Here is a 141,071-nt window from a genome sequence, read left to right on the forward strand (position 1 = left end):
TGTAGTGCATAGATTGATTTTGCTACACCAAATACTGAACTCCTTGCAAGTGCTTCCGATTCTTGTCAGTGGCTTTATTACGAAGAGTAGACTGCAAGTATCTTCTTCGGGGGATTTTGATAAAAAATGAATGTGCTTAATGTATTGTTCTGCATTGGCTTTTTTAGCAGCCTCTGTCGTGTGTGTCACATTCATTTTTAGAGTTCTTGGAGACTCACTTGCTGTAAGCTCCTTGTCTCCAAAGCAATGATCGTCTTCAAATATTTCCATGGCTTCACACCTTGCAACACAGCAAGTTCTTTTCAACTCATATTTCGATCAGAGAAGCCCGATTTTATAGATACTCTCGGTACTGGTTAATGCCAACAGTATCATCGATAAGCGCTTTAACGTTCGATAATTTTTATTGGGGCAATGCTATGGACCTTCGATAGTATTACAGTTTTATATTCATTACTTAAATATCATTGGGCATTTATATAATTGTGTATTAAATATGAATGAGTGATATAACCTATTCTATGATTTCTCGGTATGTTTGAATGAATGTGAGTATGCATGAATATATTATGCTATGTAATGCACGTGCATACATACGTTTGTGTATACACTTTGTATTGTGCTTATTCTTAGTACTTATATATGCACTTAACACATACCTGTGCATGCATATGACTGCATTTGGTACGCTGCTTATTCTTGGCGAGTATATGCATGTGTCGGTGAGAGCGGGGCAGTTGATGAGTAAGGCGGGGTGAAGAATGACTTAGTTTATATTGATATTTCTCCAACTTCACGGTAACTGTTAGCTTCCCGTACTGCAGGATGCTAAGCATTCGCATAATGCCATAGTTTTCTTTTTTGATGGATGCTGTCCGAGCGTTTCAAGATGCTCCACGTAAGTATCTCTTGAATTAAGTTGAGAGGATATTTGCCACACATGGTCAAATGACAGAATGTACTTTTCATACTCCCACACTTGTTTATTAGTAATCTTATTCTTTTTAATTCTACCTCAGAAATCAAACACCGCTGATATTTCCGATTGTGGCAAGATGACAGCCTCGATGTGATTCCATGATGAAGTCATTTTTAAAATGCATACACGCAAAACACTAGCATCTTTCACACATTAAATGGGTCATGAAAAATTGACACAGTATATAAATAACATAGATTTTCATTTAAAAGTATTGTCGATAGATTAATTTAAATATGCAATTATCATTTAAATACAATTTTTAGATAAAATGATTACAACTAAGCATAAAATTTCAGAAATTAAAAATAATAATTCCGCAATGTATATAAATATTATGCATTATGGAGTGTAAGCGATTTATGAAAGAACATTGAAATACGTAAAAGTTTTAGAAAAGGCTTTCAGTGTTGAGGCAATTAGAATACATGAGCCAATAAAATAAAAAATGTTCTCATATACATTTATCCTTAATATAAATTCATCAAAAACATAACCAACATTAAAAAAAAAAAAAAAACTCTTACACTTTTGAATATTAATAAGATTTCCGGTTATTTTATCGACATTTAGGTGTACTGTGAAAATCGAATTGTAAACTTGAAAATTAGAATATTAAAATTATTATCTAAAAGACAATTATAGGTTGAAAACCCACTATTAAAAATGATAACATAAAAACAAATAAGATTTCAACAAAAGATAAGTTAATTAATTTAAATGAGGGGCATTTTTTAGAACAATTGAAATGACTATATATATATATATATATATATATATAAATCAATTGTGAAAAAGTGCAAAAGAAGTGCAATATATTATTCAATCATACAATCCGAAATAAACTCAAGAAAAAGTATTTATCATTTCACCATACATTTCCATTAACATTGCTTATTATTCAGCATTTAATTAGTTTCATGGCCATGCACCGAAACAAAAAGGGGAATGTGGCAAAATATGAAGGGGGCTGATTCTCTATGCCCTTTGAATGTTCAATCACATTCAATAAACATAAAAAAATTTAAATAATTATCAAATGACGAGGGAATAGATCTACCACTAACAACAATCTTTATCAAAAATACAAAATAAAATAAATTAATAAACAATATACTATGCAATAAAAATGAGACATTTTTTTTTTAGAAATGTAAAACTTTGAAAATTATACATTTTTGAAAAATGCATACGAAACAGAGAGTAATAATCTTAAGCATCATAAACATCCCACTACATATTCCACTCTTATACAATCCGAATAATAAAGGTCCATCAAACCATTGATTAATATATATATATATTCCATACGAATTACCCAGCTTATTCTTCGATCAGCATCGGAGTATCGAAATGTCACTCGATACCCAACATTTCATCGAGCTTCATCAGTACGCAGCGCTCGCTCGAGATGGATGGATACAAGAATTTGGATAAGGATCAAATGACGGGTGCACCGATTTGTCACTAAAGTGAATCTTTATCATAAGCAAAATAACATTATTTGATGAACAATAAACAGGATATTAAACAGAACTGAAACAATATTTTTAAAGGTATAAAGTTAAAAAAAATTATATATTTCTGAAAATTTAAATGCTATAATGCGATTATAATGCTGCTGCATGTATATGCAAGCATTGTTAGAAGAATGCCATTTCGTACAGCCGTCCAAGTGGCTGCTTCTGAAGAAACACTTCATCTAATGTATTATTTGACCATTTTACAAAATTTAATGAGTTAATGAATGCATTATTATTTGATTCTGACTTTTTAATAACTTATTGTGGCATGTGCATTAGATCTGAAAAATGAAACTTGTTCTAACACCGGTCAGTTATGAAAAAGTAGAATAACTCAATAAGTGTCTCTTTTCAAATCATTTGTACATCTTTCGTAGATAGAAGCGTGAAATTTCATGCATGAATGTATAAGGAACTGGTCATATAAAAATGTCACTTTTTAAATTCTTTCTTATCAATCCTCATAGAAGCGGAAGTAGATTCTTGCAATTGGGCGCCATATTATTATTTAGAAATAATTACTTTGAATGAATTAGAATTGATGGTATTTTTACAAATATTTATATCATTAATATACTATCATCAACTTCCAGACGCATTTTCGTTCTAAAATTTTTAAAATACAATCGCCTTCAGTTACAGAAATCATTTTGTCAGGCAAACTTCTGCGATTCAAGCTATGGCTTCTGGCCTTTATAGCATGAACATGTACTATAAATAAAAATCAGCTGGAAAATAAAAAGCTGAATCATCTTTAAGTTTCCAATTTCTCACAAGAATAGGGTCTATCAATATCTCTAAAAAAAAAAAAAAAAAAAAAAAAAAAAGCACAACTCTCCACACTATTGTATAAGACGAATATATAATTAAACTATAGAATTCGAAGGTTTCATTCAGTGTTTTCATTTTGTGAAATATCTGATAACATGTACTTTTAATCATTCACATCCTTTAAGTTATAAAAAATATAATGTGTGAATTTTCATGTGTTCCTTTTATGTATTTCAACAGTTTTGCTGCAGTAGGGGGAAAAAATAGAATCTTATCATTGAGTGTTATTTCATAACCCACAGAAAAAGATACAAAATAACTGAAATCAAAACATAAAGAAATGAAGTCAGAAAATTGTTATTACTTAATTTAAATGCATTTTCTTAAAATGTATTTCAAAGAAATGTTCTCTTTTTATTCAAAATACACAATTATTTAAAAACAAAACAAAACAAAATGCTATAGTAAATTTACATACAAAAAAAACTATTTAAATGGGGCAAAATATAATTAACTATTTAAATCATTTATATTATTATATTAATTCATAGTTCTTATATAATTATTTTTTATTAATTTTAAATGTGCATTCTTTAATTTTAATATTTATTTCTGTATTTGCACAGCGCCTTCTATTGCAAAACAAATAATGTTTTTTTTTTTTTTTGATAAAAACAAAAACGGATCATACAAATAAAAAATTATCAATACAAAAAATGAAGACAATTTTTATAAAATTAAAGAAAAAAGATCCCATATCTTTATTGTTATTTCTTAAAATAACAAACTATTTAGATGGACACATCATTTCTGAAAATGTCATCGAGTTAAAGCATAGCAGGACCAACGGTTTATATTTGATTTTTATACAGAACTACGAATAAGCTCGGATGGAAAGTGCACGTCTCTTCCTGCACTAACTGCTATGTTTAGAAATTTTAATTGCAATCTTATAAAACTAAACATTCCAGAAATGTTACCATCGTAAGATTGGCTAAACTGCCATAAAATTGACGATAGAACAAAGCCATATTCTAAATGTGTTTTGAGATCATTTTTTTTAATAGAAAAGAATAGCAGAGCTCATAAATGGGCAGATTATATATAAAAAAAATGGCTCGTTGCTTCTTATTTTTGAAGTTTAGTAATGACTTTTTTTTAACGTTTAGCATTCCAGAAATTTAATAAAATCTTCCTTTTTAACTTAATATATATAAAAAAATCTTACTTTAGCTTTAAAGAAATTGCATAAAAATGTGATGATGTATTTTGTGAAGAAATGAAAATGTTTTAACAACTTTTAGTTTAGTTTAGTTTAAAAAAAATGTTGAAGCATTTTTAAAAGTTTTTTTTCTTTTCTTTTTTAAACCAATGTATGATAATATATTGCATTGTTTCAAAATTTAATAGAAATATTCAAATGAAGAGTCTTATTCAATGAACTGCTTTAAAAACTTTTAATTTTAAACCGAAACAAAGAAAGTTCCCTCCCCTTTTATCACGACGTTAAGAAGGAAAAAAAAAAAAAAAAAAAAAATGTGACTAAACGATTCGAAGAAGCAATGATATTATTTTAAATTTCATTAAAATAAAAATCATTGCTACAAACTAATTTTTCAAACATTTCTAAAACTAAAGGAAGAAAATGCATGCATTCATTCAAAAAAAAAAAAAGTATAATTGTTAAGTTATTTTTTCAACCTTTAAAAGGGTGCAAAAATAAATTTTGAACCATGAAACTTTGATATTGCTGCGACAAATGCTGCTTTTATTTTTTAAATTAAACTTTTGATTAAATTTTCAAATATCCATTAATGGATCTCTAACACCCAAGAAGTAACTTCCCACAGTTCATCCTCCTAACTTCAATGGTTTATGTTGCACATTGCTGTCAATCAGGACAAGCCTTTATATGTAAAAAGAGATTTCATTGGGGAAAAAATTCTAAAAGAGTTATGACATGAAAAAGGAAAAATCATTATAAAATTATAGAAATTACACCTTGAAGAATAAAAGTTTTAAAAAATGTAAGTACAGAACTAGTAATTTTTGTTCCTTTTTTTTTTTTTTTCTTAGTAAAAACCAAATTTTGGCGAAATCGCTGCAAAAAATAATAATTTTCAAATGGATGAGTTATTTAAAAAGTACGATGTGAAAGAAATGACGATCATTAGAAACTTACAGCTTCAAGTTAAAAACTCATCATACTAGATTTTACTCGATTGATTACATAATTACACACCACAATTAATTACAATTCAGTATAGTACATTAAAATCCCTCTGATAAGTCATTCAAGGAATTGCTTAACATATTAATGAGAATGATGATCGAATGTGTAAAGTATTCACTGAAAGTATTTTTACAGTAACTTCTACTATATTCGATAAATAAATAAAATGCGGTGCAACAAATTCAACCTACTGTATTCTTATTTTCCATTGACAGGACCAATATGAGTATTCTTCTTTTACAACACATAAAAAGTTAAGCACATACTTACCAGGCAGAACGTAACAATATCTGAAACACTAAAAACTTTTGTAATGTTTGAGAAATTAAAATTTCCGGACATCTTTTGAGTTGCAATATACAAGTACTTTTAGTACTGCCCCGAACGCACAACTACTTCAGTACTTTAATAAATGGCAGTGCACATTGTTGAAGAAAGAGGGAGCAGGGGTGGGGGAGACTAATTAAGCTTTATCTTAATATGTGTTAGAATTCCTTAATCTATCTCACCCTGAATTCCTTGTCCAATTTTTTTTTTTTTTCCTTTTCTTGATTTTCTTTCTTGAGACATCTGATAAACAAGCCTTTACAACTATGCTTTTGAATTATCATATTCAACATGTGGTTGAAAAAATGCTACCTTTGCACTTTGGGGGAAAATTAAGCACTTTTTAAGGACCTTATTTCAAAATTAAGCACTTTTAAGTGCTTAAAAATGATTTCCAATTTAGGCACTTTTCATAACACTGCACACCTTGTGTACGTCTGCTCCAGCATAAGTTCTGAACGACTGAGGCAATTCTGATTAAACTAAGCAGTCCAAATGTTCCATGACCATGTACAAATACTGTAGGAGTAAATCAACTTATTTCTATTTAAAGTGTCACTTAAATACACATAGCAAGTGAAAGAAAACTATATACTTTAAATTTGTGAATTACTATAGTAAGCAATACTCTACCAAGAAAATACCATTAATAAACATCATTATTAATACAACCTTTTGTCTCTAAGGTATTGATAAGAAAAAAGATTTATGCTGTTAGAGTTTTCAAAATATCTCATCAGATCACCAAGAATGAAAACAACACTACCAATAATAAAATGATTTCATAACAAAATGCATGGATGATATCAAGATTTAATTTATTTGAAATATTACAAAAATTACAAAATTTTAAATTGAATCACTTGATATGTTGAATAAGGCAGTAATTGAATGAGCTTAGATAATGTATACAAATGACAATTGAATAATATTTTTTTCCAACATTTAGGAAACAGAGAAGCAAAAATAGCACTTTAACAAGAACAATTTTACATATCATACATATGGTTGTTAAAATTCATTTGGGATCTTAAGAACGATTCTAAATATACACAAATGCAGTTAAAGGAAAAAGCCAAAGAAAATCCAGCCTTAAAGAAAAATAAGAAATATTAAAAAAATATAAAAAGTACTTGTATGAACAATATTTGCTTGATACAAGTATTTCTAGATTTCCTTTTCTTATAGGATTAAAAAAAAAAATTTTGCAGGCACCTTTTAAAAATGTTCTCGACATCATGACATTTATAGTTAGATTATTTTAAACCCTTGATAAAGTTTTACGTGCAGTAATTCAACATGGAATAATGTATGAAAGATGAAGTGTATGAGAGTTAAAAGCCTTTCAAAGAGAAGTTACATACACATAAAAGAAACCATTAGACTTTTTACATACATTAGAAATTGTGTTAAAGTTCACAACAGCACCAAAAAAGTTAATTTTACAGATTCAATACATTAATTCTTATGTAAAAAAATCTATTTCAATTAAAATAACATGACTTCATATTCAAAATAATCACAAAATTATTGAAATTAATAGATTATGAACAATAAAACATGTAAGGATTGAAATGATTCATTATGCATATGTCAACTATGCAATTTTATGTTTGGAAACTTCAGATGTATAACTCCAAATTTATATTCTTCATTACATTTTGAGCATTTCATTAATTTAGAAATATGCATAAGAATTAAATATTTTTAGCAGCTATAAAAATATTTACAAGAAACTATAGACAATTTTATGAAATCAGAAACTTTAAAAAAAAAAAAAAAAAAATCTGGTTTTTAGTTTTATTAAAGAAAATGACTAAAGTAGAAAGGAAATACTAAAAGTCACAATAGTTTATTCATGATTTTACATTGTTAAAGTTTAAAATTTCTTTAAGAAATGGAGAAAACCATTTTATATGATAAAATCTAAGAAAATATCAGACTAGAATTATTTTACATTTAAAACAAAGAGACAGAATAAAATATTGATCTATAATTGTATAACTAGAAAATGATCTTAATGAATAATTCTATTGCATGACTAAATAAATGTAAAAAAGAATTGAAAAAATGAAAATAAATATTCCTGAGTATTCTTCATTTCTGATCATTAGGAATTTGCTGAAATTTTCAAACATACCAGAGAAAGTGACTCTATGAAATATACAAATTTGAGAGACTAGTTAAATTTTATGAACAAAATATACATTATTTTGAATATTTACAACCTTGTATACTCTTAAGCAATATTTCAATCTAGATGCATATATACAAGCTAAAGGTGTACTTGAAAGCACTTATGATATGCAAGCAATGAAGGATGACAACAGTATCAAACAAATAGAATTCCAGTTTTGTCAGAAGGCAAAAATTGAGTTTGTTTGTTATATTTATAGATGGGAAAAGATTTCATAGTGGATATAATAATAGAAAACAAAGTTTTACTTCAGTTAAAGGTAATGGCATTATTCTGATTTAAATCATAATTGAATAAGTACACATGTAGATTTAAAATAGTTTCGTTCCATTTTTAATCAAGAAAATTTTATGGAAAACGAAATGAACTTTAATAAAATATGACCATTTCTGATGGCATACTTAAGACTGAATATTTCAAATATATGACAAAAGAAAGTTGTAGGCTTCAATTAAACACTTTTAATGCTTTTCTCTTTTTTCTAGGGTATGGTTTGAATAGAAAATAGCATTTATTTATTATCTTTTCTTTAATTCGTTCACAAAAATAATAAAAATCAATAACAAATTTAATTTTCCAAATTAGATTTTTTTGATGATATTCGTTTGTGGCAAGGGGGGAAAAACATATAAAATTAAACTAAAACGCAAATGCTTATACTACATTCAAAATTAAGAAGCATAATTACAATGGGTTAGATTGTTATATATTTGGCATCATCCTATCACTTACCAAAAATTCAGTTTTATATGAGCAGTGATATTTATCCTATGGCAATGTAGAACAAAAACAAAAAATACTGATTAAATTTTAATGCAATCAAAAAATAAAATAATTACCATTGAATTCATTTACAGAATGAATGTTCCATAATTAAATTCATTTTCAAAGCAAAAGTACGTGATTTTATATTAAAAATTATTGTAAACATAAAAAGTGTATATAAAAGAATTATTTCATTGTATCAAATAAAAATAAAGTAACAATGGATTTAATTAAATATACAAAAAATTTGTAAAATAAAATTAGAAAAAAAAAAATCATACCTATATTTATGCATCAAACATACACGCAAAAAGTGAAACAAAACTGGAATACATTTATGAGATTCATTTTAAACTTATCATTTTTAATTAAACAATAAAATGAAAGTTAATTTAGAAGTTAAATAACTAGAAAAATAATGATGAAGATAAAATAAATGTGAAAAACAATCCACATTTATTACATTATCTTGGAAACTTTTAACAATCTTTGGCACAAATAAAAAGACACGATCTTGATTTACATATCACGAAATGTAACTCTACGATTTTTGTAAATTAAAAACATATCTCCCGAAATAATTATTTAAAACTAAAAAACTAGCACTGCGAAAATGTTACTCAACAGTATATTTATGTGTATTATTTTTTGAAAAAAAAAAAAAAAATGTATCAATTATAGGACATTTATTTCCATAATAATTATATGGAAATAGTATACCTTTGCCATATTAGTGGTAAGAAATGAGTAATAACAGAAAATTTGGAACATAATTGCTATTCATCTTTTTATCATACTATTCATAAAAATTTACCATCAACAATGAAAATAATTTTTAGAAAAAGTTCATTTACAAATGAATGTAAAGAATTAAATTCCACCCAAACAACTAAGACTAAATTCAATAATTATATATACAGATTAACTACTATGTACACAATATAAACAGGTACCATGCCAAAACAGGCTTCGATTAAGAGTTTGAAGAAAGCTTTTAGCTGCATTTATGGACTGTGCAGATTATATAAATAAAGTGAAAGCATATTTAAAAGTCCACTTCCATTATCTTGATGAATATAGATATTTACATCTATTAAATGGCATCACATATTCTGAGTTCCTTTTCTTCTGTTAGCTGTTTTAGTAGCTGCACCGAATGCTCCTACAGTGAGTAGGAAAAAAGGAAACTAAGCTCCAGGAACCAATGCTGTAGACAAAGATTTAAAAGCACCGAAATTGGCACATGAAAATTTGTTTACTGTGGTAAAGGAACATCAAGAACACAATCGTACTCCATTTATCACACTTTGGATGCGCTCCAAATGAGTCTCAACTTCTTTCAATGAGGTCTGGAGTTCTGATTGTCGACTTTTCTGTTTCTGGAAATAAACATACCAATTTCACATTTTAGACAGTTTAATGAAAACATTTTTTCCAAACACGTTTTTATTAGAGAATTAAAACATTTTTAGATCTTATTATTTTCTACATTCTATCTTTAATTAATAATTCATCATTAAAACACTTTTATTAAAGAGTTAAAAAAGATTTCTTTATTTTAATATTTCTATTTTTTAATCCTTACTTAATAAATTTATTATTATAAATATTATGAAATCAAATATTTTCCCCTTAAGTTGTATCACTAGTATAAAATAAAAAGTGAATTAAATTAATCTATTAACCAATAATAAAACTCATAAATATTAAAATTGCCATTCAGAATGCATAAAGTACAAAAAATCTCAAAGCACTAATACACCAGAAGTGAATAGTAAATTGATTATGAAATTCTATTTTTAGAGAAATGAAGAAAGTAAATTAAATAAGAGTGTATAAAAACAATTTTTCAAAGTCCAAAAACAAATTCATGAATGCAACACTGCACAAATAACATGCAGAAAATAAATTCAAAAATGTTCGTTTTGATTTAAATCTTGCGAAGTAAATAAATGAAATTGGTCTAAATATTTAAAAATGAAACTTTTAATAGTTTGACATTTTAAGTCACATTAAAAACTTAATATGAAAGTTATTAATCCTTCCATGGATATACTAAACATTATCCCCCCCCCCCTCCTCATGTTCAGCTTAAAAATATTTGATGCTTGTACACAAATGAAGTTACGAACACTTTCTTCTCCATTATACTTCATTAATGTCGTAAGCTGATGTATTAAGTGGTTATTGCAACATAAGCATCTATGTCGCATTAAATTTTTCAAAAAGAAATTAAAAAATTTTTTCACCAAAAAACATGAATTTGACTTATTTTCTCAGTTGTGACTTTTGTCAATAAAAGTATTATTTTTAGTAGAAAAATGTCATTATACACTGGTTAGAGTAAAAATGAATAATTTGGATCCTCCTTTAGATGATGAATTAAGATGGCAGCAGTGAATAATCTTTTTGCAGATCAATCTCAAGGAGGTTTGACGATTAAAAACATTTTGAACGATGATATTAACAGATTTCGATGCCCACTCCCAACTATTTATTCCATCAACAGAAGAGCCATCTTAAAGCTGCAATACATGCAGATGACATCACAGACAGCTGCTAACAGATCGAGATATATCCATCTGTCTGCCATGAACTCTTTTCTCGCCATGATAGGAACATGCTCTGTTAGGGAAAAAGCCATTTTGAATAGGAAGAAAAGCATAGGTGTTATTTTATTCTTGATGTCAAGGAGTTGATCATTTGTCTTCTCACAAAGTTGAAGGTGCCTCAATATTTGCTTAGCTTGTTTCACAAAAACTCTTTTTTTTTTTCTGGTTAAAATTAATTGCTTTTTATCATTTAATTTGTTCTGGTTTCTTAAACATTCACATTTTCTTTCTTTCTTTTTTTTTTATCTCACAATTTAAGAAAGGAGAGATGTTAAAATTGCAAGAACATAAAATAATACATAATAATTTATGTAATAATGTAGATTTTTGCTCTAAGAAAGCTGTAGAGAAATCTGAAAGTTCTTCCACAAGTTATGAATGAGCTCCTCATGTAATTGTACACTTAAAAGGCACAATAAAACCCCTATTTATTGAAATTATGAAACGGATGACTTTGATGAATCTCAAATGAAGACTTTTATGTCTGTCAAAACAATATCTCATTTTCCATTTTTTACCATACTAACAGAGAAGTTAAAAGTTTAACTGGAAAAGGGTATCGCTAAGAAAAATATTAATTATGAAATAACAACGATTAATTATAAAATCGTTTTTATATCAAACTATTGGAGTTTCCCAGCATTTGTTCAGGAGAATTTTGTTTTATCCAAATTTAGTGAAAATGAGAGTAAAACGACAGATTAAATATGAACTGATCGCACCATTCTTTCAGATTTCTTAACTGGTTCTTTTTCTTTACCAAGTTAAACAACTTTTTTTTTCCTTGATCATATTACAATGAAAACAATTTTATTTTTCTACTAGCTTTGTGTTGTTGTTTGTATACTAGGTGTCGATTAATAATTCTTCAAGAAAACAATTATAACGTGGAAGAAAGATAACAAATACTTTGCACAAATTACGCAGCATTGCTGGCAATACATTTTGTTCATCTGTTCTACACATAGTGAATGCCATTCTAGAAAAATTGTTTGCATTTTGAAGCAACCCTGACAAAAGCCATTTCTTGACATCTTTGTTGAAATGTTGCTGGAAAAGTATGTGAGAGATTGATGAAAACAAGAAGAGGTCAAATCTGCACAAGAGTTCTCAGTCAAATGCAGAAATAATGTCAATCACTGTGTGGGATGAGGTAACGTCTTGCTACAAAATCATTTTTCCATGTCTTGCAGCACTATTGGTTTTTTTTCTATTCATGAATCTGGGTGCCATTCAAATTTCGGGGGGAAAAAAACAACCCTGTGTTTTCCCTGCCCATACATTCCAGATACAAGAAAATGGACAAATAGCTCTCAAGTGCTACTTATAATTGAATATGGTTTTAAGTAGTAGAAAAAGCAAGGAAAGGAAGCAACAATTTAACATTATTCGAAATAATAGCATATTAAAAGAAGGTTTATATTTACATACAGAATTTTTTAAAAAAAATTCTTTATCTATAATTTAGCAAGGCACACTTTATATATTAAAGGGAGGGGAAATATTATCTCTCATGCTCTTTAATTGTAAATCATACACACTTAAGGACTTGGGTTAAACAAAATGCAAAATACTTTTGTTATGATGATACAAATCACTTAATGATTACTTAACAAAAATATTGAAAAGCAAGATCACTTTTTAAAAAATTTATTCATTTTTGCCAATTCCAAGTATTTGGGTGCAATTTTCTGCAAATTTTTCAGCCATCAGCTCCACGGAGCTAATGGAACTACTCTGTAATAAGTAAGATACAGCATTTTTGTATGGCCTAATGTATCTTTTTCTTAAAGCTATTTTTCACTTTCAGTGAACATATGTGAAAATATTTCTGAAAAATTATTGAATAAATTAAAAAGACTAATGTGATGCAACAAGTTTTAATACCCATAAAAATTCAGCTTTAAATTATTGTTATTGAATTAAAAGTTCAAAATCATTTTGTTTTCGGACATTAATTTGATGTTTTCAGATTTGAAATGTCATCTTTACCTATATTCTTTACAGATACCAAGTCTAACATCAATGAAGACTCTTTTAAAGAGACATGTAATCTTGTATATTTTTCTCTTTTGGCATGATCAGTAAGTGTCTGTTTTCCCAAATTACTTAGGCTTATTATCTTTTTACAAAACGATTGTTATGTAACAAATGGATTTTGTGGAACTTCTAGAGCTCATTCAGTAAAATCAGGATTGAATTTTTTTAACCATCCAATTCGTATTGAAAGCGGATTTTGAGCAGTTCACTGTTTAAAAAAATTCTCTGATCTACTTTGAATAAGCTCACAGTTTCTTAAATAATAAGTAAACCATCCAATAAACTTAAGTATAGTAGACTAAATAGTAGTAATGCAATCAAAATAATCAGTACATGAAAAGTTAATACAGTGCATAACATTTTAGTGGATTCATTTCAAATTATCTTCTCTAAATTCTAAAAAACTTCAGTTTTTTTTAATGAGAATTTAAACTAATACTTACAGTTGATAATTCTTTAAGCTGGTTCAGTCTACTTTCAAGCTGAGAACGTTTCAGTCTCAATTCCAAGCTCTTTTTGAGGAGTTTCCTCTTTTCATCTTCCTTTGCTGAAATATGATAATATAAATGTAATTAATTGTATTACATGTATCTACTTTAGTTCCATTCCAAAGTATTGTATAATATGATTAATAAAATACCAAGGTTTTATTTTTATTTAGAAAAAGAATTTTAAGTACTTTAATTCCCCCCCCCCCTTTAAAGCAAACTTGTATGTGCAGGCCTAAATAGATGCAAGTAATTTCTAAGCATAGGATGCTTTCTGCTTTAAATTAATATATAATTTTCATTAAAAAAATTCAAAACATATAATTACATTTTTAATTTCAAGAATGAATTGTTAAAATTTTAACATTTATTTCCGTATTTTGCCAATAACTTTTACTGTAAAGAAAAGGATGTGTTTTTGGTTCAACAAGACAAACCAAAAAAAGCAAATTGTCATTACCAAAAAATTAAAATAGCTTTTATAAGATAAACAATAAAAATCTGTGATCTCTTTCAACATTTCTTAAAATTAAAAAAATTACCAGCTAATTTAGATGTACACTCTTTTATGAAAATGTCAATGCTGATGTAGAAACATAGCTTGACCCATAAAATTTTAGAAAAGGGCAACAAAAATTTTAACAGTAAAAAAAAAAAAAAAAAAAAAAAAAAAAAAGAGATATATTTTAAAAAAATTAGTAAATAATTTAGTTTCTTTTAAAAACATTTCAAGAAACTTGTAAAACAATTTAAGTTTCTTTATTATTTTATTAAAATAGATAATTTTAATCTAAATAAATAAGTCATATGGATATTAATGAATTCAAATCAATTAACCATAGGGAAAGTCTTTAATACAAAATTTCATATTTTTAATCAAAATATTCTTAATATGATATGACTAATTCTAGAAATGACAATAATTTTATTTAAAAGTTCATACAATTGAGACCCATTATTTATTTAGGGTTACCTCTTTTCTTGCATAAAAATGCAAGGCCGTTTAACAGCTGCTCTCACTATTTTTAAGGCAACTTGGAATATAATGATTTGATGTTCTATTAACAATAAATTTCTTAATTTTATAATTTATTACAAAAATAGTCGGAATACTAATTTTCTGTCTAGATTAAATAACATTTTCAGTTCACATTTCAAACTACAACTGGGGAACTTCCCCTTTATATATTCTGAACATAATTATATCATAACAAGCTTCTAGCATTATCCTCAGTATCTGATTTCAATGTTGGATCTGCACTTTATTTAAGAAATAGTTACTTTTAACTAGTTCAGCAAGATTCATGCTAGCTAAAGTTTTGAATTACATATTTTATATACCTTGGTCCCCTAATGGATTATTCAGCAAAACATTATTAAACTTCAAATTTTCATAGTCATATCACTTATACCACCATAGAAGCTTTATGATACTATGTTTATTGTACTGTTTATCTTTTTATTTTTCTGGCTGTTCCCGTAAGATTTGAAATGATAGAACTCTAAAAAATATAAAAACTCTTCTATTGAAAACAGACACATTTTTTAAAAAAAGCATAACTACAGAAAGTTGAATCTTTCAGCATTGGAATTTTATTTGTACAACATAATTTTTTTTTTTTTTTTTATAATTTATGGAATACCACAAAGAGAAAAATTCCCTGTTCATCATAAAATTCAGTTTTCCTTTTAAAAAGATTTAAATGTGGTATGAAATATTTTATTTTAGTCAATAAATGTATTTCTGAAAACAATTATGAAGATTAAATTTTACAAAGTCCTTTTATACTGTAAATCATACGCAGTAAAAAAATCTTGAAAGTCTAATGTTTCAATCTCCTGCGATCAAGTCTGACTGAATTAAAGCTCTGAATATCTTTATTTTAGGATAATCAACAATTTTGTTATCTTAGATCAATCAGACTTGGGGAAATTCTGGGCATTGAACTGGTATATTTCCTTCAAAATGATTGCTGCAGAAATCTAAAATCCTTCATTTTTATAGAATATAAAGATATTCAAATTTTCATATCTTTTTTAATTGTAAAAGAGAGAGAGAGAGAGAGACAGACAGAGGGAGAGAGAGAGAGAATTTTTAATTGTAATTCTATTTAAAATTTCATTAAAAAAAGATTAACCCCAAGGTGAGGTGCACATTACCATCTTCCAAAGTATGCATGTGCTGAGTTTAGTAGGTGTAGTCAAAAGGTCTAGCCTCTAAAGCACCAGTACATACACAAAAAAGTAACTTTATTATACAAAAGGTTTCTGATTTTGCAGATAGATAAATCAGTTTTCACGTTTGTGTACATTTATACTGAGAGTTCAAGTGAGGGGAAGGTTATAGAATATAAAAATTGCTTTTCTTAGAGCCTGAAAACAAAACTTATGGCCTATTTAAAAGACTCTAAAAGGATTTTGATATTTGCTGCCTTTCTAGTTATATTTATAGATTAGCCTTTCTAGTTATATTTATAGATATTTTCTTCTTTCATGCTATTGAGAATGGCAATATAATTATTAGGTGATACCTGACATAAAAATTGAAAATTTGATTTTTAAGGTATTAATCAGTATCCACCTGTCTAATTTCTATTTATCAAAAAACATTGGAGATTTATATTATCATTAAATTGGATACCTTTTTGATACAAATGGATTAAAAAATTAATTGTTCAAGACAGTGGGAAAGGAGACGAAAAACATTCCCAGATATAAACATTAATGTAAATTATGCAATCAATCTATTACCAATTCCATGTTAATTTATTCAAACCAGATTTCATTTATTAGTGTCAATGCAAGATTTAGAGAATTTCATTTATCAATTAAAGTTCATACATTTTTACCACTATGATTTTAAATTTATAAAAAATACAAGGTCAAATTCAATTATATCTTAATCAGGCCCTGACAACTTTGTTGGGCCAAAAAAATATCTTGTGTAGGGAATTTTTCTTTGAAGAAACCAATGATTGTCATCCCACTGGGAACTCTTCTTTATTTCATCACGGAGATTATAAAAATTACTGTTCACATACGGATAGCTGAATTCTAGATCCAATGGAAACATAAAAGTTATGGCAAAGTAGTAAATAAAACGTAACATTTTTTAAAGCAACGACAGTGTCTCTCCAACACTTTCTCACATCTCTCTAATAAAAACATTATTTCTCTCCCAAATGAAATTGTGAACCTTCAGAAAGTTGTGAATGCTTGCACAGCGTTAGTGAACAATAATTATGAAATATTGATTTTTGATTAAATTTAGCATTTTCAGTGAAAATTGTGAATCTTCTGTGAAACCTTCATGATTAATTCTTAACATTTAGTAATAGACACCTGAAAATTGAATTGATGTTTTAGACAAGTTGATTCCATCTGATTGAAATATATTATATATCGAAGTTTTTGCATGCCTCATCACACAGTATAGACAGCAGGCAAGCACTACAGATGTTAATATGTTAAAGAAAAGAATTAAAAATATCAAATGTCCATCAAAAATTGAAAAAAGTTATTGAAATTTCAAGACATTTTGAAATGTTAAAAATCAATAACATAAGTTCAGAATAGGCTGTCTCATGATTTTTGGAATGCATAGTTGCAGGTCAAGAAAATTAGATTTCAACATATATTAAAAAAAAAAAAAAAAAACCTTGATAAAATGTACTCACTATTCAACAGCACTAACATCATTAGGACTACTATCACTATCAGCTGGTTTATTATATTTTTCCAACAAAACATAACATTCTTCCCATTTGTGGTTATTTCTATTTTGAAATTTTTTTATTTTTAGTCTCTTCCAGTGATCAATTAGTTTCCCAGGAATATCCATGATTCTGCCAAATTATTAGATAGTACATCAGTGCTATTTTAATTGTCTTATGTATGTTCTATTTATTGTATACATAAAGAAGATCAATTATATGACATCAAAGCACAATTAACAAACATAAATGCACAACTCATCTATCTTCTAAATTTTACAGTATTGTAACTTTGAAATTTTTTGTATTTGTCTTATAACTATACATTTATTCTTCAGGAGCTAGTTCTTTAATTTTCAACAGTATAAGAAAATCACATAATTAAATATTTGATGACATAAAAGGTTTAATTTCAGGATGGCAAAATGATCTATTTTTAGAAATTAAACAAAAAATATTTTTTTAAAATTGCCAATATTCAGAAAAAACCCGTTTTCAGTGGGAATACCTTTGGAAGTTATCTAGAAAACACATTAAAATCTAGCTTATTTTTTAATTAAAATTAAAAAAAAAATCATTCTGAAGTGCATATTCCCACTCTCCAAAGTATATATGTGTCAAATTTGACAGTTATAGATCAAATTCTCTGGTGTGTATGACAACAACACCTACCTAACCATCTTTATTATCAATAGAGATAAATTAAAAACCATTTTTTGTGTAATGTGAAATGCACTATTGGGTATCTGGGAATGGAAGCAAGGCTATTTATTTGTAAATATTTAAATTAAATGCTTTTCTCATGCTTAAATATATTTTATATGCTCCAGTATTCTTAAATGTGAGACCTTTGAGATGTATGCAGTAAGAAAAAATGTTGTTTAAAGTAAGCTGCTCAGGTATATATAAAAAATATCTTATCACAATTTAATAAGATTTATAATTTGACTGTTGCACTCTATCTCTGTATATTGCTTGAGCTTAGTTAAATTTAAAATAGCTTTATTTAATATAATTTGAGATTAATTTTTTTCAGTGGAGGAGGTAATAGTTTCTTTTGAAATGAGCACAATCAGAATAGGCTCCACAGAAAATAAATTTCTCAAAGTATGACAATATTTTTATACCCTTTTCACACAATGAATATTCAACTAGAAGGTAAATAAAGTTCAGGTGAAAATTTGAGAGGATCATCATTACATTCTTCCCCTGGACCGTAGACCAAGACCCCATCCGTGTGATGGATTCTGCAGCAAATCTCTTTAAGAAATCATAAATAGTTAAATACACACTCAAAAAGCATCAACAAAATAAATTCTTAACCATCTAATACAGTAGAAACTAAAGGAGCTTGAATGGTTTTCGAGCCATGGCAAGCTTTGCTCTGCATCTTCAGGATAATCCATTCCAGTATCTCAATACCTGGCTGTGCCTATTGTTGAAGAAACAGGGAGAAGAAATATAGGTCATTATGCATTATCTTAACAAGTGCTAACACTCCTTGATCTATGTGAACGTAGATTTCTTGTACAAATTCTTCTCTTTTACTGATTTTATTTCTTGATACATCTGGTAAACAAAACTTTTCATCAATGCTTTCAATTTATCATATTCCATCTCTGGAGAAAACAAACAATGCTTTTTTTAGCACTTTTCTAGAAAATTCGGCACTTTTTATGATGTTACACATTCTGGTAAATATTGGGCTGGTGAAAAAGTAATTACATCTCTTCCTAATAGATGGAGATACCTGTCTTGAAATGTAATTAATTTTCATTCAAATTGCAAAGCCATTATATAACAAAAGCAGAGACTCAAATTTTTATTCAGAAACCAAAAGTGCAGAATTTTGTTAACAATTGTTTATTTGGAGTCAATTTCAAAATAGAAAATCAAAAGGAATATTTTTGTCATATTTTGTTGTATTACTTACAAAAAGAGAAGAATGCTGTGCAAGATCCTAAAAAGTTATGTGATGTGTATGGTGTAGAAGCCTTGAAAGTATGACAATGTCAGAATTGATTTGCTAAATTTTATTCTCATCGCCATCAATTCTGGCGATTTTGATGTTGAAGATGCCCCATGCTCAGAAAGGAAAATCGAAGTTGATGACAACAAAGTAAAGGTACTGATCAAATCCAATCGACATTCAACAACATGAGAGACTGCTGAGAATTTCAACATATTGAAATCGAATGTTGAAGGCCATTTGTACAAACTTGGGTATGTTATGAAGCTTGATATTTGGGTACTACATGAGTTTACAGAACTCCCTCTCAAGAAGCATGCAATTTACTCTTGAAACAAAGAAAATGATCCTTTTTTCAAATGTATAACAACAGGCAATGAAAAATGGATCGTCATCAACAAAGAAGGAAAAAAAAAATCATGGAGCAATCCACTTACACACACGCAATTATTTTTTGGCCAATGCAATAATATAAATATGAAGCAAATTTAATAAAACAAAGTAATTATAAAAAATTCTGAAAGTTTCACTACGAATTAAGATTAACCCATTTAAGCTGAAAATGTTTGCTTTTCACAGTCCCCAGAAGAAGAAGAAAACTTATTATTAACTCAATATTGTTAAATTATTCACTAGAATAATAAATATCTCAGACAAAAGAAATCAGCATTTAAAATTTTTAAAAATCAGTTCTTGATACATTAAGTTTATTGACAACATATTATAAAATGTTTCATTAAAAAAAAAAAAGTGATTATACTCTTATGCATATTTAAAAAGAACTAGGTGAGAAACTTTAATAATGTCAAAAATTTGAGATGAAAATATTATTCTACAGTTCTCCTTTTTGAAGCTAAAATATATTGGCAACTTTTGGACACCAACCTAATTTAAAGAAACTTAGCAAACTAAATTTAATTATATATCATTATAAATTCATGACCAACATTAATTTTGGAAATTTTGTTATGAATTTAAACACAAATTTTAAATGTAATTTTTAAAATAAAGTTTTTTCTAGTGAATGGCTATTCAAATTCCTAATAATTAAATTTCCACTTTTTAAAAATAAAAAACAAACAAATTGCATACTACATACATATGCTGTGTAATTAAATTACTCTCAAAAGGATTGATAAAACTATTACTTAAATCACAAATTGATCGAAAAACGAAAAGTAATAAGAATTCATATCTCAAAAACACTCTGCAAAGAAGTTGTGATAAATATCCTATTTGTAAACATTATTATATCACATCTACTTACAAACAGGATAACAGAACTTCAAGGAGTCTACCAAGTAATTGATAAACAATATTTTCAATTAATAACTTTCACTATCTTTACCTTTCACCTAATTTTGATTTCAAAACCAAATAATTTTCAAATTGCAAACGGAATTTAGAACTAAATATCATTCAATTAATAAATTTCATTCAAGCTGTTTCAAATTCTTGAATCTGGTAACAGAAATATGTGCAAATAATAAACAATGGAACTGAACTGCTGATACAATTGTTTGAAATATTGCCAGGCATTCAATCTCATTAAAAAAAATGTGAAAATACTGATTAACTTTGAAAAAACATAATTTTAGCATAAGACATCTTATAGTAAATATATATATCACATTAGTTCCATTTTTTTTTATATAGAAAAGTACACTAAAATCTGTTGTGTTTCATGAAGCACATTCTATTATTGTTAGAAATACTGGGTTTGTGATTATACACACAGAACTATGTAATTTTCTTCAACTTGATCTAGATTTATGAGAAGGCAGGGTGTTTGTGATTCTAGAGAGAAACAGTAGACATCCTTATGAGAACTACAGAGTACAATGAATTTTAAGCACCTGCTTTTAGCATGTCATAGCTTTGCACCACAATGAGAGAAACTGTCCTTGATTGGCATTCACTGCACTGCCAGGGTACTTGTGGCCTTGCAATTAATGGTGGCTGCATACACCCTAAATGCTGTTGCTTTGCACAAGTATCACATTTCACAAGGTCACCAGGTTGTGTACATACAATGCACAAACCAGACAACATTTGTTCAACGTTCTATGAAAAAAATACACTGTTAATCACTATTTCACACTTTTCTACCATCATAAAAACACAACCGAGACAATAAATACCAAGAATTCAACAAAAAAAAAAAATTATATGGATCACTAAAATGCATAGCTGCAGATAATTCAAGGTTTTTCTTTAATAATAATTATATTTCTATTAAGAGAAATTCTTACATTATAATAAAGCTAAGTTTGCTTATCACTTTAGTATAAACATTATTTGAAAAGTTTGATTTAAATACGTAGATAATTCTTTTTCTATGCAGATTATAACAGATTAAATATGCACTACAGGTGAAACAACAATAATGATACAGGATTTAATTTATAGATAATTTACTTTTACGTTATTGATACATGTTAAGATGGTTATATTAATTTCCTAAACATAAATTTTTAGTTCTTTAACAATAGAAAAAAAAATTACTTTCAGTTTTTATAATCTAGTTATAGATAGTTTTAATCTGATTTAAGACTGATTGCAACAGCAAATTCATTGTTCAAGAATGCTACTTTTCTGGTTGAATTAAAAGAGGAATGGTAACAGAAAAAGAAATATACACATTAGGTGGGCACAAGGCAGCAGCTGTTTTCATGCAATGCTTATGTAACAATTAATATTTTTGGGAAAACAGCATCAATTTTTGAATGTTCTGCATATACTCTAAATTATGCTATGTGCAACTATAATTATTTTTTAAAGCCTATTGCATAAATTAATTAAGAATTTCTTCATCTAATTAATACCTGCAATTCTTTTACTCTCATTTTATTGAACCAAACTATCAATATTTTCATTTTATGATTAGAAATGAAGTTAAATAAGCCATTAAAAATATGGCATTCAGACAGTTTGCAAAAACAAAAATTAAGGTTCCGGAATTCTATAAAATAATATTAAAACAGATATTGCCATATATTTTGACATGGATTTTTTTTTTTTTTTTTTATCTACCACATACCAGTTTATTCACAGAAAGTGACACAGGCATAAGAAAGTATAATAATTGCAATTTGCAATGAAAATTTCTTGGGAAAAAATAAAGAAAAAGAAAAGAGGAAATGACTTCACTCTGTTAGTTATAGCTAATTTAGTACAAAGTAAATGGTAGTAACTGTATAATTAATAATACACATTTTATATCTAGTATCATAAAATTCTTCAAAATAAACAACAAAAAAGATTAAAAATAAAACTGCGCGCTTGACATATTAAGAATGTATTTTTTAAACCGAAATTTATGGGCAATTAACATTTGCTGAAAAATGGTTTAGTTGCAAGAATTTATTTCCGCTTTTCAATCACCCTTATCTGGATTTTCTAATATTATTATTATATTTTAAAGCCAGCATTACCATAATAACTTCACCTGTAATATTTAACTTCGTACAAAAGAAAAATATAGTTTTTTGGTTACTTATATTTATTGTTAGAAAGCAGAAGAAATCACACAGAATGAGTGATTTTAAAGAATGTAAATGACAGAAAAACAAAACAAAAAACAATATACTGACAATGAGAGAAGTATTCCATCCAACAGTCATTTTTAACATGAAGTTGCAACTCGCTTGATTAACATTTACTATCCAGTTAGTTCATATTTATTAATTAGATGATAAGCTCTCTCTACTACAGTAAAGGGGTCTCTAATTAGACAGACAATTCAAATCACAAGTGTAAATAATGGAGTTAAGTTAAATTTTTATACTTTAACTCTATTAATTCCTAAATACCATTTCTTAGTAAACACCAGATTTCAAGTTTGGCGTTTACTTATTGGGTAACTTTGTGAGGAAGAAAAATCAAATTCATTTCTGCTAGATATTTTAATTCAGACTTAAGCCTCACTCTGATTATGCTATCCTTGTTCTAGAGCCTGGAGAAAGACCTCAGAGCAAGGAATTTGGAATCTCTTTAAATTTTGTGATAATCATTTGATTTATACAATATTTTAAAGTTTTCCCTGCATGCATGCATTTCTTTATTTATTTCTAATCTCATGCAAACACTGAACTTTAAGACAAAAGAAAAAGTAATGTAAGATTCAATACCCAAGTTAAAACAATTTATAAAAATAACAGAATAAGATAGGAACATATATGTTTCACAACTGAATTAGTATTTTAAATAAATTCTCTTTATAAATAAAAACAAAAGTATCTGAAACTTTGATCCTCAAGAGAAATCAAATTCAATAAAAGGACTGTCTCCCAATTCTGTTCACAAGTACTATAAAGCAAAAGGAAAGTTATATGGAAATTAACTAGTTAATCTTTTATTAATCGATAACTACAGGTCCATTGCAGTAATACTGTATAGCTAACAAATTGATTGCATAAAAGATTTGTTTAATAATCTAAATTTAAAATAGCCCAAACATGGGAAAGTGAGATTATTTAACAAGATTTCTTTTTTTTTTCCTCTTTCTTTTTTTTACCTTATTGATACTTTAAAAAAAACTTTAAAAATACTTGTATATCACTTTGAGGTTAACTATTACTAAAAATTTGATTTAATACTTAAAAAAATAAATTCAAAACTTCACTATTTGCTTTTATTAGTCAAAGGAAACAAATGTCTTCACATATTATGATATTCATTTTGTAAACACATATTTAAAATACCACCCACAATGTTTAACTAAATTTTAAATTATTCTTTAAATATTACCAACGATTTATGGAAAAAGGTAAATTTCAAAAAATTGGCATCAGAATTTTTCTCATTTTAATTAAAAATAAAGCTGCAGACATAACTTTTTTTGTGTGTGTTACAACTCAAAATATGTTTGTTTACAGATGTACTATCAGATATATATAAACCTTTTGTATATGCATTATTTTACTTTTGCTATAAATATTTGTTATAAGTACTTCCAATTTTTCTCACAAATATTAATGTAAAGCAAAGTTTTAACGAAGATTTGCAACACAAGCAATAAAAAAAATTAGGCAACAGATAACACAATATGCCGGAAAATAAATAATTGGACGGGAATAAACTACAAAAATTTTCACACTTTTGAATGGAGGATTTGCGGTGATTTCTGAACCATGATAATGTTCTTAGACAATTAAAATAAGTAAAAAAGTCAAAGTGAATTGCTTATCAGATAAAAAAAGTTTAGAATATATTCAAATTTAGGGTGATCATTGATTAGGATTGACCATTGAAGTTATTTGGAATGTATTACATCAGGAGTAGTTTCAGAGAAAGTATATGAAGAGAATATTGAAAACTGTCAATAATATTATTAGTCAGTCATAATATGCCATTAAAGACCTCATCCATACCTTTCCATCTTCAGTACTTGAATTTGGCTTGTGCATACCATTCACTATAGCTGAAGAATCACTTGCGGGTGAAGAACTAGAAGAAATGTTACAGTTAGCTGAACTAGTTTCAGCTGGTGAGTTTGATTCAGCTGGTTTACTATCCGTCACTAAAGAAGTGCCATTGGTAGGGTATATTGGTGGAAGAACAATGGGTTTTGATTCCAAACGAGGCCGACCTTGATGAAATATAGGATGAAAATAAATATACAAGCACAAAAGATATTTTTTTAAACAAGTTAATTTCCTTCCTTTAAAAAAAAATCCCCATTAAGTAAAAATTAAAGATTTCATAATATGATTAAATACATAAAGACTACAATTTGTAAAAAATAAAGAAAAATAAAAAAAAAGTTAAAATGCAAGAAATTTTGTCAATGCACATTAAAGTTTTATTCGACAAAAAATTTTCAGCATAGTAAATAAATTTCTACCCAACAATCTGAATGAAACTTTATATATATTTTTATAATCTTATATTGAATATTAAATTTGAAAGCAAAGGAATTTTCCATATTCTGAAAACTTTGTTTAATTACTTATATTGCTTCTGAAGATATGAAACAGAACAATAGAAATAAATGCTGAGTAGAAAATTGGAAGTATATATTTAGAAGTATTCTTAAATATCAAAAGCAAACAATTCTGGAGAAACTAGTGTAGCATTGCAACGGAAAATTCTATTGAATATAATTCTTGACTTAGCACATTGTATAATATTTGTCATGGATTTAAAATCTCAAGAGTTCCAAAAAATATTCAAAAATATGCACATATATATTAAAATTTTAAAAGCATGTATTTAGACAGAAGAATACGAAGTATTTTCGAACAAAAACATTATACACACCTATTCAAATGAATTCATACAATAAAAACTGAAGATTTGACAACTTAAAAAAAAAAAGTCTTGTGCTATAAGTAAAAGAAAGGAGTATAATGTTAATAACTGCTATTTTTTAATGCATTTTCACATAATTGATGCTGATGGAAATGGCTCGAGGAGTGTATGTTCTAATTGATGTGGTAATTAAATAAATTATTTTCCCTAAATTTTGCCATTACAGCAATTATTTTTTTTTTTTATTTTACTGAAATGATTTATCGTTACGATAAAATTCCAATAATTCCTTGGTTTTGAAAAATGATGCTTCCAATGCTAAATGAATCTTATAAACTTTCACCAATATGATGAAAAGTATTAGATATTTTTCAATTTTGTTTTTTCATTTTCAAAAATAAATAAACCACAAAATCATGAAATAAATGCATAAAAACCACCAATTTTTATGATTCACTCAGAACTATAATGTATTTTCCATTTTGCAAACATTTTTATGTAAAAACGTGATTTTAAATCTTTAGTTCTAAGAATCATAACACAATACGTGCTAGGCTTGATTAGGTTGCATTTGCTCCCCTTAATTGCATTAGCCTTTGCTTAATAGAGAGAGCGTCTATTACTCTCATTCTTACTTAATTGTTTTTGTTTCAATCACAGGTTTTTGAACGCCTCATCATGCAATTTACAGACAAACCCCAACCTATAAATATTAGCAAGATTTTTTCTTTGCCTCCCCCACTTCCTAAAAAAAAAGTCTTATAAATATCATATAATATCATTCAAGAATTTTCAGTCAACTCACAATTCTAAACTCCACAATTTTTCCATATGCTTCCAAAATATACTTTTACTAAGCTTTTTCATTTAAAGAAGATAAACTGGTATACCTTTTAAGTCTCTTCTACTGGTCAAATACAGAATTTGATAAAGATGAACATATCATATGTCAAAACTACAAATTCATAAAAACCTCAATTTCCGTAATGAAAGGTTTTGAGAGAGTAATTAACTCAGTTAATTTTTGTGAAGATGTGATAATAAACAACAAAATTAAAAGGGGGCCCCATTTTTTAAAAAGAACTAATGCTACAATCATTTTTCATAAAAGCTAGTAATATAAAAATGACAATGAAGCCAATGAAGAAAATAACATTTAAATAATCACATATATGTATATAAAAAACATTAGAAAAATCAATGATTTTATTTCACATGAATTTTGTTTTCACTCATTTTTTATTTCATATGAAAGCTCAAGATTTCTAGATAAATGAATGGCTTCTATCCTGCATATTTCAAAAGAAATCACAAAACCACTATTTCATTTTACATTCTCTATGGATAAAACTAAGAAACACTTTTCCAGAACCAATTACTACACCAATTTTTATGTCAAGTGGAATCTTCTAACCCTTGAATGTATAATGAATGAATCCAATACTTTTCATTTTTGAGAGAATGCAAAAAGAAACTTTTTAGAGCCACCAGCCTCAATAGCTGAACAGATTTTGTCAATAAATCTCACTACTTTCCAAACATAGCTAATGAACCACAATAAGATATGCTTATTTCATAAACGAGCTAAAAAAATGTTCTTTTTCAGTTATAAGTAGTAGTTCATCAAAACTGGTTGAAGAGAATAACTTAAAAACAATTAATATAATGCGTGAATGATGATACTGGCATTGAAAGCAGCCAGTACACATTATATGGTCAAAAGTATCTTGAACACTTTTGGATTTACACTTTCTTTATGAATTTCATCAAAAAGGATGGATAACAGCCCTTTGACTATGTAACGAAGATACTTGTACTAGCACATTCTTTTTGAATATTTGGCCAAAGGGGCATTTAAAGAACTGACCAAAAAATGTCTTGGGTTAATCTCATTTCACAGAAAACTTATATTTATTTGTACCTTCCCTCAATGACTTTTTTTACTGTGCTCAACAATTATATTCATTTTCATAAAAAGAGCTGGCATACTTGAGAAAATATAATTATTTTAAATTCCAAATTTTTCTGCATGTTTTTTTGTTTAATTTGAAGAGTTTACTAAATTATATAAAATTTACAGCATGCATAACAATATGCCAATGAAGTACTAGATTAAAATTTGTAGACCATGAATATTAAAGAAATAAGAGTATTTGTAATAAACAATTTTTAATTGAACAAAATGTAGTATTTTTTCTATCATAATATATATATATATATATATATTGCAAACTATTTTAATAAATGAAAATTGGTAAACACTATCATGTGTTGTAGTTTACATCTATTTTGATGTTCCTATTGTTTATTGTGCAAGGAAATTAGGCTGGGCTGCTCAATGTCTGGATCTCAATCTCACAGAACATCTAGGGGATGTACTGTGAGATTAGGAGATGTTAAATTCAAGAGAAACCTCAACAGAGTTTTCTCACTTTACCAGAAATTTCAGTTACTTTGTCAGTTTACCAATGGTTACATTAATTTCATGTTAAAATAATGATGCTCTTCTTTAACGACCATCCATTTCCTTAAGATATTTCAAAAGCACTACTCCTCTGTGGGGAAAAAGTTTTAACAAAATTCACCAGCCAAAAGCCCTCAATGTACTGAAGTTGCTAATTTTTATTTCGTTTGAAAGCTCATGATTTCTAAATAAGTCATCAAAGATCGCCTACCTCTCCCCCTCCAAAATAATAGATGATATTATGAAACAAAAATACTGTAAATTATATATAATAGAATAAATTATATAATAATACTATAGAATATAAATATTGTTAAATAAATTTTAGACATAGCCCCCAATTTCAACAACTTCACACATAGCAAATTTTGCCAATTTTTATCCCAATTAATATCGCCATGCAAACAATTAATCAAATCACTGTATCATTAATATAAAGCCATAACTCAAAATAGCATTTTCTTTTGTCCTAAGGGCAATGTCCATCCCATTTTGAAAAGAATAGGAGATAAATGACCACTGAAGATGAACTGAAAAGTCATTTGCATTCTTTTGAAAATTTTTTTAAACTGCTACAATAAATGTGGCAGGGAACTCTGTTGCAGTTTTTCTCCAAAAGGAATGTGCATGAAATAGCGTGTTTTCGATTTCTCTCAAAATCAGGAAACAGTAGGTGGCAAGCAACCAGGTGCCTGATGATATATCTGAGAATAAGTAACTTTTACAAGATTTTTTTTTTTTGAAATTGTTTTAATAATTGAGGTAAACTCTGACAGAAGATTTCTTTGAAGAGAATGTATGGTGAAGTTAAAGGCATTTTTCCATTTTTTTTCCGAAAAGGAGGTTGACAGAAAGCAAGAGAATACAATGAGGGTTATAGGTTTTTAAATGAAACCCTTTAAAATTAGTTCAGTTGAACTTTGTTGCAAGATTTTGCAATAAAGAACATATAGTGAAGTTTTGTTTTTCTCATTTCTCTCGAAAATGGCGGGTAATGGAAGATAATATATCAGTACATGTCATCAGCTTTCATATGAAACAAAAACTGGCGAAATTAGATAAGTAGTGGAAGCTAGATGACTGGTTGCATTCCTCATTATTTTAAATATATAGATGCTAACTTTATAGCATATTGGGAACAATTTAACATATTGGGAATAATTAGAATATTTTGAATTTTTATGGAGTTTCATATTATTTGAAGGGCCATGATTTAAAAACTATGAATTTGTAGAAAATCTCTCATCATATAACTTCTCTTGAACACCAACAGAAAAATCAGTTCAATACAGTGACAATATCTTTTGGAAGAATCTTAACAGTATTTAACTAGAATTTTTATACAAATTTTTCCATATATCTAGTTTCAAAATCATATAAAAAATATGGACTAGTGGATATCAGTCAAAAATTATTCATTATAAAATGTTTATATTTCTTTGAATATTCAACAGGGTTCCCACTCAAATTGTGAGAAAAAAATTCCCTGTACATATATTCAAGATACGAGAAAATGGGCGAATAACTTTCAAGTACTAGTTATAATGGAATATGGTTTTAAGTAGTAGAAAAAGCAAAGAAAGGAAGCAACAATTTAACATTATTCGAAATAATGGCATATTAAAAGAAGGTTTATATTTACATACAGAAAAAAAATATTTTTATTCATTATCTAGAATTTAGCAAGACAAAATTTATATATTAAAAGGAGGGGAAATATTATCTCTCACACTCTTTAATTGTAAATCATACAAACTTAAGGACTTGGGTTAAATAAAACCCAAAATATTTTTGTCATAATGATACAAATCACTAAATGATTACTTATCAAAAACATTGGAAAGCAAGATCACTTTTTTTTATTATTATTTATTCATTTTTGCCAATTCCAAGTATTTGGGTGCCAATTTCTGCAAATTATTCAGCCATCAGTTCCATTGAACTAATGGACCTAATCCATAACAAATAAAATACAGCATTTCTGTATGGCCTAATGTACCTTTTTTTTTACAGCTATTTCACTTTCAGTGAACATATGTGAAAATATTTCCAATATACCATTGAATGAATTAAAGGAAGAATGTGATGCAACAAATTTTAATGCTCATAAAAATTTAGCTTTAAATTATTGTTCTTGAACTAAACAATTCGAAATCGGTTTATTTTCGGACATTAAATCTGACGTTTTTGGATTTGAGTGCCATTTCTTTTAGATACTTAGCATCAATGAAGATTCTTTTGAGCTGGTATACAGTCTTGGATGTTTTCCTGTTTTGGCATGACTGGTAGGTGCCTGTTTTTCCATTACTTTTATTACTTAAGCTTATTATCTTATTACAAAGTGAGCCCACAACAAATAGATTTTTTGGAACTTCTCGAACCCATTCATCAAATGCAGGATTGTTTTTTTTTTATTTTTATCTGTCCAATTTGTATTACATAAGGATTTTGAGCAGTTCACTGATTTAAAAATATTATCTAAGCTACTTTGAATAAGCTTACAGTTTCACAAAAAATAAATAAACCATTCATTAAACTCAAGTATGAGAGACTAAATACCACCACACTGCTTCCGTATATTGAATGTTGCTAATCATGCCAGAGAAATGTATTCTATTATTCTTTTGTGCAATTGTGTAGGAGTCTCGTGCATGCTCATTAGCTGTAATTCGAAAATCTCAAAGAAAAAGAACAACTGTCTTGCAAAATGAATCTGGAGTGAATTTGCAGTCGAAAGTGAAATAAAACTAAAATTCCTACATTCAAGAACATTTTTTAAAAAAGCTCAATATTCATAAAATTACATATTTTAAACTTAAAAATGTAAATAATAGGCAAACTAAATATTTCCTTAACTTTCAAATATACCAATAATTTCTTACTTATTATTTCTAAATGCTTAAATGAAAAACACTAATGAATCTATAATACATATCTTGCAGTGAACCAAAACTTACAAGCGGATGGGCCAGTGGTAGCTGTATGATAGGATCATTAGCCTATCATACAGCTACCACTAGAAGCAATGTTCACACAAGCTGATACTGAATGCTCATTTCACAAGTTCAGATTTTAATTGAAAAAGTTCATGAAAAATTTGTTAATCCTTCAAGAATTTCTAATATTACTTTTGAGCAGAATCAAGAGAGGATGTAAAAGACAGATACAAATCAATGAATGTTTATTTACATTTAAACAAATAAGCTGCAAACCCTGTTCTGTAAAATTTTAAAGCTTAAGCTTAAATTGATCTTTAAATTCTAATTCTTAAATCTATTTGATTCTGCTATGCACTGAAGATCACAAATTCTTTTTGCATCTTTAATTCACAGACACGTTCAGTGAAGAAACCATTTCTTCAATTTCCATTACTTTTGATTTCTACAAATTTAATTCATTGGCAATGCAATTCCTTTTCTTCAATTTTTTTAAAAATTCATTCCATCATTTTGAGTTCATAATATTTGCTTGTCCAAGTTTCCAGCATACTTAAAAGTGTGAATTTTTTTTCCTAAATTGAAAATTCTCTACACCACTATATTTTTTTAAATTAAACTAAAACATTCAGCAACATATGTTTCAGGCTTACAAAATTTTTTAAATAAACAATATTACCTTTCAATGAAAGCTTGATCAAGGTATAATATCAGAATCTTAATTACTTCCCATAATTTCTGAAAACACTTTCAACTCTTTAAATATTTTGATAAAAATTTATAAAATTGACTCGTCAATATTTCAACTTCTACCGCATTGCACCCTATATCATTTATAAAATTCCATTAATATAGAATCAGATTTTCCTTTCCAATATTTTACAGAAAACAGAAAGAATGGTTTTCATCATATTATATCAAGTTTTAATTCATCATTTTCGTAAGATCTAAACAAATGAAAGTCCTGACATTCATGTTTCAAATCTCTTAGCTTTTTTTTAAAAATTATTAAGTTCTTATTTAAAATTCTGTCCTTAAATAATCCTGTATTAAGTTTTCTAATACTAGTATGTAACTCTTATTCCAAAAAATTAAAATGCTATTTAGCTTTATTTTTCCTTTAATAATATCCCCATTTATTGATTAAAAGGCTTTAAATAGCCAGAGAACATCTGCTTTAAATTTTGAGCCAAAAATGAGTTAAGTGGCCAGTCCCTCTTGTAGAATATTAAAAATAATTAAATGATTTTGATTAATGACAAGATAAAAAAAAATGAAAGCTAGAGTGGTATCTTTGCTATGGTTAGCAATAAATTAATATTATCTAGATTTTTGAGTAGGAAACTTGAGTTTTTAATAAGTCTTTTCCCATTTCAAAAACATGTCCAGTAAAAGAAGTACACAGGTCACCTGGCTCTGCAAACATCTTTGGTCGATTTCCCATTTTCTGTAAGTTTTAAGTATAGCCCTCCCTTTTGATTAGCAAATCTTTATGCAAATAATACACAATGGACGTTCAATATCCCATGTGGGTATAGATTTACCATGCATAAATGAAATGATAATAACACAAGCTTAAAACTACTTACATTTTTTAATAACTAGTTGCAAAAAACAAAAGCCTACAGAATGGGTACATTAAATATGAAGTTACATATCTAGTTTCAATCTTTCAGTTCCCCTCCCCCTATTTAAAAACTGAAAGTAAAAATCAATATACTTACAAAACTTCATTAAATATTTCATCAAACACTAGATTACACATGTTACAATCAGTCAGATACATAAATAAAACATCCTTAATGTATGGAACAGTGCTAAATGAAATTAAGAATATTTTGTTAGCCTATAGGAGAACATTTTGGCAAAATTTTCCATCTATTTAGGAATCTACCTTTTAATATGTTTTGAATCTTTCTTACAAAAGCCATACAAACAATAATTCTCCATTTATTTCAAAGAGCATTCCAGCTTCACACCTAACCAATGTAAAGATATAATGAATTATATATTATTTTCAGCTGCTATACACACTTAAAAAAAGTTAAAAATGAACACATTATTTAAGATAATAGTAGAAAAGAAATTTTTAACAACAACTGATAGAGTGGCTACCTCTTGGTCTCTTTTGGGGTGGTGCGGATGCCTGTGCTGCAGCAGCATTACGCCATTTCTCCTCCAAGGCTGCATTTGAAAACTGAGGGTTGGCAGTGGATCTGCGTTTGCGCTCAAGCCTTTTATTCTTGATGTCAGAAAGTGTATCTTTGCTCACTAAGCCCAGAGCAGATAAAAAATCTTTTTTCTACAAAACAAAATTGAATTCAATCTGTAAGAATTTATGTTATAATTAAGATGTTTGTTTTTAATTTTATGCATCCTACTTTTACCAATAATTTACTGTCTTCAAACAAGCATACCAAAAATGTAAAATATTTTTTGAAACTAAATTTGCAAATATAAGATTATGTTTTCCATCTATAAGAATGCTGCAAACTTAGTGAGGAAACTATTAAAATCAGAAAACTTTTGAAAATGATTGAGGAATTACCTCCACCAAATTTTTAAGTACTAATCAATTAAAAATTGTAATACTTTACTAGTATCTTATAAATTCAGAGTATGAAAATTCTAATACAGTACACTCCCGATTATCCTCGGAATTGGGTGGCGCGGCCGCCGCGGATAATCCGAAAAAAGCTAAAAATGGGTATAGCAAAAAAGAAAACAGTCATTCCAACTTTGAAAAATCGTTTTATGTACAATAAAACGTAAAATAAACAGTCAGGAAATGTTTAACTAACGCTTAATATTTTAGTATATCACTCAAAACTAACCTAAAATGCATTTTGTTAATGAAAACAGAAAAGTGCTTAGTATTTACGAGAGGCGTCAAGGATACATAGAAAAATTAATGCATATGTACTGTTTTAATACTGTAATGTATTATGTAATTACAAAAGCATAACTGTAAAATGGCACCTTTTAAAAAAAATCAGTAAAAAAGAAAAAAAAACTTTGTGTGGCAGGCGCGGATAATCGGGAGTCTACTGTATAATGAATTAAACTTGTTACATTCAAAAATAAGACATGAATGAAAAAGATCATAATTTTGAACCCATTTAATTGTGTCTGTCTTCTAATATTTACAAGAGATATGGAAGATGTTTGTTTCAATGCAAAACATTCCAGGAAAGCATACTGGATTGCTACACATTAGTTTTTTACAAAAAAGTAATTCATGTATACATTTTTTTAAAAAAATAATAAACATTAGTGGAAAATTGTTTTGAACATGCTTAATTGAAATCATACCATATTCCATCAACATAACCCATGCCAAATTGTATAAACTTGCTGTAAAATATATTTGCATTTAAACATTATAACTGAAGAAATATAAAATATTACACATTATAACTGAAGAGATATAAAATATTTCACATTATAACTGAGAAAAATCAAAAAGAATAATCTTAAGTTGAACTAATATATTAAACCTTTGCACTCAGATGGTGTCTCTTACTCACCATTCAACATGGGGCATCATTTTGACACTTTATTTATGCATTTAAAAAATTTTTTATTGTTAAATATGTATACATTGTAAGAAGATGTAGAGTACTTTTTCAGGGGAATTCAACTTGAAACAAATATATATTTTTTAATTTAGGAGCACTAAACTAGGTAGGTATTAAGGAGAATAACTACACATCGAATTATCTTTCCGATTGCAAAGGATTTAATTTTGAAGAATGAAACTTGGATTTAAAAAACTTTTTGTCTAAAAGGAGATCAACAGAAGAAAAGTTTAAACCCTAATTAACACAGTGCTTACAATAATGTGATTTTCATCTCCAAGCTAATTATATTTAATATTGTTATTCTACCCCCCCCCCCAAAAAAAAAGATTTCAAGCAATTTACTAACACATTCAATATTTTAAGTAAATGGGCCTGTGAAGAAGGTGGCAGATAAAGGACACAATTATTATAATATATACAGAGCATTTTAATGCTTCACTGAACAATAAAGAAAATTGAATATGGTTTCAAAAATTTGATACACATTATAGGTGTTAATAACAAAATCACAGCCAAATACCATGTCTCCAGGTTGTTATATTTCTGAATCAGCATGTTTGCAGACTAACAGAGGAGACACATTTTCAAAAATGTTTTTTTCATATAAGGGAAGTGAAAACAGCATAAAAGTCTTAAGAGTTGAATTTTTTTAGCGATTACAAGATTTTCTAGTTGCATACATCATATAAAAAAATAAAAATAAAAATGGAATAAAAATTTACAAATGAAAGAAATGGACAGCTCATCTATGCATGAGAATATGAAATATATAGAAAATGAATATTACTTTTTGATCTATTTTATTAGTAATCTTCTCAACTACAGGTGGTGACTGGCTCAGTTTCTCTGTACTGCTGGATGGAGGACTTTCAGCGAAAGATGATGATGTTACAATAGGTTCAATAAAGTTACTGGGAGGAGTAGAAGTAGTTGGCATGCTTGCAATAGCTACTGGTATGCAACTGTTGAGAACTTGGCTTTTTTGGCAAGTCTGAATGATACAATACAATAAAAAATTAGATTATTTTTTTTAAATTCAAATTTATATGGTATGATTAAGAAATACAAGATGTCAAGCCCTTAAAAATAATTTTAAGGATAGCAAAAATCACTTTATGAAAATACATAATGTGAAATTATCACTTCTTAAAAGATTTAAAATATTATTATTAGCAACTTTTTCACAGAAAAGTGTATTGTCGTCATTTTTTTACTTGTATTCAATTAAAAATTTTCTCAGAGTTAGGTATAATAATTAATTGTGCCAGTAATATTAAAAAAAGATGATAAAAATAAATTTAATAAATCAGAAAAGTTTTCGCTTTACACTTTTTTTAGTTTTAGAACTTAAAATGAGATAATTAACAGTATGTAATTTATTCTCACTTTCCATAAACATAGCATTTATCTTTTACATGTTAAGTTGAGATTTTTTTTTTTGATAATTTTCTGGGTTATGATTGGTCAAAGAATTTTTGGGACATGTACAATGGCATGAGCATCAACTATCACAATAATAATGGAACAGTTTCAATTTAATGCTTAATTTCTTTCTTTTCCATTAATACAAAAGACAGAAAATAAGTTTCAACAGAGGTTTTTTTTTTTTTTTTTTTTTAATTGAGTTTTCAAAAATTTTGAGATAAAAACATGATGGCAAAAATAAACTCAAACGACCAGAAAATAATTAATCTGATATATGCTTTTCGAGTGACATACTGAATAAAGAAATCATTTAAGGAATCTACATTCCTAATGTACTTTTAAAATATTTTAAAGCTTTTGATACAACATAAATTTTAAAGTAAAAAACTAAAAATCAATAGGAGTTAATATTAAAGAAAATTATTTTTCTATAAATTTCTTTTTCAAAATACTATATACTCAAAATGGCAGACCAGCACCATGATAATTTATTTCAGTTTTCTTTCTCCAATTTAATCAATTTTCATATTTGGTAAATATCACTAAGTGGTTAGCATTAAAAAAGAACCCAGAGACAAACTCTTATTAAATATTTAGTATGAAAAAAATCAGAAACAAAGTTATATACATGATAAGTGTACAAGGCACTTATCATGGCATCAATGCAGAAATAAATCTGGAATATAAAGAACAAAATAAAACTGTCCAGAGTCAGCAATTCAAACAAAACTGACTGAACAGTTATTTCAAAAGTAACTAAACAACAACAAAAAAAAAAGCACACTAGGCCATGCAATAAATTTAATGAGCAGAAAACTGGAAATTTGTTTTTAAAAACAATTACATATATATCAAGCTTTTTTAAAAACAAATACTCCTCTTGATAATACTTACAACAGGAGCTGATGATCGAGGTGATGGTGGAGGATACTGAGGCACTCTGATTGGTGGAACCAAATTAAGTAAAACCCCGGTCTGGGGGCCATCAGCAGTACGGTTGGACGGAGATGGCACAACAAGAACCGGATGCATTTTTTGATGTTCAGCAACCTTTGTCGAAATGGCTGTTGAACAGTTTGGCAGGACAACTGTACCCACTGGAGCTTTGAAAGTAAATGTAGCTGTAGGGGTGGCAATATTGTTGAGATTTGGAGGCACTGTTTGGCGGACTGTGTTGACACAGTTTGTAACGGGCTTAGTTGCTATTGTCTAAAAGATTATAACATTCATTAACTATAACATTCAAACAAAGTTAATAAATTATTCAGCAGACATTTTAAGCATTTCCCCACTTATTGTTTCAAATAATATAATGAGATTACAACATCAAATTTAGAAAACTCTTTAAATGGCAATTAAATCTGATTTACCCCTTAAAAAATCAGATTATTAAAAAAAGTTCTGCTTATAAAATTTTAAAATAAATGAAAAATCTTCTTTAGCAATAAAACTAATCTAAATCTAAACCATTTACTGCCTTATTCATAACACAGAATAATAATTGGATTTCTATGTTAATCATTATTAGTCCATTATAACAAATGATTAACCTTAAAATAAATTCTTTGGACACAAAGGGCATATAAAGAACATAGAATAGTTTAATTAAACTTGGTAGAGAAGAGATTAATTACAATCAACAGAAAAAGGAAAATTTAAGAGATTCTTACCGTTGTTGGTAGCTTGTGATTTTGCATAGGACATTTTTGTGCAGGACATAACATTCGAATATCTTGGTTTGGTATTTGTGGACTAGGTGAATGTGAAGCTGTAGGAAATCCTAAGGTATTATTAGGACAAGAATTTGGAGAAGGTTGTTTTACCTCTAAGTTTTTCCTTAGATCTTGAACTACCTGTTTCTAGAAAGTTATGAAAAGAAATAATATAAATGAATAACAGTAAAATGAAAGGTAATAAAATAATTTGCCTTTTTTACAAGGAATAAAAAAGATTAGTTTTCACTAAATGACAATGATTAAGATAAATTAAACAACAGTAAAATTATAATAATTTAACAAATTCAATGCAAATTGTTTATTTGAACTTTCGAATATCTTTACTTATTATAAAAATGAACATATGTGTGTTTTGGCACTCTACAGGCCAGACCATTTGACCTAGAGCTATTAAATTTGGCACATACCGATTTTGAAGGGTGGGAATGTGCACAGCACTTTCTGATTTTTTAACATTTTTAATTAGGATTTTTATTAATCAAACATTAAACGAAATTTCTCGTTTCCCCGCGATATACTTCCGAAATATCATTGCACAGAAATGGTTTTTATATCATCCTAAACTTTACAAAATTATCTTTCAATGGTACCAATGTTTTAATCCAAAAATCTTCTATTTTTTAATAAAATTAAAAATGTATTATTAAAAACACTAATATTTTAAATAAAAATGTTCGATTCTTTTGTATTTAAAACAGATATGAAAATCTGAATGCCCCTATATTTTTTAAATCTTATGGTCCCATTTTTATATATATAAAAAATAGCACACTTTTAGACAGCCACAGCGACCGCCTTGTTGGAAATAGCCAACCAGCGTTCGGAATTCCCCCAAATCTGATTGGGCTAAAATAACGAAACTGTTGATTATCATAAAATAATGATATTCAGAGCTTTATAATTCAGTCAGACTTGATCGCAGAAGATTGAAATATTATACAATCAAGATTATTTTACTGAATCTGATTTACAATATAAAAGGACTTCGTAAAATTTAATCTTAATAATTGTTGGAGTATATATTATCTTGCTGTAATCTTAGAAAGGCTTTACATCTTCTCTTTGGTGCAAATATCCAGATTCTTTGCAACTGACACAGGATTTCGAATTTTTCTTTAATGCTACAATTTCTAGTTATGTGATCGCATTCCCTTTGATGTAACGGAGTTTCATAGTACCTACAAGGACGACACTTGACTGTACGATTACAAATCTCTAATGCAATTGAAACGTGTAACTGATGCTTTAAGTAATACAAGGACCCATAGTTGGAGCAGTGTCGCTCAACATCTCCACTAATACATTCCCAGTCTCAGAAACTGCGAGGCAAAAATCTATCTCTTCGCCAAGAGAGACTGCCGTTATGAGAGCGAGTACATTCGGGATGGTAATATAGGAATTAAATGAACATCTAGACAAATAGGCCACGTGCTTAATCATGTGAATAATTAAAGTAAATATTGATAAATATCAAACAGTGTATTTCACCAGAAGAATAACAGTTCCTGATTCCTCTTGTCTACTATATGGATGACAGCACAAACTATCTCAGTGCAATACTGGATAAAAAGTTGACATAAAAAAAGCATATAACAAATGTATAAAAAAAATTCCTAGCACTGAAGCTAAAAGGCCCTCATAGATAGAAAAGCAAAACTTTCCATGAGGAACAAAGTTTCGCTCCACAAGGCCGATTATGAGTTGCATATTCCTAGTGAGGGTTGCAAGGTCAAAAGTTGAAAAATAAGATCAAAAGTCAAATTACAGTTTGTCATGGTTCAAGAGAAATAAATATACGCAAAATGTAAACTTTCCAACAATAGTAATATTCTTCCAATAATTTCTTCGACAAAACAGATAAAAATCAAAACCCTGCGATCCTAACTTACGGTCTTTTGAACCCAAGAAGAAACGAAGATCCTGCACCCTCTCACTTTGACATGTTGGCTGTGCGACATGCGTTTTGTCCCACTAGTTTTTGGAAGAGCTTATGTCGAAAGACTAAGCATGGTTCATGGTAGGACCAGCAACCAAGGGCTCAAGTGACTTCAGCTAAACAATATCAGTTTAAATTTCAGGTAAACAAATCCTTCGCTTTTTTTTTTGGTTATTTATGATTCTTGTGAGAGGAAAAAGAGTTTAAATGTAATTGTATGTAAGTTGATAAATGGAAGAGTTTGCGCATGAAAATTTTATGTACTATCACTAGATTTCGTTTCAGCACAGCATCAAACTAGGATAACTAAAAGAAAAAAAAAGAAGAAAAAACTTTTTACTTAGCCTCGCCAATAAAGTAAAATCAATAGAACCCTCCATGCACTCAGCTCGGAGATTGTGATCTACTGAGATGGTCATCTCCGTCTATATCCTATGAGTACCTACTGATGCAGGAATTTCATATGAAAGTTTGGAACTGAATGAAGCAGATTACACTTTTTTCTTTCTTTCTGTTTTAACTTTCAGGTAGAGTAAGTGATGAATGTAGTAAATGCTTCATTTCAGTTTTGGATTTTTTTTTTTTTTTTGTCTATTAAGAAGAATGATAGAAGGAAATTATTTATGAAACACCTTTCATCTGTGAAATTCGCATCATTTGGAAGTTTTGTTTCTAATTTCATCGATTTTCGGGTAAATGGAGAGCCCTTACAGTACAACTTTCATAAGAAAATTCACACGCAAGCACAAACTTTAGCGATCAGTTTGTGAGCTCAGATTATTGATTTTTTTAGGCTGTTAAACGACTGATATAAAATGCATTCATTTTATTTTATTTTCATTTTGTTTCATTATTTGATACGGCTGAAGAAAAATGAATTCAATTAAAACAACGTGCTGTTAATTACTGTGGATAAAAATTTTAAAGTGAATGCACTAAGAACGCGCATATGCTACAAGCGTTAAGTGATTCGAAATTAATGTTCAAACAAAACATTTTTTTTTTTTTTAATCTCTAAACTTAACACTAGAAAAGGAACGCGATTGAGTATTTTGATTGATAAATTTGAATTTCATCATAAACAATATAAACATTGTTACAGGTTGTGTATTGAATTAAATTTTAAAAATAAAAAAAATTGCACAAAAATAAAATTTATGCCTTTAAAAAGAACAATTTTTTGAGTTTTAAAATAATACAAAGATTCTTTTTGTGAGATAAACATATTTGGAAATTTAGTTCTTTATTTAAGACATAGAGATTACCCATCTGGTGATGGTTAAGCCTGTTTCCATGCTTGATTTGACGTCTATTACTAGAACAGCTTCTTTCCTCTGACTGAATGGTGGCAAGGCGAAACCTCTCTAAAGTACTTCTAATTATATTTTGCAGCATCATTAATCAGGGAAGCATTGGATTAAGTGTAGCTGAAAAGTCGGCTCTACGTTCGCACAGTGTTTTACTTGCATTTGATGATAAGTAATAAAAGCGATTTCTGTGCCACGTGCGATATATTTTTATATATAGCCTAGCCGCCTTTGGCGGCCAGCCGGTCGCAGATCTTAATGCTCCTTAAAATTTCAAGTATCATACAAATATTTTATGTGTTTTCAATTGCTTCTCCATAAAAATATTTTAAGCTTCAAATTTTGATAGTCATATAATTCACTCATACTTTTAAAACGACCTTAGGCCATAATGTACTATAATTTTCAATCAGAGCCAGTAAAATTAAAGTGGCAATGATTAAACTACAATCAATACAAAAAAACATTTTTTACTGAAACCACGCATTTTTTAAAAAAAAATATGAGTACCGAAAACAGAATTGTCCAGTATTTAAGTCATACGTACTACAGAATAATTTTCATAATTTATGTAGTATCTTAAGAATTATTCTACAAAGATTCATCATAAAATTCAGTTTTTAGTTTTATTTTCAAAAGGATTTAAATGTCGTTAAATATATATCTTTTATTTTGTTTTGTTTTTGTCTATAAATATACTTAAAAAAAGCTATGAAATCTAAATTTTATACAATCCTTTGGTCCTAAGGGATCATATTCTCGAAATATTCTTGACACTGTATCTTTTAAATAAGTAAATGGTCTATCTTTTGCTGTCAGATATGATCGATTTATGAACTTTTGAATAGAATAGTTTAGAACAATCAACATTTTCATAATTCAAGACCAATAAGTCTTGAGAAACCCTGGGCACTGATTGCGATATCTTTGAGACGGTCGATGAAGTGGTCTAAAATAACCCATTTTTATTAAATAGTGATATTTAAATATTCATAAATAAGTCAGTTTTAGAGACTCATTTAGTTGATTGGAAAGCAGCTGTTTTTATTTTAAATATTTGTATCTCAAGAATATTTTGTAGAATATGATTCGCAGAGCAGAGGATCTAGATAAAGATTCGTCATTTATTATAGATTTAAGTTATATAAAATATAATTGTTTACTTCATTTAGACAATTTTACTACATGCATTTCTATTATTAAAGCTTTACAAATTAGCCTTTGGGCATTGAAATGAAAGGACATATATTAAACCCTGTTTACCTTAAGTATAACTAGGGATTGTAATACCGGTATTCACAAGTTTAAATACCGGTTTTTCGGTATTTACCAGAATTTTTTTAAATTGTCTCCACTATATGTTCAGGGATCGCCAACATAGCAAAATAGTATACGTTTTTGTTTTTATGTCTCCCTAACGGACGAAATTAATTAGCTAATTAATCGCTTAATTAATTGTTTAAATCTAAATTAGCGAAACATGGATTATCCCTGAAAGAAGATATTGTATCCATAACGAAAGTTGATTGGTGCAAATCAGCAATTGTGCTATGCTCATGGAATTCAATTAGGAGTAATAGATGTATTATACCAAAAAAATAAAGAACAGACGAATCCAAATACTGTGGATATAGAAACTTCGGATTGCGACATTAAAGAGAGTAAGAGTGAGAGTGATATTGACAATGAAGATAATGACAATGTAATTGTTGAAGATATTGCTAATGAGGATGAAATATTAGCCCATGAAGAATTGCTCTCTATAATTTATAAAGTTCGAAAAATTGTTAAGAAATTTAAACTTTCCCCTACAAAAAATGCCATATTACAAAAATATATACTAACTGAAAATAAAACAGAATATATATTAATAATAGATTCTAAGACACGTTGGAACAGTTTACTCCTAATGATGGAACGATTTTTGAAATTTAGAAATCCAATCCAAAAAGCAATAATCGACTTAAACCTGTAAATTAATTTTTCAGATAGTGAATTCGACTTAATATCCAGAACTATATCAGCTCTACTTCCAATAAAACTGACAATAGAGGCATTATGACGGAGAGATTTTAATTTATTAACCGCTAATGCAACAATAAATTTCATGTTGCAGTCATGAAAGAATAGCACACATCACTATTTGAAGAATTATATATTACATTGAAAAATCACACAGAAGAAAGGCATACCGAAATAGAAAATGTCTTACGGTATTTACATAATTATAATGATTTTAAAAATGAAAAAAGAAGAAAAGAAAATAATTCAAATCCGATTAAGTATATAGTAAATTTCCTTAAAATTTTTTACCCTCAAACCTATCCACATTCAGAAGAATTCGGTTCAGTTATCGAAGATTATGATGACACTAATGTCGATATTGAAAAGGAATTGTCTCTTTAACAAAAATTAGAATTAGCGATAAATTAGAAAATTTCAACGAACCAAAATACAATACAGAAATCAGCTATATCCAAAACCATCCGACGAGAAATTGATTTATTTGAATATGAGGGATTTAGAGGTAAATACTTGGAAAAAGCAAATCGCGCATTGCTAACAGTACCACCAACTAGCGTAGATGCTGCAAGAGCGTTTCCGACAGCTGGTAATTTTTGTACAAGATTATGTTCCAGGCTTAATGACAGTACAATTGATACATTATGTTTTTTTTAAGATCACATTTCAAATATTTGTAACAGTACCACAGACTGAATAATTGACCCTTTTTTGTGATTTAAATAAATAAGACGTTCCTTTACTTTTTTGTGATTATATACTGTTATAATTTATAAATTACATATTATTTTTTGTGATCTTTACACTCTCTTATAAAACTGTCAAATAAAACTAAGAAACACATGTGTTTTCTTTCTTTTTCTAAAATTTCTAATACCGGTATTAAAATTTTGGTCCGGTATTGCAATCCCTAAGTATAATTGATTTATGGAATTAATAATGTAGATATTGTAAATGATCATAGAAATCTTTACTTTTTATAAAATATCCTATTTTATATTTATTTCATTTCATACAGACACATGCTGGAAATTACATTTTCTTTAATTTGCAATAAAAATTTATTTTTTTTAAATTTATGCTTTCGTCAAAATGATGGTAATATGTTGATAAAAGCTAATAATTAGATATTTTTTCATATGCACGGGTAACGTGCTCGTGCAAGTTAAATTTTATTTTTATTTTGTGCGAAATATAGTGTTGAAAAATATGGTTAAAATATATCTTTAAAAATTCGTTAAAAATAAGAACTTAATTTATAGGTTAAAGCATTGGTATCATTAAAAAGATAATTTTTTGAACTTTAACTTGATGTAAAAATCAATTTTGTGCTGTAATATTTTCGAAACTTATAGCTGAAAAACACCGAAATTTCGATTAATTTTTAATTAATTAAAATTTTAATTACAAATTTTAAGAAATTGCTCCAAGGTGCATATATCCTGCCTCCAAGGTATAAACATGCCTAATTTGACAGCTGTAGGTATAATGGTATGGTCGGTAGAGTGCCAACACACACACACACACACACACACACACACACACACACACACACACACACACACACACACACACACACACACACACACACACACACACACACACACACACACACACACACAAAGACATTGAGCTTTATTAATTGAGCGGGTTAATTATTTGGATATAGTTCATACAAAAATACTAAAATCGCGATTAAAAAGGGAAGGAGGAATATCTGCATAGGGACATTCTAATTACCTTGCGTTATGAAATATACTTTACGACCTATTCTCCTACCTACCAAATACACATAAAAAATTTCATAAAAATCGGTCGAGCCGTTTTGGAGAAGTACGACACGAGACTTTTATATATTAGATTTAAAATTATTATTACATTCATTAGCCTTTAAGTTGCCACATGCAAGGTTTAATCAAATTTTGTATCAATCTTAAAACTATTTAATACAGTTTAATTTTTCGTAAATCTACAAAATTTAAAAAAAGCTCAGTACAACCGATATTTTCATTTTAACAAAAGTTGTAGACGATATAATTTTGTAAATTACATAAAAATATTTTTTAAAACTAAAAAAATATTTTTAAAAAATTTTTACGAAAACTATTTTTAACATAAGCAGTAAAACTTGCTGGTTATATCAACTAGTGAAAATTGCTTTAAGACAAGAAATGATATTTTGATTAAAATTTCTTCAAGCACCATACAAATTTTTTTAACGGAGAATAATTAGTCTCGGAAATCTATTCTAACAAAATCGCTTCTCTGCAGCGCACTGCGCACATTTTCCCCCACGCTAAAGTTTGTGCGGCCGGGAACAGTAAGTTTGAGTTGGAACAAGTAACCCTTCCTCTTTTCCACCCACCTGCTTCTCTGGAAGAGAAAAAGAAATCACTGCGCACGCGCCAACTATCGATTTTGCTTCCCTGCCGAGGACTATACTTCAGCTAAAAAGCCTCCCGTTTCCCTTACTCACGCCAACTATTTGGAACGGAAAGTTCGAACGGTTTTCCCCTCCTCTTTTTGATCCCGACTTCGTAGAGATCTGATCATTTCATTTGTGGAGCTGAAAACTCCTCCGATACAGGCGTGTCATTTCTCGGGGCACAATACTTAAGAGACCGTGGAAGAAGTCATGATTAAGGACTGAACAATTATAACTAAAAGACTAAGCTTAAGTGGATTCTGGATTTTGAAAATGAAGTTTTTTCTCAGTGCTCAAATACATTATCTAAGTATTCTTTCAATTATATTTAGTTCAAGTCACTTCAGGGAATGATATATACACATTTCGAACAAGTTATAAGCTGATATTCGTTTTCATAGAAAATATCTCCCGGCAGCAAAATTCCGTTACTGATATAATATAAAGTGACTTCTGCAAAACAATGCAATCAATTATTATCTCACAATGTCATATTCCATTCCTCCAAAATGAATGCTAGAATCGTGAAAAACATTCAACTCAACAAAAGTTCTATGCAAGGCCGGTCATCGAGGCGGGCTCAGCGGATGCAGCACACTCTACCCTACGATTCGAGGATCCGATAACTTTCAAAACTATTATCTCGCAAAAATGGTTTTTGCATTACTTTAAAAACTCAAAAAATTACCTTTTAAATGATATCAATTTTTTCTGTAAATGTCTCCTTTATTTTCAATAATTTTTGAAAATGCAATAAATAATTTGTAATGACTAATATCTAATGTTATGAAATTCAAACTCGTCCATCAAAACATTCATTTGTGTTATCTTGCCAATGTTAAAATTAAGATTGATAAAATGTTTTCTTTAGACACTAATTCCCAAGTAAGATTTTCATTTTTGTTTTTTATTTTGTAGTATATACATTTTTTAATCTGTAAGCGTTATAGCTTATTTTGATTTATTCAACTAAATTCAGGTTTTTTTAGTCTGATCAAACAATAAGGTGAAATTAAACGAAATACATTCCACATTAATATTTAACAATCGAAAAAAGTCAACAATCTGGTCGTTAAAGGCAGCTAATATAGAACAAAAGCTTTTGATCAGCTTTTGAGATTCATTTGACAATAAAATATATAACAGCAATAATTTTATCACTATCTTTTTCTATGCAGTTTTAAACCGCATTATTCCATTCCCCCACTGTTTTCATCTGCTCTAACATTATATTGAAATTACCATATTACACGAATAAAAAGCAGTCAATCGATTAAAAGTATTTTTCTTTTTACGTACTGTTTACTATCACACGACCTATCAACAAAATATTTTTAAAATCTTAAAATTTAATAATTACACGGTGAAATAAATTTCATAAATATATGTAGGTAATAAGTTATTTTTTAGTACAAGAACAATAAAATTCTTCCTTGCGATAATACCACAAATTGGTTACTTCTTTTTGCATGTCTTCACCCTTTCTCTCAAAGTTCACTAGTTTTTCTATCAAAGTAACAAAGTTTTGCAATTTCGTATAGGTAATAAGAAAATAAATCTGTTTTTTCACCTTTCAAAATCCAAAGAACTGGAATTAAAACTGTCTCACTTATTTACTTACAAGACTCAAAAATGACCGAATCAGCAAAAATCCGTGGATTATCCTGCTTCAAAAATACGAGAGATGCACTTTCTCATTCTCTTTTCCTGTTCCCATAATTCACGCCATTTTGCGCACGATGTCCTAAAAACGGCCGTGCATAGAATTTAGCAAACATTTTAATAATTTTTCATCCATTTTTAATAAAATGGCGACAATGAACTGATTTCTGGATTCGAATGAATAGCGCTCCTTTAGAACACTGCACATTAAATCATATACAGTATCATTTCAATGTATTTAATACTCATTAAATATTTAAGCCAATCAAAATCCTGGAGAAAGATTAAGATTCAATTCAATACACGAGGACGATTTTTATAAATATATTACTATACTTTTTATACTGATATCTTTTTTTTTTTTTTTTTTTTTTTTTTGTACAAAATAAAAGTAAAAATATGTTTCAACTCAAAATTCTACCTAAGGTTGTACCAATAGCCAATTATTTAAAAAAATTACTGATGGATGGAAGATCTAATTTCAAATTTCAACAGCAAAACTAAGATTTAAATCAGATTACGAGATATCATTACATACTCTCTCTCTCTGAAAGATCTTCTAAAATTCAATAAAAAATAAATATAAAAAAGTCTCTCGCTTTGTAGTTGTAAGATTAAATATCTGTATCTACGCTTCTTGCTCTCAAAGTGATGTCATACCAACAACTGCTTTCTGATGACTCTTGGACAATTTGATATTAAGCTCGTAATTCAAAAGTAATTTCGTCGAAACTGTTTAAAAAAAGCTTGCACAAAAAGGTCTAGCAATGCAGGTGAACATCGATAAGAAATAGAAGCGAAAATTGGAATCCATCAATCACATTTACCGTAAATTTCTTACTCCTACGCTTTCATTTTACTTCCAACACCTCCATATAGCCGCCTGTTGCGCCCTCCTGATCATCCGCAGTCCCCATAGCAACGAGCTCGCACAGCAAGCAGGGGTGGGGGATTCAGATACACACAGTGAGACAGCAGAAAATAAACCCCACACAGCAATGAATCGTTTTCTGAGGAGAACAAAATTGAGTTTTAGTAAAAAGTGGACGGAGTAAGTTCATTTTTCATTGAAGAGTTCTTTGGTGGAAATATGACGCTGCACCCCCTTTCTGTTGCTTGCGGCAAATCCGGCTTAATGTAGCGATTGACACCTTCCCTTCCTCCACCCACATCACTAAAAACACTCCATTTATACCTTTTTTTTAACCACTTGTAATTTGTCAATGCTTATTGTGCATTGACCGCATTAAAAATTTATTGCGAAAAGAAGGAATCTAAAACTAAAAATATTGTAGGCAGTTTAAAATAAATTTTATAACGCCTAACTTAACTGAAGAGAATATAAACTTACGTACACAGTGTAGAGATGAAATTTAATTTATCTAAGCCTTTATAATGTACACTCATTTTAATGTTGCTTTATCATAGCCTTTTAAGATCCGAAAATTTGGTTTTTATTAATTTGAATTGAAATATTTAGATCCTTAAACTTTAAAAAAATACCACATTATGATAAATTTACATATAATTCATAATTTTAAATGTTAGGGGATGTAGACTGCAGCTTTCGTATGTCCTCTAAGTAATAAACCTATTTTTCTTTTCTTTGTTCTATGCTCCACTCAAATATCTTAAACAAAATGTATGCAAATATTGATGTTAAGAACTATTGTATATATGAAAAGATGTAATATTTTGGAAAAATTAAGCCAATTAAATTTTATCACTCATATATTTATCTAGCCACTTAAAGCAACCAGCTGATTTGACAGGAATAATGCTCTCTAAAGTTTTCAATTAAGCATTTATGTACCTTGGTCTCTTAATGGCTTCTTCAGCAAAATATTTTTAAGTTTCACATTTCGATAGTCACATAACTCCTGTTCTTTTGATATTTTGTTGGTGTTGCTTATATATCTCTCTCATTCCCCATCAGCTGCCTAAGATTTAAATTTGAAATTGATATGGAAGAGATAAAACTTCAATAAATCTGAAAAAAATTTTTTTGCTGTAACCAAACATATTTTTTAAAAATTAGACTACAGAAAATCGAATTTTTCAGCATTGTAATCTTATGTGTACCACAGAATATTAAAAAAAAATGATTAGTTTAAATAATTATTAAATAAAACTATCCGATTCATTATAAAATTCAGTTTTATCTTCAAGAAGATTTAAATGTTGCAGATAATACTTTATTTCAATCTATAAATGAAGTCAAAATTTTATACAGACCTACAATCCTATAATTCAGTAAAATTATCGCGACAATCTAACATTTCAAACTTATGCAATCTATCCTGACAAAGGTTTAAATATCATTACTTCAGGACAATTTTATTATTTTAGATAGTCAGTCTTGGGGCACGGTAAATAGGTAAGATCTAAAATCTAAATACGGTAAATGGGAAGACCTAAAATTGCCTGTTTTTATAGAATAGAGACATTTTACTCAATCACTTTTAATTGCAAAAGAAGGGGACCCCTTTTATCTGAAATATTAATGTCCCTGAAATATTAATTTTGTTAAATATGATTCACAGAGCAGATGACCTACGTAAAAATTTAAAATTCGTATTTTATCAGAGCATTTACTTCATTTAGACCATTGTGTTAGCAGATGAATATCTATTATAAAATTAGCTGCTGGGCCCTGATTAGAGTGAATATCCTGTATATATTAAATCATATTTGCCTTAAATAATAATAAAAAAAAAATACTGAATGAATCATATAGATATTGTAAAAATCATAGAAATTTATTTCTGGCATTTATATTTGAAAAAATATTATATTCTATATTTGTCTTATTTCATACAGATATGTGTTGAAAATCACACTTTTCCAAGTTTAATTTGTAATAATAGTTAACTTCTTTTTTAAATTTGATCTTTTGCCAATGTGGCGACAAGACATGCATGGGAAAAGCTAACTTTTCCCCATGCGCGGGTAACGAGTTCGTGCAGATTAAATATTTTTAATTCATTGAAAATAGAAACTTGATTTATAAATTAAAACGTTGGTATCGTTGTAAAGATAATTTTTAACTTTAAGATGACGCAAAAATCCTCTCTGTGCTGTAATATTTTCCGAAGTTATCGCGGGAAAACGCCAACAGTTCGTTTAATTTTTAATTAATTAAAATAAAAATAAACCGCTTTAAGGCGCACATACCTATTTTCCAAAGTATATACATGTGCTAAATTTAGTAGCTCTAAGTCATACATGTTTTTAAAGCTGGGTATTTTTATGCTTTTGAAATATCGCATTCCCTTGTACAAAAACTGACAGATCGACAGATTTAGTTAAAAATGTAACACAAATCGTCAGTGTTATATCACTCTATCTGCCGCTGATGGTTCGCACTGTTCCATCAAGTTGTTTTAATATTTCTGCACATGATTTTTGACAAACGACATTTGCATATAAAAGGCGATGTCTTTAATTCTGGTCATGTATTAAAACTCACATTTAGCTTATTGTGTCATACATGAAAGTATGAACAAACCTATCAATAAGTAATTCATTTTTTAATGAATCTGTCTGAAATCTAAAACAATTACAATTCAAACCATAAAATTACATGCTACAATTCTTCAGACGAATATTTCCATGATTACAATACTTTCACTTTTTATAAATCTTATATGAATCTCGGGCATTCAATGATCACCAGTCGAACTGCTCGTAATAGCATACTTTCAATCTTACATTACAAGGGCCGAAATCGCAGTATGACATCCATCATTTATATATTATAACAAGCATAATAGAGTGCAGCAAAAAGATAGATTTTTCACATGCCGAATTCTAAAAGGGTCCAAAAGTTGCATTTTCGCATGCTAATCAAGAGAAAAATACTGACAAAATTTATGTCCTGAATCTTCAGTTAGAGTGAAAAATTTAAATTTCGAAAGAAAAAAAAATTATTTTAACATTATACAGATTATGTTTTTGATTTATAATTCAGCTTATGCACCTTTGCTGTCAGAAAAATTATATTTATAAACCACGTGCTATCTTTTGGGTTCCTCCAAAAGGTTTGAATTTTTTGGAATTAAAGCTCAAAATCTGGATACTACCATTTTACAGACACACATTATGGTATTTTATATTATAAAAGTTAATCTTTCTGAATAAACCGCTTGTGAGAATGATTTCATACATTCTACTTTGATAAAAATATCTTTATTAGATTACATTTTATTCAATCTCTCTTCCTGATATAATCCGCGACGACATCAAAATGTTCCGAAAGTCTTGAAATTTTTAACAGACTTTGGATTTTGGGTCCTGGACTCTGCTCTCATTCAACAGCATGCTCTCTGGGCGACACACTGCATTCGCTCACAGAATCACCTACCGAATTTCTATAAACTCATTTCTACCACAAGAGCTCAAATGAACCAGCGTTTAAAAAGTTATATTTTTCAAGTGTATAGCTAAAAATACTTTTTAGTTCACTTTAGTGAATGAATAAAACATTTTTCTAAATAACAATGCCATATTTTTCCTCTTCTGTTTTTTATATATAAAAATAAATAATATATAAAACTTATTCTCCGCATTTTTTTTTTAAATTATAAGACTACGCAGTTTCTACATACATATTTTTTGCACTGTTTAGAAACAAATGTTGCAGTTGTTGCAATATTTTATTTGACACATTTTTCGCACAACTTAATTCACATTTGAAATAGTGTAAGTTTCTTGGATATCTTTGTGTTGAAAATGTTAATATTTTTTTCGGCAGTTTCTTCAGCCAATCTGAATGAAAACTTACCTTCTGTTCTATTTTCTTCCTTCGTTTCTCAGTAGTGCACCCATGAATTCTTACAGCTGGATCTCGAAAAGCCTAGCGACAAGATTTCAATATCACTGAGTACTTTCTTACCATCTGATTCGCACTATCTACAGAATTTCGTACCATTGCAGAATCGAATAGTTTCTGATATTACTTTTTTCAATGTTCATAGACTTATGGTTTCAGCTTAGCATAAACATCTTTTTTTACTGGCTTACTTTTCTAAACAGAAAGCATACAATGATCCGATTCATATAATTCTCATAAAAACGTGGCAAATTATCGTTCGCCTGCTTTGCAAATTTCGGGTAGTTCTAACAAAAGTGGTTTTCTTTTGCAGACAGGCGTAAACTAAATAATTATCTGTGGTAATGCTTCTTCACAATAACACTTCATCCGCTTCTGTTCCCATGGGACTTATTATTATTTTTTCAAACTTGCATAAATAGTACCTAAAATGTGTATCCAATAGATTTGGTACAGATCAGATTGAACATAGAGATAAGAGTTAAAAAAATTGAAAACAAACCCAGCAAATGGTATGAATTTAATCCATTTGACACTTAATTTAATCAAAGTCCGTTATGTTATTATTAATAATATGTAAACACTATGCAAGAAAAAAGGAAAAGCGACAGTATTTAAAAAAAAAAAAAAAGTTGATATCGGGTTTAAATAAAGGTTGGAACTGCTGGTATAGACAATAAACAGCATAATTTCAATTATTAGGCTTAATTGAATTTTATCTGGATCTTTGATAAAGAAACTGATATCCTCTCAATCCTCGGAAGATTACACATACAATGATTCTAAAAAATGACATTGTTGGATAAATTGTCGTAGGATTTTGCTGGAAATCTTTGTAAACAACAAACTTAGATCTAACAATCAAATTAAAAGCGAATGTAAACTGACGTGAAAACGTATTTTCTGATCTCCAATAGGTTTTTAAAAAAAAGGGGGAGGGCAGCGAGATGAAAGGATAAGTCTCCTCAGAAACTTCAGATCTTTAGTTGAAGTTGCACACAGTTTTTAATAATGATCTTTTTATATTAATTAAAACTACTACCTGCTCTAAACAAGTTAGTTACATCAAGAGACCCAATAGATTTACTGGGCACAATTCATTTGAATGTGTTTCTATCAGAAATAAAAGGAAAATCCCAGATATCTTTTGATCTTTTTTTCCCCTTCACGTGAAGCGATTTAAACCTACAATTTTAAGCAAAAAAAAAAAATTCACAAAATTTATAATTTTTAACACAACTTGTAAACAGTTTTTAAATGGAGTTTATATATAAAAAAAAATGCCCACGTATGTAAATAAGTAGTTAATCATCATTTTCAGCTGTTCAAATTTATTTGTTTAAAGATTTTCCACTAATGTTAATTTTTTTTGTGAGATATTCTTCAATTACAAAGAAAATCATTGAACTTTAACAGCTTTAGTTATTAAAGTCTCATGCAATCTTAACTTACTTCTCATGAATCACAATGATTATATAAGAAATTTTGAAGATTTGCTTCTATTCCAAAATTAATTTTTTCAAGTATTGAAAAACAGTAAAATTACATCACAATTAAGGGTGAAGTAGGAAAGATCTTTTTTTTTTCTTTTTTTTTTCCCAACTAGTTTATTTTCTTTACTTCCGTTAGCATAATTAATTTTCTAAAAAGTTTATTTGTGCACGGTGTTACCGCCTATGGCGAGTAATTCCGTGCACTAAATAGGAGAATATTGTATATGCGGCATTAAACTGAAATTTGTGAATTAGGAATTTTAAGAACTGTTTCTTAAGAACTCAGCAAATATAAATGTAAATATTAATTAAATTTGCGATATCAATTAAAATCCGAGGATTTTATTAAAATAAAAAAAAATTATTAAAATATCGAACATTAAACGAATTTAATATAATAAAGTTCACAGGCTTTCACGCTATCAACAATCATTATGAATTCCATCAGAACAAATTAAGTAACTAAATTTAATCCATTTTCGTAATTTTCTAAGTTGATTCCCGCAACAGTAAAAGCGCAAACCACTGCGATGTTACTTAACACTTTCTCAAGATCCTAAAGCGTACAACTATTTTGTCCTTTTCTACCTCAATGTTTTCAGAGGCTTTTGCCCCATTGTTATTTCGCTTCGTCAATACTGAAGATTCACCCCCCCCCCCGATTAATTTATACTTTTTAAAAATTGCTTGTAAATGCTTTAAGAGTAGTTTTTGACTTTGTAGTAGTGATGCTTGTTTCTTTGTTCTTCTTTTAATGACATGGAAAAAGTACCAACCAATCCAAACCGGCTATTTTTGTCTATTTATAAAAATAGACAAAATGCTGAACCAATCAATAGTTTGAATTGATTGGTTCAGCAAAACAAAACAATAACTTTTGAATTACAGCAAAACAGTCCAGCTAGCAACAGACCATGTTCCTGTCTTTGGGAAACTGAGAAAACGGGCTTTCTTCTAAACCGATTTTCCGAAAATATTACATCGTGGAAATTTATGTCGTATAAGATGGATTCAGAGATTCCAAAAGATCTCACGAGTCTTCCGATTTTTCGGTCCCACCGTAAAACAGTTTCAATAGCTGCTTTTAGTTGCTCCAGGATTCCTTATTAGTACGTGTATAATTTAAAGACATCCTTAAAATAAACAATATAACCCATTCAGTAAAAGATTTTTGATATGGGCGCACAAGTTGTCATACAGCGCGGAATTATTCCACATAAAATTTTATTTATTCAACAAATTCTACTTCAAACAAAATTCACGAAAATAATTTTAAAAAAAGGCCTATTGTAAAAAAAGCCTGAGTCTCACGATATTTACAGATGGAAGTTGTTTTCATTGTTTACAAAAAGAATCTTACCAAAAAAACTGGAGGCCCAAAATTACAAGAGAAACGTTAATTCCTTTCATCAGCGCTTTTATAAAAATGATAAATTAGCGGTTTGGGAGGCTTATTTTAACACATATCTCTTCCACCATATGGGCAGATGGCCCAAACCCATTTTTTACAACCGAAAACAGTTGCGCACGGAATTGCCAACAGCACAGTATTACCCCATTCTTCCTTATATAAAGTCATAGAAAAATTACCTTTCATTTTGGTTTAATTTAACCAAAAACGATCATAAAATACGGTGGCAACAGTAACTTCCCTTAAAATGAATCTTAATGAACGGAAAAGACGTAAGGATTTTTTGAACGATGAAATTCAACTTAGCGATGCCCGCTTACCAGAAATACCTCCTGTACCGAAAATATTTTCATTCGCATGTGAAGATTGGAGTAAATAGACAACAAGTTTCGGAAGATTTAGAGCTATGTCGGGAATGATTAAAAAAGTGGATCAGACGGAAAAATTGCAGCAGGAAAAAGGTCTGATGTTAGAAAAAACAATTATTATTACAAGACTAGATGAAATAATTAAAAAAAAAACATTTATCTCAAATCAGATTAGCGAATAAGATGCTGAAATAAGTAAATAAAGTAGCAGTCAGCAATTTTTTCGAAACTTATTGCGGAAAAATGTGAAAGGTCTATTCCAAGCAAAAAATTCATTGAATTAAAAAAAAAAAAAAAATGGAAACAAAATTCAAATCAATAAAGTTAGAGAAAATTGCTCAAAAACAAAAATGCAGAATAAATGGAGAAAAATAATAATAAAATGCATCTAAAACAGCAGTGCTCAGGCAAAAATGCAACCTGTAACGCATGCAGAAAGAGAGCAAGAGAAAGTACTCTGGAATAGATCTATGCAGATCGAATGTAAAAGTGAATGTTTTCACAGAAGAAAACATATCATTATAGCCAGGAATATCCACTCTCAAACGACACATGAAAAGTAAATATTTTGGTTGATAACAAGCTATTTCTTTTTAATATTGGCACTGGCGATGATATCACAATGATTTCTCCGAAGATATTCCAGATCAGTTTGGGAAAAAATGACGGACATCTAATAAGCGTTTATTTTAATCAGATGCAAAAATACATAAATAAAATAGAAAAATTAAAGACACTGGGGACACTTCAATATGGTAAACAGCATTTCATACGAAATTTTATTATAGTATCTCATAAATTTCCTTCCTTTTTTAGCACGAAACGAATATACGATATTTGTTGTTTAAAGTTGTTTTATTCTGCTATATATGAACTGCTCTGCTCCATTACTTTCTTCCATCTCTCAAGAAGCCTCGTTATTCCCTCTTCCCAAAATTGTTGGGACTCACTTGCAAAACATTCTTCGAGGTGCGTTTTTTAAATTCCAAACAGATTAGAGCCGTTTATCATGAACGGAATTTTTAATATAACAAGAACAATGAATAGTCAGTTGGAGAAAGATCTGCGGAGTATGAAGGATGCGGTAGAACATCGTAATCAAACTGTTCAAATTTTTCCCTGACAGCCAATGCATCGTCCAGTGTTTCATTGTGAAATAATGAAGAACGATGCTTCGCCAATTTTGATAATTTTTCGGCTACGACGGATTTCAGTTTATCAATTTGATCAACATTTGGGAGAACTGATAGGCGGACTTTGAGGAAGGTGATTATACCTTTCCAGTTCTTATCAAGTGAACCAGAGAACTTGCTTTGGGTGAAGTCCATACTACACAACAGTTGAAGGTCTGTTGTCTTACAAGTGTGTTTTCACCGAGACCATGCATATTGATATAAAATTCAAGTTTCATCTCTAATAATAAGCTTCTTTAAGAAAAGATGCCAAGAAGAAGAAACAAATCGCATGTAGAAATGAGGTTCATAAACCGGTCTTCATTAATAGGTGTAAAATCTAAAATTCACATCGACTGACATTCCTCATCCTGATCAGTTGATAATGTAAGTTGTCCTAGGAATATTATGAGCACATGATGCTTCGGACTTGCAGCGTGTACGGCCTAGACAAGGCCTATGTCTGTCATTACTAAGTGCCCATTACGATCTTTGATTTTCAAGACAAAATGCCAGCTCGAAATCTATTAAAACTTTTGTGGATAGTCATAATAGTCGTAGAGCTACTACCGTAAATAGTGTGGATGTCAGCTGCAGTATCTTTTGCATTACCTTTTTTAAAGAGAATGACGCATAATATGCCACAGATTTTTCCTTTGGCTAGCCATATTGAAGGGCGTGATATTTTTTTTATTAGCAATTTATAAATCGCCTTTAGGCTGTGTAGTTTCTAAGAAATTAATTGCAAAAATTAATGAAATAAAGTCAAAATTTGATTAAAAATTGAAATTTTTCAAACTTTTTACGAAAATTGGAAAAATTGAGAAACCTTATGAAATAAAATTAAAAGAAAATGCCAATCCTTACACAACCATAGTTCGTGGAAGAGTATCCATTACTTTGAAACCTGAACTTCAAAAGAAATTGGATAAAATGGTTAAGCAAAAATTACAGAAGCAGTGGACAAAACTTTTGAGCAGCAACGTCAAATCTGAACTTTGGGAAATTATGTTTCTTTCTGAGTCTTTTGCACTAATAGCCTTCATTACACCGTTTAGTCAATACAAATTTAAAAGACCTTCATTTGTAATCATCTCTGCTTCAGAAATATTCCGGGAAAAAAAAATTAGAGAATGCTTCAAAAACCTGAAAGTAGTAGTTGAACTGAAGGACAAATTTGTAGCATAAGGAAAAAGAGAGTAGCAGCACGATTAATCTCAATTAAATTTTACAAAATTTAAAAGATTCTGAATGTTAATAAATGGTAATTTAGGAAAGAAAAATCAAACAATCAGTTATTTTTTAAAGCATGTCATTTTAAGCCTCAAGGGAAATAACAGAACCGATAAAGAAAATGCCACAACCAATTAATCTCAGAAAGCGCTGACTTATGCCGAGTTTATACCCGGCCAGTTATAAGATGGCAAGAAGGCAGCGCATGCGCAGAAAGGGACTGATTTATGTTTGCCACAATTTCATAAGATAGATTCAGGCATTCTATGCTTGGCTATAAACTGCCGTTTTGGCTTTCCTGCATTTTTCTTTTGTACTGCATATCGTATTAAAATGATGAATATTTACACAAAGAAACATGGTAAAATAAAAATAAAAAAGATCAACATATATAAATTCGGAAAACTATAGTAAAGAAATAGCAAATAAAATGAAAAAAGAACACAAACACGCATCAGAAAAAGCAAAAGATGTCGGAATTAATCTATAAAAAATGATCAATTTTTTCACGCCAAAAAAACCCGCCCAATTCTACAAACACATGCGCACTAATAAAAAATGCAATGCAGCGGCATGTAGTTGTCTCGTCGGGGCAATTACTTGCCATCGACCGAACAGCATTTTTCAGCCTTTCTATGTATGCACTGCCAACTTGCCTTCTTATAACTGGCCGAGTGTAAATCCTGCATTAGCTTAAGCATTTTCTGAACAAGTGGTTAAGCGCATGGTAAATTTTTTAAAAGAAAATTTGCATCTACTCTGGCTGCCATAGCAGAGCCACTATATGCCGATTATGATATAAGGATAAAGAAAAAACATTTAAAGGAATTAATGAAAGTTTATACAATCCACCAGCATTAGCACTATATGACTACAAGAAACCAGTTGATTTGATGCTTCATAACGCAACATTAAAGTTCCCTTATATCAAATACAAAACAAAAATTCTAAATATATAATTGCTTATGCTTCAAGGATATTTTTTATCAACTGAAAAAGGGTATGCCCAAATAAAGAATGAAGATCTAGTTGTAGTCTGGGGATATGGAAAGTTCCACGGTTACATTGGTGGTCTTAAGGTATGTACTGAAACTAATCATAAACTATTAGTTCTCATTTTCACGCATAAAACATTAGATAAACTAACTCCATAACATAAAAGATTAGATAAACTGACTTGGGAGAATGAAATTGAAAATCGATATTCGTATAAGGTATGATATATACCAGGGATTTCTGATGCTCTTTCACGAAGTCTATGGAGGGAGAGAAAAAAAAGATGAAGAGTTTACAGAAGAAATAACAGTTTATATTAAAATGGCGATTGCAATTCTTCCAGAAAGTCCACAGCAGAGAATAGGTACAGTTTTATTGAAATCAAATGGCAAATATTATGTCCCAGCCATGGATTATTATTCCAGATTTTTTGAAATGGCTCTATTCGAAAGTAAAAAACAGTTATTAATCACATGAAGATCACATAGCACCACAAAAATAATTTGAAGTGATTCGAGTGATTTTAGTCCTAAACAAGTAGAAGTAACAGTCATTAAAAAAGTACGGTTTTGCTATTGCAACATCAGATTCCAAATATTCTCAGAGCATTGGATTTACAGAGTCCATGGACTTAATTTTAAAAAATCGGTAAATAAAGATCTTTGTCCATTGATGCTAGGTTTCAGAACAATACCGTTAGAAAATAGATTCAGTTCTACTAAACTTCTCATATGTTGTAAATTACGAAGCACTTACTTACAGCAAAGAAAAACCTAATACCCAAAATTCCAAAGGCTAGAGATATAAAAAGAACTGAAATATGGAACCAATCAAAAGAAATATTTCGACAAAAATCCAAGTTAAAGACACTCAAGAACTGAACAAGTTGTTTGAATTACAGGCTAAACATTATATGGGAAAAATTTAAAAAAAAAAAAAAAAAAAAACTCAAGATTCTTTATGGAAATTCCTTCCTTCTTGGTGGAAATTCCTAAACTTATTCGATGCAAATTATTCCATATTATAGAATATTATATAACGACCAAGATGATACAATGAAAAAATTGGCAGATTTCAAAAAACACCTGTCTTACATTCTATGAGATGTTAGAAAGCCTTATTAAGAAGTTCATTGCAAGATACATCTCTCACGTAGCCAATATCGCCATTCCTAAGAGATGATCCACCAAGGCCTCTTAGATTTTAAGAGACAAGAAATGGACTGATAGTGCGATCCCGAAACAAATTTACAATTTGTAAATGCTGGTGAAATGTAATACTGTAAACACTAAGTATACATTAGTCTACTTTCTAAAACTTTAAGTATACATTAGTCTACATAAAGTTTTTTTTTTTTGTGGGATTATTGAATACTATGGGTGCTTACATTTTCATCAAATAAAAAAAATGTAATTTTATTACACTTATTTCAGATCATATATTACATTTATTTTTATTAGACTTACATTTTCCAAATAATGTATTTAGAATTCAAAAAATGAAGAAAATTTGAAACTACTAGATGTAGAAATGTAAAAAACATAAAAATAAAGCAGTAACGTTTGAAATTTTTGATAATTATTTACAACAAAGTGAACATAAAAACAAGATAAACCATAATACAGTACTAACATATATTCAAAAACAGAATTATTGGCAAAAAAATTCTGTTTTTTTGTAATTGTAATTTTCAGTAATTCATATAATTTTCTTTTAAGCTTTATTTCTTAACCTTACAAAATGACTTGGTTTATCTCGAGTATATTATTATGTAAACATTTTCGCAAAAATGTTTCACAGTATCTAGATCAACATAGTAAATTAACATTGTTTGCAGAGTAATTAAAATTATTTCTAGATCATGCTATTTGCATTTTCCCCAGTTTATATGCTTTGTTACAATACAAACACTATCCTCCTATATATATAATCAATATATCATTATATATGTATTATATATTATTAATATATCACATTAGTTACTAAATTGTGAATTTCTAAGAGCGAGGTCTTCTGAAATTAAAATGGTACAGAAGATGTCATTACCAAAGAATGATGGAGGATGAGGGAGACTGAAGAGCATTGCTAAAGAATGAATTCAAGATAATGTCTACAAATAAACTTATATGCTTCAGTAATGAAGAACCGCTGAATGCTTTAAAAAAGTTCATTTAAGGAGGAAACATAAAATAAACTTTCTATTCGATTTCGGGGGCCCCCTCTAATGTAGGGGCCTGGGACAACTATTATGTACACCCATGTCTAAGTCAGGCTCTGAATATTGAGAATAAAACAACATATACATTGCCCCATATGAATCACCCCTTAAGAACATTTCATGGAAAATCATTTCCTCTCTCCCAGCAATTTGATAGCTGATAAGGAAAAATTTCAATAAAATCCTTTAAGCATAGTTTAATCTTGATTATTCTTTCAGCAAAGTATTACTAAACTTAAAATTTTTTTATACACATTTAACTTGCATTATCTTAGGAGCCGTTATTGTTTTCTTTGCTGTGCTTTTTAAGCTTCAATCGAGAGCTATATAAAATCTATAGTTTCAAGAATTATTTGATTTTAAAAGGAAACTGATTAAATGTATAATAATCCAATAAATTACTGACTAAATCGAAATATATTTACAGTAACAAGAAAGGAAAAATTTGAAAATGAGTAAACTAAACAATCTCCCCCCCCCCATAGCTTACTTCTGAAAGTAAACATTAATGTAAGAAGCTCATGTAGTAAGTAACAATAATTATGAAAATTTCAATAAATATAATAAATTATTAAAAGCATGCCTTTAAAAACTCTAAATAATATACATATAAGGTAAATCTTCAAGCTTTGGTTATTAATAGTGGAAAAAAATGGAATGGGAAAAATCATGGGGAGAATGAAGTAACAATAAATGTTATTTGTATTTTATCACAACAATAAAATGCATTATATTAAAGTAAAACATACTTTATTTAGAAATCAGTTAAAATTAGGTGAAAAAATGTAAGATAATTAAACTGATTTCACTGAAAAGGCCTTTATTATTTTAAGTTGATATAATTTTTTTTTGTTCTAATATATTATCAGGAGTAATCAAGGAAAAACATCAAAATTTTCTTAAATTTTAGTTAAAATAAAATATATATTTTTTCTGAGATGTATATTTTGTGCTTTCAATGTAAATTGGAGCCACATTTGTTAGTTATTGGATCAAAAATCTATCAGGTTCAGCCAAGGTCGTTCCAAGAGGATCCGGCATTCTGGACAACTCTCATTCTACATTACACTTTGATTAATGTAACATCTCTTAAATAATCTCTTTTTTCAGAAAACTGCTTTTTTTTAAAAAAAATTGATCCAACAAGTTTAAATTAACAATCCAAAAACACAGAACTGCAATTATCTTTAATAAAAACGATATAATCTTGAAAATCAAAAACTAATGAGTCATATTAATGAAATGTAAAAATTTATGTACACAACAAATTAAATATGTCACTGCATTAAATAATTTACAAAATGTACATACTTTCTAAGAGTTTTGATTTATTTGTAATTTTTAATCTGTTACAAAGGCCCTATTCTTGAATTATTTTTTATTTACACAGCAGATCATACAATCTAACTTTTGATTTTTTTTCTCATTGCTTGTGTACCTAACGTGGGGTAATTTTATTATTCCTTTGTTACAGACTCAATTACCAACCGAGAAACATATTTACTTTTATTATTATTAGAAATTTGCAAGATTGCACAATACGTTCATTCTTACTGACATTATATTTTGTCCATATTAGTTCACTACAAACTGTTAGCTTTATTTTACAGAACAAATTATCAACAGAGTATTTTTTTAACTTTAAAAAGCTGAAGCTCAAATCAATATACTTTATACTTTCTCAATAACACATCAACAATTGTTGTGAACAACACAAATTAAAAAAAAAAAAAAATGCACACTTAAAATAAAATATTTCTATTTAACTGCATAAAATCAAAATCTACAAATAAATTTTTCTAAAAAACTCAAAGCTAAAAAAAAAGTTATATTCAGTTAAATACAGGTTAAAATTGTTAAGACAACATGAAAGAAAAGGAAAGTGAAATTCTCACTCTAAAATATCAATTTATTAGACAACTCAAGTTAATGATACAGCAATTGTTTGCAACTGGAATGTGCTTAATATTTATATACTGTAAAACTTTAGCCATGAATAAACCTATTAGCATGGAATCTTAGGTGATTAACTGCTGTCATGTGGTTACATAATACCAACAATAAGAAGAAAGCTTAATAATTCAGAAAAATTAAACAATTATTAATATGACACAACACATTTCACAGTGATTGAAATGAAGTTAGCTCTTAATATCAGTAACAAGCATTCCAAATTATGATTTTCTACAGTTAAAATGAAAGTTTATTGATTTTGTAAAGTTCTGTAATATTCAAAAGTGTTGAAAAGGTACAGTAAACTTGATAAATTTGAATTCTTTCTCGAAAATTTCTTCTTTGGTCTTATACCCTATCAACAAAATATTGAACTATTCTTTGTAGTATGATTCTTCCGTTAATTAAAAGTAAACAATAAAATTTGCCAATTGTTTTATTATTGGTACCTTGAGTCTAATATGTTTGTTTTAATTTATGTCGTAATTCACATAATAAAAAAGAATCAATAAAAAACTTCCTATTTTTCCCAAAAATTGTGAAAATATTTAATATGAATTGTTTTGTTTATTTATAAGTTGTTCATTTAATACAGATGCTTATTATTCATTAGATTACTTTTTGTAATAGAAATTATTTTTACTTTATTAACTAAAATTATTGAAATAAATTTTTATAACTATTTTTAGATCAAAAAGCATAATTTTCCTTGCTATATTCATTTTTCAGACTCAGATCTATAAAAATTTTCATTTCAAAATAAATTTTTATTGTAATTTTATCAATTTCCAAGTTCTATTGTAATATGCAATGCAACAATTTCAGGATAACTTAATAAACATTTCCAACTTGGATGCTCAGAGAACAAAATTAGTGACTGTATATACCAAACTATATTAATAATACAAGATGCATAGAATTTATTTTCATGTAATAAAAATTTGTGCAAGAAATTCAAGTATAAATTCAAATTATATAATTTAAATTTATAAGAGAAATTTTTATTATTATTATTATTATCACTCCATACCTCTAACATTTAATTCGCTACACCACTGAAGGTCTGATCCGGCCTGTCACATTTTTTTTTAAGTAATAGTATAGAAATTTACAACTTTATAAAATATTATATTTATAGTAAAACATAGTTTTAAAAAATGCAGCTAAGAGTCATTCATCACATTAGTAATAAAATATTATTTGCAGTAATCATTATTAAAAAAAAAGTTTTATAATAAATTATATTGACTAGTTAAATCCCTCACCCCCCCCCCCTCTTCTTTTTCTACAAAGGAGATAGATGACATTTCATTAAAAATTTGCCGCCTATCCCTGCACAGGACTAGTTTTGCTATCATTCAAAATTTCAAAACTTGCTCATGAAAATATGAAATAAGTGCCATAAATTCTCAATTATCTACAGGGACGTTTTTTAACAAATTTTTTTACTGACCTAAAAACCTATTCACAGCTTTCATTAGTTTAACATTTCCACAAGATTGAATTCCAAATTATAACATGAAATTATTTAATTGAAATATAAAGCAAATCATTAAGAAATGAAGTGAAAAAAATTACAAATTTAAAGAAGCATTAAAATCAAACATTTAGTAAATATTGGTTAATTTCCAAATCAACCTATTAATATAAAAAATAAACAGATATTATTAATAATAAAAATAACCTGGTCATTATGACAATTATAGAAAATTCAACCATTAGCTCAGCAAAAAAAAAAAAAAAAAAAAAAAAAAAAAATTGACAATAAATATGATTTTAAAATTAAATTACAATGAATAAAATCAATCAAAATAATTATTAAAACTTCTACACAAAGCTTATTTTAGAAACACTGAAAATAGTTTCATTTACCTGTCTTTCATTGAGAGTCTGAATTTCCAATTTCAAATCATTTAATCGTTTTTGAAGAACTGGATTCTATAAAAAAAATAATAATTTATTCAACTTCACCTATTTTTTTTAAATTTTTCAAAAAAAAAAAAATCGCAAATAATATTTTATAAGCTTGTCTAACATAAAACTTTTTCCGAAGAAAACATAAAGGAGTAAAACTTGGAATGACTACAATAAAGATCGATCGATAAAATATCCTAGGACCTACCTGAGGATCGTTACGCATTTCGGTGACAACAATCTGAAACAGAAAATTAAAAAGGGATTATAAAAGCCAATTAGCGCCATAATAAAATACAATTATAAAGCCCAATCTTAATTTTTATCAAATGTCAGGCAACAAAAATGGATTGTATCGATATACTAGCACTAAAAAGTTATGAAAATCCCACGCGATTCTTGTCATAAACAAACATTATAATGACAGAAAAATTAATAATTTTGCCTAATCAATTCATAAAAAATATATTACATAATAAAAAATTGTTGTGCTTTAATGTCATAAAAGTTTGATATTAAAATATAGTTTTATTATGAGAGAAGTAAAATATATCTCTAAAAAAACATGGGAAAGCGTTAACTCCATGAAACCAAGTATACTTTCACATACCTGATGTTTTTGAATCACCACTTTCATTTGTGAAGAAATCGTTTGTAGATCCATATTTGTTGGTTTAATGTCAAATAATTAGATGGTAAGTTTTTTTTTCTACATAGAAAATCAATTTTAAACCACCAACTAATGAATTATATTTCAAACTCAACTAATCAAGAAAGCACAACACTCAACAGTCCGAGGCGACGGAATAACACAGAAGAGAGAAATCAGCTTCGATAAAGTTCTGCTATTTTCTATGTACTACCAAAGCCAAGGGAGCTGCTAGTTGATGTAAAATCTTTGGGTATCATTTTCAACCTGTTTAAAAGGACCTAAATGGAGAATTAAAGCACATTTCCTAAGAACTACATATTATTACGCATCATCCACCATCCTATACAACTTCCCTCATCATCCCGGATGATTGCTGGGGCGCGCGACTATTCGTTTCGTTCCCCTTCTCTCAAAGCAAAAGTACTCCGAAGACGAACGGTTACGGCGGGATACATTTGGCGCTTTATCGACATATGGGTGAAATTGAAACTTGATGATAAGTTAAATTTTGGGTACAAATAAATTCGTGCTTTTGTTCAATAAAAATCTTAAAAGCAATGGAAATTCTCTTAAAAGACCAGCGGCAGGAATAGCACAAAAGGAATATTTTGGAATCAAACTTCTGAGAATTCTTTTTTATAATTTTAATTTCATTGCTGAGTATTTTTTATTTTGAATGCTGTAACAAATAGAATTTTGCTTTTTCTTCAATCAAAATTTCATTACATAAATAACAGAGAAATTTTCATGTTAACAGGTTAGTTCCATTTATTTCAAACACATAAATAATTTTGAAATAAAATATGGAAAAGTGTTTGGATTATTCGAATAAAGAGAAAAGAGTAGAATATTTATTCTTAAAAAAATTACCTTTTGACTATAAAAGCGGATTGTCTGAAAACGACAATAAGATTATCTAATGAAATGTATAAGCATTTTATGCACTTTATAGAATGTCGTCGCCAAATCAAATTTATATAGCAACCTTGTTCAATTCATTTCATTTGAAACGAAATTCTGTATTTAGCCGCATGTTCGTGATTCCTGGGGGTGCTGACAGTTTACCGGTAGGTAATAATTATTATTGTGTGTCTTTCTGCAAAATTGAAAATTTCTTAATTGTTTCCATTCTAACTCTTAGCTATTAGAGTTTTATTTCTTGTAAATTCTTCTTTGTCAATATTTTAAAATTTCCTCATTACCGCCTTTTTCGAATTTAATCTAGAGTATATGCAGAGTGGAAATATTTTTCACCTTCATTGTTGTTAATAACGTATGTTTGCGTAGCTTTATTACGAGTTTGCATATTTGTATTATATATCTTGTTTCTTTCTTTAAAAAAAAAAAATTAAAGTGTGTTCTAAATGTGGATTCGACATTACTAAGCCTATCTTTTTTTTCTTTTCTTTTTTTTAACAAAACCGAATTGTGAATTACAAGAATTTGCTTGTTTAATTTTCTACGATTACTTAATTAAATAGATATTCATTGAAACACATGTGTTTTTACCATGCTTAATGCAACTTGCATTATGTTATTCACATCATCAATTTGTAAGCGTTATGCAATCGGAACTTGCCATATTCTTTCACTACTTATTAAATAAGTATATTCCTTTTTCTTTTCAATCTTGCAAGTTTTATAGTATGTAGAAAATTATTATATTGTAACAAACTATCCAGTTAAACCAACATAATTTCATTTAATTCATTTGTTTCATAAGAAGTTATGTTTTCATAGGAATGTGGATGTAGCAACAGAAGTAAACTATCTTTTCTTATCTACTTGTCAGTTGTTAAAAGAATGCAGGGTATCTACAAAATGGAAGAGATTTGTTTCTGAAGTTATTGTGCCAAACTAATTTTGAGTTTTAAAATAAAATACTGATACAAAGCAGTAATAATAACGAATGAACTGAATGTTTATGGCATGATTTATGAGTTGGTTTAGTTATTCATGATAAGTATTTAAGATAAACTGATATGAATAGTGTTCTTATTAGATTTATTATATGGCAAAAAACAAACATTTGTAATCTTGAAAAATAAACTGCTTATTTACTATTTAAGTTCAGCAATTGTTGGATTTTGAGAATTTTTTTATAATTTTAGAGTTGATTCTAAATATTTTGTCAAGGTATGATTTTTGACATTACGAAACAGTAAATTAGAGCATTTTTTGAAAGTATATAGCTCTTAGATATAAAAATAAAGTGATAATGGAAATAAGTAAATTTTTATATGTTGATATAATTTGGGAAGTTTTTGATTTGAAATGTTTTGTAGAAAATTATGGTAACTAATCTAATTTTGAATTTATAATAATTCATGAAAAATCTTTATTTAAAGCCATTGTGTTTCCATGATGTAATCATTGGGGTAAATTATATTATACAAATATTATTTTCTATACAACATATGACTTTAGATAGTTTTTTACTTTTAAAAATTAAATTATTAAGAGTGATTATTTTTGATAGCTCAGGTGAAAACCTTTAATAATTTTAAAAGGATTAAAAGTAAGCTTCAAAAATTAATTAATAAAATAGAAGTAAGCTTAAAGTTTAAAAAATGAAGCAGATATCATAGATATTTTAAGTTTTAGCATTAGGTATAAATAGGTTTTACTTAAAGTTTCAAGAGCAGTATGTCGAATTGTCTTAAATACCTCTTCTGTATACTTTTTTTCAATATTTGGTATCGAATGGGCTATTTATGGAATTGAGTCATTAAATATGTTAAATAGAATACTATTTTAAAAATGTTTATGATATTTTAAATTAAGAATACTAAATCATTTATAATCAAGAATATATTGCTTTGTAGTTTAAAATAAGTAAAGTGAATGTAATAATTTTTAATTTTTGTAAACTTTTACCAAAATTTAATTTAGATTTTAGAATTTTTTAAAAAAATATGAAATATTATTGATTATTTTTATAGTTGTAATAAGCTGATACTTTTATTACATAGAATCGCCTTTTGAGTATTATATATTTTAATTCTGCTCTATCTCCAACTAATATTATAACTGAAGTACAGATCTTAATATATCCATTTTTTTTTTTTTTTTTTTTTTTTTTTGTAACAGTGTTTTAAGAAGTTGAAGGTTTAACATTTATTAACTTTCCTTTATATTGTATAGGAAAAAGGACCAGTTAGTGTCTGTATAAATCTGTGTTTTGCTGTTTATAGTTTTAACAACAGCAAAACAGATTCCATGAATTTTTTTAACAGTAGAATGATATACTTTTTCCTGCAGATGAATTTCAAATGTTCATATCTTTTCTCCCTTATTATTTAAGTTCTTATTTTGCAGTGACTTTTCTTAATTATTTTTAAGAGATTTGATTTTACTTGTTATTATTGATGGTATAAATGTACATATCTGGAATTACCGAGTCAAGAATATTTATAAATTATCCCATTTTAATTGTGAAGACAAGTTCACAATTAAACCTTTTTAAAGCAAAGCCTTGGCATCACTATAGATAAGATTGTAAAATATGTAATAATTCTGAAAAAGATATTTTTTATTTGAAATTACATAGCCAGATATTTTGTTTTGAGGATATTAAAATGTTTTAGAAAAATTGCCAATTAGTTTTATAATAGTTAAATGTTTATGTTATGTTGATTAAAAAAAGTATTTGTTGTATCAAATTAAAATGTATTTCCTTATTTAGTGAAAATGCAGCATATAAATGAATATGATTCTGATATATATTGAGCTTGATTCTTTTATAACAAAGGGAGAGCAAGGGGTTGAAAATTGAGTTTGGGATGAGATTTAGTATATTGGTAGTATATATTTAGAATGATCATTCATGAAATTATTAAAGCGTAAAAAGCAGCCAATATTTCACTGGGCTAAAAAGATTCTTTGAGGTTTCCAATTTTAATTCTTTTATGTAAAAAAAAAAAAAAAAAAAAAACTTTTGTATATTAATTTGCACATAAAATATTAAAATTTTGTTATTAATTTCCACAGTTTGCTAACAATTTTATCTTTTCCTAAATACTATACAAAAAAACTCATTAGTAACTGTTGCTGATGAAACATATCTCAAAAGTTTGGTATTATTGCATTACTTACAAAGGAAGGGAACGAGGCTGAATATTGAGTTTGGGATGGGATTCAGTATAATGATAGTACTCATTTAAAATATTCATTTGTGAAAATATTAAAGCACAATAGCCAGCCAATTATGAGGAAATGTTCCTCAAACTTTCAGCTTGGTTTATATATTAATGAAGTGTCGCTGCCACCCAAATATTATAGTGGATAAAGCACTGGCATAGCATTCATAATATCCGAGTTCGGTCCTGGGCTAATGTTTTTTTTTTTTTTTTTGCTTTTTTCCCCCCATTTATTTTCTTTTTAAATTACTTCAAAAATTTAGAAAAAGTTTTTATCGATATTTTTTAAAACTTTTTTTGTAAAAATAAATATTTACGCTCCTGATTCTTGGATTATAATTTAATTTTTAGAAGAAAAATAATTATAAATATGAATGCCTTTTTTAAATATTCAAAATTATTTAAATTAACAATTCAAAGATGGTTTAAATTTATATTTTGTATGGGGAAAAATAAATTTATTTGCTCTTAGTACATGAATTAAAACTTTTTAGAAATAATTGATTCATGGGGAAATGAACTTTGGAAAATCATCAAGGGTATATGCAAGGAACAGATTCTAAATGAAGAATACAATTCAATCAGGAATACTGATGGACAAATCTTCCCTAACGACAAATCAGCGGCCAATGGCCTTGCCGCTCACTATCAATTGACTGGCAGGCTTCATTTTGCAAACGAAGACAAACTCATTTTAAGCAAAGCTAGAAATATCATTCACGGTTGTCGTATTGATTTGGGTGATCCAACTCTAACAAAACAATTTTCCATGAGAGAATTACTTATCACATTGACTTTTCATGATCTCAACATGTCTCCTGGCCCAGATGTACTTTCTGGCTATTTGCTTGAATACCTTGGAAAACTTTTTGCAAGGCTTATTGACCTTTTCAACTTATTGTGGAAAAAAGGATGCTTACCACAGGAATGGAAAAAGGCCATCATTATTTCAATTAAAAAGCCCAACAAGAATTGTCTCTTTGAGGATTTTAGACAAATGGAGCTTACATGTACAACTAGCAAGGTAATGGAGAAAATGATCCTAATTCGACTACAATTCTTCCTAAACCAAAACAATCTTGTGCCTTGTGAGCAATATGGCTTTTGAAGGCATCACAGTACAATTGACCAAGTTCTTTATTTTGCACAGACAATCAGAGATGCTCATAACCGCAAGCCAACCGTATCATACTGCAGCTACTTTTTTAGATCTAGAAAAGCCTTCGATAGAGTCTGGAAGCACAAATTAATCATTAATCTGCATAATAACTTCAACATCTGAGGCAATATTTTGGAATGGATCTCGGATTATCTACAACAGAGATTTATTAGGGTTAGGTTCAATAAGACACTTTCAAACATTTTTCATCTTAGCCAAGGTGTCCCTCAGAGTACAGTGCTTAGTCCATCACCATTCTCTGTGTTTCTAGCAGATGCAGAAAAAGTTATCTCTTTTGGTACACGCTTTGGTATGTTTGATAGTGACGTATCTCTTTGGAGCTCTGGATTCGATATAAACCTTCTCGAGTCCAAATGAAATGAGTCCTTGAAGGCCTTGTACGAGTTTGCTGCAGAAATTAAACTCAAATTTAATCCTGGAAAATCGATTACCACCTTTTTTACAACCAATAAACACTTATACAACTTCAAACCAAAATTGATGCTTGAAAATCAAGAACTTGCCTATGAAAAACATCCAAAATAGTTGGGATTTGTTTCAGATTCTGAACTTACAAGTAATAAGCACATTGATTACATCGTTTCAAAAGCAAGAAAACGAATAAACATCCTTAAATATATTGCAAGTAGAGACTGGTCCTTCATGTCCTTAGAACTACTAATCTGGCTATCATCAGACCTTTACTTGAATATGGATTCTCAATTTATTGCTGTGCTTTCGATTCCAACTTGAAGAAACTTGAACAGATACAACTGAGTATAATAACGGGTCTGAAACGAGTTGCCTTTCAGATATTGTCCTTTATGAAGCCGGCTTGAAACTTCTCCTTGTTAGAAGACATGCTAACCGTATCAAATATTACAACAAACTCTCCAGTCAAAACAACACCTCAAAATACCTAAGTAATTGGATTAACCTCCAGAGACTCAAGGAAAATAATCCCTTTAATCAAGTCTTGTCTTGGAATGTAATTCCTAAAAATGTAGAATCGCATTCTCTTCATTCCTGTATGAATCCAACTAAAGAACTTACCAGGGTTCGCTCCCATTTTAGTTTCCTGTTCTCATTAATAAAAAGGAAAATGTGTCGGAGAACCTTAGACAATTGGCTGTGGAAGTCATTAATAAAATCCCTAAATGTGACATTAAATTGTATACTGATGGCAGCAAAATTGACAATTTTGCAGTTAATGGCATCTATATTGTAACTCCTCAGACTAGTTTATCTCTATGCCAATGAACACCTTACTTCTGTTCCGCTTTTAGAAGCGAACTACTAGCAATCGATGAGGGACCATTCTACACGAAAATAATTATAAGAACCTTTGGATTCTTACTGATAGCCACAGCTCAATGGAACATCTTAACAATTGGACCTATGTTGGAGATAAAGCAAGTTTGTCTATTCTGCAGAAGTTGCAGCTGATTTCACTCCAACATGATATTTATTTCCAGTGGGTCCCATCTCATGTAGATCTATTTGGTAACAAAATAGCAGACAGGTTTGCAAAGAAAGGAAGCAGCCTAGCAACTTCATCTTCTGCCGAGCTCACATACTTAGAGCTCTTCTCTCAGGCAAAATCCCTAAATAAGAATTAGACAGTACCCCCTACTCATGATTGGTATAGGACCAGTCCTTCTTCCTTGTGATAGAAAAAAGAATACTTGCCTATCACCACCTTAAATGTCTTCTTTTCTCAGGGTGAAAAATCTTATCCTCTTTGCCCAAAATGCTGCCAACATCAGACCTCTGCTGAACATATTCTAGACTGTTTATGACTTCTTTGGGGAGAAGTTTATTCCTCTCCCTTCCTTGTTTTTGACTTTCTTCTTGTCAATGCATTTTTGGATTTGGTCTGACTAAGTCAGGCCATGGAGATTAGCAACAACAAATAAACGAAATAATTGAAGATATGAACAGGGTTTTTTTTTCTTTTTAAAAATTATTGGCAGTTTTAATTAATATGCAACTCTTTTTTCAATCAAAAATAAATGTTCTCAAAGTAAATCTCTCAAAAATAAACATTCATTCATCTAATACATAAATCATAATTTTAATTTTAAGCAGAAAAAAATAATTGCAAACATAACTTCAATTATGATAAATGTTAATAAAATTACTGACATGATAAAAAATTTCATTAATTTTTTATTGCATATAAAAAACAGAATTGTAATTATCTTCAAAACATATTTTTACATCCTGCGTAGTTGATAATGATTATCCTCAAGAGAAACGTTAAAGGAATGAATTGGAAAACAAATTTCATTTACCTTATAAAAATATTTGTTTTTATTCAGAAGCAGAGCTATGATGTTTCTAAAAAATTTTAACCATCTGCCTTTGCATTCCATAATTTAACATCTGCTTTTTAATTTTTCTTTTCGATTATTAATATTGAGAATATTTGTCGATATAATTTTATTAATTTCTGCTGCTTTCTATAATTATTGATATAAATACAGCTTCTAAGAATTTTAGTTAATTTAAGATAAGTTATTTAAATTATTTTTATATTTATAATTATTTTAACATTTAAAAATTAAATTATAATTTAAGAATCGTATGAATGAGTATAATTTTTCTGTACAAAAATTAGTATTGTATTAAATGAAATCATCTTTAAATTGTGAATATAAGTACCTCTAAATATTTAAAAAAACTTTCATATTTATAACTTTTTTTCGTCTATAATTAAATTACAATCCAAGAATTGAAAGAATAAATATTTATTTTTGTATTAAAAAATGAAAAGGATATTAAACCTTTTTGTAAATTGTTAAATTAATTTGAAATTTAAAAAGAAAACAAATTGGGAAAAAAAGCAAAGATTCTAACCCAGGACCGAACTTGGATCTTGTGAATGCTATACCAGTACTTTATTTACTATACTATTCGGGTCTTGGTGATGACACTTTATTAATATATAAACTATGCTGAAAGTTAGAGGACCATTTTCTCAAAATAGGCTGGCTATTAAGTTTTAATATTTTCAAGAATGAACATTCTAAATGTATACTACCATTGAATCCCATTCCGAACTTAGTTTTCAACCTTGTGCCCTCCCCTTGTAAGTAAAGTAATAATACCAAATTCTTGAGATATGTTTCATCAGCAATAGTTAGTAATGACAGTTTTTTGTATAGTATTTAGGAAAAGATAAAATCGTTAGCAAACTGTGGAAATTAATAACAAAATTTTAATATTTTCTTATGCAAACTGATATAGTAAGGAGGGTTTTTTTAAAAAAATTAACGAATCAAAATTGGAAACCTAAAAGAAGTGGTTATTTGAAATGTCCTGAATATTCAAATTACCTTAAAATCATGAAGAAATTATGATTGGCTGTAACAGGGGTAAGACAAAAATATTTAGTTGACCTTGAAGAAGGAAAGGCATTGAAAGAAAAAGAAATTCAATATAAAAAAGTATATTCTTTCATAATGATTGATTTGAATGAACTAAAAGGTAAGAATTGAAATCATTCAAGTTCAAGAAAGGAGAGGTGCCTTGGAACAAAATTCTCAAGCACAATGGATCCACTTCAAAAACATATCAGAGAAAAAAATATTAACGATATTTATTATAAAAGAACTGTAGCAAAAAAAATTTGTAGATTGTGAGATTTTTGGCCATTTGAACTTTTTTTTTTCTATATGTATACAGGAAATACTGTCCAATGTTAAAAATACTAGTTTTTAGAAACAGGAAGGGAAAGTTTTGGGCAAATCATAAAATATTTTGTTTATAATTTAACTGCTTCTCTTTTTATCTTCGCATTTTTGCAATTTTTTTTTTATTAAAAAAATTTTTTTATCCATAAAAGGTAGGATATTCTGCTGCAAGTTATCTAAATTTTCAGTTATTATCCACAATGTGTAAAGCATTGAGATTCTGTGTTATTTCTTCATGATATGCAAAAAAAAAAATGTAATTTTGCTAGTTTTTTAAGACAACTTTTCGATTTCAAACTAGAAATAATAGAAAATATGCCCCTTATATTGTCTGTGGAATTAAGTGTCCACTTGTAGTTGAAAGACTCGTAACAGAACAAAATATTTTGTATAAATGAATAAAAATTGAAGGAAGAAAGAAAATTTGCCGAAGATACAGTAAATTGAAACTTAAAACTGTGGAAATAATGCCATTTAAAACTTGTGGTTGTGCTATATCTACCAAGTATGTTTATCAATAGACTGTTTGGAACCTTATCATGATGAAAATAATTAATATCAGTGTGAAAATTTTGATTTTTTTTAAATCTTTTATTTTTATAGATAATGTTGTATCTAAAAAGTCAATTTATTTTGCTGTGTAATTTTTAGAATAATATTTTCTATTATCCTGATTTGAAGAAAGCATTCAGTATTTTTTGTTAAATATACTGCTTCACATAATTATTCTATATAAAGTTTTTTTTTTTCTGAATAAATAACTTAAAATGCTTAGTTTTATTCAAATATATTCCAATTATACTTTTTCATACAGATTTAGAAATTTCGATGTTTGTCTTTATTTTTGATGCTAACTTGTCGATACATTGTCATTATTTTCTTGAAATAAAATTTAGGTAAATTTAAGAGTTATTAAAATTTTATATCTGAATATGTAAGTGAATAAACGAAGGGAAATATTTCACTTCTCTGAATAATAATGTATGAATATATTTGTTGATTCTCAATCATTTAATTTTTTAGAAAAATGCAAAAATAATTTATTTTAAATGTGGTAATCCAATTATTACATTTTATGTTTTCAAGTATAAAAACTGTAGTAGGAGGGGGGAAAAAATGGAAACTAGAAATCGCTTAAATGTCTATTATTCAAAAATGAGATAATGGAATTGATGATAATTGGGTTCTTATTAATTAATGGTGAAGTATTATTGATTATTATTAACTAATGTTTTCAGGTTTGATAAGTAAGAAAATATACTTTCTTAAAGAAAAATATCCAAAAGAGATTCAAAGATAATGTTTTATGTTTAATATAGTTAGATAATAATGTTTTATGTTTATCCTAATTTTATTTTTAAAATATACTCTTAATTCTGTAATAATACTAAAATGCCAACAAAAAAAATGTATCCAAAATTGCTGAAACATGAGTGTGTGTAAATTCAACAATCGCAAATCAAACTTTCCCTTCAAGTCACAAATGACAATCGCAGGGGGCTAAAAACTGATCATGCATTTCAATTATAGCATTGTCCCCTCCCCAAAAAAACCCTCTCTCAGGGCTTTGAGACACTGGAATTCCCGCACATGCTGGTCATGTGTCTCACTCTTCCATTTTTGAGAGAGATTATTAAATATGACTCTCTAACTCCCCAGGTTCAACAAGGTTGATTTCACTGCTTTGCATGCACAGCTAATGAGTTAGATTGCTTTATTTTTGCTATACAATTTTAAAGTAGTCCTTTCATTTGAAGTGATGATATATTTATAGAAGTTGGCTAACATGTTTAAATTAATACTTTTGCATTGTGGTGGTCAGTTGGTAATCATAATATGATAGGTGAATTGCAGAGGTGATGTTGATAGTTAATGTGATAGGTTGCTTGCAAAAGTGGTTATTATTTTTATGAATAACAGTGAAATTAAAAAAAAAAACCAAGAAAAAACAAGATAATAAACCAAGAAAAGAATATCATTAACAGACAATTTCTTTTCTAGAATTCAAGTAAAATTGCTTTTCTGATGTACTGAACTGCTTTTTAAAATTATTGTGTTTTTTTATGTTAATATTTTTATATAATGTAGATTTATTATTTTTAGATAAGTTTTTAATATGTAACATTTTTATTTTTCATATGCATGAATGGTATTTTTGATAAATGAAACTTGTTATATTTTAGAATTGTACCTTCATTATCAACTTCATACACTAATGGCTAAAAGAGGGCCAACATCTGAATTGAATCATGACAATTGGGATTCAGTTGATGATAAAGAAGAAGCTGGTTCTTTTACACCATGTAGTGCAACTGAACTTCAGAATCGTATCATAAGGAAAGCTAAAAGAAGTTTAACAGTGAGTTTAAAGTTAGATATATGTAGTAAAATGTTTATACACACACACACATATATATAATGCATAAAAATTTGATAACCATTTTACTGCATTGATATTAACAATATCAGTAGTTTTTAATATTACATACTTCTGGATACAACTTTGGCTTATTTAGTTTCTAGGAAGCAATCCTGTTAATAATGAACCATTACTAAAGCTCTGTATTAGTTGTTGCAGTATATAGCAAAAATTATTATAACTGGCTCTTGTGATATCTCATTTGCAGTATATTAAAAAAGTAAATTTTTCAGATAAGTACACTTTTAATACTTGGTTATTGTGGGTAAGAATTTACTTCTTATGAATTCAAAGAAAGCTAACAGTCTTGTATTTCAGAGCTAGATATTTATAGTACTTCTTAATTACTTTTGCAATTTTTTTTTTTTTTTTTTGCCATCTATTTGATTTAATTTAGATTTAATATATTATAAGATGAACTAAACAAAATTTCTATTAAATTTCTGTTCTCAAACAATTTAATGTACTTTATGAGACAGGGTAAAATATTTAAAGTAAAATTTACTATTAATAGAACTATAACCATTGCCATGTATAAATGCTGAAACAAAATTTTATCTAGTTGGAATTGGCAATAACATTGCGAGTAAAAAGGTACAAGAAAAGTAATACAAAAACTGTGCTGAAGATTTGAAATAAATAATTTAATGTGAATATTTTTCTGTAAATTCCATTACAAACTTGAAATGAATATTTAGTTAATATTTCTTTAGATGTTTTCTTATTTTATTCACTCAAGCTTCAAATTTATCAGTTACTGATAATTAAAAAAAAGAAGTTTCTTTTCTGTTAGATGGGCATAATTGAAAAGTCACGAAATAATTTAAACCTGCACCCCCCCTCCCCCCCCCCAAAAAAAAACAGCCAAAAAAGTTTTAGGCTTGTATGCAATATGTCGCAAATCTTGCCGGCATTTTATTGGTGCAGGTGTAAATGATATTATGATGGTACCAAAGTACCAAAACAGCTAATGTCGATTTTCTCAGATTTTTCTTGATACTGGTAAATATTAACCAATCGAAAATTTGTTGTTTTCTCCATGAAGTATTTGGTATTTTCTCTGCTTTACTGGAATGATAAGAAGCATTGTCCATTTCAATTACACAGTTATCATCGAGTTGAACTAAAATATCAGTAAACCACTTTTCGGATCTTTCAGATTTCATGTCTTCATGGTAATCTTTGCTTTTATTGGATTTGAATATGTCAAATCAGTTGAATGACCAATGTGTATTAACTATCCATTTTCCTTTTCCTGAGGGAGATGTTAATCCTGAAGAAAGGCCAACTAAAAATGCTTGTTTTGAAGACTTTATTCTTGTATCTTTCTAAACTTTACTAAGAGTATGGCCTTCATTTACCCAAGTTTCATCAAAGTAATATATTTTACGTCCTTCTTCTCTTAAAGATTTGATTTGCCTTAAGTATTTTCGCCTCCACACAATTATTTCATGTTTATCAATAAGAGTACTATTCCTTCCTCTTCGTGAGTATGCAAATTTTAACTTTCATAAGATGATAAAATGTTATTCTTTTAAGAATTGGCAAATAAGGGTCATCATTTACAACTTTCAAAATTTTATTTATAGTGGGCAATTCATTTCTGAAGAGGAATTCATGGGCTTTTCTCCTAATAGAATTCTGGTCAAAATCATCTATATATCTGAGAGAAGTTTACGTGATTTCATCTTTTATGAAGAATTTAATGCGTCGCACTTTTTGTATTCTTATCACTTGGAAAACAGAAGCTTTATTCACCCCCTTTGTTTGAGCAGCTTTCTTCCCTATATCAGACATCAAAAATTCAGGGTTCTCTTCAAGCCACATTTTATATAAATTCAAATTTTTTACGGCCTTATTCAACACTTTTCTTTTTACTCTCTTCTTCGGTGAAGAAATTTCCATTAATATAAATACTTTCACTCTCCATTAATATAAAATATCAAATCCTTCAAAAAAATAATAATAATAAATTTAAGAAGTCAATGGCAGAATAAATTAAACAAAACAGTAGCTCGGGTTGTCTATAGAATGTCATAGCTAGTGCTCCTGGCAAAGGTTATGGCAATGATTAAACATCTGCAAAGTGCAGATGTTTAATCATCGCCAGTAAAGCATGCACATTTATTTGGTTTTGTTTTCTTGTCTCGGTGAACAAACTATAGCTTCTTAATTCTTCTTTGCCTCACTTGAGATTTAAAAATTTGGATAATAATAGTCAAAATAAATACAATAAACTTTTTATTGCATCAAGGGAAAAAAAAACTGTTAGATCAATTTAATCTATAATTTTTTTTAAAAAAAATTCACTAATTATTGCTTTGTGATAATTATTCCTCAGCACTTTACCTATATATATTGCTTGTATTTAGTTTTTTTTTTTAAATCTGTGAAACAATGCTGCACACTTCATTTCAAATTATCAATTTTTATTTGTACCACAATGTTGGGCTGATTCATTTTTAGTAAACTTTCATATAGTGAAACCTCACTGAATGAGCGTAGTTTGTTCTTGAATCTTGTAAAGCGAAACACTTGTCAAGTGAAAGTTTTTCATTTTTCTATAGAAATCCATGTAAAATGGAAATATGTGTTCCATTCCATAAAAATACTCAACTAAATTTGTAATGAAAATCATTTTTATGCATGCTTTTTTTTCCCCAAAAAATTGTCTAAAGACCCTTTGGCTATGCTTCAAAATTGGGTGATGCTCCCTAAATTTTAATAATTTCCCTTGCTTTTACCAATTCACTTTTTACTGGGAGTTGGGTCTTTCTTCCTCTTGACCAAATCTCCTCTGCTGCTATTTAATGTCATGGAATGCAGCTCTATAATCATTTCTGGCGGCGTTATTCCACTAGCTCGGTGTCACTGCTATCCACCTTTAGCCCCAAAATATTGGATGAAGACGAAATCTCATCATTAAAGACCCTACAGGTATACAGCTTCTCTTCAAACAAGTACTCGATACAAACTGATACAAGTCAGTATAGCGCACTATCTTCTTGTTGCAAATTCTGCAAAACATCGCTCGTTAAGCACTTCTTTACATTTTATTTTTCTTGTTATATGAGATTTGACTGTACCTGTTAAGAATTGAAACAGGATGACCAGACAACGGGAAAACTGAGAATCATCAGGGAATTCAGTAAGGTTGGGAAAAATCAGTGAAAAGTTATGGAGTTTAATTATAAAACTAGAATTTTTAAAAAAAATATAGATCGATAAATTTTATTGAACATGATAATTTACTGGAATTTTTTCTTAAGTAGAATGAAACATCTTTGACAACTAATGAAAGTCAAACTTCTACTGATAGTCTAAAATAATTTATGGAAGAGGAAGATTAACCACAATATTTAATTTATTGCATATAGGTATAAATATTTAATATTTTTGCCAAAAATTTCTGTTTGCTTTTTTCAGCATGACAAGTTATTGACATAATTAGTGAAAATGGTTTTGCATACTATTGAAAAAGGCATCCTAACTGAAGCCCGGCTCCTGTTGCTGTTATGGTTGTCTCTTAATTTAAAAAGATATATATGGAGCTATTCCCACCCCCTTTCTTCTTTCGGTCATCAAATCGATTGTACCTTAAGTTACAATAATGAAAATGACTTTTAGGTATTAATATTCAAAAATGCTTCTAAAATACTGATCCATTATTATAATAATTCTAAATCAGTTTGTTTTAATGAAATTAGTATTTTATAATATCCCCCCCCTTCTTGGAGATCTTGTTGAATTATGAAGTATCGGATATTATTCCATTATTTCCATAAAACATTTTTTTTTGTTTATTTTTAAACTTTATGAACAGGAATTACTAAATTCTTCATATGAATGGATGGTATGAAATGAACATTATTGCTAATATTTTCTTTTAAAATTATATTATAGGTACACATGCTGCTTATAATTTTTTCAAAAAAGAATTTTGAAGATAAGAGCAGCATTTTCCCTATATGGTTGATGCATATGAAACTGTTTGCAACAAAAATTTCCATTCATACTGTCTCCCCCCCCCCAATTTATACCTCTAAAACATTTTTTTTTAATGATTAATGGAAAAAAAAATTGATAAGGACCAGTTTTTCTCTGTTTTCTCCATTTTATGGGTTAAGCATTGAACCAGCATGCAAGCAATTTTTATTGTTGTTCATAAGCTAAGGGTTAATGCAGTTTTGATTTCATTGAAAAACTTTATTTTGATGCAGATATTTCATTTTATATTAGTAAATTTTTTTTTCTAATAGTAAAATTATTGTTCAGTTCTGATTAGTGTGTTGGTAAACAGTATGAATAGGGAACACCCACTGGAATGAAACAAATAATTTCATTCTTAAGCACTCCGCCAATGTGCATATATTTTGGCATTGTATTTTTTGGGAGTAAATTTGACAAACAGTTCTAAGATATTACTGGTTGGCTATCAGTCAGTCTAAATAGGCATGTATTTGCTAATATTGGTTAATGCATTGTAAAGAAAAGGTTAATTTTACATAATTGAAGCTTATGTGAAATTCAGTAAGTGAAAATGATTTTTCCCCCTGACAATTAAATTTTATTTTGCATTAATTTGTAGTTAAAAGAGTAGAAGAACTTTTCAAATATACTTAAGAACATATTATGCAATAACTAAAAAGAATAAGATCTTTAGAATGATGTTGCTTTATATTGGAAGCATCCAAAAAAATGTCATGGGAAATCAAACAGTAGAAATGCAGACCATCCTGTAAAATGTTTTCTTTAATGATCAAATCATTTCTCTCTCTTTTCTCCCAATATATCTTTGTCATTTTAGTTGTTGGTACTGATGCTTTGTGTTTGTTCAGATTTCACTTCAAAGCTGGCAATATAGATGTTGTTTTAAATCAAACCAGAGAACTCTAATGCAGATAAATGATTATGAACTGCATCCCATAGGTAAAATGATGCCCTAGTGTTTTTTTACAACTGAAGCAGAAAATTTCGGGACTGTTGGTTGTTGTTACTTGTTGAAAATGACGGTTTTGCCAACTCTATATATTAAAACTCTATTATTAAACTCTATATATTAAAAACTCTATAAACTCTATACTCTGTTTCAACTCTATATATTAAAACTGATTATATTAAACAATATAGTAATCATACTAAATATTTTTGTGTACATTTGAATACATTGGTTAATTTGAACAAATTACTATAATCTGAATGCATTAGGATGCAGGCTCTTAACCTACATTGAAAGGACTTTATTTAAAAATTCAACTAAATTTGCTCTTGCCTTGGCCAAAAGCATGCTGCTGTATCTTATTTATAAAGCTTTTTTCATCTTTAGAAACTACTGTTAAAATCGATTTTTATATTCTTCTTTGCTATATTTATAGATATTAGATTTAATATTCTTTCCTTAATTCTTTTTATTAGTATTTTTGTGTTTTTCTTATTATTTACTACACTTTCAAACTTTTGAATTTCAATGGATGTGAATTTGATTCTATTAGGAGCTTGCCATTGTTTTGTAGTTTAGAATTCATTATTTTAAATTATCTAAGAATATATGTAATTTTTCATTTGGAGTAAGTCAAATCCATATTTATGCATGAACACATATTTACAATCCAGTTGTTATTTGGGATAAAAACGAATTAAAAATTTTTTTTTTTTTTCATTCTTGTTTTGACGAAAGCATATTTAAAAAAAGTATCCACCCCATATTATCTCTTTCATAACTGTATAGATGTAATTGGGGGGAAAAAATTGAATTTTAAGGTATATTAACTATTTTTGTACTATAATATTTTTGGAAGTTATCACAGAAAGATGCCAAAATTTTGCTTAATTTTTAATTAATAAAAATTTTAATTAATATTTTTTAAAAATTGGCCACCATTTCCTCATTCTCACCCTCCAAAGTACATTTGTACAAAGCTTGATACTCTTGGTCAAACAATGTGGCCTTTGGAATGCCAACACACACTCACACTCATCTTTATTAGAAGTAAAGAATAGAATTCTGTGAAGAAACATGGAGAACTATTGAGAGTAATAAAACTTAGTTTGTGAAATGCAGGCTTGTTTGAAATTAGTTAAATTCGACAAATTATGTATGTAACTTGTTCCATTTCACACTTTAATAGTTTATCTTTAGAATATCCACTAGTTTCTTTTTAGATCTTAATTAAAAGTTATAAAACATGCAATTACTGCTAGCACATTTATAAAATTTTACTATATAACATTTTCAATAAAAAGTTTGTTTCACTATTTCATTCACAGTGATGGTTTAATATCTTTTACGGTATAATACGATTCAAATATTTATGGTAAAAAAGAAACAATATATTGGAAATAATAAGGAACTTTATTTGCACTAAAATAAATACACAATTATTAATCGGTCAATAGTGTTTATGTAAACACTTGTATTGGCGAGAAAAAATCACACCAAGCTTGCAGCCAAGCACTTGCAACGCATTCAAGATTAAAATAAAGCAAGTAACAAAATATAATGCAGTTACATCAGTTTAAATGAAGCTTAATAACAAATTAAATTTAATACAATAACTAAACCAAACTATGAAATATTATTTAGTTTTAACACCAAAATCACTGAGTGATGGAGGTTACGAAATTTTAAATTGACTTAAAATGAATATAAACAGAATATGTTTATTGTACATACCTGTGAAATGATACAGAACTATCCTTAGAAGCGTTTTCTTGGATCCAATTGCAGAGCAATAGTTAAACATGACTTAAATAAGTTTTAAAATCCAACAGTTAAAAGCGAGAAAAAATCTGCCATTCAAATATAATGGGAAACGGAGAATGCGATTACAGTGAACACAAATTCTGTCCACAAGTCACGTGATTTTATCTTGTCCTACACCAAATTAGGGTTGCACTCCCTCTATCAGTATCTCAGCTCTATGTCCTGTCCCCACCTTTCTGTGTACATATATAATTTTTTTCAATCTTTTCTGGGTATAATTTAAATATTTCAAGATGCCTACTTTTAAAATATATGGACCTGTAAGATATATATATATATAATATGTCATTTTGGTTTTTCTGTGGTCCTAAATTATTCTTTTATCATTTGAAATCTATTCTACATATTAATTGCAAGATTTTTATTTTTTCACTCTGACTCTCCATATGCTGAAAACAAAATTGCTTTCTTTGCAAAATTCCATTCTAAAGCTTATATAATTTCACACATCTCCTTCATTTTTTCTACCTTTTTATTTGACTTGCAGCTCTGTATGATTAACTTATATAATAGGTGAAAATAATTAATAGATGAATATTGAACATACATATTTTGTATGTTGAGCATATTTATTAGGGTTTTTAAGAGTTTTTTTACAATAATGGTTTTTATAGTTCCTACAAATATTCCATATTGGACTTATGTGCTTTGTTTCTGCAATTCTAGGTTTAAATTCTATTTACTTTTCTGTGAAAGAAAAGTTAATAGTTTAAAAGAATAAAAATACTTATTTCTGTTATTGCTGTCACAATGTGAAGTAACCTCTAACTGATAATTACAATTTTAAAAAAAAGGTTCCGAAATGTGCTGCTTGTATCTACATGATTTATTTTAATAGTGAAAAAAAAAGCATTTGTATCATTTAAATTATGCATTTAATGTTTAAAATAAAATATTGTGGACAATATAGAAAGTCTGCAATTGATTTATTTCAACCTTTTTTCTTTAATGTTCTGTTCTTTTTGAGTAAATATTTTCCTATGTTGAAAAATCTTTTTCTTTTTTTTATTGACTTCTTTTATTTTCTACTGGTAATAAAAGTGAATGTATGTTTTTATGTGCAATGGCAGTGCAGATCACATATTGTTACTTCAATATTTTACCTACAATCAAAATATTTTTTTTTTATTCCCCAATGTTTATTGTCCATATATTGCCACAACTTGTTTTCAACTTCAGCAATATATTGCCTTACAAACTATTCCATTTTCAGAATTAACTATTAGTTCTCTATTTAAAATTTGCTTATTAATATATTTGATCATTCATTCTACATGCCCTGAGTTCTAAATAAAATGTTTGGTTATTCAGACATTTTCCCATTTTTCATCTTATTCAAATTGAGTAGATTACAGAATGTCTAAAAACTACATACCAAATGATATTGAATGATAGTTATTTATGCAAATTCTTTTATTAATAGATACATCAGTGCTTACTTAAAGGAACAAATGTGTTTAGATTATTACATATTGCCACATCCAAATATGTTTTGAAAAAATCAGTGTAAGGCAAATAACATGCTCATAATCTGAGCTATACTCGGATACAGAATGAAGTCCAGTTATTATGGTGCTGTTCAAATGTCAGATTTTTTAACTTGATCTGATTGCAGCTGTATCTGACTATAAATGCCTTACAACTGCAACTCAAACTGATTTCACACAGTAAGTATCAATGTTTATATTTTACTTCAGCTGGCATATATAAGTAACAATTTTAATTATTGAACGATAAAGTCAAATACAATTTTGATTCTGCAGTTGTGGATTATATGCCAGATGTTGGTTCTGAACTACATTATTTTATTTACACTTACTTTGTAGAGAGAGACTGCCTTATAGTTTTGCAGAAGATGTGGAAATCTTAAAAATGCTATGTTTTCTCAACACATTCTTTGGAAAGTGAAATTCCTTTTAAAGAAATCAAATGAAATTCTGATGTTTTTCATTTTTAACTTCTTTGATTCCTAACTTCCTTCTTTTCATTTTTCCTTCCTTAACTTCCTTGACCCTTGAACTTTTATTACATAAAATTACAAAATTAAATTTTGTGTTATCTTAAACCTCAAAGAATTACCTTTTCAATTATATTTATTATATTATAATTTTTGCCCTTATTTTGACAATTTTTTAACATATTTTCAGGCATAATTTGCTATACTTTTCACTGCTGCAGTGAAATTCAAATCATTTTCATTGTTTCTGCAAATATTTCATTATCTGTTTTTCCCATTGTTGAAAACTAAGAAATTAAAGTACTATTTATCTATTTATATTTGTTGACAATGCTGCTATGAGCCTTTGCTTTCTTATGTCATTTTGTGGAATCTATAAACAAATTAATTTAAGATTTTAATACTGATTTTAATTCATTTAAGATTTAAATGTCTGGTATGTTAAATGATTATGCTTCTTTTTTTCATTTTAAACCTCATGTTTTAATCCATCGTGCACATTTTTGGATGACTTGTTTGATTTATTGGCAAAAGAACTATTTTTCAAATTAGAAGCTGTCAAATGAATGACTTACATAAAGGATAAAAATTATACAGCATTGTAGAGAAAAGCTACTACCTTTGTATAGAAAGTAAAAATTAATATGAATTCATTTTAAATGTATGTATTAGAGTGCATAACATCATTAAAAATTCTTAAAAACTGCTTATTTCTTATGGTTCTTACATAAGGACCTTAAAAGTGCTTATTATTTTTTTTTTTTTTTTTTATCTTAATGTTTTTTTTTTTTTTTTTTTTTTTGTTTTTTTCTAATGGCGAAAAAAAAAATCACTTCACCACACTAGATTTGCCTGATTATAAGGTGTATTTTCTTTACAGTGTCAGATCTTTCAATGTTTAACAGATTTAATGAATTTGAAAATCAGTGGAAAATGTGTCTCGGTTTAGCAACTCTTCATAGAAGGAAAAAACATACTTTTTCATTTATTTGACTCTTCTTTCATTTCCATTGTTTGTGAAATACGTTTTTTGAAAGAAAGAAATTATTGTATATATTCATGTTATGTTTTTAATATTAATTTCAGCTCATCTTTGCTTTTTGTATGTTATTATTTGTTCGTAGAGCATTTGTTAGTTATGTCTCTATGTCATTTAGTGAATTATTTAAATAATTTTATTTCAATTAATTTTTGTGTAAACATTAAGAACTTTTTGACAATATTCCAGAAAATGTGCATTTTTATTTATTATCTTTTAAAAGTAAATACAATGATTCAAGGTTTCCAAAAATAAAAAATAAGTAAAATGTTCATGATGCTCAAAAGTTACTTGTAGATCATTTGTTACTCTTGCAAAATGATACCAAAAATAAATTAATGTCAATAAAAATTCATTTTTTGTTTATACAACTATTCAAATAGAAGGAATTGCAATTGTCAAAAAATTCAAACAAGATTTAACCCTATCTCTACAATTCAAACCTTCAATTAACACATTTTTTTTATAATGCTTTTCTGTGAGCACGATGAAAAAGGGTTTGAGCTGGAATTATTTTTTTATATTAAATTTGTAGATTTCAAACAAATTTTGAATGAAATCAATTTTAATGAAGTTTCTTTTAGGTTTCTTTGTCCAAGTACTAGTGAACAAGATAACTTAAAAATGCAAAGTGCTACATTGGTAAAATGTGCCACATAGTTTTAGCATCTAAAGTATAGTTCCACATCAAAATTGTGAACTAGTTTGTTAATGAGTGAACCATTTGTTGGTTTGTACATTTGCATGCATGTTAACTTTGTTACAGAAAAAGAAAAAAAAGGGGGGGAGGGGGTAAACTTAGATAAATGAAATTTGATATTTTGTTTTTAAAATTGTAGCTTTGTCATAAATTTTGGATGCAGTTGGCTAGTCAAAAAATTTCGTAGCATGTATGACCCCCCCCCCCCGACTCTGGGACCCTGAAAATAGAAATTTGCCTGCCAATGGCATTCTGCTTAAGGCCTCTTGATTTTTGTGCCCACAGGGAGAGGTGTTAGCCTACATTGTGAAGCAGTGATAAGACTTATATGGATACTTATTTAATTAATACCAAGCTTAATTTATTTTATGGAATAGTTCTGTAATAAAAAATTTAAAAAATATTAGGTTAAGGTTGATTCTTGTTTTTCTCCAAATGTGCTTAAAAAGTATTTATTAATTGCTTATTTTTTTGAGTAGTCTCTCTCCTCTCTCTCTCTCTCTCTCTCTCTGTCTCTCATATACATATATAACTGAAAATAATATTTTGAATTGCTTAGTTCTGTGGTTACAGAGTGACTGGCTGTAATTAAAAAAAAAAAGTATTTGAATAGGGATAATAAATAACATGCCTTGGAATTATGAAAGAATCATTTTCTCTAAACAAATACAATAGTTTTCATTGCTTTGCTTTAAATCTCTTTGATCTTCACCCATATATATATAATATATATGGAAAATAAAGTGTGTAAAATTCATAATGCAGATAAAATCAGGTGTTTTTAAATTAAAGAAATATTTATATTGAAAACAATATTACATATACTTTTTGGATTGCAGACTTTGATTATTGAAATTTTATTGATAGTAAATAAATATATAACTTAAAAGAGGTAAGAAAAATTATATACTGTGATATGGGGAGTTAGATTGACAAATTAATTCAATGCTAAATCTTTTCTAATTGAATATATTTCTTAGTTCGCATATGTCATAATTGAATTAATGAAGTCAGTTATAATAGAAAAGAGAGATGAATTAGCTCAAGTCTCTTAAATCACTATATTTTGGTTGTTTGTATGTATATTTTTGATGTAAACATTTGATTGTTTTAAATTGATAGTTTCCTTGCTGGTAATTATTATTGAATCTATTTATGGTAATACAACAGTTAACTTTTTTTTTTTTTATAAAAAATGTAAGTAAATTGTGTAATGATTAATTAATACTCATATATTGATTTTTCTTTCTGTTATTATCTTATATTTTGCAAACTTTATTATTAAAAAAGAAAAAAAAAAACTTTACAATTTTTCAGAGTACTTATTTTGATAGAAACAAAACTATTTAGAAATGTTAGTTATTTCTAATCATTTGAACTTTTGTGATGTAAAGAATAGAATGACTTATTCCTAATTTATTAATACTTCAATGAATATGGTAATTGTGTAAACAAACTGGTTAATATAAATCTGAGTATATAATGTGCTGAAATATAAACATTTTTTTAAATTTTAAAACTGTAATATATGTATTATATAAATTACAATTATTAAATTTTAATCTTTCTCTTATTTAAATTAAAATAAGTTATATTTTAATTAAAAGTTTTGTGAATTTGCTATTTTATCACAATCTGACTAGGATGTTTCAAATAAAATAATGCAGGTCTTCTGTATATGTTTATATCTGATTCCATTAAAATTTTTTGCCAGAATTCTTCAAGTGGTAATAATAGTCCAGGAATGACACCTTTCGCAAAATTTTCTGGATTCTCTGGTGTTGCCAGTCCTTTTAGTTCTTCTGTAAAGACTGACGCCTCAAGCTACAACAGCTGTTTCCCTGCAACAGTGAAGAAAGAGGAGAAACCAAATGGTACCACTTCTAGTAGTCAAGAAAAGAATTCAGGTGATGCAAAGGCCTGCACTTCCAATACCAAGCCTGAAGAGAAACAAGCACGGAATTTAGAATATTATAGACAATTGCAGAGCCTAAACGAAAGTGTTTTGAAGTGGATGCAGCTGCATTTAGCTAAGAATCCATGTTGTGATTTTACACCTGTTTTTAATGATTACAAAAAGCATATGGACACCCTTAATGTTATCTATCCAGTAAAAATGAAGGAAGCAACTTTTTCTGATAATAAACCCAGTTTCAGTGGATCATCAACTGCTGAAATTACAAAGGATAATGCAAATCATTCAGGATCTTCTAACGGTTTGTATTCCGTATTAAATTTTCTCTCGCTTGAAAGAGTAAATATTAAGTAGAGTTTTGAAAACATACTTTTATTGCTAAAGGAAGCCTTATGACATTAAAAATATTATTTTATCAGTAAATGATATAACACATTTATAATATTTAAATGAGCACTAGATATTGATAAATAGTAAGGATCTTTGCTGCATACCAGAATATAATTTTACAATTTATACTAAACGAGCAGTACCCTTACAATGTAATTTGTGACAGGATTCTTGTAGCATTAATTTTCAATTGTTTTCTTGCCAAATCATAATTGAAAAGATATAGGTACCCTTAGCTTATAATAGTCTAATGAATATTTCTATTTTCTATTATAGATCTGAAAAGAAAATCTCTGCTAATTCGAAAAACAATTAAGTATCAATAATTAAAGGCTATTTTGACTATTTTTTTTAATTATTGAGACATGATCTAATCTAAAAATATCAAATAAAAACTTCTCTACATTAAATTTAAAAGTTTGGCTTTAAGTTTTACTGAGTAACCATTAAGACTAACTTTGATAAATTTCATGGCTGTAACTAAAGTAGATTTATTTGGACACTGCAATTACACACATAAATATTTTTAGTATATATTAATCTTCTGACTCTTAATTAAGTTGAGACAGATAGTTGTTCAAACATCCACAGAACAGCCGAGCGACTGAAATACCATATGCCTAATTCCTTTTCCTTTTTAAAACAGCATCATTATCAAAAAGATCCATATTGTTTTATGATTTCTCCCCTTCTTACTTTCACAGTTGATCGATGTCTCCAGAAAGTGTTTAAGAGCATGCTTAGTTTTTACCTTAAGTTCTCTGCTTGCTAACGTGTAAAATTTCTTGTTAAAATGTTCGGATATAATGAGATTATATATATTTTTTTTTCACGATGTTCACATTTTGTGTTGAGCAACAATTCCAGGCTTGCAAAAGACATTTTATAGAGGAAGGAGATGTAGGTAAAACATAACCAAATCGAAACAATATTTACAAATGATTCATGTTAGCTAGCAAGAGAATATTTTGACCAGTTAAAAATTCTTATGTTGCATTTTGTGTTGTTCTGCAATTTAAAATTTTTATTAAATTTCAGTAATTTACTTTAAAAATGTTTTTTTAAATATATTTCTATGTATATTTTAGTACGTTTTCAACTTTGAATTTTATTCTTTTTAGATACTAATATGTAAATCTAAGCAATTGCTTAGGAAATGAAATTTAAGTTGAAGTAGATTCAAAATGCTCTTAAATTTTAATTTTGTATTTTTACTGTGAATTATCTAAATTATTTATTCTTAAAATGAAAAAAAAAAAAAATCAGATCTTTTAAATGATTAAATTTTATGATGCTGTGAGGATTTTTAATTTTAATGAGCATGCAAGTACAATTAAGTTATGTTTCTGCATCAAATGTTTTTCATTAATTATTTATAATCATATAAAATGGTAAAAAATGAAACTTCTAGCAAATCTTTTGGAAAAATTTTAAAATGTTATAATTTCTACACAACTCCTCATTAGCCAACAAAAATTTGGATTTTCGAAACATTGCAATTCAAGTACTTCTGTGTTGTAAACTGTCACTTGATTACAAGAGGGGGGGGAGGTTGTCTACTGATTTTGGATTCAATTTTAGTGTTTATAATTACATTTTGTATTATATAATAAAATTCTAATCTATCATTTGTTATTGTAAAAAAGTGAACCATTGTTCAGCTGTTGAGATTATTTCATTATGTATATTCATTGCAAATAGTGTTTCTTTAAACAGATTTGCACTTTTTTCCAGATAATTCAAATTTTAAGAAGGAAAAGAATGAAGATGAAACAGATTATGGAGCAAATTTTAAATCCAATACCACAAATACTTCTACTTTCAGTTTTGGTATAAAATCATCTCCTACTCCAACTTCTTCAGTTTCTTCAATTGGATGTACTAGCAGTGCAAAGGAAGGAAATGATGCTGGCAATGAAGAGATGAAAACACCAGCTCCATTTTCTTTTGGATTTTTTAATAAAGCAGCAAATCAATCCAATTCCGATAAACCTTTCTCTTTTGCTTGCACCCCTGTAGAAAAAATAGAATCAGGTAAAACCTTATTGCAATCTTATTGTTCTTTTCCTTTACAATGTTATTTCATTTACTATGTATGGTGCAAGTGCTGTAATATATACAGTGATTGTCCAATGTTATTTTTGATCATTATGTAGTGGAACTTGGCTAATTGGATATTAATAAGTTTGAAATTACAATTCATTCTATCTAAAAATTTGTATTAAAGATGATTGGTATATAAAGAATGAGTATACTAAATGAAAGACAATTTTTAAACTATAAAGAGCCATGTAAGAGTTTATTTTTCTGTTTATGATTTTAATAATTCATACATAAAAGGGATTTAATATTAAATAATTTGATAAATAAAGGAATAATTGCAATTTTTAATAATTTTATTAATTAAGTTAGAGATTCCCAAGGTACAGTGTTTCTGTAGAAAGCACAAAGCAAAAGGGAGTTAAAAGAAGAAAGAAACAGTAAGTTTGATGCAGTTACATGTGAGATTTTATCTGTTATTGGAATCTAATTTTATAAAACAGCTATATAAAGTATGTGCAAGATTGCATTGATTTGAATAGTTGATTATTCAGATGAGTTAATATTAGCTGTCATCATAAGTTATTGCTAGATTATTTCAATTCTACTTTCATATATTAGATGTGGAATTAGTATTATTATAAAAATGGAATAAAATATGAAATCAAAATAAGCCCCCAAAATATTAATTAATAACTTTGCATGTGTAGAGGTGTTTAGGTACGACAGTGGTAGATATTCAAAAATTAGCACTAATCTAGGAATACATGAGGAAATAAAGTCTGAGAATTGCTATCTGTGTAAGTTTAATTAATAGTTTTTGATAAAATGTGCAGATGCAAAATTTTCACATTTAATTTTAATTTTTAATAAGTAAAAGGGTTTTCTTTAGAAAAATTGCATAGACAAAAAAAAAAAAAAAAAATCTTATAATAGTGTGAAGTTTTTAGTTAAAAAACAAAAATGGTAATGCCATATAAAAAAAATGTTATGCAAAAAAGAATTCATGGAATTAAAAAGTATTTTTGTTGGTATGTTAGTAAAAATTACTTTTTATATAATATTTACAATATAATATAATTATAATATTTTATATAAAATTCTTCAGCACTCAAATGTTTATAGTTAACTTTAAATTTAAGGTACACATTTTTGGTGATATTCTTTTAATGATGTTGTTTATAGAGGAATATTAAGAATCAAATTTAGAAAGCTTTGATGAACAAAAATTATTGTTCTTAATATTAATATGGCTCCTATCATCTTTGCAGTTGAGAATGAAGAAGCTGAATATGTACCACCAAAAAATGAATTTGTTGCTGTGACTGAGGAAGATGCTTTCTATTCTAAAAGGTTTTTTTACCTCCCTCTCTCTCTCTCTCTCTCTCTCACTGTGTGTGTGTGTTTAATAAATCTTGTCTTTATAGATATTATTCCATTCTTTGCAATTTTTACAGCATGAATTTAGAAATTTATTGTATAACTTTAAATTAAGCCCTCTATGAAATAAATTATTACTGTTATATAAACTTATGAATATCAAATTCTTAAAAAATATTAAATTTTTTAAATTAATTTTAAATATAAATTATTAGATAATTTTAAAATTAATTATAAGATATTATTATAATTATATATAAAAAATTAAATATTTTAGTTTTTGGTAAGTTATTTTCCAGTGGTGCATACCATCATTAAAAGTCCATAAACACTACTTATTTTTATGGCTTTAACAGGGTGAGTAGCGTCATGAAAAGTGCTTAATCTTGAAATAAGGTGGTTAAAAAGTGCTTAATTTTCTCAAGAAGTGCAGATAGCAGTTTGTTTCCCCATACAGTGAAAACAATAATTTGGAAGCAAAGTTGTAAAGAATAGTTTATAAGATGTTTCAAGAAAAGGTGAAAATTTGGACAAGGAATCGAGGGTGCAATTGCCATTTGTACTGGGATAGTTATGGATAGGGGCAAAGTGAAAAATGTACCGTGCCATACATGTTGCGATATTGAAAGACATTTTATATATATATATATATATATATATAATTTCAAACGTTAATACTTTTTTTAGAGTTTGAAATGTTAAGTTCTGCTTGATAATTATATGGTTAACATTTTATGTGTTGTATAAGAAGAATACACAGATTGGTCCTATCAATGGAAAATAAGAATACAGTGGAATGAATTTGGAGTGCCACAGAGGTTTATCGAATATGGCAGAAGCTTCTGTCAAAAACTTGCAGTGAAGCCTCTTTAGTATTGTACAAATTCGATCATCATTCTCATTAGTATGTTCTTTCAGAGCAATACCTTGAATGACTAATTAGAGGGATTTTAATGTACTATACTGAATTGTAATTAATGGTGCTGTGTAATTATATTAGTCAATTGTGTAAAATCTAGTATGGTGAGATTTTAACTTGAAAACTTAAGTTTCTTGCGATTTCTTTCATGGTGTATTTTTAAATCCTGCTGTTCTGTTCGGGTCTATATGGCCCGAAATAAAATTTATACCTTTGTAAAAATATATAATACAGGGATACTTTCATGAAACTTATTGATATCTTTGGTAAATAATATAAATATATATGCTCCTAGAGGGATTTAGGTTTATTTTTATTTCAAAGGAATATTTTTTTTCATCGTAAACTATTTTTTTCATAGTAAGCTATTTTATTGTATTGTTTGTGTCAATATGACCCAATGCAAAAAAAAATCGTTTATTTTTACTCATACAAGTTAAATTTTGTTTGGAATAATTCAAAAGAAAAGAACAACAATAGTTTTTGTAATTTATCCGTTTTTGAAACCTGTTTCGTTGAAGTATGTGTTTGGTCTCATGATGAGAGCGTGTGCAAAGTCCAAAATGTTGATACGATTGGCAGGGGGCTAATCTCTTTGCTCTTATTGTAATGTTTCTTTTTTCTGCTGTATTTTACTTTCTGATACACTGTAAAAGAGTTGTGCCTGCGAATGTGAGAGAAAAATGGTGAATCGCAGAAATAGATAAATTAATAGCTAAACTAATAGAAGCTTCTGACAGGTAAGAAGAAGTATCAAAGTATGAAAATCATACAAATGATAAAATTGAGAGTGAAAGTTCTGGCAACGATTTTGATACCAATATTCAACAAATGAACTATAAAAGGAGTATTCAGTACAAAAATCGTGAAATAAAATGTAAGTTGGATCTGCTGCCACATTCTTCTCAATCAGCCACTGCTAATATTGTAAAAACTATTCCACGGGTCACAAGATATGCAATGACAAGGATATCAGATGTAAAAAGTGCATTTGAGGTAGTATTCAATTCTACAATTGAAAACGAAATCATAAATATGACTAATATTGAAGGCGAAAGGGTTTATGGAAAAAATTGGAAAATTTTTAAAAGTGAAACTTTTCAAGCATATATTGGATTATTACTGTTAGCTGGTGTTTATAAATCATATGGAGAATCAACAAAATCCTTATGGGATAAAGAAACTGGCAGAAATATATTTCAAGCGACAACGTCCCTTGAAATATTTTGCACTATATTGAGAGGTATTCGTTTTAATAGTATATCTACTCGTCAAGGGGAAAGAAATTTGAATAAATTACCTGCAATGCGAGATATTTTGGAAAAGTGAATAGAAATTCTACTGAAATTATATAATCCGAATGAAAATATTTCTGTAGATGAACAATTAATAGGATAGGACTTTATACGACAGTAAAACTTCATATGTACTGAAAACACAAATTTACACTGGAATAGAACAATGGTCAAAGCCAGAAAAAAATAAAGGAATGCAAGTAGTGTGTGATCTCACTTATGGGTATTTGGGGCACAACATTATATGTGATAATTTTTTCACATTTTACAATTTAGGACAATTTTTTTTTGAAACAGAAAATTTCTATGCTTGGCACTATTAGAAAAAATAAATCAACTTCCTGATGAAATGCCAAACAAAAAAGTTCACAGCTTTATTTTATTTTACAGAATACACAACAATTGTAAACTACATCCCAAAAAGGAACAAGAATGTTATTCTTATGAGCTCTTTGCATCATGACAAAGAAGTTAGCAACAGATCTGACAAAAATCCATTTATGATCTTATAATTAATTACTAATTCTATGAAATAAACTTATATAATTATAATTCAACTAAAGGGACTGTGGATACTCTTGCTCAACTTTTAAACATATACACTTGTAAAAGAAAAACAAATCGCTGGCCCACGATAGTATTCTTTAACATGCTTGATATTTCTGCATACAATGCATTTGTTCCATTGGCTTTAATACATAGTGAATGGAACAAAAATTGACTAAACGAAGACTATTTTTGGAAGAACTGGGAAAATCGCTCATTTTTCTACATACTGAAGCAAAGCCACACCTACCAAGAAGGAGGACTCAATAAAGTAGTGAAGTGAAAATCGAAAAAAAAAGGGAAAGCGTACCATTGGGATCTGCTGAGAATACTTTATTTTGTGTGTCAAACCTGCAAGCTCTGTTCGTCAAGTAATGACAGCAAAACTAATATGTTATGCTACAATTGTAAGAATCGCATTTGCAAATCTCATGTAAAATATTATTTTTAGAATTGTAAATAATTCAAATAGTTTCAATTTCGAATATTTTTCTGTTATTTTTATAGATGCTTTATATTATTGTGAGTCTCATTTTCAAACATTTTTTTGTTATTTTTGTAATTGCTATATATTATTAGAGCTATTTTTAAACTTATATTACTATTGTTTAAACCATTTCTTATATGGCACCTATCAGTTACTGCAAGAAAGAGTAGTTTTCTGAGTCAGGTCATATTGGCCCGAACGCTACTTACATGAAGTAAATACGAACAGAACAGCAGGGTTAATAACCCATCGACTTGAAAATTGTTATTTGTTCCACCAATCTTGCCAAATTTTAGTTTTTACTAAGGAAACAAAAAGCAAAACAAAACAAATACTAGTTATGTACTTAACATTTTTAAAGAAAAGTTTTTTTAAACTTTTATTCTTCAGGGTATAGATTCTATTATTTTATAGCGATTTTTCCTTTTTCTTTTTATAACTCTTTTACAATTTTTCCCCCAATAAAATCTCATTTTACATATAAAGGCTTGTCCTGATTGACACAGCAATGTGCAACATAAACCATTGAAGTTAAGAGGATGAAATGCGGGAAGTTACTTCTTGGGTGTTAGAGATCCATTAATGGATATTTGAAAATTTAATCAAAAGCTTAATTTTAAATGTTTAATGCATTTTCTCCCTGAAATGCATTCCTTCAGTTTTAGAAATTTTTGAAAAATTAGTTTGTAGCAATGATTTTTATTTTAATGAAATTTAAAATAATATCATTGCTTCTTCGAATTGTTTAGTCACATTTTTTTTTTTTATTTCTTAACATCATGATAAAAGGGGAGGGAACTTTCTTCGTTTCGTTTTAAAATTAAAAGTTTTTAAAGCAGTTCATTGAATAAGACTCTTCATTTGAATATTTCTATTAAATTTTGAAACAATGCAATATATTATCATACATTGGCTTAAAAAAGAAAAGAAAAAAAAACTTTTAAAAATGCTCAACTAGCATTTTTTAATTTTCATTTTACTTCTAACTACAGAACCTCGATTTTTACTTCTTGAATTTGTTTCCAATATTTATGGAAACTAGAAGTTGTTAAAACATTTTCATTTCTTCGCAAAATACATAATCACATTTTTCTGCAATTTTTTTGAAGCTAATGTAAGATTTTTTTTATATATATGTAAGTTAAAAAGGAAGATTTCATTAAATTTCTGAAATGCTAAATGTTAAAAAATAAAAAAAAAAAATTCTTTACTGAATTTTAAAAATAAGGAGCATCAAGACAAATTTTTTTATAATCTATTTATTTATGAGCTCTGTTATTCTTTTCTGTTAAAAAAATGAGCTAAAAACACATTTAGAATATGGCTTTGTTCTATTGTCAATTTTATGGCAGTTTAGCCAATCTTATGATGGTAGCATTTCTGGAATGCTTAGTTTTATAAGATTGCAATTAAAATTTCTAAACATAGCAGTTAGTGCAGGAAGAGATGTGCAATTTCCATCTGGGTTATGTTGAATCTCATTCGTAGTTGTGTATAAAAATCAAATATAAACCTTTGGTCCTGCTATGCTTCAACTCGATGACATTTTCAGAAATGATGTGTCCATCTAAATAAATTCTTAGTTTGTTATTTTAAGAAATAAAGAAAAAAGATCACATCTTTATTGTTAATTTTATAGAAATTGTCTTAATTTTTTATATTGATAATTTTTTATTTATATAATCCTGTTTTGTTTTTATCAAAACCAAAAAGGCATTATTTGTTTTGCAATAGAAGGTGCTGTGCAAATACAGAAATAAATATTAAACATTCAGAGGATGCACATTAAAAGTTAAATATTTTTTAAATAAAAACTATGGATTATTATAAAACAGAAAATATCCTAAGCTTGGAAAATACGCAGGTTTAGGTATGCATACATATACAATTTTTTTTTTTTTTTTTAATGTCTAAGGCGTTTAGAAAATACTTAATTTTTGCAGCAATTTTTCACTTCTCATCCTGTTTTATATAAGGGTCTTAAAAAGGGCTTTTTTTTTTTTTATCCAGGTGCTTATATGTTACTTCTGCTGAAAAGTATCCCATTTTACTTCGCTAGATTTGCCTCATTACAGACTGTGTTGTCTGATCTTTCAAAGTTTATAATATTTCAATTAATCAGGAAGTCAGTGAAAAAGGTCTTATCTTAATTTAGGAAAATATATTTTTTTCATTTACTTGACTCTTCTTTTGCTTCCATATGCTTTGTGGACAAGGAGAAAAATCCTTTCTTTTTACAGATAATTTTATGTATTTAAATAAAACCACTGGTATTGATTTTTAACAGTGGATCAATGCTTTTCTATATGTGATTAGTTTTTAGTATAGTATTTGTTACTATATTTTAAAATAATTTAGTGACTTGCCTTTAATGAATTATTTAAATATTTGTACTTCAATTAATTTTTTGTGCAAGAGTTTATAACTTTTGAAGTATGCCAGAAAATGAGTATTTCATTCATTGTGGTGATTGCACAAAATGATTCAAGGCTTCCAGAAAGGAAGTAAGGTAAAGTGTTTATGATGCTTCAAAGTTACTTGTGAATCATTTGTTACTCTCATCGAAAGATACCAAAAATAAATTGTCAATAGAATACTTATTTTACTTTTTCGTTTACAAACTATTCAAGAAGAAAGAAATGTAATCACAAAAAAAAAAAAAAAAAAATTCAAACTCAAGATTTTGTCCAATTTTCTTGATTCAAACCTCCAAATAAAACATTTGTCTGTCTGTACACAAGATAACACAAAAAGCTTTGAAATGGAATTTCTTAATACAAGATTTGGAGATTTCTTTGATCAAAATCTGTTATCATAAAGAAAAAAAAAAAAATCAGTTTATCTGAGTACAAATAAATGTAATAGCTTCAAAACACTTAGTGTTACATCTATAAAATTTAGCATACAGTTTTAGCATCTAAATACACATCCAAATCAAAATTGTGAATCGAATCTGTCAATGAATTAGCCATAAAACAGGTTAAAATAAACTACTTAAAACTATAAACATATACAAAAAATGTATGACTAACATAAATACAATTTAATTACAAAAGCACACAACTAATCTAAAAATAATTTAAATCAAGTCCGAATCCGTTGTCAACAATCAGAACACAATGCGGATGTGTGAATTTTCAACGCCAGTTACGGTAACGCAAATGCGTGAATTTCTCTTCTCCAGTTGGGGTAACGCTATGCAGATTAGAAATTTTTAATTTCCTTTATTCTGTTTTATTTTAATTCAAAAGTACTTCAGAATGAATCTGAAAGATCGATTCATTAACAATGTTTAATTTTAAATGCATCAAACCTTAAGAAAATAAACGAAATCGTTTGAAATAATCTGCCGAAAATTTCTTAAGCCTATCCTCTTTACCGTGGAAAAAAAAAAAAACTAAAGCCTTACTCATTTGGCGGTGGGGAAATGAAAAAAAAAAATTTGGGCGGGAAAGTTAGTTTTTAATTAATAATTAAAATTCTAATTAAAAATTCAAAAAAAAAGGGACCCCAGGTGCTCATTCCCGACCTCCACGGTATACATGTACCAAATTTGGTAGCTGTATGTCAAACGGAATGGCCTGTAGAGCGCCAACACACACACACATTGAGCTTTATATAAGTATAGATGAATGAGCCTAGATTTCTATATTTTATATAAATTTGTACTTTGATATTATTTATTTTGCTATAAATATTGAATTGTTCTGTAGCGATATAAGCATTACCTATGGTTGTTTTAATATGTATAATTTTATTACAGACAGATACATTATACAAATACATATTCATAAGACATATATAGAAGATGTAATCGTCAAAAATATTCAAACAGATTTTCAACAACAGAAATATTCAGAGATTTTTATTCGACTCTTTGTTTTGGATGTTCCCGAGTCCGAAAAACATATTTTTTAATTATGGCAGACCATCATTCAGTTTGTCTCTGACATAGGTAACTAAAAAAAAAGCTTTGATATAAAAAATTAAATTTCATATACATTTTTTTCCCCTGTTAAGTTTGAAGATTTCTATCAAATTATGAGCAAAATCAGTTAAAAGGAAATCTATTTGCCCACTGTTTGGGCACAAATGGACTGAATAATTACAAAATGCAAAGAGCTATGTAAATAAAATTTAGTGTACAAGTTTAGTATCTAAAATAGAGATCGGTATCAAATTTTGAACAAAATCTGTCAACCATTTGAACATTTTTCCGTTTATACATTCTCGTACGTGTGAACGCGATAATTCATAAATGCAAGGGCTTAAATAAATGAAAGTCGTTATGTAGTTTATCACTACAATTGTAGTTTTGTGTCAAATTTTGATGTAAATTGGTCTGTAAAATAGTGTCCAAAGCTTTTATTCTCAAAATAGATTTGGTAAAAAGGCTAGATTCTTATCAAAGATTTGTATGTTGTAATTATAACCAGGTCTGTAATTTGTAAATATTTTGCATGACATTCACCATCGTCATGCAAAGAACCTTATCCAAAGATTCTTATCTTTTATTTTGTTATAAATGCAACCGAGAATGATGCATTTATCTTCATTTCTCCCAATATTTCTTTAGCAGTTTTTCATTTTTTGTGAAAAATAACTATTCTGCTGATTGCTAAAATGAACTTTTTGAAAGATAAAATCACTGAGGAAATTGTGGTTTCTCCCTTTCAGTCTTTAACATTAATCAATGTATGTTTTTGCTAAATACAGGAAGATTTTTCTTTTTAACACTGAACATTAAATAAATTATCTTTTTAGGTGTAAGTTATTTTTCAAGAAAGGTGATTCTTATGCAGAAAGGGGTGTTGGTAATCTTTACTTAAAACCAATGGATGGAAAAACACAGCTTCTCATTAGAGCTGATACAAGTTTAGGTAAGGGCTATATATATATATATATATATATATATATAATATGATCTATTTCTGTTTTTTTTATTACATATGTCTTGTTAATTTGTTCTATTTAGGATTCTCCCTTCAAGCATTTTATCACATTTGAATAGTTTTGGATGTTATATTTAATAGAAAATCCTTTAATTCCATCTGATGCCTTCTCTTATTTCTTATGTGTCCTGTTTAGGGATTGCAATACCGGACCAAAATTCCAATACCGGTATTCGGTATTTTTTAAATCTTAATACCGGTATTAGAAATTTTGGAAAAAGAAAGAAAACACAGGTGTTTCTTTGTTTTATTTGCCAGTTTTGTTAGAGAGTGTAAATATCACAAAAAATAATTTGTAATTTATAAATTATAACAGTATATAATAACAAAAAAGTAAAGAAACATCTTAATTATTTAAATCACAAAAAAAGTGTAAATATCACTATTCAGTCTGTGATACTATTACAAATTTTTGAAATGTGATCTTAAAAAGCATAATGCATCAATTGTACTGTCATTAATCCTGAAAAGTAATTTTGTGTAAAAATTACCAGCTGACTATCGACAGTAGTGACATCATAATCTTCGATAACTCAACCGAATTCTTCTGAATGTGAATAGGTTTGTGGGTAAAAAATTAAAAAAAAATTTATTCCAAACTTAATCAGATTTGAATGGGTTATTTTCTTTTCTTCTTTTTCATTTTCATTTTTAAAATCATTATAATTATGTAAATACCGCAAGACATTTTTTATTTCGGTATGCCTTCCTTCTGTGCGATTTTTCAGTGTAATACATAATTCTTGAGATGGTGATGTGTGCTGTTCTTTCAGTGACTGCAACATGAAATTTATTGTTGCATTAGCTGTTAATAAATTAGAATCTCTCCGACATAATGCCTCAATAGTCAGTTTTATTGGAAATAGAGCTGATATAGTTCTGGATATTAAGTCGAATTCACTATCTGAAAAATTAATTTACAGGTTTAAGTCGATTATTGCTTTTTGGATTGGATTTCTCAGTTTCCAAAATCGTTCCATCATTAGGAGTAAACTGTTCCAACGTGTTTTAGAATCTAATATTAACATATATTCTGTTTTATTTTCAGTTAGTATATATTTTAGTAATATATCCTTTTTATAGAGGAACGTTTAAATATCTTAATTTTTTGAACTTTATAAATTGTAGGAAGCAATTCTTGATAGGTTAATATTTCATCCTCATTAGCAATATCTTCAACAATTACATTGTCATTATCTTCATTGTCAATATCACTCTCACTCTTACTCTTTTCAAAGTTGGAATCCGAAGTTTCTATATCCGCAGTATTTTTATTCTTCTGTTCTTTATTTTTTTGGAATAATACATCTATTACTCCTAATTGAATTCCATGTGCATAGCACAACTGCTGATTTGCACCAATCAACTTTCCAACCCTTTTCATAATTGTTGCTCCATCAATCGTTATGGATCCAATATTTTCTTTCAGGGATAATCCATGTTTCGCGAATTTAGATTTAAGCAATTAATTAAGCCATTCATTAGCTAATTAATTTCGCCCTTAGGGAGACATCAAAACAAAAACGTATACTATTTTGCTATGTTCGCGATATCTGAACATATAGTGGAGACAATTTTAAAAATTTTAATAAATACGGAAAAACCGGTATTTAAACTTGTGAATGCCGGTATTACAAAATTGTACAAATGGCTCAAAATACCGGTATTCGGTATCCCGGTATTGCAATCCCTAGTCCTGTTTCTGTAACCTAAACCTCTGTGAAGTTTGATTATTCAGCTGAATAGTGATTTCTGTGATAAAACTCTTCTCTCATTCTTCTATTTCCCTTTAAGTATTTCAATGCAATTTAATTAAAATGAAAAATTATTAATAACAGAATATAGTTCTAGGAAAAGAAATTTGTTTGAAGTGAAAACAGTCTAAGAAAATATGAAAGAGGCCTAAAGCTATCGATAATTCTGTGTTGAAGCATTCATACACAATCAGAATAAATTTAAAATGTATTAATATGCGAAATAATTTACAGAAAGCAGTTTAAAAATGTGAATTTGGTATGGAAAAGTTAGTTCTTTAAATAAAAAAAAAATGGTAGGAAAATAGAATTTAAATAATTTTTAAGAGGAAAATTTTTACATTTTCAGACAGTGGGAGAAATTACCTGCAGCATTATATCTGTAGTGGATTATTAAAATATTTCAGTGCATCATTTCTAGGCTATGAATTTAGTTAAAGAACATCTTTGTAATGTTTTACAGTGAGAACCTGTTTTGTTTTAGAAAGTTCATTATATTTTTTTCATTTTTAAAAATTACTCCTGTTTTATATTATTGTTTCTCTTTGTGATTTTATTCATGGCTAATGATTTTACAAGGGGAGAAGAATTGATATCGTGATTTATTGTTCTTTGTGACACAGCTTTTCATGGTGCTCCTGTCACCTTTAGCGTTTTTCTGTTTTGTTTGATTATTTCTTTTGGTTTTTCCTTATTGAAGCAATTTATGTATATTACAGAAATAAATTCATCTCCCCTTCATATTTTCATTTATATTATTACTATTCACATTCATTTTCTATTATATGTTATGTACTTTCTAAAATCCTCTTTATGTTTGTGTTGCACCATTTATAATTCTTTAATTAGATATACTCCTTTTAATATTCTTTCTATTACTTTGAATCTTGATGAATGTAATGAAACCTCTTTAGCACATCAATTTATTTTGGTCTTTAATTTTTCTTGTTCTTCTAAATAATTAACATATATACTGTCATAGAGGTATTCAGGTGTGAATTGATTACTTACTACAGTCTATTGTGAACTTGCAATGCACAATTCTATCCATTTTGTGTTCACAAGAGGCAATTTAGAATTTTATCTTGTATGTGTAGTTAACAGCCATTTAATAGATGGATTGAGGTACCTCCCACGATGGAACTTATATATGCTGAAAACCTTTCTTGTGCATTTTTTTTAAGAACTATGTAGGAGATGAAGGTTATTGCATTTTGCCTTTAGTGAGTGTGAGTTTTCTAATTACATATTTTCCCAATGAGTTTGGGAATTGTTTATCTGTCTGTTTGCAGGCATCAGCAACTTAAATTAATGGATGAAAACAAAATAAAGTTTCATTTGCAAAAAATGAATTTAGTAACAAGAGTTGCTGATTGAATTGAGTTTTGCATTGTTGAAACAAATATGGATCAATGAGTGCACAGAAACTGGATCATGTATAACTTCATTAATGCTCAAGTGATTTTTTTTTAAAAAAATGGGCATACTTAAATGACTGGCATAAAGTATAAGACTTACTGAATTAACCATTTTAACAAAATTTCTTTTATTGATCAATAATTTATTAACCAATATTGAAGTCCCCTGGACCACCTCAGTCTCTTGCTACCTGTGGGAGGGGTCCCAGGGTTCTCACTTCTCCTGTGTATAAGATTGCATCAGTAATTATGATCTTTATTATTATTATTATTTTAGTAATATTATTACTTGAATTCATTTCCCCATACATTCCACAGTCATTTCATTTCAATTGTTAGCACTAATTGTAGATGTTTCCAAAGGGGGAAGGTTATTTTGTGGTTCTCCTGTATATTCCTTCTAATTCATTAACAAAATAAACAGCAATATCAGTTTGATATTTTTGTTTTGCAGAGCTATTTCTATTTCAAAAGAGAAGAGAAAATTTATTATTTTTTTTTCAGAGCTATTTTTGCTATTTCAAAATTGCAGAGATATTCAGTATTTATTAATTATGCCAAGACTTTTTTTTTTTTTTTTTTTTTACAAAAGAAAAAAAGTGATAGGTGAAAACTTATTTACTAGCTGCAACTCTGCTTTAAAAAAATATATTTGGAGGGAAACCACTATTGTTATTTTGATATCGGAGTCAAACAATTTTTGATGCCGTTCTGGATTTATTTCTTTCTGTATGTGTTTATTCATTACTCTTGTCATAACAGATTTATATAAAGGTTTGATTTTAAAGTGTATCTAAAATAATTTGAATCAATATTATATGTTTATTTTAGGCAACATTTTGCTTAATATCGTCCTAAGTGCATCATTGCCAATGTCTAGAACTGGGAAAAACAATGTTCTCTTGGTGTGCATTCCTAACCCCCCAGTGGATGTAAAGAAAGCCGATTCTAAAGAAGCCATTCCAATGCTGATTCGTGTGAAAACATCAGAAGAAGCAGATGAATTACTAGAAACTCTTAATAAGTACAAGTCATAAATCTAATGATTGCCTGATCTCTGTTAAACTACATCTTGCTTTTATCATATTTCTGTCTCTATAATTGGATTTACTTTTCATTTAAAGTCTTTTTACATGTAAAATAATCATCCAAATAAAAACAATTTGGCATACATATGGAAACGGTTTCTTCTCTTCCTTTATTTTTTTCATGTACCCCTCCCCCCCTTTTTTTTTTAAACTTTAAATGCATTTTCCATTCATATTAACAATGAAATGCATTAAAGACTTTTTTTTTTTGGCAATCAGATTGTTAAAAACATCAGCTAAAAAGCAAAATTTATCTTTTTCAACTTAATTGCCACCTGCAATGTTATTATCATGGATGGTGGAACTTGTACACCAATTTTTAATTTTTGCATTCGTTCTTGGCAGTTAAAAACTTTTTTAAAAAAGGATATAAGTAGATGCAGTGGCAGAAATTTCCCATTGGGAGAAGGGCAAGCAGAGTTTTTCTAAATTTGTTTCAAAATAACACAAGTAATTAATTTTGTATTTACTTGAAAATAGTTAGGTATTTAATATACAATTAAATTATTATAAATATTTATTTTCAATAAGCATTTATATGGTGTTGAGAAATAAGAATTGTATGCCCAAACAACAAAGAATGATAGAAATTGATGAATTAATAGTATAATATCAAATTAAATGTACCACACATCCATTGAAAAAAAAATCGTATTATTTAAATATTGAAACAGAATAAGATAATTTTTAACTTATCATTGAACTTGGCTACTAAACAATAATATGTTAACCTTTCGCCGGGCGTGCGTTGTAAATTGTACAACAGGTGAAAAACATTTAATTTTAGCTGCTTTATTTTAATTTTGCAAACGAGTAACATATAATTTATCTCTGATAACAATTTAAGAAAATATTGTACCATACATTTACATTTATTTTATTATAGTATATTAAAACAGAAGTTTAAACGTATGAAAAAGTAAATACTGCTACAATCACAAAAAATATTAATGAATAACTAAAGAATTATAAAGTACTTTTGGACTTACAGAATCAGTCTGACATTTCACCTGTATTATTTGCTTCACACGGCAGGCATAGGATTTGCTTTTTTGAATGCTTTTTACATATGAACCTTGCGCATTTGTTACACCTCATTGTAGAGGAGGAATTTTTCATTCGTCCACACATGTAGCACGAGCCACTCTTTTGTGGAGGAATAATTTGATTTGAAGTTTCTTCTTCCAAATTTTCATTTGAACGATAAATATCAAGGAAAGCCGACACATCACGAGGTAAAGAGGATATTTGAGCTCTAGATATGAGATGTTCTTTCATCAGGGATTTTGAGAGTGCTGTCAAGAAAATAATTCTTCACCTGGGCTCATCATCAACATTGTTCAGTAGAAATAATATGCGTGAATTTATACCAGCAATGTTCATCCTAATATAAAATAATACAAGAGGCCACTGTCTTCTTATTAGAGACACAGAATAAGTCACACACATTTTATCGCAGGTGTCAACACCTCCTTTTGTCATATTGTAATCAAGAATTACTTCAGGTTTTCCACTGTCTCCATCAGTTTCAGCTTTATCGTGAAGGCTAGATACTAATACTACTGCTTTGTTTTTCTTCGGTACATATGAAACGAGTGTTTTATTTTTCTGAAAACCAAAGATAGAAGTACCCACAATTCTATGTTTTCCGGGCAAAAATTCTGCGGGAATTTCTTTTTTATTTTTCTATACAGTTCCGATGAAAGCAATTTTCTTCTCTAATAAGTAATCAACAAGTGGAAAACTAGTGTACCAGTTGTCAGTGGTAAGATTTTTATTAGAGTTTTCAATGGGCATTACTAGACGCTTGACAATGTCTAATGGTTTATTCTCAACTGTGACCGATATAAATTTCCATATTGCTACAATAAAATGTTTTAGCATCACATAATGCGAATATTTTGATGCCATACTTAGCAGGCTTGTTCGGAATGTATTGAATCCAAGAGCAACGTCCTCTGAAAGGATGTAACATCTCATCAATTGTTACAAATTCGCTTGTATTATAAGATTTGAAGCAATTTTGAGCAAATGGATCGGATGGCAGCTGATTTGTCTGATTTTCCCCTTTCAGCTCTAGTATCTATATCATCGAACCGAATACAGCGAGGTAAAAAGAAAAACCGCTTACAACTCATAGCTGCTCTCAGTATTTGAATTCCAGTTCCATCAGAAGCCCAGAGCTGCTCAACATTTGTATGTTGGCTTCTCATTGTGCCTATAAAATAAAGCAATCCCATCAAAGCCATTAATTCACTTCTACACGTTTGTTTACAGTCACGTTTCTGATAATATTTAGCTTCTACTCCTTGTATATATTTATTTGTGCAATAAATTACTTCATCAATCATACTCGGATCAATCAATTTCAGAAAAGCGTCAATTTCGGAAGCAGTTCCTTTTGCATATGCAGTTGGTCCTGGCAGTTTCTTTATAATATTTTTGTTCTTGGTTTTGGAGGTTTTTACGATTTCTTCTTTTTTCCATTTTGTGATTTTATCCTTTCCCGTATAACAATTTTCATCACTATTATTTTCAGTAATTTCGTCATCTGATGCTGTTATTTCAGAGTCACTGCTGTGATTTTCCTGTTCTAAATTTTCGTCACTCAAATCTGCGTCATATTCAGGAAATTGTAGATCATCAATATCTTCACTATCAGAATCTTCATTTAAAATTTTCATTAGGTAATCCACCATTTCTTTGTGATCTTTAAAATATTGTTTTCGTTTAGACATTATTTTACCTCAAATCCCATTCAAAATACTAACAATTTCACTTAGAAAGATTCTGTTGAAAAAGAATGTCACAAGCAGGCGCGTGTTGCATAAAGTATAACACCGCAGATGTTTACAGCTAAAAATGACAGGTGGAGCTGATTGCGCAATCAGAAATGCAAATAACTTTCAGGAAATGTGAAGGAAGATTCAATAAACGAATACGCATGATGATTAACGCCCTCTATTGCCAGAATTATGTTTTAAAGAAAAAACAACCCAACTGTTGTACTTTTTACAACGTCGCGCCCGGCGGAAGGTTAAAAATTAAACTTATTGAGTTGTTAGTTTCAGTTCAATTGATGTTAGACACTATGTGCAATGAAAGCAATTAATTCATATGCTGAAGTATTACTCAAAACCGTTTGGATTGTGCATTAAGTATCATTTATGGCTGTTATTATTTTTAATGAAATAAATAATTGTTAAATTGAGTGAAATATTTAAAATAAAATTGCTATTTTTCAATGAAAATTAAAGTATTGATTCCATTTTTTAAAATTAAAAATTATTTTTGAGGGAATATTTTTCCTGGTAAATTTTTAAATCAAGGTTGCAATGGCACCAGGAGACCTTGAAAAATATAGAAAATTTAAAAATCATCTAAAAACGGAAAATGCAGAATATTTTTTAAAAATTATTAATAATCTGAAACATATCAATCTCTGAACATTGCAAGAATAAACAATCGTAGCCATAGCATCAAAAACGAAACAGCTGTGTAATCATGGAACTCAGCCCTTTTCTACTCGCCCCCACCCCCTTATTTTTTTCCCGTATAACTGGGTCTTAATTTTGATTTCAGAGTCGGTCCTCTTTTCATAAAATTTCAGGATTGCAGTGAATGAAAATGTGCGAGACTGCTGTAACTGCATGATAGAATAGAATAAATTTCTCTGGCTACAATAGTAACATTCAATTTGTGGAAACATCGCTATGGTGTTTAGTCGCTACATGTGAGTTTCTGAAATTGTGAGCTTATTTAAAGTAGATTTAGATATTTTTTATTTTTTAATAATAGGTTGCTTAAAATCGGTAATTAATACTGATTGGATGAATAAAAATGTAAATCTTGACTTTGCTGAATGGGTTATAGATGTTCCGCAAAATCCTTTTGCTGCTTACTGCTCTCTTTGTAAAAAGATAATAAACTTAAGTAATATGGGAAAACACGTATTTTTAGCCATGCCAAAGGAAGAAAACATTCAACTGCTAGCAAATTCAAAAAAGTTATAATTAATATTGGATTTTGTATCTAAAAGGAATAAGGAAGATATGCCAAGCCTAATAATACGCCGATTTCGAACTTTTTAGTTCAGAAGTAATAATTTAAAATTGAATTTTCAAGGGATTAAATCTTTTGTCACATTCGTTCTTTATTTACTGATATATTGGAAATGTTTTCACGTATGTTCGCTGATAGTGAAGTAGCCAAAAAATTTACTTCAGGGCACACAAAATGCCGTGCTTTATATGTTATGGATTAGGTCCATTTTTTCAACAATCTTTTAGGAAGTTATTAAATTAATAACTTTTTATTAAATAATTATCAAAAAAAATATTGATTTTTAAAGGTTTTTAAGCAAGATTTTTAAAGCCTCTTAAAATGAAACAAGTAATTTAAAAAAATTAAGTCAATTCCTACTTCCGCAAAGATTGAACTCGCATTCTCCACCTTCACGTGAAAAATACTGAAACCCTTGTATTTTATTGTTTGAGCTACTGCCTGCTGATTTCAATTTTCATTACAAATTTCTGAAACTATTTAAAGTATTAAAAATGAATTAAGTTTAATGAATGAGTTAATATTTGAAAAAACTATATTAACATCAAGTGTCATCCACTACAAGTTTTAAAAAATGTGTTTGAACTTGAGTGGATGAATAAAAAGTATTCTATTAACGATTGAAAATTTGAACAAGATATATAAGTAAATATATACAGGGAGAGTATGAACTGATTATTATCCGTGTGCCTTCTCGCGGGTCGGAGAGTCAGTCAGTGATATGACTCTCCGACCCGCGAGAGAATCGTGAAGTAGTCTACTTTCGATTTTTCTAGAAAATGGAGAAAAGTGGAGGACTAATGACCTTCATATGAAAACTCATGATCTGAGGGCATGAGCTTTCATATGAAACAAAAACAGGCAAAATCGGATCAGTGAAGAAAAAGGTAAAAAAAAAAAAAAAAAAATACTTCGAGAAACTTACAATTTACTTCGAAAAGTACTTTGGATTTATCCCGTCGAACTGTCAACGTTCGCGAAAATGCGCCAATCCTTTGGCGCCATTATAATGAAAAGTGATATATGGTTATTGGCGCAAAGCTACCTTTTGGCTACCTTCATATCGGGTTTGGCGAAAATGGTCGACAGAATTAATTAAATTTAATTAATGAATTAATATTTGAAAAAAAAAACTGTATTAACATCAAGTGTCATCCACTACAAGTTTTAAAAAATGTATTTTAATTTGAGTGGATGAATAAAAAATATTTTATTAACGATTGGAAATTTGATTTAGATATACAAATAATTATGTATAGGGAGAGTGTGAACTAATAGTAGGAATTGAATGATATACTTTGACAGAGCATCAAACCGCATTTCATAAATACCAAATGGATCTCATTGTAACATATTTGTTGTTAATCAACCAGTATCTCCACAAGATATTAGAAATCAATATTTTTTAGGGTTACCACTGTTTTATCAGGGTGCGTAGCATCATGAAAAGTGGTTAAATTTGAAAACCATTTTTAAACACCTTAAAAGTGCTTAATTTTCAGAAAAGGTCCTTAAAAAATGCTTAATTTTCTCGTGAGGACGAAGAAAGCTTTTCGTTTCGGTTTGTTTCCCCACAAGATAAATATGATCATTCGAAATCATGGTTATAAAGGTTGTGTGTCACTTGCGCTCAGTCGCGTTTACGCTAACTCCTTAAATAGTGTCATTTGCACTGAAGCTTTAAAAAGGTTACCAAATTATAATTTCTATCTTTGCATGTAAGATTTGGCGATTTTGCAATGTACGCCATATGGTAATCAATCACTATCTCAGTGAGAATGATACTACATGTCCCTGATAACGAAATGAAGCTTCCGTGAGAAAAATGCTGATGATCCTTACGGCGTTTCAGACGAGTGTTGAAAATAAAAAATCGAATGTGGGAAATTTACTTTAAAAATTTATTATAAAGGAACACGTTTATAATTTTCCCACAGAGAAGACATTTATAAAAATTATAATTTATATGTGCATATTACAGGGGTGTTTGTGCTCCGGGGAAACCCCGGAATTCCGGGGATTTTGAACTTCGATACCCGGAAATTCCGGGGATCGTCGTTCAAAAGGAAGTAGGAATAATAATGAATTATTTATTTTGATCTGGGTAATTTTGTTTGCTTTGAAAGCAGAAAACGCAAGGTCAGTGTGTGTGGTGAAAACTTTTCCTTTCTTTCTCCAAAGGCAGTGATAATGAGTGAAAAGGGGGAAAAAACTTCTTTTTTGTTCTTTCCTTATTGCGAGTTATGACTCATTCCCCCGGTTCTCGGACATTCTCTTCTGGATTCTTTTCGGTAAGTAGGCGCGGCAGAAAAAAAAGGGAGAGACTTCGTTCGACCAGATGTGCGATCACGTGACCTGGGTTCAAAGGTCTTAATTTTGCAAAAAAAGTAATTCATTGAACTTTTATAATTAGGTCATTCAATACTTCATAATTGTAATTTTTCATTTCTCCCCCCCCCCTCCCCTTCTCGAAACTCCAAAATGTCGGTAGTAAGTCCGTAAAAGTTTCAGGGGATTTTTTGGGGTCCCACAAACACCCCTGATATTACAAATTGAATATAATAAAGTGAAGTACAATTTTCAGTTTTATGAGGATTTTATTTCTATATCTCTTACGGTTTAATTTTATTTAACAAAATGAGAAAAAAAATACATAGAAAGTGCTTTAAATTCAAATTTAAATTGATATCAATATATATATCCCACAAGCTGATACTTAAAATCAACTAATGTACTTTTTACCTTTTTTTTTTTTTTTTCAAAATAATAAGTGCTATGGCTAAAATAAATAAGATAGGAATCATTTTAAAAATAACTGCTGGTTAATTCTCAGGAAAAAAAAACATTTTCAATAAGAAAATATTAATAATTATTCAAATTCCTACAAATCTGAAATATATTACCTCATTTTCTATCTTATTTACTGTCAGAGTTAACTATACATAATCCAATCGATATGTAAATGCAACATCTATGTGTACTACATTAAAACGTTTAATTCTCAGATACAGTATCATGAGCTAAAGTTTTATTCGCAGGTAATGTATTAACAAATGTCTGCCTATTTTCTTAAAACCGCTACCAGTGATTTGAGACTAATTTTCAATTTGTCTTAAATCTATGCACGAAAGAAAGCTAAAAATAAAATAAATTACTTTATATTTTATTCATTCTTTTTTTCCCCTTAATTTCTTACCAAAAGTATAGATTGGACCTTTATCATAATCAAAATTGATATTACAATAGTAGATATTTAAATATTATGGCATAAGATAAGAGTAATTTCACATGTAAGTATGTAAGCATGATTTCTGAAATCATTATCCCCCCCCCCTCTAAAAATCATTAGGTGGTTGCACTTAGGACCAAGTTTTTATTTTTTTAAATACTGCATCTAGACATACTTCCAATTACAAAATTTCATTAAATAAAGTAGGCAATTGTGCAAAAATTAAATTTTTATACGTCCATTGTAATTTTAAGTGTGAATTAGTGTAATTTTTCTCTTATTTTCATCTATACGTACAAAATTTCACATTTATATCTAGAAAATCTAGAGATAGGAAAAATTAGAAATTTTTCTATTAGAAAAATTAGAGGTATGCTTAGTTTTAAATTTCGAAGAATTGGCCACAAATGTGGAAGAAAGCATTTATTTCAGAATGCAACTAGTACATCATCCAATCATTATCGCTTCAAAAATATTTGATAATCACGCATAACGTTGTTCACTTTACGTATATCATTCTTTAGTACATATATATATGACAAAACAAAACTTTTGTTATGATGTTGATTTATTTTGCATGTAATCGTAATGCTTCTCTAGTTCTAGAAGAATACAATGTCGTTTTCAATTCCCAACATTTTAATAGGCTGTATGATTTAGAGATTAAAAATTAAAGGATCCTTACTTCAACCGGTGAAAAATAATGACAATGAAGAGTCATATAAATGATTAAAAATATTGACATGTTGTTCTATTTTTTTTTAGGTTAGCATTTTGCTAGATTAGAAACAGTCAGTCCAGAGCTCAATATTCCAAAATTGACTATGTAGAAAATATTTCAACTTTAATAAGTGAGATTCATACAGAATACAAGATCGACGTCTAAAATCAAGCAAATAGGCCCTTCCTTAAGCAAAATCAAAACTGTCTTTTCTGAAAAATGTTGTTTGGAGAAACGTGCTTTGATCTAGATAGAAACAATAATTTTCAAAATTGTCACGTTTGGAAAAGTGAAAACAATTCTTCGTGCAAGAAATTCGTCATCAATCACAGTTTTCTGTTCATGTGCTACATGCTGCTGTTTTTAGAAGTTGTTTAATTGGTCCCATTTTCTACAAAAGTATTCTGTATGGTACCGATAGATTCAGTTAATTTTTATTGGCACTATTTATGAACTAATGAATGAATTAACTTTATCAGTAGATATTTGATAAATGTTTGCTGACTAACTCAAAAAACCAGTCCTTATGTCACATGAACTCGATCACATATGCCCAAGTATTATTAAGATAAGGCAATTCTGTATGGGTGTCAAAGGTGCTAATTTGGAACAAATTTGTAAGCACTTTAATTAATGAAATACCAGCTACTTTTAAAAAAAATAAAAGCTAATAAATATGTTATATGCTTTAGCAAGGAAAGATAGAGTTTTTATCGCTTGAAATTAAGTAACAAAACATGTTATATCCTTTGAGAATAAATTTTATTGACCACAGTTTAGTACTTATTACAGTATAATTTTATTCAAATAGTCTAAAGATAAGTTTAGGTTATTCTTTTTTTTTTTCGGAGGGGGGGGGGGAGTTCCTCCAAAAATGGCTTAAATTGGAATTAAAATTATTTCCTGAATTTGATGTTCAGATCAAGAGGGCTAACATAGCTCTCAGAAAACAGTTATAATCTTATCATTAATTGAAACAGAAAAAAAAAAAAAAAACTAAAGCAAAAAGATAATTAATATAAAAAGACACCAAACAATAGAAAAACTAAGGCTATGTGCTGTTATATCTTGAGGAACAAACAAATATAAAAAGAAATGCTGCAGTTCATGAAATATCAAACTTGAGTTCAGATTTTATATGCTGATATGTACTTTAAAAAATCAAAACCTATTTTGCATTATTGAGCTTAAAGAAATTAGTGATGTAATTTGAAGAACCATTTTCTTTAATTGAACCGATGAAACAATAGGCTATGTTTTAATCTTTAAAGTGTATTTCTCAAAAAGTTTATTTTATTTTTAAAGGCCAATAAACTACAAAAAAAAAATACTGCTTTTGCTTTATTGAAATTTTTATTAAAAATTATTTATATGATTCAACTCTGACAGACTTTCCATATTTCTGCTATTTTAAAAATACTCCTTTTAAAGTAAGCAACAAAAGCTAATTTTCTTCTTAATGCAATAAATATAAATGCGAAGGGAAAAAAATTATAGAATGATAATTGTGTGGAACGCGCTAATCATTCTATTTACTGACCAATTACATTAGATTTTTTTTGGTAATTTATATTGTTACAAAATTTTTCTTCTACAACAAATACCGCTAATCAATTGTAATAGCGCAGCACATTTAATTGCTATAGTTCAGCAGCTTTCTTGCTGTCTAATCCTCCAAGACCTCTACGTGTCGGCGACTCCGACTCTCACCACACACCGCCTCTTTTTACGATCCACACGACTTCTTCTTCAACTTCAGATTGCCCATCTTTTATAGTTCCGGGAGGCGGGGCTAGAATCTTCAGACCAATCAGGGCGTACCTGGCTGTATCTCGGGTCTTAGTGGATGGATCGTGAAAGTTCTCGAACTTTCCAGTAGTATCCATTTAGTCGCCAAACTCGCCAAATTCAACGCCAAGTCGCCAAATGATCGCCAAGTTAATCGCCAATCTCTGAGTTCATTGACACGGCACCCGCTCAGCACACACAGGACAGATCGTACAACGGTCTTTCTTAGGATGACACTATTCGTCTTGCTGGGAAGCAAAATTACAGGTTTGTAACATTGCTCCCCTCTTCAAAGACTGACGTCCCGGCAGTCCCACTTCAATCCAAAAGCTGGCGTAGGCTTCCGAACGATGTGATGATGTTAAGGCGTTTGGCGACTTCCGCACTTTCGAAGATGATAACATTTACTAATTTGGCGGCGACTAAAGATCCATCCGTACCTTCTCAATGCTTTGGACTCGGACCTCTTCGTCGTTTCGGATTATATATCCAGACTCGATTCCGTTCTTTAAAATTCATGATGTCCCAAGGAGCCACTTTTTGTGTCCTAACAGGACTCTCCGAAACAAATTCTAGCCAGGATGGTCGATTGCTCGCCGCTTTGAACTTTCTCCGCCGACCCAATCGACAATCAGGAAGGTCCAACAGTGCCCTCCGGAGTCCACTTGAAAGCCAGGGATTCAACTTTGTCGGCAGAGCTTTCACGGGAGTACGTTCACCCCTTCCCGGTTCATTCTCAACACTCGAGAATTGTCCGCCGTCCTCCACACAGGAACTTCTGAAGAGCTCATCTGTCTTTGCGGGAAGGGTTCTTTTGCGACGACGTAGCTTGACCAGATACACAGGCGATTCTTCGGCTTCTATTTGCATCACACCCCTTTGCAAATCCACAGCAAAGCCGAATTCTTGAAGGAAGTACAGGCGGAGACCACAAGGATCAGCGATACCAGGCATGTAATCTTCATCCGTATCACTCTGCAAGGAGCCACTAAGAGGCTTGAAAAGAGGTTGTCCAGTCAATCTTTGGGATGAATCCAATCCGAACAGGGTCTCTTTAACACCTGCATTCATAGGCATCGAGCACGGGTCGCCACTAACAGACCCGTCCAAACAGAGTTCATCTTCTCCATCCCCAAGTGTTTGCACCTTCGATTCCACTTCAGGGGACTCGTTCGGAGAAGCCTGTTCCAGCCCTGCAGATATTTGACAGTCTCCCTGTTCATGCATCTCCTTATTGAACTTTGGTTCATCCTCCGGATGGCTAAGCTCCATTTCGGTGACACCGGTCTCCATTCGATCTTCAGTCTTTTCTTCCACTTGGCTCTCGCTGTTTCCTTCAATTTCTTCTGTCATATCTTGGACGTCATCGGTTTTGTTATTTTTATCTTCTAAAATTTCTATCTTGAATTCATTCTTCATTTTCTCATATCCGGCTTTCAATTCATCTTGTCCTTTCTTTATCTCTGCCATCATGGCAAGTAACAATGCGAATTTTTCATCCATTTTTCTGGTTCAAGGCATACACAGGAAAGTCCAACTAACCCCACTTCTGACACCAAATGTTACAAAATTTTTCTTCTACAACAAATACCGCTAATCAATTGTAATAGCGCAGCACATTTAATTGCTATAGTTCAGCAGCTTTCTTGCTGCCTAATCCTCCAAGACCTCTACGTGTCGGCGACTCCGACTCTCACCACACACCGCCTCTTTTTACGATCCACACGACTTCTTCTTCTTTGTTGAGAGGGATTACGGCTCATTGGGGCCGCAGGCCCCACCATCCGTAAATCTAAAAATGGTTAACTTTGGAGTGATATGAAACTGACCTTAGTAATTACAGTGCATCATACATGGTTTATTTTAGTTTGGAAGTATTGTTTTCTTGTATGTGGGAAAAAAAAGGGGGGGTTATGTATTATTTGTCTGCAATTTAAATTGCAAGGGCACAGCGAGGTCTGCGTCTGTTGCAGGTGTTGTTTATATCATATGTCGGTAGATTACTTAGGGTGGGGTTGTCTATATTTATGATGTTTCCATAGAAGTTTTGGGCTTGTTTGAGGATGAATTGTTTGATTGGGGGGATGTTCAGAGCTTTAATGATTTCCGCATTTCTGATGAACCATCTGGCCCTGACTATCATCCTTAATGTTTTACGACTTCTTCTTCAACTTCAGATTGCCCATCTTTTATAGTTCCGGGAGGCGGGGCTAGAATCTTCAGACCAATCAGGGCGTACCTGGCTGTATCTCGGGTCTTAGTGGATGGATCGTGAAAGTTCTCGAACTTTCCAGTAGTATCCATTTAGTCGCCAAACTCGCCAAATTCAACGCCAAGTCGCCAAATGATCGCCAAGTTAATCGCCAACCTCTGAGTTCATTGACACGGCACCCGCTCAGCACACACAGGACAGATCGTACAACGGTCTTTCTTAGGATGACACTATTCGTCTTGCTGAGAAGCAAAATTACAGGTTTGTAACAATATAGTTGTATTACTGAAACCTGAATTCAAAGGCAAAACTTAAGTCTTGTCATAGACTCAAAATTCAATCACCTATGTATTAAATATTTTATTTTATATAATATATAATTTTTAAATTTCGTATGTGAAAATGTCCTCTTTAGACATCTATTTTCTTTAAATTTTTTTTGTAAAATATGCATTCTCTACCAGACATCATAAAACATTTTTCTGTATAAAAGCAGCATTGATTATGTAAATAGAATTCACATCATTTAAAATATTTTTTAAAAGAATACTGACATAAATACTGACATTTGTGTTGAAATAAATAAAGATGGGTTTTTTTTTCCCTTACTAATGTATAGCATAATAAAAGGCACAAAAAAATCTTGAAATCTATTATTTATCTGCTGTAAATATATGTATGTATATATTTCTTTATAACATAAAGAATTGTTCTTTGTAAAAAAAAAAGTTTTTTTCCCCTCTTAATGCCCTCTTATTTAAATATCAAATTGACTTTCCACATAATTGATACTCTGACTGTCAGTATTTTTTTAAACTTTGTATATGACCATATTTTGTCAGTATTTTTTAAGTAACAAAAAATGTAGCATTCAATAATTTGAAACAGACAGATAAGTGGCAGAATCCCATGATCGAAGTAATTCACTTATGCACATTTTTTTTTTTTTACTTCAATTTCTTTTTCATTACGATTTTGATTTAAATAAATGTTAAGACAATTTTACTCCTATTAAAATGATGTATTGAAAACTTATATTAACAGTTTTTGATGCTTTTATATCTACAACAATTACTATAGAAGTTTGTTGGTCTAAAATTTGATATGCCTACAGTTTTTATTGCCGTGTTTTCAAAGATTATTTCAAATTCTTTTTGACTATATTACAATAAGGGTAGTAATTAAATGATTTTTTTTTTCAATATTTAGTTTAAATTCTAGCTTTGCATGGCATAATACCTAAACAATTCAAGTAGTTCGAAAGGAAAGGTTATAAATATAATAATTATTTTATTTTCATTGTTAAAAACTTTGAATATTAGTGATAATTGGACATTGCTTGATAATCTCGAACTCTCCTTTTAATTTTTTAAAATGTATCATGATGTCGATTTGAGTTTCATCCGGCTTACAAGAATGAGCCATTTCAAAGAGAACACAGTTGTCTTTTGTTTTCAGCAACACTTTTCGTTAATATAGCGCCATGTTACCACATTTGCAAGGCTTCAACGATATTGCCGCTATTAAAGTACTGGAATACAAGTGGCAGTACAAAACGCGTACTATGCCATACTTATTGCGAATCGAGAAACATTTCAATTTAATGCTCTAGATGCTGAAGAATTTATTTAAGTTATGTTTTATAAGTATATATTTAAAGTTTTATGTATTGTTAAAGAATATGTGATATGATCCGATCAACGGAAAATATAAAAATAGCAGGTTGAATTTGATGCGCAAAAATGATACATCGAACATGGAAGAAGCTGCTTTAAAAACACTAACATATTCAATCATTATTCTCATTAATATTTCGTTTTGGAGCAATTGCTTGAACAATCTGCTACAGGTGTTCAACTGTACTGTATTGAATTGTAATTAATTGCTGTATGAAATTACGTTAGTCGGTCGTGTAAAATCCAGTGGGATGAAATTTTAACTTGAAGCCTTAAATTTTCAATGATCGTGATATCTTTCGAGGTATTTTTTCGTATGTTCCCATCCATTGTAACACTTTTATTTGTTCGACTAATCTTGCCAAATTTGTTTTCGTTAAGAAATTCATTAATCATTTGTTAGATTTTGAAGCAGTGCGATATGTTGTCTCGCGCTGGTTTCAAAAAGGACTTTTTTTTTTAATGCTTCCGTTGGCATTTTTACTCTCTCATGCACAAAATGTAGAGAAGACATTGCCATCGTCAAAAAATTCGTACTCGAAATTTTAATGAATCTCCACGTTTTATACCTCCTTGAATTCGAAAACACATTTTCGAAAAATGTATGTCTGTGACAAAGATAGCGCAAAAGCACTGAGCTAAATGGATGAAATTTGGTATAGGGTCTTCACATCAAACTTTCTATCAAATTTTCAGCAACATCCGTTCAGAGGAAATCTGTTTATCTCACCGGCTTTTCGAATATAAGCTAGCATAGTAATTACAAAACGAAGAGAGCTAGATAGTTCACATTTGGCATAAAGATTTAATATCTATTGTATAAACATCTGCCAAATTTTGAGCCAAATGTAACGAGGGGTTCCTCGAATGTTAGTCTGTTCTTTCAGAAATATATAAATGCGATAGCTCAAAAATGTAGTGACTTAAATATATCAAATTTGGTATGTAATTTTGTGACTACAAGTGTAGTCTTTTTTTTTTTTCAATCAATTGGGAAGAATGCGTCTAAAACCCAAATTCGGTTTTCGGATACTTTCAACCGCCTGCAGAGATGAATCCTAAAACACTTGCAATCACGCGATAGATAGAATCAGTAAATATATTTAATTCACGCATAGTGTTAATATTCCGTAATTATTGTACGCCACACAAGGCATCTCCTGGCAATACGCGAGAAAGTTTGGGGAAGCCGCTCTGGTTGGTTTATTTCCGTTTTGCTTCTAACTACAGAGCTGATTTTTTTTTTTCGACTTTATTAATTTGTTTCCGTTGTTTATGAAAACTAGGACTCGTTAAAGCATTTTCACTTCGTAAAATATATATAACGTTTCTTCTGAATTTTTTTTTAAAATAAGAATTTTTTCTTATAGATTAAAAAGCAGGTTTTCTTTAAATTTTAGGAACGTTAAACGTTCAAAAACGACTTTTACTATACTTTGGAAATGAGAGGAGATAAGACAATTTCTTTTTAGTTTGCTCATTTGCTGCTATTATTTTCTATTAAAAAATGATTTAAAAAACTTATTGAGAAAATGGCATTGTTCTATCATCCATTTCATGGCAGTTTTGCCGATCGTATGGCGATAGTCACAGGATTGCTTTAGTTCTTATCTTTATAAGATTGCAAATGAAATTACTTAATAGAATGAGTCAGTGCAGGAAGAAATTGACTCTTTCCATCTCAGCCATGTTAGATCTTAATTTTTGCTTATATAAAAATCAAATACAAAATGTGTGTTCATTCTGAGCTTCTACTTCTTTATCGGCATTTTCAGAAATCGATCTGATATTTTATTTTAATTTTAAGAAATGTTAAAAAAGCTCGCAGATCTTTATTGTTAATTATATAAAAAGTTGGCTTAATTTTTTTGTTATTAATAGTTTTTTTTTTTTCATATTTATGCTTTTGTCAAATCTAAAAAGGCATAATTTTACAGTGGAAGACGTTGTGCAAATACAGAAATAAATATTAAAGTTTAAAAAATAAGCATTTAAAATTTAATTTTAATAATTTTTTTCAATTAAAACTATGTATTATTATAAAACAGAAAAAAAAAATATTATGCTTAGAAAATTCATAGTTTACGTATGCATACTTTACAAAGGTGCTTCATTTTTTGGGCTAAGGTTTTCAAATTTTTCAACAGTTTCTTACTACGCACCCCGTTTATGTTTGAGAATCTTAAAGCAGTTATATAAAGTTTTTACATACAGTTACCTCGACAAATTATATGGTTGGATTAAATGTAAACTTAAAATTTTTAAAACATGTCAAAGAATTTCTATGTGAAAATGACTGTAAAGTTTTAGATCTAGGTACTTGTGGACTGCACATAATTCATTGAGCGTTTCAGATGAACACAAATCTACTGAATAGAAAGTCTGAAAACTGTACAGATAGAAGTGCCGATTTTCAGTTCTTTCCACTGGGTAGAAAATATCAATATTGCGAATATAATCTAAAAGTTTTTGACATCATACAGAAATACATAGATTTCAATTTAAAAGAAAAAATCTTCCTATAAGAATTATAGGAAAAATATGCAACAAGTAAAGTATAATTGTTTGTCAGGACAAATTGTTTTAGCTTCTCCTACATTTCTAACATTCTTCAGCCTTTTCTTAAAAGTCAGACATCTGAACCGATAGTGCCTTTTTTATATGAAAATCTCTTCACTTTTATGAAACAGTTGATGAAAAGAAGCAAAAACATTACATTTATTTTTAATAGCGCTTGATTATCCTATAAACCTAAGGATGGGAAAAAAATACTAATATTAGAGTGATGAGAAAATTGATTACTAGTGGAGTTACTGAAACTGGAGGGGGGGGGGACATTTTAGCAGAATGTTTTATATTTGTGAAAAATATTATAAAATTATTTGAACGCATGTCCAAGAATTTTACTGTTTTAAAAACTGCATCTGGTTTAAATCCACGTTTATTGAAAAACCTTGCTTTTTTCACTCCATTAAAAGTATAATGGAGTATTATTATTCCATTATAATTATGAGTGCTAATTATAATCGAATTGTAATGAATATAACTAGCACATGAGTGCTGCTTGCACATTTCCTAAGCGGATAAGTATTCATATAATATAAAATTCATGAAAATCTCTTAAATATTCTACTTGCTTAAAAATGTTTTTCAGTTAGTTTGACGTGCGTCGACGGGTTGCAGTGCGGAAGCTTTCATTTGAAAACACAAATAACTCTGCTTGAAATTATGTTATAAAATGCAAGAATTATTAACAAAACATGAAAGTTGAAAAAAAAAAAAACTTTCCTTCAATCAATCATGCAGTTTTATAACCATTTTTATTTTAACCTATAAAATTATTTTTCACTATAATAATTTCCTTAACATATCCTTCGGTATTTTTGCCAATGGTAGCCCCTGCATTCCTCATTGAAATAACATTTTGTGATGTATGAATAGTGGGAACTTCTTTGATATTAGATATCACAATAAATTGAATTTCTTAAAAAATTGCCATTCTTTTTTTTATATTTAAAAACATAAAGTCTGCATATGATATAACTGACCAAAAATTGAAAAAAAATCATTGAATCACAATTTTTTTTTTTTTTTAATTTTATACAATCTACTCATACTTTAAGTTTAAGACAGTTCAAATGGATAAACCTTTAAAATGCTTAATACATTTTATAATTCATCCCAATAGTTTTAATATGTAGTTTCCAAAAAATAATAATAATAATAATAAGCTTCTAAATAAATGGCATTTTAAAATGAGAAACAGATTACATGAAAGAAGAGAAAGCAAACATTGCCTTTGTTTAAAAAAAATATTTTATCTGAAATGCATATAATTAAGAAAAACAAAAATATTAAAATAGTAAAGCAAAGAAAAAAATTACATTGTTCTTGGCATTTTTTTTTTTTTTTTTTGTTACAAACCGCTAACCTATTGTAATATGTGCCATATATTTGGCACAGTATAATCAAGAAATGATTTTTTTGTGCCAATAAACCAAATCAAACTTATTAAAATGTCTGAATTTTTTTATTGAAATATCGGAGAGAAGATTCTTTAATAAAATATCAGAAATTTGTCTGCAAAGATGTTAAAAAAAAATCAGAAATTTGTCTGCAAATGCAAATGCAGAATCTTTTATTTTGCGTCAAGGCTCCGTATACGAAATACTTTTTGAACAGGAGAGTAAACTTATGTGAAGATTTCAGTTTCTTGCTCCGTTCCACGACACCTCGTATTGAATATCATTGATTAAACATTGAGAGTCGGATATAGCGGATTGACTTTTTATTCTTGAAAAAGTCCGCATAAGTTTAAGAAGCAAAGCGAGAATATCCCATCATGTTCCAAAAACTACTACACTCTATTCATAAGTTTATCGAAATGTCAGATAATAAGAGAAATTACTTTCAATTGTAACCCAAATTCAAACGCTTTTTTTCTAGTAATGATCAAAAAGCAACGAAAGCCAGCTCTTTTAAAAATCTCGTTTGGTACAGACGGCGGAAACGTCAGATCATCACATAAGTCTCTTATCCTGAATATAACAGCCTCCGAAACACAGAATATACTGAATATTATCAGCTGCAATTTATCTCTAAATTGCATCTTCCACTTTGTCTTGTCCTTCCCTACAAATAAAAAAAGAGTGACCAAGCGTGCTTTAATTGCTGAACGATGTTAAAGGATCTCCAAAAATAATTTTTTTCAGAATTTGCTGTATTTGGAAAATTTGAACTCTCCAAGTAGCAAAGGGAATTATTTCTTGTCCACTTGACACACTGATTACTTATTTAAATGCAGGGCTGCCACGGCACCGGAAACGTACAGAAAATTTAAAAATAGTCTAAAAAACAAAGAAATTTGAAAATTTCCATAAAAACCGGAAAAGTACAGGGAATTTTGAGTTTCTTAGTTCTTATTTTTATTTTTTTCCTCATCCAAAAATGCCAGATCTCTAAATATTACAAGAATAAAAGATTGTAGTCGATTGTCTCTAGCTTCCAATACAAAATAAGACCACTCACGATTTTGTAATCGCGGAAAGGCACTTTTCTTAATCGCCATCTTTATATATATATATATATATGAGTGAATCAGTCCAATTTCGATTTGAGAGGCAGCTGTTCTTTTTCATGAGATTCTTTTATTTCAGCTAATGAGCATGCCCAAAACCCCCACAACTATGTGAGAGAATAGATGACCAAAATAGAATTAGAAATAAATATTAAGTTTACAGTCAAAAATCAAAAAGAAAGATAAAATGAATCCGGCCTGAAGACTTTCTCAAGGGTCACCCTCAGGCAAGGATTCAAACCAGGGACTTTTTCTGTGAGGGGTCTGACTCTCATCTAACAAATTGACCCCTCGTGACTAGGGATTGCAATACCGGGATACTGAATACCGGTATTTTGAGCTATTTTTCAATTTTGTGATACCGGTATTCACAAGTTGAAATACCGGTTTTTCGGTATTTACTAGAAATTTTTTAAATTGTCTCCACTATAGGTTCAGGGATCGCAAACATAACAAAATAGTATGCGTTTTTGTTTTTATGTCTCCCTAACGGGCGAAATTAATTAGCTAATTAATGGCTGAATTGCTTAAATCTAAATTAGAGAAACATGGATTATCCATGAAAGAAAATATTGTATCCATAACGGCTGACGGAGCAACAGTTATGAAAAAAGTTGGAAAATTGATTGGTGTAAATCAGCAATTGTGCTATGCTCATGGAATTCAATGAGGAGTAATAGATGTATTATACCAAAAAAATAAAGAACAGAAGAATCCAAATACTGTGGATATAGAAACTTCGGATTCCGACATTGAAGAGAGTAAGAGTGAGAGTGATATTGACAATGAAGATGATGAAAATGTAATTGTTGAAGAAGATATTGCTAATGAGGATGAAATGTTAACCCATCAAGAATTGCTTCTTATAATTTATAAAGTTCGAAAAATTGTTAAGATATTTAAACGTTCCCCTATAAAAATGCCATATTAAAAAAATATATACTAACCGAAAATAAAACAGAATATATGTTACTAATAGATTCTAAGACACGTTGGAACAGTTTACTCCTAATGATGGCACGATTTTTGAAATTTAGAAATCCAATCCAAAAAGCAATAGTCGATTTAAACCTGTAAATTAATTTTTCAGATAGTGAATTCGACTTAATATCCAGAACTGCATCAACTCTACTTCCAATAAAACTGACTATAGAGGCATTATGTCGGAGAGATTTTAATTTATTAACATCTAATGCAACAATAAATTTCATGCTGCAGTCATGAAAGAGCAGCACACATCACTATCTGAAGAATTATATATTACATAGAAAAATCGTGCAGAAGAAAGGCATACCGAAACAGAAAATGTCTTATGTTATTTACATAATTATAATGATTTTAAAAATGAAAATGAAAAAGAAGGGAAGAAAATAATAAATTCAAATCTGATTAAGTTTATAGTAAATTTTCTTAAAATGTTTTACCCACAAACCTATTCACATTCAGAAGAATTCAGTTATCGAAGATTATGATGACACTAATGTCGATAGTGAAAAGGAATTGTCTCTTGAACAAAAATTAGAATTAGCGATAGATAAAATAATTTAACGAACCAAAATGCAATACAGAAATCAGCTATATCCAAAACCATCCGACGAGAAATTGATTTATTTGAAGATGAGGGATTTAGAGATAAATACTTGGAAAAAGTATATCGCGCATTGCTAACACTATCACCAACTAGCGTAGATGCCGAAAGAGCGTTTTCGACAGCTGGTAATTTTCACACAAAATTACTTTTCAGGCTTAAAGACAGTACAATTGATGCATTATGTTTTTTAAGATCACATTTCAAAAATTTGCAATAGTACCACAGACTGAATAGTGATATTTACACTATTTTTGTGATTTAAATAAATAAGTTGTGACTTTTCTTTTTTGTGATTCTTTATATACTGTTATAATTTATAAGTTACATATTATTTTTTGTGATATTTACACTCTCTTATAAAACTGGCAAATAAAACAAAGAAACATCTGTGTTTTCTTTCTTTTTCTAAAATTTCTAATACCGGTATTAAAACCGGTATCCCGGTATTAAGATTTAAAAATACCGAATACCGGTATTGAAATTTTCGTCCGGTATTGCAGTCCCTACTCGTGACCCGAAAATCCCAGAAAATTGAGGTTTTGGAGACAAAATTAGTATCACAAGATTAAAATAATTATACTAAAACAAGTAAAATCATTTCCAAAAACCATCCAGATAAAAACACAGCAAATCAAACCACAAAATACCATGAAAATGGAACCAAAATCATTTCAACAAGAAGGCAAAATACTTACCAATTGAAAGTATGATTCCAAAAGACAATGTGAGGTAAAAACTTATTAGTGCAATTGCATTTCGTTAAATTGAACTAAATTTAATTTTTCCACATTTACAGCTATATATGCCTACCACGTTTCGTCATAATGCATCGTCATCAAAGTTGAAGCGCCATCTGTTGAGTTAAAACTCAAAGCTAACAAACCGGAGGAAGTCAGAAATCAGACAGTCCTTCTCTTATCAAAACTTCTATATTACAAAAGTTTTTGGGAAATTCGTTAATAGTTAAGTTTTTAATGAGATTGTTTGTTGCCAAAATATAAGAACTTTTATTATTGCAATTTTTTTTAATCCTGTTAAATTGTAAAAATATCAAATTTTTGAAAATTTTAGAGTTTAAATTAGAATGGTAGTTACTGTAACCGTGGTAGTTAAACTTAGTTTTCAGTATGGAAAGTAGATGTTACTCCAAGAGCAAGAAATGGAAAATTTGAAGTTAGACGATTTTCTGGAAACTACAGGTTCCTTCGAATTGCCATTAAAGTTTTGTTTTGGCCGCTAGGTAGAAAACTTCAGTATTTGCGATAGTGCCCTAAAAGCTTTTGACAACATAAAGAAATATATAGATTTTAATTTTTTTTAAACAAAAACTTCCTAGATCTGCATTAGTGATAATATTACAAATGCTTGTTTGGATAAACTGATTCTGAATAAAATTAGCTTCTCTTATATTACTAACATTCTTCAGGCATTTCTTAAAAAAAAAAAAAAAGTCAAACATTTGAATTAGTGGTGCCTTTTTGCTCTGGATTTTTTTTTTTTTTTCATTCTTATTAAACAGTTAATGAAAAAATATTGTCAAAAAAGCGTAATCGATGAAGCAAAAACATTAGACAGTTTATTTTTGGTAAAGTTTGATGATCCTAAAAATTTAAGACAGTGAGAATAAAAAAACTGATATTGAAATAGTGACTACTAGCTACTTAATTGCTAGTGAAGCTGCTGAAGCTGAAAAAAGAAGCTTTTTGGCAGAGTAAAAAATATTTGAACGCATGTCCAAAACTTTTGCTGTTTTAAACGCTGCGTCTTGTTTAAATCCATGTTTATTGAAGAACAGTGCATTATTATGCGAAAAATGAATGGATAATTGACTTCAACTTCTTTATTCGAGGTCACAAATTTATTCGGCATGTTTAGAACGTCCAAAGATTGAATCCGAAATTTTTCAGAAAAAACTTAAAAGTGAATGCAAAGAACAGCTTGACTCATTTAATGAAACAACTCCTTTAGATGATTTCTATTCTAATATTCTATATAATGTTTGGGAAGCTGTAAAAATATTTCTTGTATTGCCACATGTCAATGCGGCTGTGAAAGGTAAATTTAGTATCAACTAGGATATGCTCGTTGAAAATGTGAAAGGAGATTCTAACTGGTCTGTGCATAATGTCATAAACTTTTTTGAAGGTGTTTTAAATGCTCCGATTTCGTAAGATTTACTTCAATGTTCTTAAACAGTCGGTGCGAAATATTATTCAGTTTTAGAATAGCAGAAAAACGTTCAGGTAAAGGGGGGGAAAAAAGAAGAAGAAGATGAACAATTGCAAGGCAGCAGTGCAAATGAAAAATAAATAAAATTAATGACTGAAAATGTGCAGAAATGGATGCCCAAATACATGAATTGGTAATAAATAAATAAATAAAAATAATAATCTCGCTTTGCAATGCTTTTTTTTTAATAATCCTCAAATGACTTCTATCATGAAAGCAAATATATTATTTTGTGTTTTATCTCACCTGGGTCCTTAATTTGTCGAACTTACAATTAAAGATCATACGAGGTAATTAATATATGCCCTCCTTAGTATATAAATTTTGTCTTGTTAAATTCTAAACAATGAATAACGAGATTTAAAAAAAAAATTATGTAAGTAAATATAAGCTTCTTTTAATATACTATTAGTTCGTGTAATGTTAAATTACACCATTCTTTTCCTTGGTTTTTTTTCACTTATTAAAACTTTGGAGTATTGTTATTTAATTATAACCAGAACATGAATGTTTTTTGTGCATTTCCTCTTATATTGCATACTAGCAATACCCGCACAGCGTTGCCCGTGGCATAACATCCAAGAGGAAAAATTAGCTTTAAACTTAAGTCTGGCCTCCACCCGATATGACATGGGAATGTCACGCAACATCAAACAAACATAAAAATATATTTAGAAATCATCAAAAATAACTACAAAACAATTATTTATAGCACACATTCAGAAATATTTGGACTGTTAAAAAGGTAAAAATATGATATGTTCATAGACAAAACAATTCTATGAACAATTCAATAAAAATATACAATGGGAAAGCTGTTTTAAAATTTAAAATTATACAAATAAGTTATTGTACCCACTGTTCCAAACTTGCTTATCCATTCTGTATAATCTGATGTGAAAATTCAGCTTGCTTCATAATATTTCTTTGTAAACTATATTGGCTGAGAGATCACTTAGTTCCTCATGAAATTCATTCTTTCTCTGTCATTCGATTTAAGGAGAGATGGTTACTTCGCTCAACAGAAGATTCTGTTGAGCGAACAGTAGTATCTGTGCAAAGCACAGATACTACTGTTTTACGCATGCTCGAATCAAAGTAGGCAAATAATTAATAGCAATTATAAAACTCCTTTTTTTTTATTTTGATATGATTTCAATAAACTAAAGCGTGCTCCGATAAAGACCCTACAAAATGGTACAAATATCTCCAATATCAGTTATTTCTTGAATTTTTCTCTTTCAAACATACAGACGCTTTCAGGAGACTTCATTTTATACTATGTATAGTTACTTGCAGGGAAAACAAAGGGATTTTTTTTTCCAGATTTAAGTTGCAATCCTGTAAATGGATCTTTGGTGAAAATTTTCATAGGCAGGAGGGGGGGGGGACCCTCAATGTAGTTTTTTTCTTCTTTCTTTTTTTAATAATTAACGTTTTATATTTTGTATTGACGTTTTACCTAAAAGCTGGTTTAAAAGATTTTTATTTGAAAAATGTAAATTTATATTTAAAAATTCAACCTGACCTGCCTTTATCATTTGAAAATGGGAAGTTGTTTTTCGGAACTTTTTCCTTATAAATATTGCAAGCTTGAATGCTCTAAAAATATCAGTAACCGTTTGATCAATTGTAAACACTTTTTTTCAGTGTGGTAAATATGGATATTCTAACAACATTTAAAAAAATAATTATCATTTTAGCAAGATACATTTATTTGTAAGCCACTGAAGGAAACATTTAGAATAATGCAGTTTTTGTCGTTAAATAATTCGCAGGAAGGGAGGCGGGGAAGAAATCGTATTCTGATTATGATTTCTGAATAATCTTACAATGAGCTCCTTCTACAAATTTAATGTATTCTTATATAAATTTTAAAGTGTAGATAATAGACTACCATATCATACATATTTAATTTTTGTTCTTAAATTGCAATTTTTATTTTTAGTGAAATAATTGTCGAATAATAATTTAAATCGTAAAAAAAAAAATATTTTACAATTAAGTAAATCTAATTTCCATTAACACATTTTACTTAATGTGTTAATGGCAACATGCAATTGCATTATTCGGCAACAGCATGACAGTGCTTCTCAGAAAGCACGCCTTGCGAGGGAATGGTGGCAGCAGCTGCCAATGTTTTTGCTGGATTGGTTTTAGATGTACATCAGTCAAGAAAATATCATAAAGAAGTAAAATAGAATAAATTATAAAATCTTGAAAATTTAAGGATGCAAAGAGAAACGATGGAACAAATAAAATAACGCTTCTGTAAAGTATTCCACAAAACTTCAATCGGAAAATTATTGCCTTATCCGAACGTCCCAGACTTGCAATAAATTAAAATTCACATTTCCCGTTACAACTCCTCAGACAAGTGATCTAAACATTCGGTAAATGTAACAAATTTTCATTCATCATATTGATTTCTTAGTCGAAGCACTGAAAACAATTGGTGAAATTCCCCTCGTCGCCACATTGGTTATTCTGTCAAATGTAGTGCAAACTGCAGGCTGAATGGATGACAACAGAATCAAGTATCTACAGACTCGCCTATTGTTCAACGGGACACCAAATTTGAAGAGGGTGGTGGTGAGAAATGCCTCTTTCGACTCCTTACCATGTAATAAATTTAAGACGGTTTAGATTGCCGGTATCTTTGATAATCAGCTCTTCACAACTCCCTTCCGAAACAGTGACGGTTTTTGTGAATGAAAGGCTTGATTTCTCGCCGACGGAGTGGGAGGTGGGGCAGTTGCCTTTCTTGCCTCCTATTGTTGCCGCCCCTGAATATAAGAATAACGTTTTAAAAAGAATTATTCGATAAATAACGATTGAAGTCATATAAAACAAAATAATTACAAATATTTTACATAAAAGTCACTTATAATTTATTGTCTTCTTTGTATCAAAAAATGTTTTGTTTTTGTTTTGTTTTTGTTTTTTTGTAATAGTAATGACTTAAAAATGAATATCGGGAGAAATTCTTACAAAATTGTCATTTTCCAATAATTTTTTTTATTTATTTCGATTTCAAATAAATTGAAACATATTATTTTAAAATTTCCTTTGATCAGCCTCTGCCCTTTATTTAAATATGAAGTTACAAATACGTAATTTTACACCATCAGAAATAGAAGTAAACTAAAATAATGAACAATAATTCGTGAATCATTAAAATTATTTAAAATTCTTCGTCTTCACACGTGCAAGAAATAAATGTAAAATATATTTTACAGACAAAAAAAAAAAAATCACTTAATGGTTAATTAATAATATTTTGATGCCTGAAATCTTTATACCATTTATGATTATATGTAATATTATAATAATCACAATTACGCTAGATTAGTGAGATCATAAATGTCAGTAACTTTAACCAAAAGCAAATTGCCCTTTTTTTAGTTATTTCTTTATGCATAAATTTTAATAAGAAATAATTTGGCGAGTGCCATTGTAAAATAAAATAGCCATATTTCTACAAAGTATTTTTTAGAAAATAAAAGTCCTATCTTTCAGTAATTTCTTGCATTCTGTAAATGACATTATTTGAATATATTTATATACAATGTAAACAAATATCTTTGAAGCAGAGTCGTGGTCGAAGAGAGAAACACTTTTGTATTTTTAATCTTCGCTTTTATTCTATTCTGAGAGGCATAATTTATGTACAAGAAGAGCGAACGAATTGGCGTCCGCTCACCAGCGATGCAAGAGCAGAAGAACGTAAAAGAGACAGAAAATATTCTCTCCGAGTTATTTATACTATGAAATTCTGATAGGGATTTCTTTGCACGCGACGATTTAGGTAAGGGAATTATAGGTATCTTTTAAAAGAATTTGTTTAATTGACAAATTTTTATCCCTTTATTCGGAGTGTGGGAACTTTTCGATGTCAACAATTTTACAGAACTTCTGTTGTTTTGATTAAAAAAAAAGATGGAATTGGATCAGGAAATAGGAGAACATTTTAGAATGAAGTTAATATGGGCTAAATTAAGATAAAAATTTAGGTAATAAATTAAGTATGCAGCACCTCTTTTTCCCCTTGAGCAGAGAGCTCTCCCTTGTGGCCTTTTACAGAAGACAAGCAGTTGAACGGGAGACCTACCTCTTGAGGTCGACTTTTTCCCTGTGCGCAACCCTTGTACTAACGCAGAATGCTTTCGGCTGGAAACGGTGTAATCCCTCCACCATACTGTTTTCTTTAACCTAATTTTCTAATGTGTGTGTAGCAGATAAGTGTTTGTGAATTTTATAGTGTAGCTGTGTTTGTGAAGATTAAAAATATTGTATTTAAAACCGGTCAGTTCTTAGAAAACCAAAACACACCCACTATAAGTATATATTACAGTAGCGTAGAAAATAATATTTGAATCTGGAAATAGACGATCAATAGCATTTGAATGTCAAATAAAATGCTATCGACATTTTGATATTTGTGTATGTACACTTAAACATTGAGGTTTTTTTTTTTTTTTTCATTGGTATTGGAGGCAATTAACAAATAATTTCAAAAGCAGTGATGTCCAGAAACTCAAATAAAAATTATATGAAATTGAAAAAAATATTATATTTAGCAAAATGACAAATTCTGTATAAACTACAATTTAATTAAAAATATCATGTGATTAGAATATTAATCACGAGAGATACGGAGGCAATCCTTGTGTTCCGAGATGATGAATCCAAATGGAACGCAGAGTCGGAGTATCAAATCGGCAACTGCCTTGAAATCCGGCGATTTTATTTATTTATTTATTTATTTTTTGGAGTACAAGGAAATTTTTATTTTCTTATTTATTTAGATTTACAAGGATATTGTACTCGAATGTATTCTAATTAAATCATCTTTCGTTTATGTATAAAAATATTTTTCTTATAATTTATTTAAATGTTTGGATCTGTTTTCGAATTTGCTTCCAGATAAGTTACATCTTTCTGCAAGATGTAACTTATTTGTAACTTTTGCTGTCAGAAAATGCAGAAAGAACTGATTTTCTTTTTTTCAAGTGTTGGTGTTTCTTTCGCAAAGAGGAGGGAGTATTGCTACTTGGACATTGACCCATTACGCCGAGGTGATGACATGATTTTGTAATATTTTCTTCGCATTCTCGTTTTCTCTTTGTCCACATTTTTTAAACCCTTGCAATTTATGATTTTCACAAGATATTGGCAATTTTTATTTTACTGACTTTTTGAAAACTACTAGCTTCTGATCATTTTTTGAAGTGTACAGAACAAAAAATGCCTTTTTCTGAAATTAAGAATGCAATTTTTCTGTAAACATAATTCTCATTTCTGAATGATTTAAAAGGAATTTGTCGATGATGCATTTTCTGTACGAGTTGAATTTTTTTTAATTGAGCATGATTTATAACAAAAAATAATGAATAATAATATCTTAAAATGAAATGATAATTTTAATTTTGATGTTTGCCCCTGTCTTATTTCCGCATTCATTTAGCACTTTTTTAATGTAAGAAAACATTTATGGGTTCTTTTTTAAAAAACATTTCATGGTAAACGAGGAACATATAATTATGTGAATTCTTCCGGTTGAAATTTCTGAAAACAATCTACCAAAAAACAACGAGACACTATATCAATATTTATTTACGACGTAGAAAGAAACATTAGAATATATATTTTATGAAATAGCTTTCATCAAAATGTATGTTACAAAAAAGTTTAGTATTTTGACACAAAAATCACATGGATGGTATTTGTTATTCAATAGAGGAAGAATTATTAATTAAAGAGGGGGAGTTCAGGAAAGTTTGTATGAATTCTAATATTTTTTTAAAATCCAAATGATTGACACTCAAAACTTTTTTAACTTTTCTCTGTTCGCTCCCCCCCCCCCCTTCATTAAAGAAATTAGTTTTCTTCTTTTATCTAACTAGATTATGATTTTTTTCCCTGTAACTGATATTTAGATTCAGAAAGTTAAGTAAATTGCATTTAAGCAATGAAGCATCTTCACTCTTGAAATTTCAAGTCTGTATATATACAGATACATCTTATACATTAATACATGTGTTGTTTGTAATGGCATTTGTCAGAGACAAGCCCGCTGACGGAAGTCAGCAATTTGAAGCCGAAAGAGCGTCAATAGTTATTTCAGTAGCGCTATCTAGGGCCAAGGGTACGTCTTAGTTACTCACACGTCACAACCCTTTTTATGGGGCGTACTTCATTCATGCATTTAATTTACTCAACCACAGATCGTAATTTAGATCTGAATCAGAGAACGATCATCTCTGAACCAGTACTCCAGTGGTATTACTTTCGACATGGAGAACTGTGACCACGACAGATTTATACGTGCGCCCGCCACCACACACACAGACATTTATTATAGCACATTTGTAACATACGTCATAGATCCTTGAAAAATGTTTAGGAACTTTTTGTTCTTGAAAATAAGCATTTTTTAAATATTTTTATCAGCATAAAATATTTTGAAAATACACTGAATGTTTCATAAAAGTTGCATCTTTAAAGGAGGGTTAAATATTTATAAAGAACTGTCAATATTTTTAAATCACTGTGTCAAAATTTAATCCTTGGAAAAATTGGAAAAAAAAATTATATAACTATATAATTATATAGTTGTGATTTCTCTGGACGTGCATCTTCCTAAATAAAATGCGTGCACTTCTCAAATAAAATCTTGATAATTATGTTCATAGATTGGCAGCAAACCACTAGAGAGATTTCTTTTTTCAACTTTGGACACATCTATCAGTTGGATATTTTAATTTGATGATGTCTCCGCATTCGTTAAAATGTACCGGCCCTCATAAATATATGTCCAAGGGCGATGCATTTGTCCCTCAGCCGACACTTCTTCTATCTTAGATATTGCTTCAGTTTCCATTAGACAAATGTCTCAAATTGTTACTAGTGGCTCGAGACAATACTGTTCACGACAAGTATAAAGGTGTGTTTTTTTTCTTTCCAAGGAAGAAATTGTAAGATGCAGGAACAAATACTGCAATTTATAGAGCTAAAATGAAACCTGCATGGAAAGAGATGGACAAAATTCTCCCTATTATTTTATTATCTTTCGATGATTTTACTATATTAATTATTTTCTTTAAAAACAATAATTGAAATAATGATTGAGATTTTGGTGTAAATCTGAAAAATATTTATTCATTAATCACGTATTCAATATGCGCTGGATCATTCTGATATATTAAATTCCAGCGAGTGTTTAAAAATGATTATTTTAGAAACGTTTGCTTAATAAACTGAGCAGAATAAATTGCTTATATGCTTTCAATTGATTTATATGAAATGTTTTGATGTCAGTTATATTATTTAAAATTTGGCAAATGAAAGTTTTGTTTGCTTACCTTAAATTTCAAGTCTTGAAATGTCTGCCATTTTCTATACGTATAAATATACAGTTTGAATTTCATAATATTAAAACTAATATCAAACTAACACGTTTGCAATTTGTATAAGTCTTTCTCTTGTAATTTTATAAAGGTAATCAAACATTCTATTTTATTTTTAATAATTTTGAATTGGTAGCTGCAGAACTTTGCATAACTATGCAAGCAAAATAATCAAATTTCAAAGAAATATTCTCAATATTTCAACATTACTCCTCTCATGAATCTGTATGGAAATGCGTAAAGATTTTCCTTTTTCATTATTAATTTTGATAAAATGTGCTGATTAATAGAAATGCTTCACAATTATGAGGTGAAATAAAATGAAGCAATTGATTTCCGATACACTGATGAGGCCGGCGTATATAAGGGGAAGAAAAAAATCATTTCGATGGTTGTAGGAAATACATTGCATTTAGTAGAAAGAAAGAAAGAAAAAAAAATGGAGTATCGGAACCTTTTTGCCTGTATTGTATATAATTGTATACTCGGAACTTTCATGGCTTTAGAAGCGAATAGTAAAATTAATTTAATAGATAGATTTTCGGTAAGTTTTCCAAAAAAAGAATCAACATCGAAATGATTGAAGCTGCTTAAAAATTTAAGGAACGTTATATAAAGAATATTTAATCCAAATTTGGTGATGTAACGGCCATTTTAAATCTTCATATTATAGCTTCACGGAACAAAGGAAGAAACAATAAGGTCTGTAGTATCTATTGATAATACGATGTAATCAACTTTCCCGAAAGCAATACAGAAATCTATTGGTCAAAATGCAAGCGGTGGAAAAATTGTTATAATCTTCGACAAATCACGAATGCCTGAACTTTCTGGCTATCACGACCAGTAAACATGATGCATTAGGAAAAAAAATTGATTTCCAAGATATTTTAACAGGGCATGTATTATAAAACAAATTGAGGAAAGTTACAACATGAGATTGCAAATATTGTAATAAGCGAGATATAAATATAAAATACGATACGTTTTATGATTTTATAAAACAATATTGCTTTTTCTTTTTAAAATTCCTATAATTAAAGAATAAGTTTTAAAAAGTTTTGACATATTTTTACCACCTTGTTTCAAATAAAATACTTGCTATTTAGATATGTTCGATCATTTTATGACTTAGAAACTCTTTAATTGATCTTAGCAATATTAAATTCCAAATTGAATCTAATTAAATAAATAATCTTTAAGTAATTCATTTAATAATAATTTTTAATTATTATTTTAAATAATAATAAAGTTAATAACTTAAATTTAAAATAAATTGAGTATTAATTTAACTAAGATAATAATTACATTTAATATGCTTTTTTACAAAAACATATAAAATTGAATATAAACTACCTTTCTGTCCTTGAACAAAGAACGTTGATGCTGTTTATTCCATTTCAAAGTTCGGAATGAACATAAATAAGAATCGTTTCCATTTAATAATTCTGTGCTCATAAATATAGTTATAGTTCATAAAAATTTGATGATTTATAAACTCAAGCGAATTTTTAAAATTGAATAAGTTGTTTTGTTTTAACTTAAATAATGAAAAAAATGTATTTGTTAAAAGTATCTTTTCAATTTTTGTTCCTGTTTAAATAAAAATTGGATTACTTTGTAATGTCCATCCCATTTAAAAAAAATATGCAAAAACAAAAAGAAATCATTGTCACTTTATTCTTTAACACTATTACCATTGGCAAAAAATATTTAGAGTAATGAATGAGGATAAAGGCAACATGATTTTAAATTTAAATAACAAATATTGGCATGAAATAGCGCGAAAGTAAATTTAAAAACTGAAAGTAGTTTAGCTCACATCTTTTCTTGCCAATATAAATAATTTGTCTTAAAGGGACGTCTGAATAATTTAACGCCTGTGGCTTCAAGATGTCAAAATCCGCCATTGCTCTTAAATGTTTAAAGCAATTTCCCTAAATTGTTTTAGAAGTAATACAGAAAACTAAAAGTGATGGAAAAACTGCTGGTAGGAACGAACTGTAATTTTGCATGCCCCTCATAAAATATCCTCATCTTTCGATTTGTACCTATATTTAAGTATATTGCTATTAAAAAAAATTAAACTCTAATTTTGAAATTTGTTTATTACTTTTTAATGATACATATCCAAAATGCTTAAAATATATTTTTTGTAATAAAAAGAATTTTGGTCAACAACTATATTTTTAAGATATGAATAAAAGTTCATAACTTTATTTTAACGTTAGAAGGTCAAACTTTGTTAACTCATAATGTCGAAAAGAATAGACCTAGATTAATAAAATGTGGTGTCCGAGAATAATGCTTGATGTAATTACGAAATTTGATAAGAAAAATGGGTGTTGCCTTTGGATACTTTGAAGTTTGTTCTCATTTTAATATATAGAAGTCCCTTATGAAATTTTTAATCAAAAAAATCTTAGTTACGTTACACTAAAGAGTACATTAATTCTGTTCGAATGATACTTTTTTTTGTGATTGCACGATGCCAGAATAAAGCTGCGTGGCTATTTTTTTCCGCAACTGTACCGCATAATTAGAAATGAAACATACAGAAAAGGAACAAAAACAACAACTGCATACAACTGCTGCGGCTACCAGCACTCAGCAAGAAACTGACGAATGAAAGCCGAATACATCGAAATACAACGAAAATCATTGAACTAGGAACTTCCCCATAAAAAATAAAATAGAAAAAAAACAACAACATGCATCAACTAAAATAAAACCGAACATTTGACTCGTAGAAAGTCTATAAAATCATTCCAAGATTACAAAAAGACAAGACCTACTCTGAAAAAATTCTACTCTAAAGCAGCAACCACGAATATCCCAAAAGAACAAAGAACTACAGCAATGAATATCAGCGAGAGACTCAATTTTTAATAAGATTTAAAAGAATTCTTACAATAAATTAAATTAATCTTAAAAATAATTCCAAAGTTTGTTGCAAGTAATGAAACTGTCCAAACAAGTCAAGAACAGACAAGAAAAGGTGCTAATTTTGATTAATGCACTCCTTGGCAACGACTCAAAATCACAAATTCTTCAAAAACTCCCCTAAGCAACTAGAAGCTCTCCCATTGGCCAATGAAACCTTTACCTCAATCCATTGCAGGACTAACCCACCTCAGCAGCTTCGGAAAATTCCAAGTTTCCTCCAGGAATGCCCTTCAAATTCAAAAAATTCCAGCATTGGCAACTCTCCCTCAGACCAGTAGCAGCACTAATAAATGTGGAAGATATCACGAGAGCAAATATTTCAATTTTCATTGTTACTGATCCTGCTTTGTGGTTTAAGATGGTTGAATCTATTTTCGAAAGAGTTGTTCCTAAGTTGATCACCATCGAAAAAACCGAAAACAGTTATTGTATATTTCATTTGTCTTTAGAAAAGGCAGAGACGGCTCGAACCGTCATTTTGTTTCCGGAATTCACAAATCAGTATTCCAAATTAAAAGAAGTGATTTCAAGGTGTGGTGAAAAGTCAAGAAATTCGATACTTAACAGCCGGAGACTAGCTGGTAGATAGAAAATCATCGGAATGATTTCGAGTGGTGCAGCGATGCTTAAAATCGCATAACGCTTTACTTCTGTTGGAAACTCCTGACGTGCAATAATTATTAGTCAATGTATAGCTTATTATAGTGTAAAAGGCTGCAGAGGTGACCGACTGCATTTTAGAACTAACACCTGTACATATATCCCAGTAACGATTCTGAATGTTTCCGGAGAATCAGAACCTCTCAAAGAGTTTATACCTGAAGAAGTTCAGTGGCAGAGAAAATATTCTCACGCATCGATCTGTGTTGGTATCACAAAAACTTTGCCTCAAAAGTAAGAAAATGTGATCAACCCAGTTCTTTCTATGATGGGACATGAGTAACTGTCACATGCATCTCTCCTTCGACTTCCTGCGGCCTCCTCGTTCGCGATCAGAAAATCAATATTTATGTTCTTGATGCTTGTTCAGTGCTTCCTGCAAATGAAATTCAAAAGCAATATACTCCGGTACGAACCACCATTGTGGCAAATGATTCACCAATTGAGTTGCATGGGCAAAAGTTGTCATTGGAGTTTGGTTTAAGAAAAAATCATGTTTTTCTTTTGTTTTATTTGAAATGTTTCCATTGCTATTATTGGTGCTGATTTTCTACATTATTTTCATATAAACCTTGATTCTAGCTTATTTGATAATTACACAAAATGGAACTGGCATTATATTATTGGAAACTATTTACTCACAACTCATGTTGTTGATAATGATTTTTCTAAATTTCTGAACGATTTTCGCAGTACTGTAAAATAAACTTGTGCAAACTAATGTAGTTTTCTACATTGATACTTTGGACCTTCCGTTTGTGCTAAGCCCCGTCGAATGGCTCCTGAGAGTTAAAAATTGATTAAATGGAATTTCAGCATGTGTTGATTTAGACCGCACGCGCCCGTTTAGTATCCATTTTCCCTCCCCATTTCACAGGGTTTCCTAGAAAGGAAACAAAGATTGGCAACCTGCATGTGCACTAAATGCTCAAATTCCTTCATTTCACTAGTGAACATACATGAGGCCTTCTCTTATTGACCAAGCTTTTCATCGAATACCGATTGCTTCCAAAGACATTCATAAAACTGCCATTTGCGCCCGTTTGGTTTCTTCGAAAGATTCGGATCTAGTTTGACTTATGCAATGTCACACAAACTAGCAAGGATTTAGTGATAAAGTGGCTTGAAATTTGAAAGGTGTCAATGCATTTATAGATGATATACTTGTCGTGCGGAAAAACATACAACTCATCTGCACTTTCTTTTTTTTTTTAAAGTTTATTATTATGGTTTAACAATTAAATCCTCTAAATGCACTTTCGGAATGTATAATTAAAAATATCTTGGATTTTCAGTTTCCGTTGAAAATCTTTCTCCCCTTCCTGATGGCGTAGATGCGGCTCAAAACTTTTCTTGATCAAATGCTATTACTCAGTTGGGGAGGTTTCGGAGAATGCATCATTTCTATCGCAGTGGTATTCCTGAAACAGCGCACATTTCAGCATCCGTAGTGAAATTTAGAGACGAACAAAAAGACATATTCACGTCCATCGAAAGAGACTGAAAACTTCTTGAATAGAATGAAGAAATTGAAAAATCATTTACTGCTCCTAAAACCATCAGCCTAATACAGCACTTCTTAAAAATATAATTCCTGATACTGCTTTAAGGGTTTGGACCGATGCATCAAATTTCATCATTGACAGCTCTTTTTGCTACAGGTTTCTAATGGGATTTTCGAAAACAGTAGCATTTTTATCTTTAAAATTTCATAAAAATGGTCTACTTATGATAGAGAAGTTTTGGCTGCTTATATTTTAATTTAGAAGTTTAGAGACATGCTTGAAGTCCGTGAATTTATAATATATGCTG

At 28.9% G+C, this 141,071-nt stretch overlaps 2 protein-coding genes across 3 annotated transcripts; one reads left to right on the plus strand and one right to left on the minus strand.

The window, feature by feature from the left end:
- Positions 1-9,097: 9,097 nt before the first annotated feature.
- Positions 9,098-66,026, minus strand: LOC129981512 (PHD finger protein 21A-like). Its single transcript, XM_056092370.1, has 11 exons — positions 65,563-66,026; positions 65,161-65,193; positions 64,911-64,976; positions 37,946-38,134; positions 37,170-37,484; positions 35,638-35,841; positions 33,385-33,571; positions 24,990-25,207; positions 21,474-21,681; positions 13,891-13,994; positions 9,098-10,174 (listed from the first exon to the last, which is right to left on the minus strand). The coding sequence occupies exons 1-11, from the start codon at positions 65,614-65,616 to the stop codon at positions 10,070-10,072; spliced, it is 1,683 nt and encodes a 560-aa protein (XP_055948345.1). The 5' UTR covers positions 65,617-66,026; the 3' UTR covers positions 9,098-10,069.
- A 507-nt stretch (positions 66,027-66,533) lies between these two features.
- LOC129980972 (nuclear pore complex protein Nup50-like) lies at positions 66,534-105,752 on the plus strand. Of its 2 annotated transcripts, none has more exons than XM_056091526.1 (7): positions 66,534-66,671; positions 76,781-76,956; positions 89,190-89,691; positions 91,515-91,814; positions 93,092-93,173; positions 101,212-101,327; positions 105,403-105,752. In XM_056091526.1, the coding sequence occupies exons 2-7, from the start codon at positions 76,813-76,815 to the stop codon at positions 105,606-105,608; spliced, it is 1,350 nt and encodes a 449-aa protein (XP_055947501.1). In that variant the 5' UTR covers positions 66,534-66,671; positions 76,781-76,812; the 3' UTR covers positions 105,609-105,752. The 2 variants fall into 2 exon arrangements, with proteins under 2 accessions (XP_055947501.1, XP_055947500.1); XM_056091525.1 differs by lacking the exon at positions 66,534-66,671 and adding an exon at positions 66,735-66,877.
- The last annotated feature ends 35,319 nt before the right edge of the window (positions 105,753-141,071 follow it).

The sequence above is a fragment of the Argiope bruennichi genome, chromosome 8, assembly GCF_947563725.1.
Source record: "Argiope bruennichi chromosome 8, qqArgBrue1.1, whole genome shotgun sequence".
NCBI lineage: Eukaryota > Metazoa > Arthropoda > Arachnida > Araneae > Araneidae > Argiope > Argiope bruennichi.

Bases quoted from the DNA above. Each gene is read 5' to 3' on its own strand.
- LOC129981512 (XM_056092370.1), bottom strand. From the start codon at position 65,616: ATGGATCTACAAACGATTTCTTCACAAATGAAAGTGGTGATTCAAAAA. The intron at 65,194-65,562 runs GTATGTGAAAGT...TTTCTGTTTCAG, and splicing joins TGGTGATTCAAAAACATCAG to ATTGTTGTCACCGAAATGCG. The intron at 13,995-21,473 runs GTGCTTAAAATT...ATCATATTTCAG, and splicing joins CTATGACATGCTAAAAGCAG to CAAAGGAAGATGAAAAGAGG.
- LOC129980972 (XM_056091526.1), top strand. From the start codon at position 76,813: ATGGCTAAAAGAGGGCCAACATCTGAATTGAATCATGACAATTGGGAT. The intron at 91,815-93,091 runs GTAAAACCTTAT...TCATCTTTGCAG, and splicing joins TGTAGAAAAAATAGAATCAG to TTGAGAATGAAGAAGCTGAA. The intron at 93,174-101,211 runs GTTTTTTTACCT...TTATCTTTTTAG, and splicing joins GATGCTTTCTATTCTAAAAG to GTGTAAGTTATTTTTCAAGA.